Source organism: Enhydra lutris, unplaced genomic scaffold (assembly GCF_002288905.1).
Source record: "Enhydra lutris kenyoni isolate GAN:26980312 unplaced genomic scaffold, ASM228890v2 scaffoldscaffold56, whole genome shotgun sequence".
In the NCBI taxonomy this organism is placed as follows: Eukaryota; Metazoa; Chordata; class Mammalia; order Carnivora; family Mustelidae; genus Enhydra; species Enhydra lutris.
In genome coordinates this window covers 12393460-12534115 of record NW_019154140.1, presented here as the reverse complement: position 1 = coordinate 12534115, position 140656 = coordinate 12393460, and the positions used below count along the sequence as shown (strand labels likewise).

Genomic DNA, 140656 nt, shown 5'->3' with positions numbered 1-140656 from the left:
TAGTCGCAGGGCTCGCCGCTAACACACACACTTCCCCCCCGCCCCGCCCACACACACACCCACCCACCCGCGCCAGGCACGCTTTGCGCTGGTTTCCAGATCGGCGCGCCCTCTAGCGGCCGCACTCCGCTTTGCATCCGTATTAAATCCAACTCACCCCCAGTCATCCTCCCTGATCCAGAAATGAATAAATATTCTGTCTGTTCTAGTTCGATTTTTAAAAGCACTTAGATGGGGAGACGTTTCCTTTTTATTTTAATATACCTCAGGTATGGCCCCTACGAATTCAACCTCTTTTCCAAGAAAATCCTATCTTTTTCTCCAGCTCAGTCAACAGAACATCCTTCTCTTTTCTTTCCCTTTCTTGCTGATTTTTCTCACTCTCAAACTAAAACTTGTATCTCACATGCACCCCATGTCTCCTTAATTCCCTAAGTCTGATGTCTAGAGACACAGTGTTCCAGGTACAAGATTTGCTCATTTTTCTCCTATCCTTGAGTTTGTAATAATTTCATAGATTTTTTTTTCATCCACATTGGTGTTTCCTCCACATAAGGGGTTCTGGTCCTTTTTATCTGCGTGAAGTCCACCACATCCATGTGGTTAATCCCACAGTGGGCCTCTGAGGTCAGAGGTCAGGGTCGACTTAACAAATGTACAATCCAGAGCCAACTTGAGACTGTGTGGTAGGAAATAATTTCAGAAGCTTGTGGGCAGGCCATAAATAAAATCGCTCCATGCTTCCCTCTGTGGTCCTAACCATAGTTTAAATCAAAGTAGACAATCAGGATGTGGGACAGCCAAGTGAGCATTGCTTACCAGAGATTAGCACAAATAATCTGAAGCCAAAATTTAACTGTCTCGTGTTCTGTGCCCCCATGAAATCGGGGCAATTTCATTCCCACTTCAGCTGTACCTATAAAGCTGCAGGTCAAAGTTACCTTCAAACCTTTTTCCTGTTAAAATCCACTGCACTGGAATGCCCCTAGGCCAGGCCTTGATTTCAGTGCCAAGGCCCACTAGCATGTCAACCCTTTGCCCCTCTGAATCAAGCCAATGTAGAAGGTGCCCCAAGAACAGGAGCAAAAAGGAGAGCAGATACCAATGTTATTACTGGCCAGACAAGTGCCAGACAACCCACAGCACTCTCACCTCTCTGGCAAACCGAATTAAAGAATGCAATGGAGACACAAGTCCAAAAGGGGCCCCCTCTACTTCCTCTCTGCCTGAGCCACTAAACAGACAGGGAAAGAACAGACATGCCCCAGGGGAGGGCAGGGCAGGAAAGCTTTGTACAAATGTGTGTGTTTGCATCATGGGAGGACGGCAGAGACTGGAGCGATGCTATTCAGGAACATTCCCCTTAACACATGAACAGCACTCCCTGGTGAAATGTGTCCAATAAGTGTTCTGTCTCCCCACCATGCAAGAGGGACTGGCTGCCTGGAAGAGGAGACCCTCTCAACTTGTAGTAGTTTCCAGATTATAATTTCTAAATACAAATTACTCAAATTTTCTGGCTAAAAACAACACAGATTTATCATCTTATAGTTCTAGAGGTCAGAAATCCGAGATGAGTCTCATGAGGCTAAAATCAAGGTGTCCAGAGGGCCATATTCTTTTGTGGAGGCTCGGGGGAGAACTATTTCTGTGCTCCTTCCAGCTTCTAGAGGCGGTCCACATTCTATGGCTCTCGGTCCCACTCCCCTGTTTTCAGAGCCAGCCACAACCAGCCAAGCTCTTCTCACTTTGCCATCCATCTGGTACTCTCTCCTGTATCCCTCTTCCATATTTAAGATTCCTTATGATTACACTAGACCCATCCAGAGAATCTAGGATAAGCTCCCTATTCTAAAGCCAGATGATTAGCAACCTTAATCCCATCCCAAACCTTATTTCCCCTTTGCCATGAAAGCCAACATATTCACAGGTCCTGGGGACTAGAACATGGACATCTTTGGGGCTATTATTTTGCTAATGTACATACCTTACTCCCATGGGATCAGCCACCACCCATACCCCCTTAGGCCTTGGTATCACAGGAATCGGTTACCAGAGGCCCCAAACCATCCAGTTAGGTACTAAGGTCTATACTCTGTCCCCACTGTTCTCAGAAGAAGATGGGCAACCAAATCCCTCCTGCCATACCTGGTCTGTCTTCCTCAATCATCGCCAAGGCCAAGCCAAAGCCTCCAGGACCCAGTTATCCAGACTCCCATCTCCCTAACCCAAACCAATTCTCTACTCAGCCTCTCTCCCAGAACCTTTTAGTGTGCCTTCTAGAATTCCTGGCATATGATCAGCAAACTCCTTGGTAGTGACAATGCCTTGTTTTGAGTGTTCTCTCTATTGGCTAGTCTTAAATTTAGAGATTTCCTGAGAATCCCACAACCTCTACAAGGCTCTCAAGTGGGAGCTGCTTTCCCTCTTACCACCAATTACCTCAGAGCCAGAACGTGGGAAGGGGAGGTTGCTTCTGCACCACTGCCCCTCCTTTTAACTTCTAAACCTCCCCTCCTTGGAAGCTCTGAACACAGGCTACCCCTCCTCTTAGCCCTCTCCCCCATTCACTGTTAACCTCAGCTCCTGCTTCCCCCCACCCCAACATTCCTGAGGATGTTCCACATCCACACAGATGACCTCTCCAATACCCTGGCTTCTCAGTCCTTGACCTTTGTACCTCCACTTACACTTTGCCACAGTAACCGCCAAAATCTCCAATTCAAGAATCCCATCTTGTCTACAACCTCCTGACCTCCCATCTCCTTTACTCTAGAAGTCCAGTGGTAAAAATGCTTTGACCTTACCCAAACCTCTAATCTACACCAGCACTTTTTCCCATGAAGTTAATGACTACATTTCCCAGGCTTCTTTGCAGCTAGATGCAGCCATGTGACTAGGTAGTGACCAGTAGGATATGAACCAATACAATAAGGGCAAATTATGGGTGGTGTCCTTGCCAGAAAAAGAGTATGTTCTCCCCTGCTCTTCTCCCTCCTCCCAACCAACTAGAATGAGATGAAGAGGTGGGAGCTGGAGCAGCCATCATAGGCCACTAAATGGAAGCCCCATCTTGAAAAGAAAGAGTTACAAGATAGAAAGAACCTGAGTCTTGAATATTGTGAAGCCACCATAACACTGCTGTTTAACTCCCATTTAAGTCATGGTATCAAGACCTTATTACTGGCACCTGAACCAGTATCTTTTTTTTTTTTTAAAGATTTTATTTATCTGACAGAGAGGATCACAAGTGGGCAGAGAGGCAAGCAGAGAGAGAGAGAGGAAGAAGCAGGCTCCCTGCAGAGCAGAGAGCCCGATGTGGGACTCGATCCCAGGACCCCGAGATCATGACCTGAGCTGGAGGCAGAGGCTCAACCCACTGAGCCACCCAGGTGCCCCCAACCAGTATCTTAATATACTCATCCATCTCATCTTCCTATTTCATTAAGTATAACCTCATATACTCAATTAAAAGTCAATCTTGATTTCTGCCTTTCCCTCAGTCCCCACATCAACAGAGTCTTAGATTCTCTCTCCAAAATATATTATGACTTCATCCCCCTCTCTCCATCTCCATACCACCACCCAATTTTCACCAGAACAATCTATCACTTAGACCTCTGTAATGGCCTCCGGACTAACCTTTCTGCTTCCACCCTCACGCCTCCCAACCCATCCTCCATTCAGCATTTAGACAAGTGATCTTTTAAAGTATATCAAATCGTGTTGGTCCGTTTGCTGCTGAAAAAGTCTCAGGTGTTTTTCAGTTGCACATTAAATAAAATCTTAACTCTTTTCCAAGGCCTAAAGGTCCGGCTTGGTCTGCTTCCCACCTATTCCTCCAAGCTCGTCTCATTCCACTCTCCTGCTCAATACCTCGTGGCCACGCAGGCATCCCCCATGATCCTGGGACACACCAGCATTTCCCAGCTCAGGACTTTCATCCTTGCTGTTCCCTCTCCTTAGAACCTGGCTCCTCTTGCTCTTTGCTTAAGTGACTCCCTTTTATCCTTCAGGACTCTGAAGAAATGGCACCTTCTCAGAGAGCATTCCTCTGGCCACCTATTCAACACCCACCCACATCTACCCTCATCAATCACTCCTGCCACCTCACCCTGTTTATTCCCTCACTGCACTTACCACGTCCTGAAAGCATCTTATTTACACATTTGTTGACCTGTTTATATACTTTCTATGTCACAAAAATGTAAACTCTATGAAACCTGGGAATGTGTCAATTATTAGTATTCATCATTTCTCTCTAGAATCCTGAACAGCAATTACTGGGCAAGTGGAGTTCGGTAAATAAATCCAAATTGAAATTGTGAGTGAATAGAAGGAAGGAAGGAAGGAAGGAAGGAAGGAAGGAAGGAAGGAAATTAGCTACTCCTTTCCTAGGAAGAACAAGTTAGGAACAGAGAGTCTTGAAGCATTCACTACCACATTCACCCCCTTGTGAAGAAGGGAACAAAGTCCTCTCCTCCAATGGACAGGGGCATGGGGGAGTGGTGGCAGATAAGGGGCTCCAGCCCTCAGAGTGGTTGGGAAGAAAAAGTCCTGGGCAGCTCTTGCTCAAAGGCCCAGGGCTCCCTTCCCCAGCATCTGTGGGATTAATGCAGAGGCAAGGAGAAGACCACCTTCACAGAGAACATGGTACATATCAGAGGTCCGGACACTGCCATGAGGAAGCATGAGATTATGTTGCAGGAAGGGTTTCTCAATGCATGCCCAGGCAGGGGAACTCCAGAACGGGGACTTTTTTTTTTTAAGATTTTTTTATTTGTCAGAGAGAGAGAGAGAGAGATCACAAGTAGGCCGAGAGGCAGGCAGAGGCAGAGGGAGAAGCAGGTTCCCTGCTGAGCAAGGAGCCCGATGCGGGACTCGATCCCAGGACGCTGGGATCATGACCTGAGCTGAAGGCAGCCGCTTAACCAACTGAGCCACCCAGGCGTCCCAGAACGGGGACTTTTTTACTGGAAGTTGGAGAAGGGTCTTAAAAAAAATTTTCCCCACTCCCAAACTTCCAATACAGAAAATGGAGTTCTATCACATGGAGGCAGTATGAGGGACTGGACAACCTTCACAGAGCCTCCCACTTGCCCTCCCCTCACCTGAGGAGAAAGGATAGCTAAGGCCTTGGGTAATCTGGCCCGAGCCCAGGAGAGTCACTGATTCTCTCCACCGCCAGCTCCATCTCCCCTGTCCCTGGGCCCTTCAGAGTGAATCACAGAATCTTCCATTCATAGCCTCCAATGCACAGTTTAAGAACAACCTATAATCCCAAAGAATCGAACTGGAAAAAACCCATACATGTCAGGCTTTGGCCCCAAAGGAAGGATACCCCGGACAGTCTCTTGGGTACCTCCAGCCACGCGTATCTCCTTACACACAGCCCCTTCCAGGCTTGAGTGGCTCTGATGGCGAGAACACCCTTCCTCCCAGCCAGCCCAAGTCTGTGTCCCTTTCGCTTGCTTGGCTAGTTCAGCCTGCTGGAACGGCACAAATAAGTTGCTTGTTTCCATGTGACAACTGAAGGTAATTACCACCCCAGTAATAAATGCTACCATTTAGCCAATGCTTACCAGGCACTGTGCTAAGCATTTTATGTGTATGATCTCAATCCATACTTGCAGTACCCCTAGCATGCAGGGGTTATTATTCCCATTCTACAGATTAGGATATAAGCTTGAGAAGTAAAGCAATCAGCCCAGGGTCGCTCGGGTATTGGGAGAACCAGGATTCTTTCCAGCAGCCATCTGACTCCTTCCCAAGCCCATGCCCTCACCTCCCCCATTATACCAAAATCACCACACCCCTGAGTCTTCTTTAATCGCAGCTAAACCACATGATTCCTTCAAGCATTTTTTTTTTCTCTGAGAAGCTTAAAGCACCCATCCTCCCCTTTTTCTCCAATCCTCCATGTTTAATAAAATCCTGCCACTATCCAGCCTCAGGCCGGCTTCCTGGAGACTGTGGAGCGGGAAAGGAAGGTCTGCTTCTGCCAGTATCAGAAATGGAATTTTCCCAAAGGTCCCCCTATACTCCAGACAGCCCCACCACCTTCTGCTATCTTCTTGTGTTCCACCAAATAAATGAACAAAATCTTAAAAAAAAAAAAAAAAAAAAAAAAAAAAAAGATCTACCCTCTTAGCTACTTCCAAATATACAATATCCCCAGAATACTCATCCTTCGTAATGGAAAGCTTGTACCTTTGACCACCTGTCCCCATTCCCCCCAACCCTGTCCCTGGCAACGTCCACACTGCTCTCCACATCTGTGTTCAGTACAAAGCCCTCATTTCTACCTCCCCAACAACATTTGCTGTTCTGCAGCTCATCCTGCTTGTTCAGGGTTCTCCCTCCCTGGCTGGGCTTCTCCGGGGCAGAGAGTATGACCCAATCTTCAGGCCCACAACAATGCAGGTGTTCAGTGAATGGCTGTTCCTGCTCAGCGTCGACTGACATTTTTGATACTTCAAGCAGAAGAAGAGTGGTTAGACGGCAGAAAGTCAGAAGGCAGGGCCACCTCTGGGGAACCAGTCCAGATACCAGGAGAGCTGAGCCCCTCCACGTGGCAGACCACTGGGCACTACCTGGCCTCCAGGAACTGAAGGAGAAAGTAATTCCCACCAGTAGGAGGAAGAGGCTGAGTTTGAATTAGGATCTGCTGCCCTCTGGTGGCCATTTGGCCTCTAGGCCATTTGTTTGGTGTCCTCACCTTCCTCCTTTGCCCGACAAAGAGAAGTTGCCCCTATGGATTTAGGAACTGATGCCCCCTCTCCTGGGACAGTCTTAACTGTCCCAGGTGCTTTTGCAGCAAGATGTTAAAATTGGAATTTCAAGTAAGCACCAAGATACTATAGGTGAAATATTTATTTATTTGAGAGAGAGAGAGAGAGAGAGAGAGAGAGCATGGGGGGGTTGAGGTGTCAGAGGGAGAGAATCCTCAAGCTGACTCAAGCACAGAGCCTGACCTGACCTGGGAGTTGGGGAAGGGGTGGGGATCTCCAGCTCCCCACCCATGAGATCATGACCTCAGCTGGAATCAAGAGCTGGACGCTTAACCTACTGAGCCACCCAGGCACCCCCAATAGATGACATCTTTTTTTTTTTTTTAAGGTTTTCATTTATTTGACAGAGAGATAGAGAACACAAGTAGGCAGAGAGGCAGGCAGAGGGAGAGGAAGAAGCAGGCTCTCCTCTGAGCAGGGAGCCCGACACAGGGCTCAATCCCAGGACCCTGGGATCATGACTTGAGCTAAGGCAGCCACTTAATCTACTGAGCCACCCACGCTCCCCAATAGATGACATTTTAAAGTGAAGGCCAAATCATCATATGACAAATTTCAAAGGAAAATTTTAAGAATTAGTTTCTGACTGCCTCGGCCAGATCAAAGATTAAAAAAAAAAAAATCATAGTGTAGAGAGAAGGGAGGATCTTTTGGGGAGGCAATGTATGGATAAAGCTATGCTATGAACCCCTTCTCCCCTCTCTCAAGGAAGGGGAAAGGAGATACCACCTACCTTAGAACAAACCCAGTGGATGCTAAGTGGGTTACCCCAAGAGCTAAGTATGTGGCCCCTAGAGCTGAGGGCAGAGTGTCCTGGAGCCTGGGTGCCCCCCAGAAGTTTAGAAGGAGAGTAAAGGACCAAGGAACTCCCATGTGGGCAGGCTGACAGGGCTGGTGCTCTGGGATGCCCTGGGTTCATTTGCCTGACAAAGAACTGATGGGCTCTGGGTCCTGGGAGAGAAGCAAGCATATCCTCATGCATCCCTTTTGGGTGCTGTCCAGTAGTGCCCCCTCAAGGGACAAAAGGCTGCCAACAGCTGAGGAAGGAGGCTCAAGTTCCTGGAGTAAGGGAACACAGGTGAATGGGTCTGACAGCAAAGCTCTAAGGGGCCAGGAAAGGGCCCACAAGAGAACAGTCACCACAGAAGACCAGAGAGAAAGGTGCCAGGACAGTACCAGCTGATGGAGGAGGAGGCTGAGAATCACCCCTTCCGGTCTGCCCCACACCACCCCCGAAATCCTCCCCAGCACACCTCACTCTCACTCAGAAATGGCATACAATGAAAGTGGGGTGTGGGGGGGTGAGAGGTGTGCCCAATAAATATAAAGGATTGTGTCATGAATCAAACTCACCAGGAAATCAAACTGCAACTTTATTTTTTTTTATCACATGACATGTTGTGGTTGTCAAATACCATAGAATATAATATACAATATATAAAATGTATAATAGATAGCACATAATTTGTGCGATATACAATATAATGTGGGTTACACTCTCCCCTCCAACAGTACTAAACTCTAGGGACCCAGGATTTTCCCTTCAAAGTCCCTGCAGTCTTCTTTTCTCCAATCTAGAACACCCCTGCTCCCATCCCTTCACCTCTTTCCACTAATATCCCCCCTTTCTAGGCCTCCCAGAGTTCCTGAGCATTCGCTCTATTTGGGGAGAGGGAGAGGCAGGTGGAGGCCCCAGCACAGGGCAGTTGGGCGGTGGGGGCGGTAAGCACAGGCTCCCTGCCTACCAGGCACTCTCACTATCTGCCATGGGGTGAAGAACGTCTCCAAAAACTTCACGTCCACCCGGAACCTCAGATGCAACCTTATTTGGAAACAGCGTCCTTGCAGATGTAATTAATTAAGGAGCTTGTGACGAAATTATCCTGGATTTAGGATGGAGCCCCAATCCAAGGACTGAAGCCTTTGTAAGAAGAAGACACCACACAGAGAGGTGCCACAGGAAGGTAGCCACGTGAAGACAGCCACAGACATCGAGGTGACACTGCCACAAGCCAAAGGACACTGGGGGCCATCAGAAGCTGAGAGAGGCAAGGAGGGATTCTTCCCTAGAGCCCTCAGAGGGAGCCTGGCCCTGCTGACACCTTGATCTCACCCTCCTAGTCTCTAGAACTGGGACAGAGTAAGTTCCTGCCACTTAGTGGCCCTTTGTTCCAGCAGCCCTGGGACACTGATCCACCATCTCCCGCCTGTCCTTGCTCTAGCTGCAATCAACCAACCCCTAGCAAGAGGAATGCCAAGGTTTGGGCTGGGGCCCAGCGTGCTCTGCCAAGCCTGGGAGAAATGGGGGAGGAGGGCTGACTATAATTTTCAAATGACCCCCTCCCTCCACACTCCCCTGCTGAGCAGCCCCGAGAAAAAACCCAGGCATCTGTTCCCCAGCCACACCCATCCCAGCCACCAACCCTCAACAACATGTCCAGATCTCAGGGGGCCCTTAACTCCTACTCTTAGTAACCTACCTTCATCCTGTCCTATGGCTGGGGAATTTTCCATCACATCCCCAAGTCAAAGTCATTAGATTTAATCATTAACAGGGCTGGTGTTAATTAGCAGGGCAGGGTAATCACCCATGCGGATGAGGACACAGCAGGACATCTGATCAGACAAGGTAGGCAGGAGTAGGATCTGGTTGAAAAGGGGCAAGGGATAGCCCGCAGATACCCAACCCCTAATTCTGAAAGCTTTGAAATCCCCATTTTTCTTCTCTGTTTTTCCAGAGCCAACAGAGAAAACATTTGCTGAGATGAACTCCTACCTACTCTTGTCCATTTCTCAAATGCCTGACAGGTGCCAGGCACCGAGCTAGGCTCTTTATAACAATAAAGCCCTCTCTATAACAATAGAGATCGCTGTGATTTACAGGTGGGAAAACTGAGCCTCGGAGAGGTCATACAGCTTGCCCAAGGTCACAGAGCTATCAGGTGGCAGAAGTTGAACCCGGGCAGATTGCTCCAGGAGCTGGGTGTTTAACCACCATGCTGGAAGGAGCTCATATGTGGGGGTGGGGGCTCTGAGCAGTCAGAGATTATGTTGACCTTCTTCCTTTCTTGATGCACCTCGTTTCTGTACTTCCCCCTTTGTAACAGTCATCGTTTGTGATTCCTGGGTCAGCCCACCACCACCCTGACCCCTGCTATGCCCATGGACAGAGACTACCTGTTTTGTTCTCTGCTATATCCCCAGCACTTAGCATAATGTTTGGCCCCCAATAGATACTGATTGGAAGAATGAATCCAACCCAACTGTTAGAGTTTGGTAGAAGGGGCTAGCTAAGGGTTGGCTCTTCTGGACCGATGATGATCATAGGGTTAAAATGCATCTCAAGAGGTCATCTGGTCCACACTCCTGTTTCAGGCTCAGCCATCGCCCTGCCAAAACCACCAAATCTGGCTTTTCGGGAAAAGTGCTGGCATGGGTTCTAGTCCTCAGAAGAGCTGCTTTCTCTCTCTGGGCCTTAGTTTCTCTTCTCTAGCTCAAGGAAGATGGATTGATCTTCAAGTTTCTTCCACCCCTGCCAGTGTGTGGTTTCAGAAGACACAAAGCACTTTGGAAATGAGCAGCCCCTGTGTTTGAATCACCAGTGTTGGCCCCGTTCCCGAGAGTGCCAGCTGCAGGGGGGTGTGTCCCTATGCCTGGCAGAGTGGCAACGATGGGCTTTTTCACAGGCAAACCAGGACATACACAGTGAAGGGTGGCGGAGGCTTTCAAGTCATCCCCTGAGAGGCCAACATCCACTCCAGTGGTGCTGCTCGTGCCCACAAAAAGCTCTGGAAACTTCTCTTGCGGAGAGGTCTTCTAGATGGGTGTCGGAGCTGCAAGGGACACAAGGCCTCACTACAGGGTACCCACACCTCAATTCCTGGTCAAGTTCTGCTCCCCAGCTGGGTTCCCTCCTTCATCACAAGGCATGACCACCAGTCGTTTCCACGAGAGTAAAGCCACTCCAAAGGACAAAGAGTCACTCCACAGTGAGGATTTGCAGAGCATATGCCACAGGCTCTGAGATGCTTCCAAAAGAGTTTCCAGAAATGTTTGAGAAACTACAGCAAATTGGTGTGAACATATGGTTTCCCAGGGGGACCATTTGGATGGGGTCATTGCTCCTTTGGGTGTGTAAATCAGTCTCAAGCCTCACCTCGTCAGAGCCAAGTGTGTGAAAAAGTATGAGTGCGTCATGTATCCAACAAGCAGAAGTTCACCCCCGCCACAACAGCCAGGTGGGGAGAAATGAAAAGACAGACGTACGATCCCTGCCTCTGATTCCAAGCCTGGGTCTGAGACTTCCCAGGATGTGGTTGGAGCACCCCTAACTCAGGATGACAACATTTTAGAATGGGAAGAAACCCACGCCACCACCTAGTCGCCCTCATTTGACAGATGATTAAACAGAGACCAGGGTGCGTTCGGTGTAGGGAGAGGTGACTTCCCCACCACTGTGGCCCAGAGAGTTGGTAGCAGAGGCAGGAATTGACCCTCAACCTCCCAAGAGCTAACCTAGTGACCCATTCCAGCATCAGCTCGCTCCGTGACCCCACCCATGAGAAGTAAAATCAAGATCCTAACACACGCCTCCCTCCCGGTCGATTGTGAGGTTTAGTGAATTAATGCATGAGAAGGTTTGTGGAGGTAAGGAGGACAGCTAAATAAAAGCAGGACGTGCTGAGAACGAAAAGAACAGACCCATCAACACAGAGTCCAGCTCTAAGACAGAGCTGGCGGGGAGGGGGAGAGCTGAGATGAAGTGACTGCGTCACCAAGTCACATCCCCATGGCCTTAAATATTTCATGGAACCAGAAGTGCCCTGCGCGGAACAGCTGCTTCTCCTCCAGCCAGGGATGTGACTGCGGCAGCGATGGCAACGTTTGCACCTGTGCGCCCGCCTCTCCGCAGGCACCTGCAAGCCGGGGAAGGGACTCGGGCAGGGCAGCCTCCACCTCCAACCAGGGGCCTCCAAGAGCAAGTAGTGGGCCCTCCACGCCTCCCCAGCCCTGTGTGTGAGCAACCGGTGCCTTCTTCCACCCACAAGCTCAACACACACTCACAGCCACCGCCCAGCTCTGGGCATGAATGAAGGTCAAAACAAGATACCCAGACAGCCCCATTCTAGCCGATGCTTAGACCCTAGCCCCAGAGGCGGCAGCCAGCCACACTCCACCTCCCCACTACCCACAAACGCTTCGCCCACCTGCACCCAGCCTCCATCTCTTGAAGCCAAGCCCATACCCAGAGCTGTCTCCTCCCTCTCCCTGCTCTCTCCTCCTCTGCCTCCGCCCCAGCACCGGCTGCTCCTGGGACCCTTCTCCCCACACAGCCCTCATCAGCCATCTCTCCAAAGCCTGAGCAACCTGGGCCCCTCTCCTTTCCTGTAGCTTTTGGGGAAAGGGGTTCGGGGAAACTGGAGCTTAAGGAAGCAACATGAAGGGTGGGTGTAGGACTTTGAGAGGCATCTCCATGGCCAGACCACAGTCTGAGGAGGAAAAAAGGAATATGAAAGAGGCCCAGGAAAACTGGCTGATGGGGGTCCGTGAAGGTTCTCCTGATGAGAGCCTAGAGAGACGACTCCCCTCACGGCTGCCCTGCTGGGAGATGACAAGACAGTAACAATAGCAGGCGCGGATTAATCAAGGGTCTTCTATGTGCCAGGTACCTTAGCTCATATGAGACTCAACCCTATCAGGCAGGGTCTCTTCTCCCATTTTACAAATGAGGCTCAGTGAGGGAATTCTGAGGCCCCAGAGATGCAGGGGTGTGAGAATCCTGACTTTAAGCTCCAGGATCCTGGTGGAATGGGGTAAGGGATGGACAAGTCACCTATTTGGAGGATATTTGGGATCCTGTTCTGTGTATGTGTGGTTAGGAGGTGGGCAAGTGGGGCAGAAGCCAGAGCAAGCACCCGCAGGCTAATAGGCCCTGCGTTCCCCTCCCCATCTGCCTCCCCTTGGCTTCAGTGTCTTCATACCCCCTCCCTCCTTGGTCACTTCTGGTTGGGGGGCAGTGCTGGGGAGCAGCTTCAGGGGAGGGGCTGGGAAATACAACTAGTTGTTTTCCTGCCTGGCTTTGCTACATCAAAGAAAGAGTAAAGGCAAAAAGATATCTATCTGCACCCCCGTGCTCCTGGCAGCATTCTTGACAATAGCCAAGGCGTGGAAACAACCTAAGTGTCCGCTGAGGGATGAACAGATGAATGGAGACAGTTGTGATAGACACAGATAAAGATATAGCTATAGAGATGTATGTGTATATACAATGGAATTTTATTTGGCCTTAAAAAATGAGGAAATCCTACAATGTGGATGGACCTTGAAAGCATTATGCTAAGCAAAATAAACCAGATAAAGACAAATTCTGTATGATCTCACTTATATGTGGAATCTAAAGCAAAAGTCAAACTGCTAGAAAAGGAGATCAGATTTGCAGTTATCAGAGGCAGAGGGGAGGTGGAGGGGAAAATGAAGGAAGGTAGTCAAAAGGTACAAACTCCAGATCTAAGATGAATGTGTGCTGGGGTGTCCTGTACAGCATGATGACGGAAACTAACACCAATGTGTGTTACACAGGAAAGTTACTAACAGAGTTAACTCCTGAGTTCTCATCCCAAAGAATTTTTCCCCCTTTTTTTCTCTTCTTTCTTTCTTTTTCTTTGTTTCTGTATCTTATGAGAAGATGAGTGTTGCTGAACTTATTGTGGTCTTCATGTCACAATATATGTCAGTTAAACTGTGGTGCTGTGTGCCTTCAATTTATACAGTGATGTATGTTGCTTGTTTTTCAATAAAACGGGAGAGGAAACGTTTTTAAAAAGAATCAGAGGGACCTAACAAGTGCAGACTGAGTGTAGGGGGTCATTTCTAGAGTCCAGGTGACAGCAAAATGGGGTCGGTTAACATGCAAATGGAGGTCTGGCTGGCCCACTGAGTCCCTATAACCCCAGGCCTGCCCTGAGAAAACCGAGCTGGGCCTGACGTGTGTAAAGAGATATGGCTAGCGGGGAGGACAGGGGAGGTTATTTTGGGAGGTAAAAGGGGAAAAGGCCTTGATATCCAGGTCAGGGAAGCGCTGCCCAAGAGAGGAGGCAACTAGGAAGTAAGGCTGAGCCCTCAGAGGAGAGTGTGATCATAGGGACCCCAGAGAACCAAGCATTAATCTATGTGGAGCTTGCCAGTTGCTGGTCCTAAGGCTAAAGAAACAGATCTCTGGCCCTGGCCCTGGCCCTGGCCCAGCCCCTCCCCCAGAACTCCCTGTCCCTTCTCCCTACCTCCAGTCCTTCTCCTCCCGCAGTGATGCACCCAGCCCTGCCCTGCCCCAGGGCCACAGCACCTCTCCTCCCTCTATCCAATTGCCCCCAGACCCTGGCATGGTACCCACCAGATCCTAGGAATAACCTATCTGCCTCACTCACAGGTATTGACTGACTTCTGGTCATATACCAACGTAGTAAGTTCTTCAGCGAGTCTAACCTCCATCCCTTCAGTTACAGCAGATCATTTTCATCACCCTGCCAGTAGCGGAATCCGAAACCAACCCCAGCTGTAAACAAGCCACCCCACCAGGAGTTCCCCCCTCCATCCCCCAGCCTTCTCCCCTTGCAGGCCTTTCACCTGCTTTCCCAGCCTCACAGTTTAGCAAGCAGAAAGAGAAATCTATTTCACAAGCATTATCGGCTCCCCACCCCCAACGCTCCGTCTGCCGATTCCCAGATGGTCCTCTCTCCTAGAGCCCTCCACCCACTCCCATCGGCACTTCAAGAGAGAGAGGCTCTGGCCTCTGGAGACCCTTTAAGGTCTTCAGTTTTCCCTCCCGCTGGGCCGAGGGAACTGCCAGCGCCCGGACCGCACCCCTCCCCTCCAAGTTTTCACCTTCGTCCTAGTGTTTTCCTCTCCAGGGAAAGTCCCTCTCCGTATCTAGCCTTCATCCCTCCTGCTGCATGCCTAAATCCCCTTTCCTTCCTCGCTCTATGAGACAACCCGTTTTAAGATCATAAATGAAATCTTCCTCTCGCGTTTGCCGCCTCCTCTTGGCAGCGCCCCTCTCTACCTTCCCACTCATAAAACCTGTCCCAGCCTGAAGAAGTTCTCCGTCCCGCTCCCCACCCCCACTCCCTGCCCGGATCTCTGAAGACACCTAGATGCCGGCAGGGACCGCCGACCACGACCCGGACCCGGCCACACCCGGCTCGCCCGCCCGCGGGGTGGAGACCCCCGCAGCGGGCGGAGCAGCCACGACGGGGTTAAGGTTCCGGGCTGGGGGAGGGGGAGGGGGCCGGGAGGGGCGGGTGCGGAGCCAATCGGCGGCTGCAGAGTCCGCGGGGCCGAGAGCAGGGAGCGCTGTGCCGGGAACCGGGAGCTGAGCGCGCCGGGCTGGGGCCGGGGCCCGAGCCGAGTGGAGCAGAGAGGGAGAGCGCCCGCCCCAGCCCCGAGTCCCGCCGCCTGCCCTCCCGCCGCAGCGCCGGCCCAGCGGCCGCCGCCCCAGCCATGGAACAAGACAACAGCCCGCGGAAGATCCAGTTCACCGTCCCGCTGCTGGAGCCGCACCTTGACCCCGAGGCGGCGGAGCAGGTGCGGAGCAGGGCGGGGTGGCCGGGGACTCGCCCAGCAAAGGACGAGGGACCCCTGGGCTGTGGGATCTGAGAAACCTTCTTCGTCTGCCCTTGGCAGTGCGCCCCTGTGAGGGCGACCGCACTCAGTTTGGGGGTCTTCTCTCCCCTCCCCCACCGCTGGAGCCACATCTTCCTGTCTGTGCTAAGGCGAGCGCCTCCCCTCGAAGCCTGTCCCTGCAGAGGGTCGCTCTTTGCCTCCCCAGCCCTGGGGGAGGGGGCCTGCATGAGGACACGACCCCTCCCCCCTTCGCCAGTCTTGCATCCCCCACCCAGTCAGCCCCTGCCAGAGTTTCTGAGCTCGGTGGGGGCGCCGAAGGGTACCGGCAGCCTTGCGGGAGGGGTTCGGGGAAAAGGTAGGTAATGGAGGGGAGCCTGGTGCTGTCAAAGGAGTTGAAAGAAGAGAAATAGCCCTCCGGGTCCTCCCCTAACCAAAGGCTACCTTGCCTGACTCCAGAGAGTGAGAACAAGAAGGAGCTCAGGAAAACTGAAAGGGCTGGGGCTTTGGGGAAAGGGTGGTCGGGTCCACAGGCTGAGGGTCCCCTCTTCTGCAAGTCTGGACACGTGGGTTCCTATTCCCAACTCCTGCCCTTTGGAGCACAGGGAATGGGGATGGCATGGAGAGATGGGCCCAGGGAAACCAGAGGCAGGGGTTTCTGGGGGCTGGGTGCAAGGAACCCCAGGCTCAGGGGAGCAGTCCTGTGCTGGCCTTGGCTCAAGGGGTGGGAGTCCAAGGCCCTGGCCCAGCCCAGGGCCTGGTCTATTTTTAGCTCTGAGCCGCCTGGCAGAGGCGGTAGTGGATGAGAGTGTGTGAGCAAGTGTGTGTCTCAGGGAGAGTGAGCATTTGTGTGGAGACGGTGACCCCCTGTGGTCACTACTACCGCCTGTTTTCGAAATATTTGTTCATTTGCTCATTGCTCCATCTCTTTGTGTTCTCTGTCCATTTCCCTGGACATCCCCATTCCTAAGGAATATCCATTGGCCACAAGGTCAGTTCTCCATTTCCCCCAAATGGCTCCCAGGACTCTGGCTGGGCCTCCCCACCTGAAAAAACTCTGTAGCCTCTTGGGATGGGATGGAGAGTGTCCTCTGGCTTGCTCCAGCTGTTTGGTGGAATAAGGTCAGGGTGTGAAGGGAGGGGTCAGTACACACACTCTCCCTGTGACTTCAGCTTCCCAAAGTGTGGGTAGGGATGAGAACCTGCACCTCTCCCCTCTCCCTGGCCGGGGCTGAGCCGCTTCTCCAGACCTGGAAGGGGTGGCAGTAGGAGGAACTGTGGGGAGACCTCAGGCCTGGTGAGGATGAGGAGGGTGGAGAGCCTGAGCTTGGGGAGTGTTTCCCCAGAGTCAAGGGCAAGGCTGTTACGCCTGGAGGCAGGGGGCTGGCTAAGATAACCTCGGACTCAAAAAAGGGCCCATGACTGTGGGCTGGTGGGGTTAAGGGTGAGGTGCCAAAAAGGATTGCCTTCCACCAGCATAGACAGGTCTCACAGCCTGACACCTGCATCTGTTTGGTGTTGGAGAAGGCAGGTGTCAGTGTGTGTTGGGAGGAGGAGAGGGTAGGCCAGCTTGTTCAGGGGTCAGGAAACAGAGGAGGAGAAGACAGTGGTAAGGAGCCAGAGGGAAAAAAAGAACTGGGACTTCCACCTGCTTTTCTCTAATATTCCGAAATTGGTGTCCACTAGACCTGAAATTCTACCTGCAGTCTAACTCGGCCCCTCTAGCTGGGTCACCCAAGTGTGTTACCCAATCCAGCCAGAAGCTCCAGGCGTGGCAGGAGCTCCTAATCCAGGCTGACATGGGAGAGCAAAAGAGGTTAGAAGCTATGAGTTATGGAGCACAGAACGGCAGCGGGTGGAGGGGTGCCCACAGCTACCAGGTCTTTGGCATGACTGGTTTGGCAGCAAATCAGAGGCAAAGGCACCAGGTGTCCTTGAACACTGGGATTGAAGATAGGTGCAAGAGAAAGAAGAGAGACCATCTATTTGTTACCTAGTAGTTCAGGTGCCTGGAAGGTGCTTTGGGAAGGCTGACTTGATTCCCTTCAGCTATATGATATCAAAATTCTCAAAGACTCTGAGTGCCTAGAAATCTTATCCAAGGCAAGGAAATGGGCTAAGGAAGGAGCCTGTCCAACATCGCAGAGCCCTGCTGCCCTCTCAGAGGCCCTTTCTGTCCTCCTTGTGGTCCCTTCTCAGCCTTGCAACTTCCACTAACATCCCCATCCTCTCCCTGTGTCTCTGACTCCTCCACAGCCAGCATCCCCCCTCCACCCACAGCAGGAAAGACATAAAGAGGAGTCCTCCCTGGGGAAGGGATTCCCCTCACCCTGCAGATGTGAAGCCCACATGCCGGCCTGCTGGCGCCCAGCCCCTCTGCCTCAGGAACGGCCAGTCAGACTCACAACTGATGTTTGTGTAGTGCCTATATGTATATGCACGCGCACACGTGCACGCGCACACGTGCATGTGCACGCGCGCGCGCACACACACACACAGAGGACTGGTACTGCCAGGGACCTTGAAATGTCACCCCAAACAGATGTCGCTGGAATCTCCAGAGAAACAGTGACCTACCCCCACATGCCCCCATTGGACGCATCCCATTTCTTTGGGGAGAGTCCCCCTCTCAGACTAACCTCTTGCAAGGGCTGAAATCCATTTCTGGGCATAGAGAAGGGCGGGCGTCTTACCCCACCCCCAATGGTATTGATGCTACATAATGGACACAGAAGATAGGAAGTTGATCCTTCAGTATCCTCACCCTACTGCCCTCAGCCCTGGATAATTTTAGCCCCTTTCCCAGTCCCTTTAGACTTCCCTCCTCTCTCCTGCCCTGGAGGGAGCTACGGGAACTCTCCAGCCCCATGAGACCCCTCGCTTCTAAGCCTCTAAACCCTCCAGAGAAAGGGAAAAAACCCACACGTCCCAGGAGTCCTTGGACTGACTTCAACAACAATCAACTTTATTGGCCGCAAGGCAGAGGAACAGCAACCACCCTGCCGGCAGTCTGCTTTTATATGTTAATTTCTTAGAATGGGACCCTGGAGCCCAGGATAAGATTTTTCAGGTAACTTTAGGCCCTGATTAGACTCCTGCCTCTGGCTCCTGCTAGTATTTTATTTACCATGACAAGGATTTTCCCAGACCGCATTTCCTGACAAATTATAAAGGCAGTGTGCCCAAGGATAGGGAGGACTTTGGACAATGAGCCAAGGCATGGGCGTTGGCCAGGAGAAGGCACCTTCAGCCCTACCTTCCCTGTGCCATTCCCCCAGCCTGGGTGGGGACCAAGGGGTGCTTTCCATTGATGCCAGCGCACTAAAGGTTAATGTCTGTCTGGGGCTGTGGGCTGGAACACTGAGGGAAGAGCCTTGGTCCTCCAGGGTTATTTCTGACCATTGATCAGGATGGACGGAAGGACAGCCAGCCAGAGATCAATGCATGAGAGCAGATTCAGCTGCTAAGATGGATTACGAGGGAGATGCAAAAACAGAAAGGGGTTGGGGGTCTTTTGGGTCCCCAAGGGAGAGGGATGGGCCCGAGAATGTCCATCTTGGGATGGTAGGTTCAGTGTAATGTGGCATTTTTTGAGATGTATTAAGCCAGGAGCCTGGATTATGTTGCTGAGTGGTATTGGGTGGGGCTTCGATGCTTCCACCTGCACTTGACCTCTTCCCTCAGATTCGGAGGCGCCGCCCCACCCCTGCTACCCTCGTGCTGACCAGTGACCAGTCCTCCCCAGGTAACCCCAGGGATGGGTCGTTGAAGGGCATGGGTGCTGCTGTGGACAGCCAGGTCCAGTGAGAGCAGGCGGGCACTAGAGAGAACAAGGGCAGATCCAAGGATTCAGAGAGCTAGCTCCGCAGCCCCCCGGGGATCAGAGTCCGGAAAGTGGTAGCTGTATTAGCAGGAGCATTTCCTTTGCTTTGGCAAGATGGAGCAGCTCTGGGGAAGGGGAGGGAAAGCACCTGGCTCCTAAGCCCCCCAGGAATTGGGGTGGTCAACTGAGTGCTGGTTGCCGCGGCAACAGCCTTCCAGATTGCTCCAGCAACTGAGATGCTGCAGGCCCCCCACCCCCAGAGGCAGTGACAGCTGTGAGGGGGAGGGACCTTCTCCATCAGCCATCTTCCCGGCCCCCACAGGGGAAGGGGAAGGTTAGACACAGCTCAGGGAGCAGCTGGCATTCCGGTCACCCATGTGCCCAGCAAGGTCTGCAGAGAGAACCAGGTGTTTGAGAATATCAGGGGAGCTTGCCAGGACAGTGGCAGAGAGGCCGTCATGCTCATAAGTGAGCCTGGAGTTCAAGAGGCTGGAGTCTCCAGCCTGCACCCAACTACCAAAAAGGGTTGTTGTACCTCCCTGCACAGGGGAAACTTGCTCTCCTTTATCCGGTCTTCCCTCCCGTGCAGGATTCAGTTCTGGTCCTGGGTCAGGGGGGCAATGGTTGGGAGGAGATGGAGGAAAAGAGCCAAAGGACCAAGGATTCTACTTCAGGAAACTGCAGGTCCAAGGCAAGGATGTAGACACAGACTGACCACAGAGTCAACAACAGGACTCCGTGCAGGGAAGAAAGCAGGGCAGGAAGGAGCCAAAGGGAGCGCACCTGGGGCAGCCATCAGGGCCAGCTTCCTAGGGCAGAAGTGAGGGACAGATCAGAAAGCCGGTGACTGCCAAGGCTCCTCCCCTTGGGAAGTCAGCTCCATAGGGACCCCTGGGTTTTCAGTCCTCTTCACATTCTCCTTTCCCTGTTCCCCTCAGAGATAGATGAAGACCGGATTCCCAACCCGCTTCTCAAGGTGAGCCGGTCCCTCTCGCTCAGCCCAGCCCAGAGAACCCAGAGTTTCTTCAGAGGATTATTCCTCAGACCCCCCCCCCAATCTGTAAGGCCTTTTGACTCCCTCTCCTCTGCCTCCAAGTGAATATGAGCGGACACACACATACACATACACACACACCATATCCCCCATACCCAGTCTCCTTGCTCACCACTGTGTGGGGGAGGGGAGCACCCTAGGAAGCAGGATATTTCTCCCCTCACTTTCTGAAGACCATAGCTGACCCCCAATCTCTAATCCAAAAGCATGGCAAGGCACAGAAGGCAGGGGAGAAGGGCTGGCCCCCCCACCTATGCTCTGTGTCCTTCACAGTCCACGTTGGCCATGTCTCCACGACAACGGAAGAAGGTGACAAGGACCACACCCACAATGAAAGGTTAGGAAGACCCCCCACCTTCCCATCCCTTTCTTCCCCTCTGTGCCTAAGACTGAGCAGTAGACCTAATGACCCCTTTTTGGAGGGAATCCTTGGGAAGTCCTTAAACTCGCCTTTATTATAATCGAATTGCTGCTAGACAGTCTGGGCTGGGTTCCAGCTCTGCCTCCAACTAGCTGGGAGGCCTGGGAGAACCTGCTTCACCCACTGAGCCCTGAGCACCACCTCACTATGGCAGCTAAAGAGACTATGAGTGCTCACCACACGGAAGGTTCTCAAGTATTTCCTGAATCTAAATGGAGTCTTTCCTCTTTCCCCCCACAGGAGATCAAGTAACTCAGCCAGTTAGGAAGATCTATGGTTCCTGAAGGCCCTGCCCCTTCCCTCCCTTCCTTTCGAAGGAAATATGTTTTATTGTGTACCTTTAGGCCCTCCCTGGTGCCCAGCAAATATCCCCTACCCCCACCCCATTCAGGTCTCAGAAGGTGGAAAAGTCACACAGGAGCCACCAGCCCTTCCATGGGGCTATGGAATAGGACAGTCCACAGAGGAGACTCTGAGCTGTCACATCCCTCCCTTTCTCTGTGCCCCCAGAGCTCCAGATGATGGTTGAACATCACCTGGGGCAACAGCAGCAGGGAGAGGAACCCGAGGGAGCAGCTGAGAGCACAGGGGCCCAGGAGTCCTGCCCACCTGGGATGAAAGACACAGAAGCGGAGTTAAGGCTGGGCTCGTCTGGGAGAGCACAAAGTACGTTCAGGCTGGGGAGGGACTGGCCCAGGAGGAGGCAGACCTTACCCATCATGGGGAGGGGTCTCATCATAGCCAGAAACTGCCCTAAGAATATGGATCCATTTATATGGACCACACGTGTTTGCCTCTGTTCACCTTGCCTCACTGAATGATCCCAGCCCCTCCCTGCTTGGACGGAGTTGGGGGGGGGCTCCCTGCTGGGTGGTTCGAGCCCACCAACAAGGGACCCACACTCACAGGCTGGAACCTGGGCTCTGTCATTCCACCAGCAGTTTTGTTTTGTTTGTTTTCACTGCCCTCGGTCTGTAAAATGATAATTACAATGCCTCTGGCCTTGGGTTGTTTGTGAAAATGGAATAAGACCGGTTCTTAGCCCAGCAGCTGACACATACAAAGCTTGCAGTAAATGGAAGTGCTGTTAACACGTGTCCGCAGTCCCTTATCCCACATGGATTCCAGAATCCAGAGTTCTTCCAGTTACACGAAGGTGACATTGTACATGTACTGTGTATTACATACTACCCAGCGGAGCACCCTGTAATCAAACACGGTAATAGTTCTGCAGTGAACTGAAGGGTCCCACTAAATGACATCAATGAAGACCATCAATAGTCCCATACAAGGTCAGGTTTAGCCAAATTGTACCCAAACTTGTTTTAACTTTCCTTTGGTTTTTTTGTTTGTTTGTTTGTTTGTTTGTTTTTAATTTCTGATGGCAAATAAAAAAAGAAAAATGGTCCTGTAGTCATAGCTGTGATCAGAGAACACACCACGGGTTTTATCTGATTGCCCCCCTCCTGGTCTTGGGCCCCTCTCAGGGGTCACTGGAGTATCAGATGGGGTAAGAGGAGCAGCAACCTCTACCAGAATTCATGAATACTGCCTTTCCCTCCCACCACCCATTTTCCCTCCTTAGAGCCTGCAGAACCCATCCCTAAAGCTCAGGAGAGGGGCAGTGAGAAACCCAGCAAAGAGGAACCCACAACCCATATACCACCATTGGATTCCCAGGGAGCCAACTCGGTAAGAGCCCAGGGCTGGGCGCCCCCATCTGCAGGAGAGCAGGCTGCGTAGATAAGGGCAAGGATGAAGATCTGGAATCAGGAAAAGGGGGAACAAAGGACCAGCTTCAGTCACTGAAAAGCTCTTGTCTCAGGCAAGAAGATTTGGGGGTATTATGTATCCATGGACAAAGAGAAATGGGATTAAGCTACAGGACAAAGGAGTGAGGTTTGGCTCTGTACTGGGTGTCTGTCCAGGCTGTGTGAGCAGTAGTCCTGCCTAGAGTGGAGGCATTGAGAGAGCCTTGTGGGCTTTGATTTTTCCAGTTCCCCCCTCCCCTGCATGAAGCTGGACAAGTTGGGGGGACTGGTGTCAGACATCAGAGGTTAGACGCTTGATGATGGGCAGCGCAGCAAGGGTGGGGACAGTAGGCCCTCTGGTCTCTCACTCGCCCTCTCTTTCTGCCCCTCCCCCACAACAGGTCTGAGAGTGGAGGAGTTAATCCTGCAATGGAGACTGCGGTTGGGAATGCATGGACACTGGATCTGTTTCTTACTCTCCACTTTTGGGGAAAATCTCTTGTTTTTAAAAAGTGATAAATTTGGTGTTAGGTCCTTGGCATTTTCCTTCTTTCCCGGCATGGAGAATCCTCTTTCCCTCCCTTCTTGTCCTGCCCTCTCTGCAGCCCCCTCTCCTTCTGCCCAGCTCCTCTGGAAAGGAGGAAATAGAGAAGCTGGGCCAGAGCCTTGGGGGATGGGGGAAATTCTCCCCCCCAACCCTGCCCCTACTTGCTGTGGCAAGAGAGATGGGGGGTCAGACAGGTGTAAGGACTAACTTCCAGGGCACCAAGAAGGAAGGAAAGGCCTGGATTCTGGGTTCTCTTCTCTTAATTGAGGGAAAGATACCAGCCCCGCCCCCCCCCCCCCCCCCCCCCCCCCGTAGGATTGTCCCAAAGCTGAGACTTGGAGTTCTACAGCCCATCCAGCTGTGCCTGTGCTGTGGCCGCCGTCTGCTGGGCAAAAGGGGGAACTGCATCCTAGCCCTTGGCCCAAGGGAAAGGGGTTGCTGTGTTGTGTGGATGCCTCCTTGCCTGCCCTCCAAGCCTCAGTGATTCCCAGGCTTCAGGATGTGATCCCTCCTCCAGCGATGAGGAGACCACCACCCCTATTCCAACCCGATAGCAAAGCTGGATTGAGAACACAATGGCTGTTAACGAAGAGGCCCTGGCTGGGGAGCCTCTCTCTCCCTGGTCTAAGACACGGAGGGGCCAGGGCAAAAGACAAAAACCCAGAACAGGGGAAGAAACTTCCCTGGCCAGCCAGGCCTCTCCTGCCCACTGCTTTTGATTTTTCCAGGTGGTGGAGTGGGGAGGGGAGGAGGAAAGGCAAGAATCGCCCTTCCTTACAGAAGAAGCACTTTGGCAGCGAGAGCCTCAGCAGTCCCTACTGTGTGCCCTCAGGCAAGACCTCACCTGGGGGCGGGGGGGGGGGGGCAGCATCCCCACCCACATACACAATAGGGAGAACACCACACCAGGATTTTTTCGAGCTTCACAGAGACAGTATACATGAAGATGCTTCCATCCAGTGAACACGAAACACAACCAGGCCTGGTCTCCCTTCTTTATTGATCTCTGGCTATAGCAGGGTTCTGGGAGACCAAGGGCAGGGGTGAGTCACATGCGTCTCTGCCCCACTTGCGGGGGGGGGGGGGGGGGGGGGAAGTGGGAAGGGGGGGGGGGTGGGGGGCCATGGATATGGACTTCACAGGAACAGGGCCCACTGTACAAATGCATGGTTGGTATTTACAAGATAAGAGGAGGGCAGTCACCTGGACTTAGGCCTTTCCTGGGACAAGGCTGCTCAGAGAGCCTGAGAAGAAGGGACACAGGGCCTGGCAGGCTCTCTTTAGGAAGCACAACAGCAGCAGCCCTGAGTCCCTTCCATCTGCCTTCTACCCACCACTCCCGAACTTGTCCCAGGGGAGGGGCCTCTTGGTGCCGGTAGCGGCTGGGCAGGTGCTGGAAGGGGGAGGGCAGGGAGTGGCCTTCTGAGAACACTGCAGGCTTTCTGGATTACACCTCACCCTCCCCGTGCACCCTTGGCCCCAACCCAGCTGGTCTCTCCTGCCTTTGCTCATAAAATGCATCCTAAAGGTGCTTTGCTGGGGAGACCTCAGAGCACTTTACAGACATTGGTCGGATGGGAGCCTCCCAGCCCGAGAGGAGAGGAAGGAGGCAAAGGGCTCAGGACAGTCAGGGTAGGTGACAAGCCCCAGGGGCCTAGACCAATCCCAAGTTCTTGAGGACCCCAGGGAAGGCCTCCTCTCTTCCCCCAGTCCACATTTCAGAATGGGAGGGAAGGAAGATTGGGATGCGGAGGGGGTCTGGGGATGGTGCTAAAGCAGTGTAGGTCTGGGGTAAAGAGAACACCCCCTGCATTCCCAGGCCCTAGAAAGATCCCATGCCCTGAAGGAGCCCACTCCCCTCTCCACACACAGGGCTCTGAAAACCCCCAGCTTTCTATCCTATTCCAGCTCCTCCCAGGGGAGGAAAAGGGGGACCCAGACCTGCCAGCTAAGATCTGGGGGGGCTGAGGGAACCCCCTAAAATGTATTGCTTAGAAACTTGGAGGCAAAAAAGGATGGGGGAGGGCCCAGGGGCTGGCATCTCTGACCCTCCCCCCTGGGCCCTGGGAGGCCTCCAAGAAGCTCCCCTCTCCCAGCCAGCCAACTGGCTATAGGGGTGGGGGGCGGAGTCCAGAGGCAGGGGAATGGGCACAGTGACCATTGGGAGCCTGAAGTTTCCCAGACTTGCTGCTGGGAAATTAAAGTGCGCCCCAATGGGTGTCAGGTGGGGAGGGGCCCTTCCCCCAACCCCACAATCTCTGGCATTTGGCCTTAGGGTGGGTTGTCTGTTCCTCAACCTCCGTGCTCCCTTGGAGCAGATGGGGGAGCCGGTCCTGATGAATGGTGCTGATGACATTGAACACTTTGGACGCATTGAGGACCTGGGAAAGAGGGAGAGGCCTCAGTGCTCCGATCTTTGCCTTATCTCCAGCCTGATTTACCTTCTCCAAGGCCCGCCAGACCCACCCCCTACCCCAGTCCCACACACAGTTGTGCCAACAATGCCTGCACAGGGTGCCCAGCCAAGCGTTTGAGCAGGGGGCTGCTCTGGAAGCCACGCCCAACCGACCTCGCAGAATCCTGTGCCCTGGCTGGGCCCTGTTCCCGAGCCCTCACAAAGGTGCTGAAGCCTTGCTTAGGCCCTCCCTGTTCTGAGGAGCTACCTCCTTCCTGCAGGGAATGGACAGAAGGGGTGGAAAGATTTCCCTGCTTCCAACTCGGGCCCTGGCTCAAGTATGTGTTCACTTCTCCATTTTCCTCCCTCAGAAGAGCTAGGAAGAACCTCGCATCCACAGAATCCCAGACATGACCCTTCAGAGACTCCATGTTGGACACCCAGCTCTCTCTACTCCCTACAGACTCTCCAGACCCTCCCGCCTCCAGCACACAGGCTCACATGGGCCAGCCCCAGGCTAGTCCAGATTCCCATTCTGGTTGTGTTCATCCTCAGCGGGGGAGGGCAGGGCCTCTTCCTCACAGGGGGACAGTTCATCAATGGACATCTGGTTGGTGACACCTGCAGGGGGGCATTTAGGAAGTTGGGACCCAGACAAGAAATATTTTTCCCCAAAATGCCAGGAGCACGTGGAGAAAAGTAAAGGATTCTCATGCATCCTCCTGCCTTCAAGATGAGCTGCATTCAACACATGACAACTTAGGAAGAGCCTCCCCAGCATTCTTTCCCAGCCTTGCTAAAATTTATAACCGTCAACTCACACCTAAAGAAAAGAGATTTCCCAGCCAAGGCCACCAAGTCACCCAGATCTACTGGGGCACCATTTACAGACCACAACATGCATGGGGTCCTTTGGGCTGTGGAATATGGCTGTTCCTATCTTCTCTCCTGTCCCTGTTCTAGAACAGTCCAGGCCAATCAGCTTGACACTCTTTCCTATCATCTTACTTTAGTCTGATCAGCTCCATTCTCAACTCTGGGAGTCAAACAAAGGGTTGCTCCAGGGGTTTAAAGAAAGTAGACCTGCTCTGGCTCCATCAGCCACCCTCCCCACAAGGCCTCACCCTCACCCCACCCCACCCCCTGGGTCCAACAGCACCCACCACTTGCTGCCCGTTCCTTCCATTTCTGCTTGTTCTCCTGAATGTATTTGGTCCAGGTAGAGCGGAAGCTGACCACATCAGGGTTGGGGTCTCCTACTTCCACATCCAGAGAGGGTTGGCGCCACTGGGAACTAAAGCAGCCCCCCACCCCGACTCCAGAGGTGAGACCCAGCCCACTCCAGAACTGCCTTCACAGCCCTCAGAGTGGCAGGGATGGAAGACCAGGAGGAAGCTTAGGGAGACTTATCCTCCCCCTTTCCCACTGCTGGGTACCCCCAATTCCCTGCCCCTTTTCCTACAGTTTCACCCCTTCCTCTCCACACCCTCCCTGCTACTGGAAGGAAAATAAAAACAACATTAGCAAAACGGCAATAAAGACAGAGCGAACAAAAATGGCTGGAGGGGACCACAGGTGCAGGTCACAGCATTCTGGCCCCATCCTCTCACCCCTTTGTGTGACAGGCAACAGAGAGTCCCAAGCTTTGGGTAGCCAAGTTTCTCCACCGGCCCACCATGGCTGTACCTCCTCCCTTCGATCGGTGCTCTCTGAGAGTCCCTCATCCCTCCCCCAGAACCAGGAGACAGAGCTGCCCCAGCCACCCTCACCTGGGCTGGCTCTTAGACTTTGAGTCCTCATCCGCCAGGGGCTGGACGCTCTTCTCGGCCACATCAGTCAGCACAGAGAAGGTTGGCTCCACGATGAAGTCGATGAAACCTGCAGTAAAGGGGGAACACGATGGAGAGTTCCCCCCACACACACAGAGGGCTGGGCAGAGGCGCCTGTGTGGATGGAACCCCTGGCTGCGGGTAAGACAGGGTGACCCAGGCTGAGAAATTCCCAGAGGGGGCAGCCTTTGCAACGATGTCTTTGTGACCCCACTTTTGCACCCCCAGGCCTTCCACCCAGGACCCCAGGCCCCAGCACAAGCTTACTCCACAGGAAGACTGGTTTTAAGGGATGGCAACTCGGAGAGGCCTGGCCCCAGCCCAGAAAGCATCCTGTCCCCTTGTCAGGACTCTCCTCCCAATGGGCGAGGCCACTCACCAATCTGCGACTGTGCCACCAGAGTGGAAGTGCGATCACACAGCGGAGAAAAGGGCAGCCCCAGCTCTGCCTCTTTGTCACCCTGGGGAGAAGACAAGGTGGGAAAGCTGGAGGCTTTCCTGTGAGGCTTGCCTCAGACCACCCCCACTCTGGGGTGCAGCTGGGGGAGGTCAGGGGTTATTGTGGGAAAAGAGGCATCTTGGTGCCTTTGACCTGGAAATGGACGATACACAAATGCAATGCTACCACGGTTAAGCTTTTAGGAAAATGACCTCTGTTCCCAGGGCTTCGGTATCAGGTCAGAAGCTACAGGGAGCTGAATGAAGATCTGGAAGTGGAGTGGGAGCCTGGAGAACAAGGGGAAGGGGGGCAGGCATGGGTGAAGACGCCCCGCTACCTGACGGAAGAACTCCTCCATAAGGGCCTTGGTCCAGCGGCTGTGGACCGACCACTGCTTGGTTGGGTGGCTGATGTCGGCAGCATGGAGCAGCAGAGACAGGGCCTTGGACTTGTCAATCCTGGTCAGAGCGGGCGGCAAGGGAAGGGGAGACTCATCTTTTTAGGAGAAAAACTGGACCATTCCTAACTTCCCATCACAAGCCCTGGGATCCTTGCAGGGAATTTCAGCCACCCTCTGGGGCAACATGCACGCACACACACGCAAACACATACACACGCCTATATAGGTGGAACCAGGCCAAGCGCTGAGAATCAGGGGGCACAGGTTCAAATCCCCACTGTACGTATCACACACTAGCTGTGTGACACAGAGCAAGTTATTTAAAATGTTCATATTCCACTTTCCTCAATCCTAACAGGAAATAGGAACAGAATCTGCCACATAGGGTTCTGAAAATTCAATGACACACAACACAAAAGTATTTAGTACAGTGTCTGGCCCACGGTGCTGAGAGTAGATGTTATCTATAATCTCCATCATCCTCATCATCATAAGTATTGTCATTATTCCCCAACAATGCCACACTGCATACTGTCCCCCAGAGACACTGGACATGAACACACACCCTGGGGACCCCCCCACACATAGTCTCCTCTCTCTTACACACAGTTGTATTCTCCCACCTATTTCTAAGCCACATTCAATGTCATCGAGGCATTTGCTCTGTGCTTTTTTCCTCTAACCTCACATGACTCTCTGGCTAGCCCTACTGGTGTTGGAAGTGGCGGCGAGCTGTGGCGGGGAGGCCTCTCGTTCTCACATGGCACAATAAGGAACCGAATCCAAAAACGTTGGAAGGTTTTCCCAACATTGCAGGGTCAGGCTGTCCCATAGCAAAACTGTACATTTCAGATTCCTGGCCCGATGTGCCCTCCCACAGTGCCCCAGATGCAAACCTGGGCCCGTGTGCACACGTCTCTCTCGCGCGCACACAAGACACACACACACACACACACACACACACTGTGGAGATGGGCTCAGGCACCTGGAACCAGGAGAGTGTCTCCACCCAGGTAAAGGCCTGGCACACCGGCTACCCACGTACGTGCCCCCAATTCTCACAGCCCCCACTCTGGCCATGACCCAGCCACTCCCCCCAATGCCACCTCTCCAGCTGCTGCAAGGCTGTCTTCATGCACTTCACTTGCTGGAAATGGCAGGACATGTCGGTGGCCAACACCATCTCGATGACCAGGGCCCGGAGCTCTCTGGATGGACAGAACCAGATAGCAATCAGCCCCCACCACAGGGCTGATGGGCCGGAGGTCCAGCGTATGGGAAGAGAGGGTCGGGGGGAGTGGAGGGAGGTCTCTTCGGGAGGCCCACTCCCGCCTTCAGCTCACACAAACTCATCCTTGGTGAGGTTGATGAAGATGTTCATCTCGTCATCCTGCATCATTCGGAAGACAGAGCTGATGTGGTGATTCTCCAGCACTGAGCGGTCGTTGTACAGGATGGCACACTCTGACCTGCAGAGCCAAGGGTCATCGCATCCAGCCCCTGCAAGTGAGGGCTCTGGCAGCCTCCCCACCCACGCTGGGCCCCTCCTGCCCCTGCCACACTGGCACCCCTCACTTGGTCTGGATGTGGAAGCTGTTGGTAGTGCCTGTGTGCTCGTAGTCATGGATGGCTGCGGCGAAGATGATGGCTAAGACCTCGATCTCCGATAGGCAATGCTGGCAGAGAGAGGGGGGGGGAGAAAAGGGCCTCACCCTGCCCATCACTGCCCAAAGACCTCTGCCCCAGGCTATACGACTCAGCCCATCCCTTCTGCTCTTCAAGGCCAGCTCTTGGGCTAAGATGGCCAGGTTTCTCAGCTCCCAGAATGGTGAAATATGCCCCTTTACCCCAACCTGAAACATTCCCACTATATCCCAGCACACGCCCCCAGCACTGCCCATGACATTATGGTCCACCAGGAATTCTCTGGAGTAAGTAAAATTTGGCTCTGTAAAGACTCTGGAATACCAAAGGAGAGGAACCAAAGAGAGACAAAGGGAAATGGGAGGAGAGTCTAGACTTCCCAGTCCTGCGCCAGAAGACCCTAAATCACAGAATGATCTCTGGGCACCTACCACCATCCCAGTGCGGAGCAAGAAGCAATGGACTGTCTGGGTCACATCAGCTGCATGGATCTGGTTGTGGTAAGGGTTCTTGTACTTCCCATAGCCTGTCTCCAGGGCCTCCAGGAAAGTCATCAAAAACACAGTGGGAATCTGAAGTGGGAGGGAGAAAATCGAGATACAGGGGGTATGTGCAGGAAAGGCAGGCAGCCGAGGACTGAGATCAGCGATGCCATGTTTCTTTAGAAGGTAGAATGGCTTAGGGAGAAAGCACCGGCTGCAGTCGGGTGGACCTGGGCTCACATCCTGGCTCCGCCACCTGCTGGCTGTGTGACCTTGGGTTAAAATCTTATGCCTCTGACACTTAATCTCAGGACGAAGATAACACCACCTCCTTGAATGTAATGAGATAAGTACAAAGCACTTAGTAAGTACTCTCTAAAGAGTAGCTATAATTATTTCCCTGGAGCTTTTTAAGAAAAGCAAACTTCCCTCCTTTCTTCCAACCGCCCCATCCCATCCCCAATCCAGTACCATGGAAAGGGGTTCAGAAGCAGGGGAAAGAGCAAGATGACCTAGAGAGGATCCTTCCAGGCAGACATGGGTCATCCCCTCCTCTAAGAAGGCTTTCCCTGTACCCACACCAACACACACAAAGACACACACGGCGGGACACCAGGAGCCAGAGCTCTGTCCAGCTCCTATCAGTTGTCTCTGTCTATCCCCTTGCAGTCTGCCTGCCTCCTTCAAAGGCTCAGGCTCCCAGAGGGCAAGGCTGGTGCCTGCACCAGTCCCTGGATCTCCTGAGGCTGTGAGGAGAGCAAGGTGCAGGACTTGGGGAAGCTTCTGTAGAGATGAGCAGTAGTGATGAGACACAGAAGATACACCACTGATCAGTCAGACCCTAACATCTCCCACCCCCACCTCGAAGGGCTGTGCCCCAAATTCAGGGAATTTTAAAGGACTGTTACCATGACAACTGCCCTTGCTTCTGCGTTGCCATGGTGTCCCCGGAGGGAAGGGAAGGGAAGGGACACAGGGGAGGGGCTGGGTGCCCAAGACGGGAATGTGGAACTTGAGAAGGGTGGCTCCAACAGGAATCCCTGCCATGAGTAAACACCAAAGCAAGAAGTGCCCCCCTCTCTCTAACTGCCTCAGAGCAGGGTGAACTGGGGCTGGGCCAAACCCAACCTGACACTTTCACTCTCGGGGTCCTCCAAAACCAGTCCTTCCAGGTAAAGGAAGCAGAGTTTAAGAGAAGCTGGTGTCTGGAGAATGTCTGAGAACCACTGTGGAAAAATATGAGCTGGAAAATTCTTAGGAAAAGGAGGACGCTGCTGTTTGCTGTCCTGGAAAGGGCAGGACTGGAAAGATGATAATGAAGCTGCAGAAGGAGAGGCCTCAGGAAGGCACTGAGGGAAAAATCACAACTGAGCATCTCGGGAAAGTTCTGGAAACCTTCTCGGGAGTTGGTGTAAAATGAGGAGTCAAAGGTTGAGGAAAGGTTCACAGGCACCAATAGTCTATTATGATAAAGTAGAGGCTGAGAATGGCTTCATGGTCTTCCAAAGCCCTCTGAGAAAGGGTCCTCCAACTGGACTCCCTTGACCTCCCCCAGGGCCCCCTCAGAACAGACATGTTTTCCTCTACTCTAATATCTATGTCCACCCCCCACCTAAATGCTGACCAAATATTCCCATTGCGACTCTTCAACCCCTTCACCCTCCACTTCCAAGTGTGGTTTTTCCACATGGAAGTGGTTTTTTTCCAGTCCCTATTCCCAAAAGACACTCCCTCCTGGCACAGAATCTGGAAAGGACTTTAATCCCATATTCATGGCCAGCCAAGCTGAAGAGCAAATGGAGTTCGCCTCCCCTCATAAGGTCCTATCCAGCCTTGCCAAGAGCCAAACCTCTCCATAAAACTCCTCAGACAGACACTAGGGAGGGGGAGGGGAAGAGTGACCAGTTTTATCCCTTCCTCTCCACTCCCACCCCATCCCAGAGAACAAGTGGAGAGATTCTAGTCCCAAGGGCACAGGCTGACAGCATGTGGACTCTAGGCCTCGGGTGTCCACAGGCAGGAGGCAGGACAGCTGAAATCAGGAGGCGAACTTCGAGCCAGCCTGAAGAGGACAAGTTATGGGGAAGAAGCAAAGCAGGACAGAGCAGAATCCTAGGCTGGAGGGTTACAGACCTAGAATCTTCTGGAAAGCAATAAATGAAGTCAGAAGCTGGGGGTGCACAAGTGACAGAAAGACTAGGCAGGTGGGCACAGGGAAACTTCCCTGACAGTGAGACTGAGTGAGGGAGCCTGTGGAACCTGCTTGCTGGCAATCTTGTAGAACAGGAGTGATGGGAGTGGAGAGCCCTGCCCAGGAACAGGGGTAGGATGCTGCCCAACCTTAAAGCGGCTGATGAGGTTATGCCGAGTCAGTAACTCAAAAACAATGGTCCTCAGGGCATGGTCATCTGCTGCCCGGTTCAAGGAAAAAACATCAAAGCACCAGAGGTCCAGGTTCTGTGGAGAAACAACAGACTAGGCAGGGAGACTCCCAAGGGGAGCTTCCCAGCAGCAGCAAGGGTTACAGTTAGACTTCAAGGGGGACTTCCCAATGTTTACTGAGATCTGGGAAAAAGGAAAACAAAGACATGCTAGCGTGGGCCTTTTTCTTCCCAGCACAGGGGAGACAAAAAGACAGGAGTTTGCCTCTGGAGGGGGCAAAATGTTGTTTTGAGGAATAGGGGGATGACAGTTAAAAGGGAAGGCAAAAACCACCCCACAAAGAATCTGAAAGTCCCAGTGACCATTCCTTCCCCCAACCTTCTCCTCTTTCCCAAACACCCAGCACTCACCTTGAGACAGTTGAGAACCACAGTGGAATAGGTGGGGCTCACAGAGGTATATGTTCTCCGGAACATCCTAAGGGCAAACAATGAGAAGCAGCCCACAGTGAAGGTCTGGGAAGTGGGGTTTGATCAGGTGGGGCTATGGGGATGAGCTCTGGGGGATGGGGGTGGGGGGAACACCACTGGGGCTCTGGTGGGGTCCCAGAAGCCCCGAGTGTCTGGGAAAGGGGGACGCAACTAGAGGCAGATGGAGGCTGAGCAAGGGCAAGCCTCACCGTTCCACGAAGATCCCAGCCTGCACCGCATGCACGATGCTCCGGAACTTGGGCTTCTCCTCGGCGCGGCGGCCTTTGGCCCGGGCCTGCTGGGTGAAGGTCGAGGCCAGCCAGTCCCGCACCTCCGAAGGCACAGCATCTGACCGCAGCTCCTGCAGCTCATCCTCCGTGTCCAAGATTTGCCTGAGGTCCCAGAAGGGGAGTCACAGAAGAAAGACAGCAGGTGCTTCCACAACCTAGGGACGCTGGGCCCAGCCACACCCCACAGCTCAGGAACACTCAGGCCAGGTCTCTCCCTTCTCTGACCTTCCCCTTCCTTTCTTTCACTACATGTTGTTGTTGTTGTTGTTTTTAATTTCTGTCTCTCTGATGCCTCCCATAATGAAACAGGCCACTATGTGAGGTAGTGAGTGACCCAACAACTCTAGAAGTGCTCAGGCAGCAAACGGAAGAGATGCCACCTGTCAGGGAGCCTGAGACCAGCAGCACTGTCTCACAGAAATAAAATGCAAGCCACGTAGAAGTAATTCTAAATTGGTTAGGAGCCACATTAAAAAAGTAAAAACAGATGGGTGAAATTCATTTTAATGATAAGTTTTCTTTAACCAAATACACCCAAAATAGTATCATTTCAATGTGAAGTCAATACAAAATGTAGAGAGAGATTTTACATTCCTTTCTCTCGGTTTTGAAATCCAGCGTGCGTGTCACCCACAAATCCACGTCTCGGTTCATCCTTGGGCTCAGCAGCCACATGAGACCAGTGGCTCCCATGCTGGGCCACACAGGTCTTGAGGGATTCCCACTGGCCAGAGAGTTAGGACTACCTGAGCCTTCTGGTCCCTTCCAGCTCTGAAACGGTCTTCCCTCCTTGACGCCTGTGTTTGTCTCGGTCTCTGCAACCCCCTGTCTGTTCCTCTGCCCCTTTATCTCTGTGGTATTTCCATCTACAGCTCTTCTTCCCTGCTCTGGCCCTGTCCCGGGTCTCTATCTCCAGCCTTCTGTCTTATTCCCACCCACCCCTATCACTGTGTCTGCCAGGTGTCTTACTGCGGGAGCGGGTCTCTCACCGTGTCTCATCTATGTAGACGGCCTCCAGCAGAGAAGCTGTGTACTCCAAGTTTTTCTTCAGCTCCTCAATGTTTACCTCCCCATTCTCCAGCTGCTTCACCATGTAGCGCAACCTGTGGGAGTGGGCACAGACGGTCTGCTTAGGCGCCCCTACCTGGTCACAAGAGCAGGACCCCCTTGGATAAGGTGCCTCAGTCTTCCACAGATAGGTACTCTCTCCAACAAGGGTGGGATCGCAGCTAGGGTGTTTCATCCCGGGCTCTTGCCACTGCCTGTATTAAATTTACATACCCCCAAAGTTTAACCCCAGGCCTTTTTCTGACACCACCATCGAGACCTACCTCTGATCTCCCCACACCTCCCCTGGGCCAGTTCCCTGAAAACTTGTTTACACTGCCCGGGGCCCAGCAGACTGAGGCAGGTACAAGCCCCCGGCTTGGTTTTCTGGGGATGATCTGTTTCATAGCCTGAATAACCAAGAGCTGAGACTTCCAATTTCCCCCAGCAGTGAGCTGTGGGGTCAAGAGCAATCAAAAGAGCACCCAAGATGCTTCCATTATATCGGTTGGTCATGGCCGGGAAGGGGACAGGGTGGGGGGAGGTACATGTCCACAGCCTCTCTGTCCCTGGCAAGGATGTTGAAGATACAGAACAAAGACCAATCTGACTGAATGCTCTTCGCCTGGCCTCACTCCATTCAGGCAGAGCTAATGGATTATGATTCCAGAATCCATCAACCAGGACAAAGCAGGATTAACCCCTGCCTCCCTGATGCGGTGCCCAAGAGAACCTCTGGCAATGTGTGTCTGTACCCATCCCCTATCTCTGCCCCTCAGCAGCTTCCCCCAGAGCCCAAGCAGTGGGGGTGAGGCCAGGGGGTCTCACTTCCAGGTCGCTCTGCCTGAGGGGACAGTCCCTCATCTTTTGCACTCAGGAATGCTGGGGGTCAGGGATGAAGCCAGAGACTTCTTAGAAGTCTGGCGAATCTGGCCCAGGCAGCCACTAAGCAAACAAAACTCTCTTGACTTTAGATGGTGATTTTAAAGAAAGCAATTAAACATTCCCTGCTCCCTCTTTCCCCCAGCCCTGCCCTGCCCCACCTAACACTGGGGTAGGGGTGAAGTGGCAGCGAGGACAATTCCCCACTGAGAGGGGCTTCAGAAATCCAAGGTCACCCTATGAGTCAGGGAGGAAAAAAGAATGAGTCAGGGACCAGAGGCTGAAATTAGCATCAATTCCCAGGGATGCTGGGGAGGGAGAACAATGGCACTCCTGAACAGAAGCAGCTCCAGAGTCCCGGGGTCTCAGCAGATTTGAAATGGGAGTGCAGGAAACAGCCAGCCTCAGGAAGCATTGCAAGCCAGGTCTCACCTCAGGGCCAGCAGTCCTGCCCAGAACGGTCTGAATGCAAATGGGGCAGAAGGGCAAAGAGGAAAATGGGAGAAAAGCAGCTGAGGGTGACCCTACAGCCTCCTCAGTGGGTGATCTTCAAACCCCACTTCTAGCCTTCCTGCTGCACCCGCAGCAAGTGCAAACTGCGGTGGTTCATCAAGAAAGAAGCCGACTTCAGTAAGTCTCTGCCCAGCAAGGGCTTCATTAGGGAGGTGGAACAGAGGCCAGACAACATAAAAGGCTTCCCAGCCAATGAGCTGGGAAGGGGGACTGAGCCAGCATCTCCCAGGGTGCTGACCCAGAGGTCGCAGAACAAAGAGGTTAGCTCCACCTTTGGGGCCCAGGCACAAACCAGGGCTTCCCTCTCCTGGTCAGTCCCTGTGACCAGAGACCCTTGGATATAGGGAACACACAATCCAAAAAGAAAGAAAAGCCTCTGGTCCCATCCGTCTCCCAGATTCCTACCCTGGCCCTCATCTTCCATGTCGGTCAGCCCTTTATAAAACCCAAACTTAAACTTGCCGAAGTTCTTCCACGTTCTCTCTCGACCCACATCTTGAAACACACATCCCAGCGCGGGCTCCCAAAGTGAACAGCCAAGCCCACGGGTGTTCATTTGCATGTATTCGCATAATCGTTAACAATGCTGCCAGCTCTGCATTTTAAAAAGGGATTTCTCCTACGTTATCTCAGATTATCCTCACAATGGGCCTAGAGGGAGGGAGTTGGGAAGAAACTGCCACCCTTATTTTCAGTGCAGAAACCAAGGCTCGGGCCACAGTTCTGGGAGGCAGGAATCCTGGTCCAAAAGTATCACTTCCTGGCCCTGAACCCTTGGGCAAGTCACTAAATCTCAATCAGAACCTCTCAAAAGGTGGCCTGTAGACCACTGGCATCTGAATTACCTGGGATGCTTGCGAAAAACTGAGATTCGAGATTCTAGGCCTCGCGGCACACCTACTACTAAAACAAAATTTCTGAGGGTAGGATTCAAGGATCTGCAAACGTGTTTAACAAATATCCAGGATGACTCCCCTGCACATGAAGCTTTCCGGACCTTTCTTTTAGAGTCTCTGTTCCTTCCTCTGTAAAACAGTGAAGATGACGACAAACCACCTGCGAAGGGCCTGTTAATAAGAATTATTATTTATTTTATAATTTATTTAATAAATGAAATAATGTATGCAAAAGGCCTGACACACAGAGTGGGGCTATATAAATGTGACAGGAATTCTAGTGAACTGACCAACACCACCCCGGCCCCACCCAGCTCACATCTCGTGGCCTCCAGACCAACAAGTGCCTGCCTTCTCCCTCCCAAGTCCAGGTGGAGAAGAGTTAGTCTAGTATGCACGCAGACTGGTGACTGGGAAGCCCCCTAACGGAGAAAAAGTAGCCACGATCTCTCCTTCATAATGACAAACCTCATTTGGGTCACACAACCACCTGAGGAGGGAGGTTAAGCAACTGGCCCAAGGTCGCACAAACTGTCCATCTCAGTCAGGCCGGCAAGCCTACGACTCACACTGCTGGGGCCTAACTGTGCCCTGTACACCAAAGGTGTTGGGCAGAAGGGGCTCAATCGTGTAATTCACTTGGAGGGAGGCTGAGGCCTGTTCCATCACAGCTCCTCAATCTGTGGTCTGAAGTGCTGGTGTCTGGCAGCTCATAGCAGACTATGAGCGTCTCGGTGGGACGGACAATGACTTGTTTATCCTGCTGCTGTACTCAGAGCACTCAGTTACGTGCTCAGCGAATGTTCCTTAAATAAAAGGGAGGGGCGCCTGGGTGGCTCAGTCTGTTAAGCGTCTGCCTTCTGCTCAAGTCTTGGTGTCCTGGGATCAAGCCCCACATCAGGCTCCCTGCTCAGTGGGAAGTCTGCTTCTCACTCCCCCTCCTCCCCTCCCCCTGCTCACACTATCTCTCTTCCTCTCTCTCACATGCTCTCACTCTCTCAATAAATAAAATCTTTAAAAATAAGGCAGGGTTTCAGAAACTCTAATGGAGAGCCTGCGGAGAAGGAGGCTGTAGCTGGCCTTCCACACAACCTTTCCTCCAAGTTCCTCCTGACTCCACCTCTAGACCCTGCTCTTTCAGAGTTCCTATTGAAATCTGAAGTGAACATGATCCAGACACCAGAAGTGGGGAGCAAGGGGAAGAAAGATTAAAGAATGAATTTGATAAATGGGGAGTCTAAGAAGGGGACCTGGACTCAGGCAGCCAGAAGGATCCAGGTGCTGAATGAATGTCGCCTTCCTCTAACTCCCTCACAGCCACTGGCCTCTCAGATTCTAAAGTCCTCCACACTTTAGAATCTGTGGCTGGAGCCTTGGGATCAGAGTTAGGATCCCCCCCTCCCCCACCCCACCCGGGCCCACCCACAGCCCTCCCCTCAGCATTCTCCTGCCGGAAGTCCTACTTCCCCACCCACTGACAGGTCCCCATCCAGGCCTAAGGAAAACTGGAATCTTCTACAACAATCCTTCCACCTCCACCCCTAGTCCTGTTTCACCACACCCACTGCTTTCTCCTCTACCTTTGGCCCCTGTACCCCAGGAACAGCCTCAGACCCTGACCCCTGGAAAGCACCAGTCTCTCCCAGCTCTAGGCAGCCCACTGAAAGAGAAGGCTCAGGGTAGTAATAATCCCAACAGCCCAGAAGAGTTCAACTTCCCCACCAGTTCGTTTCTTTGGGCCATCATGGCTGATGATCTGGCAATTTCCAAAGCCCCTGTCCTACTTCCAGCACCCTAAAAGATCACTGTTAAGTAGGGGGCTTAGTGCAGGGCAGCCAAAAGCCAAAGGGCTAGGAGTTGGAAGAAGGATGGGATTTCCCTTTCGGGTTCTTAAGATCAGATGGGGAGATTTCAGAGGGATATGAAGTCCTGAGGATGCTGGTGTGAGAAAGGAGAGAAAGGAGGGAAATCACAGCTAAGTCACCTGCCACAGGCAAGAGGAAGCAATACAAAGGAAAGGGAGATGGGAATGGGAGGAGAATAAGAGAAAGGGCAAGATAGGCAGGGGAAAAGGTGGAGAAGTGGACACACATGTGGACTCACATGCACACACAACATACGGGGACTGTCAAGCCTTGATCCCTCCCCTCCACCAAACTACTAGTGGTGGACCCATAGCAACTTGTCCTCCTCCTCCCCTCTCCGTGCCTCCCCCTGGTGCCTACCTGAGGATGGGGCCCTGCAGGTGACTTCTCTGCACGGGAACAGGCTTTGCCATGGGAATCACAGTGTCCTACTTCAGAGTATCGAAATGCCGCGCCCAGGGCCCCCAGGGCCCCCGCAGGGAATGACTCCCTCTTGGGCCCAACTTCCTCCTCCAGGTCTCCGAAGAACTGAGCTACTGACCAGAGAGAAGAGCTTTGGGGAGGGGCACAGGAGGGGCCTGGCTGGAGGAAGAAGGGAGTGATGAGACAGAGTGGCAGCCCACAGCAACTGGGTGAGAGGCCACGGGAAAAGTTTCACATCTGAATCAGACGGAAAACAAGAATCTGTTCTCAGAAGAATCCCAGAAAGGACAGAAATAGCACAGTCCAGCCCCTTGCTCTGAGTAGGTGGGGCTCCTCTTAGGGGAGAAGAGGTTAGCAGAAGGCTTAAGGGTGCAGGGACAGGAAACCACCCTGAATCTGCTGTGGACAGGCGGTCCACCCTTGAAGGGGAAGGGGCCCGCAAGAGCCCCCTGGAGGGACTAAGGCGATTCAGCTCCCTCTCACAGCCTTCTTCAGGGGCCATTTTTCAAAAGGAGCTTTAGCCCACCTGAAAGGACCGAAGCCAAGAGAGGAAAAGAACCAGAAACAACATGGGAGGGGCTCACTGAAGCTGGGGTTCTGGGGCTCCTCACCCAGACACCAGCTCACAGGGAGGGAAGGCCCCGCCCAAGCAGTGAATGAAAGTCGGGATGGCTCGATTGGACAAACCAAGACGTTGGGCAAGTTACTTTCCCACTCCCAGCCCCCGTTTTCTCATCTGGAAAGCGAGCACTGGGGGATAACTGGGCATTAACTGGGGAGAAGCCAACCCAGCCCAGAGGAAGAGAATTGATGGGACAGCCTAGGGCGGGCCTGGGGACCAGGACCCCCCTCTTCCGCCTCCAGGCTTTGCCCTCGCTCAGGTTGGGGAACAGAAGCCAGCCTCTGCGGCGCTAAGTGGACGTGCGCATACAGCCCCTGCCCGCCTCCCGATAGGCTGTGATATGACGTCACCAATACAAGCGCATCGGGGCGGCGATTGGTCAGTTGAGAGGCTGGGCGGGGCTAAGGAGGAGAGCCCGGGGTGAAGAAGAACGCATCCAGTGGAGAGTTCAGCGCCACCGCCTTCTCCTTCATCTAGAGTCTAGGGCTGGGGATGATGTGGAAATGAGGAAAGGGGACCCGTGGGGATGAGTATGACAGGAGAAAGGTAAAAGAGAAGAAACAGACCAAGCACCAAAATTTTATGACGGGAAGCCTTCCTCCCCGCCTCTATCCCACAAAAGCAGAGAGAAATTTTAAAAGCTTGTCACTGTGCCAAAGCCTTGAATGATTATAAACAAATGAAGTTTGGGAACCTGCTGTTTCTCAGCTTCACTGAGTGCTGGGACAAGTGGAAGTGGGCTTCAACAGCAACGAGAGGGATGAAGTTAAACATCTACAAGTTGTTTTCCAGTGAACTCCTGGTAGCCATGAAGCAGGGCTGCTGCAGATTTTGGAAGAAAGGAAACCCTCCCTCTCTGGGTCCATCTCATTCTCTCTGCGCTCCCAGCGCGCGCGCGCGCACACACACACACACACACACACACACACACACACACAGGTTCGTGTTTTTAGAAGAAAAGGACTAGAGTCTGAATCAGAAACCCAGAACTGACACCCAGGGGATGAAGGACAAGATTCCCCCATTCCGTGGCCATGCCTGCTTGGAGGGACCAGGATAGGACAGGAGTGGAGGAACGCTGGCTGCATACAGCCTGAAACCCCAACAAACACCAAGCCAGGGAAGCTCCCCCCCCCTCACCTGACTCCAGGCCCTCACTTTAGGCCCTGCCACCTCAAGCTGGCACTCACCTCAACCTTCCTACCAAAAGGTGGAGATTTCTTAGACTAGGAAAGCATTGCAGAGGATATCTTGTCCGTCCCTCTGCTCTCTTGCCCAACCAAAAGCTGGTTGGACGAATGACTGCTCACCACTTCCCCACACACCCATACCTGCTGTACGGTCCCAGCATACAGCCCACACCTGCTCCTTCCAGTCTAGAATTATGATTAACTGTTCCTAATAGGAAAGGATATTGGCCAGCCACCAGCCCTTCCTGGGGATCTCAGACATATCCACTCACCCATGCATATACACACACACCACACCTCTATCTGAGCTGGGGAGACTTCCCTGAATGGGGGACAGGGCAGACAGATGATGGCCCTAGCAGAGTCCATCATGGATCATCCTCTAGTCTTTAAATTTAGTTTTAAAAATAGCAAGGAGCACAACCATAATGCCTCCCTCCCAAGCTGATTCCCAGCATTCCCCACCTTCCTGAAAAATAGGAGTTGGGATGGGGGATGAACAAAAGATAAGAAACCCTGACTCTGGTTGGAGCAGAGAGGGCATGGGGATGGGAAAGTAGGTAGGAGTAGGGGTGGAGGTAGGGGGTGTGAGGGAAGGGATTAACCAGCTGATCTCAAGGCTCCAAAATCTCAGAAATTGAAAAAAACCAAAGAAATCACCTAAATCCAGTGGCAAGAGGATATGAATTAAAATCAGGAGACTTTCTAAGGTTGCCTAGGTGGCTGAGTCATTAAGTGTCTTCCTTTGGCCTCAGGTCATGAGCCCAGGATCCTGGGATCAAGCCTCACATCCGGCTCCCTGCTTGGTAGGAAGCCTCCCTCCCCTTCCCCCACTCCCCCTCCTTGTGTTCCCTCTTCTCCCTATGTCTCTCTCTGTCAAATAAATAAAATCTTTAACTAAAAAGAAATCAGGAGACTTTTGCCTAGAATTTATCACTAGGCATGACCTTGGGCAGGACAAGGTCCTGAGGTCATTTCCTTGTCTATAAAATGGGTAAGTAGTATGTGCTTCACAGCACTCACACAAGGATCAAATGAGATCACATGCGAGCACCTTAGGGACCATAAAGTGATGCATGAATGCAACAGAATAGTCCTTCGCCCAACCTTTCATTTAGTTTGTTCCACAAATGTTCATTGAGAATCCTCCATGAGGGGCGCCTGGGTGGCTCAGTGGGTTAAAGCCTCTGCCTTCGGCTCAGGTCATGATCCCAGGGTCCTGGGATCAAGCCCCGCATTGGGCTCTCCGCTCAGCAGGGAGCCTGCTTCCTCCTCTCTCTGCCTACCTCTCTGCCTGCTTGCGATCTCTCTCTCTCTGTCAAATAAATAAATAAAATCTTAAAAAAAAAAAAAAAAAAAGAATCTTCCATGAAAAAAGTCTCCTATGCCCACCCTTGTATCCAGGCCCTCTGGTGCGGAAAAGCCCTAGTCACCCTGCCGCCACCATTCCAGATGTCCAGGGCTTCTCCCTGGGTCCTTATTCCACAGGGGCCATGAGGCAGTGGAAAGAGAAAGGGGAATGTGCATAGCATAGAGCTCCAGAAACCAAGAACAACCGGCTCCCCACCTTACCCTAGCCCTGCGCTCCCCTCACTCCACTGGCTTCCCATTGCTATAGAGCAGCCTGGGTTCTGGCAGCTGGCTGGGCATGGTGGCGGGGGTGGCTCTAGAGATAAAAATAGCCCCCCTGGTGGCAGAGCTGGGGTGCCATCCTGGGAGGTGGCAGGCCCCAGGTGGACACAGCAGCGGTTCTAAGAGATCTCTGGGCACTGGACTGAGGAGCTGGGCAGAGGGAGGGTGACGGAGGATGGGGGGGTGGGTAGTGTGGGAAGAACAGAAACCAAGAGAGTGAAGGGAGAGGAGGGGGCAGGAGGTATGAAGAGGGTAGGGAGGAAAATAAGAGAGATTTGAAAGATCTTGAAGAGGGTCTGGGAAGCACAGCAGCAGAGGCAGTGGAGGGGGCAGGTAGGGAATGGGGGGGGAGGAGAACTGTTAGAACAGGGGATTGGCTCCCACCGATGCTGTGTCTGAAAACAACTCCCCCTCTGCCTCCTGACCAGAAGCTGTTTCTAACAGGTGTTCCTAGCAACAGCCCAGCACAGCTCAGATCAGATGAGGAAGAGGGTACTCTCAACAGCTTGAGCCTTAGCCCAGACTAAAAAGACCCCAGATATCCCAGCTCCTAGCCCAGCATGCACTGGTGTCACCTCACCCTCAGACTTCAGCCCTGAAGAGAAGGAGGAATTTGGGGGCGGAGGGGGGGGCAGGGGGCAAGAAAGTGCAAGGAAGGCTAAGGAGAGAGGAGGCTCCCAGGACCCAGGCCAGAAGAACTCTCTCTCTCTGGTTCTCTTGTACAACCCTCTTGTCCCCTAACCCCCCAGCACTGTTTAATTCTGCTCATCAACCACCTCCACATGGACCACCCCACCAGCCCTCCAAATCACATCCCAGCAGATGTTCCAGCAGATGCCCTGTGTCCAGGGGGCCTAGCAGATGTGGAAGGCAGCCTAGGATGGGAAATGGAGTTGGAAGCTTGGCAAGGGACTGACTGCAGGTGTGATGGCAGCAGCACAAGAGTGTGGACCAGTGCGACTGGGGTCTGGTCCCAACCCTTGTCCCCAAAACTTACCAACCACCTCTGGGCAACACTTTCCTCCTCTGTTCCATTTTATGGTTCTCAGATTCAGTGCTGGGCTTGGAGGCACTAGGGAAATAGGATGCCTGGGTCTCAATACCCTGGTTCAAGTTCATCCTTTCTGACTCGCTCACTGCTTCCCCAACGCATCCCTAACCTGATGCTAAAAGGAGGAGGAAGGTCTTTATCACAGGAAGGTCACATTCTAACCTCCATGAAGTTTCAGGAAGTTCTCCCGCATATCTATCTTTATTCCATCTTGCTGCAATCAAAACAACAGCAAATTTTCTTGGCGTTCCAAAAAAGAACAGATAGGAGGAGGAGAAGCAGGACAAAGAAGTCTTTTGGGTGAATCTGGTGCGATCTGATTTATGGTATTTCTTTAAGACTGGAATTTCTAAAGCTACTGCTTAGTAGAGATACAGTTGGGGTTTAGGGAGCTTGGCAACACTGCTGGCATGTGTGCTCCCTCAGCCCAGGCCCCAGAAAGTTCCCAAACATGGTGGGCATCAAGAGCTAGAGGGATGGAACCACATTAGATCTGCAAGAGCAGACAAACAGGGAAGCAGGGAAGCCAAGGAATAGCAAGGAGAGAAGCTTCTCCAGCCCCCAGGTCTTGCTTGCCAAAGAACCACAAAGCCCCCTGGAAGCCAAGCTCCCTTCCCAAAACTAAATGGTGCCAACACCAGCTGGCAGCCAAATCATGCTACTGCAGCCACAATAATTATTTGCAAATCTGACTTCTCTTTGCAGCTGTGGAACCCACTAACCCAGGAACCTGGCTGTATCCAACAGCACCCCCTGGAGCACCCTTTTTCTAGCTCTTCTCCCAGCTCCATGCCCCTGGACCTATACCTGGATCCCTCCTGTCCTTTCCCCACCAAGCCTGCTTCTCCACCACAACCCTATCCCAGATCACTCAGTGGACTCCTGCCAGGTCTGGGATGCTGAAGTAGAATCCTAACCTGATGTTTCCTTTCCTGATCCACATGGATGCAGCAGGAGCTGAGGAGAGAGGAGCAGCTGCAGGAAGGTGGCGGGGTGGAGGGGGACAGGATATTCAGGACAGAGAGGCAAGAGCACTGGCATAAGGGACTTCCCAGCACTGAATGGACAACAACTTGTTTTCCTCCTTTTCCCTTCTCAGAAGCCCTCCTTCCCCCTCAGTTCCCTGTCCTCATCCCACTCCATAGCCCCAGGATGCTCTACCAATTCTGGAGGACCATTAAGTCTTCCTCCCTTAGGGCACAATCTCATTATCTAACAACTTCCAGACCCTGGGGGGGGGGGCCTCACCTGCACCCCACCTGCTGCCCTGGTTTTGTCCCTCTTTGCTGCTGTCCTGAAGAGAGCTGGAAAATAGCTACTCAACTTCCGTACCTGAGAAAATCAGCCCCCTGAGAGCAGAAGGCAATTACTGGCTTCCTCCCCAGGGGAGCTGGGAGGATGAGGTTACTGAGAAGGCAAAAGAAAGGCCTTGCAGAACGCAGCAGTTGAGGCTGGATTCCTAAGGTGGTCCCGAAGGGTCCTCCCATAGCAGACTCACCCTGCACAGCCACCACCCCAACACCTGGGGGCGGGGGAGGGAGCCCCCAGGGATTTCCTGGCTCCCAGCCAAGGTGAGAAAGGAGTAGAGGCATTGAAGGCCAGAGAAGCCCAGTCAAAATGAATAGGGATAGAGGAAGTGGGACAAGAGAAAAGAGCAAAATGCAGCCCAGCAAAGAGAGATGGGAACAAAGGAGGAAAGGGACAGAGAGACAGGATTCGAAGGGAATCAAAGAAGAGGAAAGCAGAGGGAGCAGAGAGGTTGGAAACAAATCCTTGGTGATTCCTTTAAAAGAGAGGAAAAAGGTTCCCTGCTCCTCCATCTCAGTCAGATGGGAGTGGCCAAAAAAAGAGGGGAAGATGGGAAACAACCGCTCATTTCAGTGCCTTCAGAAGCTCCCTAGACAGAAGGCAGGTGGAAAGGGGTCTAGAGAAGTCCAGGCCCCTCCCCTCCTGGGTCTCTCACCTGGCCTTCCAGGACCAGAGCATCCCTGGCCTACCTCACCCTCCTCCTGGCAAAAGGGACAAATGCAACTTTCCAGTGTCAAATTTCCTCTCAGTCTTTCTAACTGGCCTCCTGGGGCTTCTGGGCAAACAAAGTGATATTTGGGTTCTCAGGGACTTTAGGGATTCCCTAAAATAAGATATGGCATACCTGATCATATTACCCCCAAGGCCTAGAAATGCAGGATAAATGCTAGAGAGTTTCTCCAACGCTTACAGAACTCACCAACGGCAGTCCTGGAGCTCCCCACACCCACCACATCTTAGAATTACAGGTGCTCTAACCACTGGGAAAAGAGATGATAGGAGTTAAGTCCTTCCCTTTTCTTTTGACTTCAGTGGCCCACATCCTTTGTAAGACTGCCCCACTCAAGATTCTAGTCTCTAAGCTCAGACACCTGTCTCGCCCCCTCCAGACAACCATTCATCAACAAGCCTCTTCTGAATCATGTCCCAGACACCAGGACTTAAACCTATTAAGTAATTCATATTCCTGCCTCTTGAATCTTTATCATTCTCCCCATCCAATCAATGGTCCCCCATTCATTCCCATCCCCCCCACCTCTTCATATAGCAAGCTCTCCAACGCTGAAAGAACTCCAGACTTTATCATTTCAAAACCACTTTCACATGCATAATATCAAATGAGGAACTGAGATTCAGAGAGAGAATGTGACTTCAAGATCATGCAGCTAGTAATTCGCAGCATGGGAATGTGAACTCAAACTCGAGTCTCCCACCATCCCCTCTGTTCTTCCCCTCCCACCACCCTGCCACCCTAATCCCCTCTTCTGACCAGAGCTTTGTGAAATTCTTCCTTTGGTCTAAATTGATGTCCCCTCTCTCTGCAGCTCCCTTCACCTTACCGCAAGCATTTTTTACCCTCTCCCATCCCGAGATGCCCCATTCAAGACACAGCTGATGAAAGAAATGTAAAGACAGAAGGCATTGATGGGAGAGGGGATCTAAAACCCAAGGAGGAGAGATCCCCTTGGCCATGGTTGGAAATGAAAGAGGAAGGGCTGCTCCGTGGAGGGAGGCACAAAAACTCATCACTGCCAATGCCTGGGAGAAATGGTGCTCCTTTTGCTCCAGAGACCCAGGGGGCCACAGTTTACCTTGCTATGTTCACAGCAGCTCCACAACCATATGCAGAAAAAGGGGAACCACTGTACAGCTTTCAAAACCAGTGAGAACCACAGAAGGTCACTCCGTGGGGCATACAGAAAATGAAGACAAAAGGCGGACTAAATCAACCGGTAAGGCACCCAGTCCAGTCCCTCAGCTTCCTCCTCCTGCCCATTTGATCTCTCCAGGATTATAAAAAAATGTTGGTGTGTCACAAACACATACACAAGATCACAGGTACATAATATCCCATTACCTACACACACACACACTCACTCACACACATGCATCATCTCATTCATACATAAGGCAATCTCAGGTATTCGAGTAAGTGCAAAGCTTCTGAACCTATTTATTATCACACGTGCCATTTATAAACATGAAAACAAAGAGACATCATCATGGAGCTCTGACTCCATGAGCTGTCCCCCGCCCGCCTGCCAACCTTCACCCAGACACATATGTATACACGTCAGGCATTCACGATTTCATCCTGAAACATCTCATTCACACGTCCAAATAACGTTTCCATAGCCTCTCTGTAACTCCTTCAGTTCCAGGCTCTGTCCTGAGGTCCTCAAACCCTGTACCTTTTAAACATCACCCTCTCAAAAAACACCACCACCTCCTTTCCTTCCCCCATCCCCCTCCGCCCACGCATAGGAGCACACGCACCACAGAATCAGACAGAACTGGGCTCCATGACATATACACGGATACTCATTAATTCATTTGTCCATTCCTTTATTTATTTATTTTTTTTTTTAAGATTTTATTTATTTGTCAGAGAGAGAGAGAGAGAGCGAGAGTGAGCACAGGCAGATAGAGTGGCAGGCAGAGGCAGAGGGAGAAGCAGGCTCACCGCAGAGCAAGGAGCCCGATGTGGGACTCGATCCCAGGACCCCAGGATCATGACCTGAGCCGAAGGCAGCCGCTTAACCAGCTGAGCCACCCAGGCGTCCCATGTCCATTCCTTTATTTAACAACATTTCTTGAGTGCCTATTATGTTTCAGGTACCATACTAGACTCGGATGAAACAAAGATGAGCAAAAAGAATCCCCAGCTCAGCTGTAATGACCTTGAACCACAGCCTAGGACATAGAGCCTAGACCTTGGGAGTCCTGAGTCCCATGTGAAGAAAGGAGAAGAGAAAGGGATTGTGTTTATAGTATCCCAAAGGAAAAGGGAAGTTCTATCTGTAAAATTCCAGGAGAAACTGGGGCAGAGAGAAGAAAGTGATGTTTGTACAATCCTGGGAGAAAGAGAAAGAATTCGTTTCTATGCTTTTCTTGTGTCCATAGACCCCCCCTCTGCCCAAAGGAAAGGATCAGGCAGAAACCAAAGTGGTAAAGTCTTAGCACTTGGATGGGGGTAGCAAAATGAGGAACTGGGTGCCTCACCCACTCGCAACCCCCCTGAGATATGTGAACCAGATTATGAACTCCATAGGAGCAGGGACTGTGTCTACTTTGCCCACAACCATACCCCGGTCTCCAGCACATCACCTGACCCTCAGGAGGCACTCAATTAATAGTTGCTGAATGAATGAATGAGCTAAGGATGCCAAACCAATCTCCCTTCACAGATTTTTTTGACTCACAAAAGACACAGGAAACCCCTTGCTCCTGAGCCTCCTCTAGGCTTCTCAAGGTCCTCTGGTCTCAGAGAAAGGCAAGCAGTCCAGTCAAATCCTTCATCTTAGGGCCAGAAATGCTCACCCCACTCAGCCCATCATCTCCAGACTCCCTATTCCAGCTACTCGAATGCCTTCACTTCTGAGTCTGCTTAGTTAGGAAAATTTTCATGCTAGGTAGAGGTGAAATCCCATAGCTGGAGACTCTTCAGCTCTGATGCTCCAGATTCTGAATTAATCTTTGGCAGAGTCCTGCTGTGGGAAACAGAATTCCTGGATGCCCTTCCCAAGAAGAAATTGCCCTGCAAAATTATATTAGTATGGGCTTTTTAACTGGAGGCAAAAACACTAAACCCGGCCTCCCTGAAGACAATCTAGATGTCCTAGATTAGAAATTAAAAGGATAGTTGGGGGAGTGGTGGGGGTGGGTTAGGACGTGTTGTGTAGAGGCCTTATATATCTTCATTTCTATTCAGTACACAGTCATGAGATAATCGTGTCTATCACCCTATTCTCATTAGAGCCTCACTAATATTCAAACAGGGCCAAATCCAGTAAGCCATCAAGTGGGGATCTACCTTGATATCAAAATCTTTCTTTGCTTTGAGAAAGTGAGATTGAGAATCTATTCCTGGTGATTAACAATATGGAAATTGGCCTTTTCTGGCTAAGTTATTACATGCAGCTAACATTCTTAAGGACCAAACTGCTGAAATAAGTGAAGACCGGAATAATTTAATCAATAAGATTAGTGCTCCTTGTCCACCATGATCTCCTGTAAGGACATCTCAGCTAATGCACTGTGTAGGGGCAGCTGCCTCTACTCCCTTCTTTCCCTGGGTTGCAATGCCTCCTCTGGGGATCCTCTTCTCCCACCATTGAGCACTTCTCATACTAAAGGAAGAAATAGTGATTTGCTTCCAAGAAAGACTTTGGTTAGAAAGGTATGGGAGACATTGAAACAGGGAAAACCTGCCCCCTTGCATGGCCCACTCATTACCCGGAATGGAGGTAAGGAAAATATATGATGGGGGGAAGCCATCCTGGGACACCTTGAATTCTCCCATTTATAAACCCTGAGCCCCCTTCTTTGCCTTTCCACCACTTCCTTACCTGCCACCACCACCACCACCCCCCCCAGCTTAGTTACCATTAACAGAGCATCATTTTCTATCAAGAATCATTCGGTGCTCCTCCCAACAAAAATCAATTCAATCCGGTTTTCCATTTCTTCATCCCAGAACTCATTCCAAGGCTGCGCTTCACAGAGCCCAGCAAATTGCATTGGCTAGAGGCAGCAAAGGACAGGAACTGAGAAGCACATTTGGATGCCAAGCCTTGTTGCCCATTGGCCTCAGTTCTCCCTAAGGCCTCGCTAAGCAGCTAAAGTATAAATCAGACCCACCCACCCAATATCAAGGTGTCATCTTATTACCACAGGTGAAGTATTTTAAAAAACAAAACAATCGCTAGCATCTCTCCATCTCCTACCACCATCTCTCCCTCCACTGGACCCCAGAAATGGAAAGCTTCAGGGCTCACTATTGAGGATAATGGGAAGGAACTGGGTTTCGGGACTATGGTTCCTGCATTGCCTCACTGAACATCTACAGTCTCTTTCCTGGGACCACTGGGAGTCATATCGGGGAGAGGGGCACCTTCCCTCATTCTCTGATCAAGAATCCACAGACTGCGGAGGTTACCCGAAGACGGCTGACTGGGAGATAAAGGTGCTGCCTGGTTTGTCTTTGACCCACTCCTTTCCATCTCTGAAGAACAGAAAGAAAAGTTGCTTCCCTCCCCTGGGACTGGAGTAGGGACACCCAAGTCCCTGGTTTTCCTATTTATCCAGCCCCCACCCCCATGCCCTCCTCCTGCCACAACAAGAAAAGATGCCTAAATGTGCTTGGGGATCCTTGGGAGACCTACAGCAACAAAAAGATTTGACAGTTGCCTTGCCCTTGTCAATCAATCTTTCTTCACCACCACCCCAGCTCCCAGGTAGGGGCTCCACCCCAACTCTCCCAGATCCCAGCTACAGCCCCCAACATTACTGTGTACAGGGGGCTTCCTGGCCCCCAGTGTTGAGCAGCTCAGGTATGGAGCGCCCCCCCCATCCCCAACCCCTAAAAGATGCTGGAGGCAGAAACCACCAATCCCAACAGGGATACATATGACCCACAGGTTGGCACAAGTATCCCCACGCACTAGATCTGCAGCTGTGTGCGATCACTCTACACACATCTGTGTGTCCCACGGACACTCGCGCACACACATGTCATGTGTGTCTCCCATCTGCACACCCCTACACACGGATACGTGTGAGTCAGCCCGGCACATCCTGAATGCTGCCCGTCTGCAGCCCTGCCACACCGCGCATAATGTGCCTCCTGTCCGCGCTGCGTGTGTCACCCGGGGGTCCACGGGCACAGGCACAGCGTTAGCTTTGCAACTCCTCTAAACCCGCTCCAACCAGCTGGCTTGCTCCGCACACGCCTTGCACATGTGGCCTGACCCTGCGTGTCAGGGCAGCTTATTTCCTCGCACCTGCCAACATGTGTGCGGGAGACAATCCACCGGCCGGGCTCCGGCTACTTCCCCCCCACCCCGCCGCCACCACCACCACTTCCAGGCTCCCTGAGATCCCTTCCCCCCACTCCCGGCCTGGGACTCACAGAGACCGAAGCTTAATCCACATCTTCTTGCTGGGGGCTGACTTCAGCTCCAGAGGTGACGGGCAATCCGACTCCAGCATCTCGGGAGGGCTGCGGGGGGACAGCTCCATGCTCACCCTCTGTCTGCGGAACGAAGGGAGGGGACGGCCCCGCGGCTCAGCCTCAGCCCGGAACCGGGAGCCCCTCGCCCGCCCACCCCAGCCCCTTCCCACCTGCGGCTGGCGCGGAGCAGCCAGGCCGGTGTGTCTGGGCTCGGCCCAAGCTGGCGGAGCTGCAGTTCCTGCGGCTCCTGCTCTCGCACTGTCCAGCCGAGCTCTGGCTCCCAGTCCGAGCTCTCCGCGCCGCCGCCGCCGCCGCCGCCGCCGCCGCCGCCGCCGCCGCCGCCGCCGCCGCCGCGCGCTGCCGGGGCCGCCTCCTCTGCTCTCTCCTCCTCCCTCGGCCGGCCCCCCTCCCTGCGCTCCCGCCTTCCTCGGCCTGCCCGCTCGGCTCTCGCTCCTCGCGGCCCCTCCTCCCCCTCCCCGCGGAGCTACGGGGAGCCGGGGGCACACGCAGACAGCGGCGCCGAGGGCGAGCGCACGCAGCCGGGCGCCCGGGAGGAGCGGCGGCGGGTGCCCCGTGAGGGGGCCGCGAGTGCATGTTGACAGAGTGCCCGCCGCGCCGGCGGCCGCAGCCCTCGGCGTGGGCGGCCGGGGGCGTTCCCGGCTCTGCGCTTTGAGTTTCTGTGGATGTGCTTGTGGCTTTGTGTATCCATGAGAGCCCAGCCGCCTGTGCGCCCCTTGGCGTGAGGGAGGGGTCGGAGATGAGTTCCCCGGCTTTGCCCGGGGAAGCTGGGCGCTGTGGCTGAGGGCAGCCATCCACCGTCCGAACCTGGCCCGGGACCAGAGCCTCCCACCTTGCGCTCTGACCTTTGAGGGGAAAAGTTCAAGGTCTGCTCTGAGTTGCCATGGGACTCCATTCCTCCCCTCAGTTCCCTTAACTTGATGGTCCTGATCTGTCTCCAGCGCTGTGGCCTTCCCTCCTGGTGCCTCTATCCATCCCCCTGGCCAGTGGGAGTTTCTTCCAAGCTTAAAGCTTTCCGGACAGAATCCGCCAGAGCCGGCAGGACTGCATCCTCTCTGTACGGAACTCCGTTAGAACCAGGAAACCATTCCTGGTGTGTCACCTCGGCCCCTCCTGTAGCGGGTACTTTTTATTCCCTCTTATTTTGTCTTCTGTAAAAGAAATCTAATGGCTAAGGGCCCAGCACAGTACAGTCTAGCTGCTTCAAACATTTGTAGAACGAGGGGCGCCTGGGTAGTTTAGTGGGTTGGGCACCTGATTTGGCTCAGATCATGATACCACAGTCCTGGGATGGAGCCCGGGGTCCTGGGATCTAGCCCAGGGCAGTCAGGCGCCCCCTCTGGGCAGGGAGTCAGCATCTCCCTCTCACTCTGCCCCTCCCCTGCTTGTGTTCCCTCTCTCTCTCTCTTTTTCAAATAAGTAAATAAAATCTTTTTTAAACTTTTTTGGAGAATTAACGAACTGAAATTTGAATTCAAGACTTTGTAACAGGGCAAGCCTCCTCCATCCGGCTGAATCCTACCTAGGATTCTGGCAGGAACCACCTTAGGATCCCTTAGAATTGTTCTCTTCCTTGATAACTACCTACCTTAGTGTTGTGGGGAAATCCTATGTAAACAGAAAGTGGAGCTGTATTCACTAACAGCCAGATCCCGAACAGGCCACTAATCCAGAATCCCAGAATGTGAGTTTCCATTTCAAGAACTCTGGAGGTTGGAAGGAGGGATGATCAGGAGAAGGTATTTACTCCATTCTCAATATTGGGGTGAGGCTCCCACCCCCTTGCCAGGCAATGGAGGAGAAAAGAGCAGAAGGGAAGTGGAAGGGTAGAGACTTCCAGCTTAAAAGAATGGTCTTTCAGGTAATGAGGTTAGGTCAGTCCTTGAGACCTGGCTGGACAGAGAGGTATCAGCAGAACCAGCTCCCAGCAAGCACCCAGGAAGAAGGAGACGGCAGAGTCAGAGATGGACAGAAAGCGGAAAGAGTGTGGGACTCCCCTGTCTCTGTCCACCTAGCTTCTGCGTCCCTTTCCCCTCCATGCCTAAGGAAGAACCCCAGCCAAGACAAAGCTGCAGCCAGACCCCAGTCAGACTCCTACACAATCCAGGTCTCAAACTCTTGAGAGCAACCACCTCCCTTAACAACTGAGAAAGAATGGGCTGGAAACTACAAAAGAATTGCAAATTAGAATCAGAGCTAAGGAGCTGCCCAAATTAGGTAGGCATTTAAACAAAAAGAGGTGGAAAAGAGGCGGGAGATGTACTTCCAGAGGGATCTCGACAGGTCTTGCAAACACGGTGGCATATCCCACCCTAATCTCCCAGGCCCCCAACTCCTAACCCATCTTAAGGGAAGGAAAATTCACCAAAACAAAAGTTATTCATGAAAGGTACTTTGGAGTCCCTCTAGTCTGACCCCCTCCATTTAACGAGTGGGAAAACTAAGCCCAGAAAAACGATGTGGTCCCCGCAGAGAATAAGCAGCAAAGCCAGAGCCAAGTCCTCCTAACCTTTTTCTTGTGCTTTTCCATCCTGTGGCTCTCTTTCTCCTTCTTTAGTCACCAGTCCTGGTGTTTAACCTCAACCTCATCCTTCTTGCAGCAATTTAATCCCATGTCTGCCTTACCCTACCTCTACACAGATAAAAACCAGATATGTCTGCTCCATCCATAGGCGATTTTTCTCTCCCTGTCCTCTGGTCCCAACCCCCTCTCTCTTCCAGGCGGCTTCTGCCAGCCTCGTTGGTCTCCTTTTCACCTTCCAAACTGCCCCTGCCCCTTGGAGACCCTTCCGTCTTCACTCCCCCAGCCCCACAATTCCTCCCAACTAGCTTTTGAGTTTGATAGGGACCAAAAATGATGCTTTGGCAGCAGTGACGGATGGATGTGATGTGCCTCCCACGGGAATGCTATTTAAAGGGGCGGCCTCACAATCCTCTCCTTCCAAAGTGACAAGAGAAAAAGCCTGCTCCTCAATCTCTCCAGAGCTGCAAACTCAGCTCAAGTTAACTTCTGACTTCCTCAACCCGCAGCCTGGCCTGTGCTCCCGCTTCCTATTCAGGTGGGAGGGAGAGGACTTGACAACTCACTGAGGTGTGGGGGCTGAGGGGGGATTCATCTTTGTTTCTTTTGATGACAGGTACTTAGGAGGAGCAGGAGGCCCTGTGGGGGGAGAACTGGAAGAACACTCCTCCCCCAACCTCGTGAGTACATTTCAGCCATGTGCCTGCTTCTTCTCGGAGTCGAACTTTGTTGTAGAAGAACAGAGAGAGGCGCAAGGACCTAAGCGAGGGAAGTCTTAGCCTTAGCTGGGACCTCCTTCCCTCTTGGGCCCCAGGGCTCAAATCAAAGCTGTTCTAGTCCTCCCAGGCAAAGGGCCACCAGGTAAGATCCCCTGGGCCTGACCCAGCCCCACCTGCCTACGGAACTGAACACCATCATAAGAGGAGCAGTGTTTGCATTGCCTGCAGGAAAGGGAGCTCCTGGGCAAGCATCTCACCCCAGGCCTGGTGGGAGGGATAATTCCAGCTCATTGCCGCAAACAAGTTAATGGAGATTTTAATGAAAACACTGCACTAATGAAAATGCTGAGGCTAGAACTTACTCTCTGCCTGCAAGACAAAACAATTGGAGTCAGAATTTCTCCGATAGTCATTCCTCATTTCCTTTTAAGGCCTGAATAAAACAAGCTGGGGATCTGAGAGCCTGTTTATGGGTGATTGTGTCCCCAGCTGTCAGGGGTCAGAGATCAGGGAAGCGTACTGCTGAAAATGCCGAAAATGCCAATGGGTCCCATCACCACATCTGTCCCTTCAGCTCGAGACATTCACCTTTTGTTTCAGGTGGTAATGAAGCAGGAGAACTGAGGTTCTTGTCTCACGGAGTTGAAAAATGAATCTCACCTGACCAAGGAGAGGGAGTAAAGTGATAGGTTTTATTGAGTGAGGATACAGAGGCTCTCAGGAGTGAGAAGGGTCCAGGCCACTGAGGGCTTTTAGGGTTGGTCTTTTATTGAAGGCTAACCAGGGAACTTCAATCCTTTTAACATCTCTACTGATAGCACCACCAAGTAAGGACTAGTGATAACACGTTCAATGGCTTACTTCCTTTTTAGGGTCTGGTAATTCTTTGTTGGTCACAAGTAGCTGTTATAAGAAGATCCCACCTCTGACACCTGGGACAGGATGGTCTGGTTTGTTCCCTTTAGTTTCCTTACAACTTCCACATTTGGGGGATTTTTCTGTAAGCCTGATTCCGTAGACCACTACCTATCTCTCCCTGCCTAGCCCCGCCTGTCCCTTACTCAGTAAAGCCACCACGCCCTCACCTTCTATTTGCTCATTCTAGAGTCTCTGGATTCTAATGACCAGGTCTTCCCAGATGAAGAGGCAGTCTGGTCAGGTAGAAAATGTCTAGGATTGAGATCAGGCTTGAGTCCCGGTTCTCGATGTACTGCTAAACATGTGACCTTCATTAAATCATTAAACATCTCTGAATCTATTTACTGGCCTAAAATAGGGAAGCCTTCCCCAGCTATCTTGCAGAATTGTCAAAAAGGATGCGAGAGCACTTTGAAAAAGTATACATAACAGAGAAATGTGTGTGTGATTACATATTTGTAAAAAGATATCAGGTCCAATGACAACATCTTAGAAAAGGAGAACAGATTTCTACTGCCAAGGGTTAGGGAAGGGGAAGGGGATGTGATTGTAAAAAAGCAACATGAGGTATCCTTGTGGCTCTTGACTGTGTTGGTGACAGATGCGCAACCCTACATGGGAAAAGCTGTACAGGGATGCCTGGGTGGCTCAGTCAGTTAAGCATCTGTCTTCAGCTTGGGTCGTTATCTCCGGGTCCTGGGATCGAACCCCACGATGAAGCCCCATATCCCCACACATTGGTGTCCCTGCTCTACCTCTCCCTCCCTCTCTGTCCCTCTCACTCTGTGCTCTCGCTCTCACTCATTCTCTCTCAAATAAATAAATAAAATCTTTTAAAAAAGAAAAAGCTGTACAGAACTAAATACATATACACAGAGGAATGAGTATAAGTAAAGCTGGGAAAATCTGTATTAGATCATGAATTGTATCAAAGTCAATATCCTGTTTATGATAGTATACTATAGTTATCCAAGAGGTTAACTACGGGAGAAACTGGTAAAGGTACATAAGATCTCTCTGTGTTCTTTTTCTTTTCTTTTCTTTTCTTTTCTTTTACGTTGAAGTATGGTTGACACGCAGTGTTTCTGTGTTATTTCTTACAAGTGCATGTGGGTTAGCCACCTCAATAAAAAAAAAAAAAAAAATGTTTTGAAGTAAGCTTTATGCCCAACGTGGGGCTTGAACTCACAACCTTGAGATCAAGAGTCACAGGCACTATCCACTGAGCCAGCCAGGCACCCCCTCTCGATAAAAATTTTAATTAAAAAAAAAAAAAAAGTATCTGGGGCACCTGGGTGGCTCAGTGGATTAAAGCCTCTGCCTTCGGCTCAGGTCATGGTCTCAGGATCCTGGGATTGAGCCCCGCATCAGGCTCTCTGCTCAGCGGGGAGCCTGCTTCCTCCTCTCTCTCTCTCTCTGCCTGCCTCTCTGCCTACTTGTGATCTCTGTCAAATAAATAAATAAAAATCTTAAAAAAAAAAAAAAAAGGATCATATCTACCCTCTAGTCCCCTGCAGAAACTTATGCTATCCCCTGGGAGGCTCCTCTCAAGTAGCTTTCCACGTGCATGGAACAGAGGTCTCCATTTCCTCAAGAACAAGATCCCAGCAGAGAGGGGAGGGTCTAGGAGGAGTCGTTCAGATGCTTCTGAGCCTTCCCCTGCTCATCAACTTTGCCCTCGGTCTCAAAAGGCCTGACCCTGAATCACTCCTTTAGAACATAATGGCCTTTCCATAGCAAGGAAGGCCAACCAGCTGATGTCATGAAGCTGGATGCTCTGTTGCTTCTATCCTAAAGAGCAGACAATCGTTGCTAAGAAAAGCTTTGTGTATCGATTATGAGTCCCAAGTTTAAAAAGTATTGACTGAGCCTGGGTCTTGAGAAATAAAGATCAAACATGAATACAAAGTCCCAAAACAGCTATCAAATGGCTAATGAACCCCAAATGGTTTTGCTGAAAACCAACAATTGCTTTCTTTTTTATCATGCAAATATGGACATGACCCTAATTAATCAGCTAGTTAATTATATTTGCGCACTTCAACAACTCTCAACCTGCGACAGAGGATCTGTTGCTCCAGTCCTCCCTGGCCATGAGTGCACCAAAATGATGGATGGGGCCACTGTTTCCTGCCATGGAGTTAACTAAATCAGCTTTAGTGCTATCTTGAATGCCCCAGGCATTGTGACACTTGAAATTCTAATTAGTGCAGAAAAGGGCCAAGTTGAAACAGCTTGTACTCCCTCAAGTATACCCACTTTCAGGGCCCTATAATCTAATGAGGTCTATGAAGTTTAAGATCTAGAAGAGAAATCCCTGCCTGGAGCAACAGCTGTACCCAGGATGACAAGGGGATTTGGGTTAAATTAGTGGCTCCAGATAGGAGGGAGAGTACCCCCAAATGATCTGGGAGGAAGACCCACATGACTCTGATCCAATTAGTTGTCATGTGACCGCGTATCAGCTAGACTGACCCTCTGCTCTGCGTTGTAGTGATGGCAAAGAAAAAGCAGGCGGGGTTCCAGCGAAACAGATGGAAGAACTTACTGGTTCCCCACAAGGTGTGGAAGAGCAGGTGAGGGGGGCTGGGGCCAGTGATAACCTCTCACTGCCCATGGAGGCAGTAGAGCTGGGGGCAGAGGACAAGACCCACGACTCCTGAGAGAGCCCCACAAAGGAAAAAGGGAGTTCCTTTGCTGCTGCTTTGCAGTAGGAGCAAGCTGAATGTTTGCTGAACACATTTGGAAAAGGAAGAGAGGAGATAATCGTCCTAATGAATGTGCAGGAAACAATAGCAGCTCCAGTGGGAGGATTATAAGCTCATTATGGTTTAATATGATGATTGATCATCTCTGCCCGCCAGCATTAGCCTAGAATCGTGATGAAGGTTGAGAGACCCATGCCAGTCAGAGCTCAAGTGCTAGTCACAAGAGAAAACATACTTGCATGTCACTCGTGCTTTTCATGGTAAAAATTCACACACGTGGTCCCCAATTCCCTCACTTTTCCAATAAACTGTCCTTCACCCCTACCCCCAGCCCCACTCCCAGCCAGCCTGACCCATTTCTCTATGATTTCTCAGCCCTGGACTATTCCTCCATATGTCTATTCATCAGCTCTGACTCCTGAGCCCATCCCTTGAGAAAACAGATGTAGCTTCATGAGTCTAGGTAGGTCCAAAGGGTCCTTCAGTGGGTACTGGCTGCCACTCGGTTCAGGTGGAAGGCCCGGGATACTTCTCTGTAGGCATTTCGAAGTAGGACATAAGGGAAACAGGACTCCAACATGTCCAGGGTCAGGAAGGAGGACTCCTCCACTACCTGGAAAAGAACAGGTCAAGAGATGAGAACCACAGCTAGCATATAACTCTGTGATACCCTGTTCCTTCACTCAGTTCCCTGGGCCCTTGGAGGACCTTAGAGTTATGAGTGAACAACGTTCCAAATCATACACCCCCTTCTTCCCACACTTGGTTTAGCTTTAGGAAAGCAATGTGGTCTCTTCAGCTTCATTATAATGGCCCCTGGGCCCCTTATCAGGGTTATATGAAGGACTCAGGAGCAGAAGGAAGGAAAGAATCACTTCTCTGCTGGCAGAAAGACTCCCATTCTCTCCCATTCTAGATGCCAAACCAAATGTGGCAGCAGCAAGTAAGGTTGGATTAAAGTGCTAATAACAAAGCTTTGCAGAGAAGGAAACAATCACCATGGCAGGCCAAGAAAGAAGGGCCTGGAATCCACATGGGTCCTCTTGTGCTGGGTCTCAGTATCCTCCCTCCCTTAGTACGGTGCTTGGGGAGCAGTAAGGATGCTGCATAAAGGAGCAGGCATGATTAATTAGTTTAATTAGAAGCCTGTGTGCTGTGGTAATCCCAGCAGCCCCCACAGCCAAGCAGAAAGATAGCTCGAGATGCCTGGATAAGACTGAGGGTAGCAGTGGAGGGCAGGGGTTGGGGGGCATATTAGCAAAGAGCCCCACAACCTAGCATTGTGCTAGAGGGTCCCATCCCTGAGGAAGGAACAGGGTGTGCTTTCCTCAGTGCCCTCCTCATCCACGCGGTTGTGGAACTAAAAAACACACACTGGAGAGAAATGTCCCATATCCTCTGGCAATTCACACAGATGGGCCCTCCCCAAAATGTCTGGTGTTTCAAATCCTGAAAATTCACTCAAAGAAAATTTACCTTATGGACTCTAACATGCTTGTCTCTCTTTCAAGTTTTAAAATGTCAGAGATTCTGCTATTCTCAGATACAGGCACACACGATACACACATCAGCCTCAGAGGAACAGGCACTGCAGGCTGAAGGAAAAGTCTGCCAGGATGGGTAGCTCGGAACTTAGGCTGGTTAACAGAAGGAATTTCTGGCCAGGCAAGACTTTCAAACCTTAAGCCAGGAGAGAAATAAGGTCTGTTTTCTGGGATATGACCCTCAGGTACAAGGAAATGAGTGATGGCTTCAAGAAGAATCCACAGGCCCAAGACTTCCTAGTGTTTGCTCCATTAAGCACGGAAAATCACAAGGCTCCTAACTGGAGGAAATTCACGGCAGTGGAAACAGCCCTACAGCAAAAGCTGAGCAACTTAGGTTCTCGGCCCAAATCTGCCCACAGATTTTGGGGGAGACCTTGAATGTCGTCTTTCCTTCCCTCTCCTCAGTTCCTTCACCTATCAGTTGTAAGGACTGGACTAACAGCCAGGATCTGATCTCATCCTGACATCTAGGATTCCACAATTCTCAGAGAATCATCTCCTCTCCCGATGTAACCATGCCAGGAAGCAGCCGGCCGCCCTGGGGGCATGGGCACTGCCTAGGCTTCACAGCCAAGACAGAAAGACCCCAGGGAGAAAAGGGCCTGGCCAGGAGCTGGTACTACATGAGTCGCCTCTTAACTCAGAATACAGTTCCTTCCCCTGTATTTCTGTAAGAAAATATTTGCATTTAAATTGCTTTGCAGCAGCTAGTCCCCGGGTCTCTCCCTCTCACAAAAAGTGCCTGGTCCTAGCTCTGTCCCAGCTACTCTGCAGCCTCACCATGATGCCACCAGGGGCAGACACCCTCCCCCATGTGAGGGGGGAGGAGAGCGACAAAGCAGGAGGAGGCAGGCCTGAGCGGCAACACAGAATCACCACCTCCAACCTTACAGAGGTGAAAACTGCCCAAGGAAAGGAAGGAGCACAACTAAATCATCCAGAAACTAAAACGAGCAGCAGAGAGAAGGGACTAACATTCATTGAGCATCTATTATGTCCTAGGCACTTTCACATATATTTTCTTATGAATCCTAACCACTTCATCACCAGGATTATTGCCCACTTTTATGGATAAAAAAACCAGAGTCTTAGGAAGGTTGATTAGCTTGCCCAAGACCATGCTGCTCCAAAGATTGTGCCCTATCTAGCATACTTCTGGCATTTGGCCTCATCTGTCTCCACTGTGTTCTCTCCCCTTACCGCACACCCCCACCCAGCCCTCACGTCCGTTCTCCTCTTGTTTCCATTATAATCCTTAGTCAGTCCAATCGCGGCCTTTCTCCAGCTGTGTCTAGCTGAGACACAGCTCCTACTCGATGCCTGCGCACTTACAGGAGACCCAGAGGGAGGCCCAGGCTTGCCTGCGCCTAACATCTGTGGGCCTGGCAGAGAGTGCAAATGGGAAGCCTACGTAGCATGGGACTAAATAAATCAGACAAACTAGTTTGTTCTTTTTCTTCACAATCTCCCTTTATAATTTCATGAAAGGCCAGGTTTGAATTCAGAATTCTTAGGACTCCTCAGAGTTCTCCAAGAACAAGATGGAGTGGACCAGCCCGGTTTGCGGGGCGTTTGTGGACATATTCAGAATTCCCATCTGCGCCTCTGAACTCCAGCCATAGGTCCCTTGGCACTAGGGGTACAGGCACCAGCAGCACTGCCTGCCTCAGCAGGATGGACTCGGCGAAGAAGCTCGGCACCAACTCTGTGTAAGCCCTGCAGATAGGCTGCAGCCACTTAGCGGAGAATTCCGAGGTCCTAGAAATCTTTAGTGTGGACTTCTGGGTGGAGCACCAGCTTCAGATGGGCATAGCCTGTCCCCGCAGGCCGGAGGAGGGCCTCTGAAACACAAGGGTGGGAGTCCCTCCTCACTGTATCTCAGTGCCGCACGAACCTGGAGACTCAGACTTCTACAGCGAAAAAGTGAGTAAGCGTGTTGAAGAGGAAAACAGGGTCATAAGGAAAAGATTTTTTTAAGTTAACTGAGTCAGAGTTCCCAGAACTTTCTGCCAAAGTAGCGAAAAGCCCACAGCTTGGGAGGAAAGAGATAGCAGGAGCTGCCTGATTCACGGCCCACCTGGCTCTCTGTCTTGCAGCTCTTCACTGAAAATTCCTTCCCTCTTCTGAGCCCCCATCTCCCCTCCCCCAGTTCAGCTCTGTGTTATTCAGCACCATCTCTCCACAGTACTTTTTAAGGACAAGACATGCAGCGGTAGGGAGTGGTCAAGTAAAATCAAACACGAAGTGGACCAGCAGTCACCAATGAGGGACACAGCTGCCCCAGCAGGTCAGACTTGAGAAAAAAGGGCCCAGTCAGCCAGGGGCCAGGAAGGCCCTATACTGCAGAGGAAGTCATCAAAGACTCTACCTTGGGAGTATAGGACAAGTCTGGAATGTTAACCAGAATGTGAGGCCTAAACCCAGAGAGTCAGGTAGATTTCAGTTCTGAGTTCATGATTTTGAGTGATGACAATGGCAGAGACCCAGAAACCCTCAAAAGGGGTCCCCTCTGGGCTTTGCTCTCTCTGTTCCCAGACCAACTTAAACCAGATACATACCAAGCGCATGAGCAGAGAAATGGATTCCCGATTTCGGGTTTTAAGCTTGTCAGTCTCCTGGCCCAGCTGCAAGAGGCTGACAGAGGCCACCTGTAGGGGAAGAATTTGTAAGAAAGCAGATTTTTATGGAGGTCAGAGTAGGACAGCCTCTGGCTACAGGAAGTTAAGAAAAGATCAAGGAGGGGAGTTAAGAAGTGCTGGGATGTTCCTGGCAACTCCCAGTGGAAAAGGAGCAAACCCCTCAGCTTGAGAGCCACACGTTGCCTGTAAACCAGGCAGGGCAGACAGCAGCAGGTTGCCACGGCTGCTGGGGGAGAGATCGGCTGCTGGGGGAGAGATCGAAAGGGCTGAGCACGGAACCTAGAGCAAAGGCAGGAGCTTAATCTCTTTTCCTAGGCAGCCTTCAGACAGCAGTGTCATCAAGCTGTTTACAGCTGACTCCCCACCGGACTAGAGACAGGGCTGAGCCTCTGATTCAGAAGCAGAGCTCTTTGAATTCTCCTCCTGTCAACTCCCAAGTGGCTGTCCCCCTCCCATTCACCTCCAGGCCCCCAACAGATCAAATAGGGAGGAAGAGACATGATTAACTGTACCCCAGGCTCAGGTTACTCTCATTTTGCAAACAAACAGGGCAAATGGGAAAAGGGAGAGGCGGGTCCCTTCTCAACCCATCTTAGAGATCTGCTGTGAATATTCTTCATATCTAAGAGGCTCAGAACCCATTCAGATTGGCTGGCTGGCCCCATTTAAATGGAGACCCTCTAACTCAGCTTCCAGCATAATGGTATGATTCCGGAGAGAATATGATCTAGTGTGTTTGCTCCTAAAAGGAGACAAAGGAGGCCCTAGTTCTTAAGTCAGTCCCATGCCTTGCAAAGGAGTAAGCTCCCCATTCTGAGAATGGTCAAGCTGGCAGTGGGTAATGGACCATGTATCAAATTGTATGGATGGAATTCCTCCATGGAGGACTAGGATGGAAAACTCCAGGGCCTCTTTCAACAATGGAAAGAGATTACTTATTCTGTGTTTTTCCAGAGGCAAAACTAAGATCAATGGTGATAGCTACAGGGAGTCAAACTTTGGCTAAAAATGTTTTTTAAAACAATTTTTTTCTCGAATAAATTGGATTGTGACCTACTGTAGAATCAGCTGCCTGGTTAAAAGCTCCAGTCCTAGAAATGGAGACCAGGGGTTCTCAAAGTAAGATCCCAGGATGAACAGTATCAGCATCCCCTGGGAACTTGGAAATGCAAATTTTCCAGCCCCACCTCAAATCTACTGAATCAGAAATTCAGCAGTCATTCTGATTTATGCTCCAATTTGAGAATGTGGAAAAGGTTTGACTTTTCTGTCAAGATTAGAGTTGGAAAGGGCCTTAAAGGCTCTAAAACTCAGCGTCTCCAACTTGATCGTGCAGCTGATCTCTGGGAGACTTTATTAAAAACAGAGGCCTGGGGCACCTGGGTGGCTCAGTTGGTTAAGCCTCTGACTCTTCATCTTGGCTCAGGATCATGAGCTCGGGTCACGAATTTATTAATAAAAGTAAACAATTATCTATTTTTATTTAAAAATCAATTAATTAATTTTTAGAAAAACAGAGGCCTGGACTCCTTACCCTGGGATATTCTAATTCAGTACATCTGGCATAAGGATCAGGAATCTCTATTTCAACAAGCTCCCTGGGATAGTCTAAGGCACCCCAACGTAGTGAATCATAGATTCAGTTTAACCTCCCTATTTAATAAATGGGCAAAATGAGATCCCAAAAGTTTGGTTCTTCAGAGGTCACATGCATCTTAGCAGCAGATCCGGAACTAGAACTCAGATTCGCTGGCTCAGTCCAATGCTCTTTCCAAGTAGTCCGGCAAAGGCTGAAACACCAGCTCTCAGGGAATTTAGAAGAAACTCCGGCCTTTCACTGAGTGGCCACTCACTCACTGAATGAATTAGGTGGGAGGTTAGACTCCAAGACCAACTCAACAAGGGCTATCTATGGACTGAAGTCACACCAGTTCCCGCTGGACTTTGCAATCTTCCATTCCCAAAGACTTTAGAACCTCCCATGCCTTATAGCCTAGGGCCACTCACCACCAGAAACTCCTTGAGGTGAGTTTCAATGTTCTTGTTGTAGAGTGTGAAGAGGGCAGCAGACACCTGGATGATGGCTTTGGTCAAGCAGTGAATATTGTTGTTGTAACCTAGGTTATGATTGACAGGAGAGAGAAACAAAAGGGAATACGGTGAGCTGCCCCAGGCTGAGCCCAGCTGGTCGTCTCTCTATTTTCCAGGCTAGGCCACCCCTGTTTGACACCAAAAGCACTAGGAGGAGTGTGGGGAATGATATACCTAAGAAATATGAGGACATGGTTAGGATATTAGGAGAAGGATATTCCTAAAAATTTCCACTGGAATTGAATTTTACAGATAGTTCATTCTCAAGTATTTCTTGAAACAGAACTTTTTATACCCGAGTCAGAAGCCTGGATTCTCCAGGTAAATGTCTCCATCTCATCTCCCTACCCCAGGAGACTGACCTAAATAGTACTCGTCGCTCAAACTACTCAGAGTCGTCCTTACTTACCATCCGTCTCAATACTGTAGAAGGAAGAGGAGTCAGTGGCCAGGAGTGGGAGGGAAACTGCAATAAAGATCAAGAGCAGGCAGGCCACCTTATATTCTTCCTCAGGGGATGAAGTATCTGGTAAGATGGAAAAAAGAAAAGAGAGAAGTAAGGTCAGCAAACAGGAGTTATCTTCTACAGAGACCCTACTTACAGAACTGTGGGAGTCACATAAGGAAACATCTATGAAACACTTTCAAAAGCACTCCAGGCAAGTCATTGCTGAAGGGGACAGGATTAACCCACCACTTACCATGAGGGGCCCAATCCTAGAGGCCTCCTCTGGTGACGGAGCAAGAGCTCTTAGAGAAGGGCTCTGCGGACAAGCGGTCAGAGTTCACTGTCAGCTGCCGGATGGGGTGGAGGGAGAGGCAGAAAAGAGAGGAAAGAGGCTCACGAAACCAAGACAGAAGGGCTAGTCCAGCAGTTTGGAAAGGGCTTAATGCCAGCCCCTTGGTTTCATCCCATTCTGAGTGCGTGTAAGAAATGTGAAATGTCAGAGACAATGGGAGACCAGGGGAAGAAGTGAGTAGGGTCAGGGTGATTCTGTGGGAAGGGAGGGTACCAGATCACTCTGGGGAACCTAGATGTATACCACACAGCTCAGCCTGAAATCTTACGTGACTGCGGATGGCTTTCTCATGGTTTCAATGAATCAGGTTTCATTAACCTGATTTCCCCTACTAGATTTATAAGTTCTTCTGAGGCCTTGTCGAGCATCAAAGAGACCCTCATTTAATATTTTTTAGCGACAGGTCCATTGGTTGGAACCTGGCTAGGGGTCTAAATTGCCTCTCTAAGTATTTTCTGGGGGTTAGGAACTACATTTTCAGTCTTTCTTTAGCTCCCAGTTTATGTGCTCAGAATTCACAATCCTAAATAAAGGCTTCTTTGACATTGACATTTGCCCACCTAGAAATACAGCCCAAGCCCTCCCTTGCCCAGTTCCCCCAATTTTACCGGCTTTCAGATTGGCAATAGCAGCCACCAGGGCTGGGTCAATGTCACAGCCCACTCCTGCAGCAGAAGCCAGCTCAAAGACACTCAGGGTCACCTAGTAGAGAAGAAAACAACATTCTAGACAGGATTCCGAGGAGAGAAGTGTTTCACAGAAGCTAGAGGGAGCTGAGGATTCCTGGATCACAGATCCTAGACTTCTGGTGTGCTATCATTTTATCTAGGTATTCCTTTCATGGCTTTCCATAACCTACAGCAGAAAGGCACAAATGCTTTTGTTCAGCATTGAGATACCCCATAGTACCCATTGACTTGCCATTTTTCCCTCAGATGCTTCCTACAATCCACCTGGCCCGGGTCACCGATGCACTGTCTTCAAACTACACCTCACTTCCTGACTTCCAGACTTTGGTTCATGTGCGTCCCTCTTCCACAGTGTCCCTTCCTGTCCTCTACTTATAGCTAGGTGACACCCGTCCTTTGAGGCTTAACTCAAATCTCATAGGGTCTGTGAAGCCCTCCTCGAACACCTCAGCCCAAACCCATCTCTCCCTCCTTTAGTGGTACCACTGGCTTAGCGTGGCTCACACAGTGGCCTGGTGTGAGCAGTTAGTTTTTCAGACAGGAGCAGAGACCTATGGCTCGTCTCACCACCTAGAAAACAATCCTTTAAAACCTCATAGCCGGGGCGCCTGGATGGCTCAGTGGGTTAAAGCCTCTGCCTTCAGCTCAGGTCATGATCCCAGGGTCCTGGGATTGAGCGCATTGGGCTCTCTGCTCAGCAGGGAGCCTGCTTCCCTCTCTCTCTCTGCCTGCCTCTCTGCCTACTTGTGATCTGTATTTGTCAAATAAATAAATAAAATCTTTAAAAAAACAAAAACAAAAACAAAAAAATCTCATGGCCTCTGAGGGGAGAAAAAGGCCTTGGAGTGAGAAGCTCTGGGTTCAAATCCCAGGAGGACCACTTTATAACTGTGTGAACTTAGCTAAAAATTACTTCACCTCTTTGAGCCTCAGTTTTCTCATCTGTAAAACTGGGATGATAATCCCTCACAGAGTTGTTGTAGAGATTAAACTAGACCACTTGTATAAAACATCTACCCTACACACTCAAAGTCACTAATAGACCAATAAACCTTATTCCTTTCCTCCATCTACACATAAAAGGCAAAGCTTTGCCACATTCCACACTGCCCTTTATTTTAAATTCCCTTTAGCTAAATGACCGTGCTCATGGTAACCGTGGCTGGGGAGATCAGGGATCTGATCCACAACCTGTGTGATGTTCTGAGAAAGAAAGGGATGACTGAAGGGGGTATTGTTTTCTCTTTCCCTGATCTTCACATTCCTCTCAGGCATAACAGAATCTCTGATGGACAGGCTACCATCCCCCCCTTCTCTGCTCCAACCTGCTTATTTTCACAAGCAGGCAGAGCCTAAAACTTAGTGCTGCCCAGGAGATATGGGTAGACAAGCTCTTGACAGTCTAGATCATTCATTCCCAGCATCGGCAGCCGCCAGAAAGCCAGGTTCACCATGAAAGAACGGTCAGAAGGGGCAGCCATTCAAACCCACACAGCTCCCATGACTGCTTCACCCTTAACATCGGGCAGAGAGAGGGGGAGATTTCACAGATTTTTTTATCTCAAGGTAAGGAAGTTTTTCCTCAATACCTAATTTTTTTTTTAAGATTTTATTTCTTTATTTGACAGAGAGATTGAGAGAGAGCACAAGCAGGCAGAGCAGAAGGCAGAGGGAGAGGGAAAAGCAGGCCCTCTACTGAGCAGGGAGCCCAATGTGGGGCTCAATCCCAGGACCCTGGGATCATGACCTGAGCCAAAGGCAGCCACTTAACCAACTGAGCCACCCAGGCACCCCTCTCAATATCTAATTTTAATTCTTTCTGCTAACCAGTTCCCTCTTAACCATAGGCCTCTCTCTGTTAAAGGAATCAGTTGTAAGAGAAGTGACCTGTTCTAAGCCTTTGAACACTCTTGTTCCCAGCCTTTGGCTATATATCCTACCTAAGAGACTTGTTTGTTTGAGGTGATTCAAAAGACAGAAAGATGCAGCAGACATGTGGGAGGCGCAGAAAAATGATTGTTTACTCAGTGTGCCTGAAGAAGCCCTTCCTTCTTACATCTCTGTAGTAAAGGGGGCCTGAGCCAGGTGACCCTGATATAGAGGAACCAAAAGGTTTTAGAGCAAAGAGAAAGGAAGGGCCAGGAAAAAAGGCAACTCTGAGGGCAGGCAGGGTGGGTGGGGATGGAAGCAATAAATCTTTTTACAAAGAAGTACCTAAGCTCCTGACTGAAGAGGGGGTTAGTATCTAATTTGCACACTTTAGGGGGAAACCTACAGATACTATCCTAGATCTTAGCTTTCTCCAGCAATGTTTCCCCACCTCCCACAGGTCAGCCAGGCTTCCACATCTCACCAACCCCTCATGTGTCCCCAGCTCTGGCCTCTCTCTCCAAGAATATTGTCTGACTAGTGCTCCTCACTCCACAAAATCTCTCCCAGTGCTTTTGTATTCAAATGCTGCCTCGTCTCCCTATAGTATTCCTCAGAGCCACCCCATGACCTTACAAAAGCCCTGAATACATCCTTTTCAACAACAAAATCTCCTAAGTGGATCCTACCTCGCACTGTCCCGTACCTTGATGTCTGTGTCTGGAGTGACAAACTCCTTCAGGCACTCAATGGGACCCATAAGAAATGGGCAGTGGGAGGAGAACACCTGGAAGAGAGAGAAGATAAAGAGTCCCCAGGACAGGGCCCATACCATCAGAGATAGATGGAAACAAACAAAAAAAGGGCCGAGACTTAGGTGAGGACCCCGCCAGCCTCCCACACTGTCCCTCTCAGCCTGCCCCTAGGTTTCTGCGCTCGTCTATCCCCAGAGATCTTCTAGGACCTCTACCAAATTAAGTTCCTCCTTTCTCCTCAATGCTCACCATACGTTTCCACGACTTGTCATACCAACCCCTCCCTCAGAGGCGTCTGTGATTCTGGGGTGGCCCCTTCTCCCCAGCTCACCTCCTGAAGTCCCTCTTGGGCCATGGCCCTAAAAGTGAGGATAACTCCAATGATGGTCATGCGCTTCAGCACGTTATCAGCCCCTGAGGAGAATGGAGAGCATTGGAAACGTAGAACTTAGAACAGTGATAGCTTTGCTTCTGCAGACCCAGCCCAGCCCCCAGATCTCCTCCCCAGACCCCTGTCATCTGCAATGCCATTCCACAGTTCCTTCTCCCGTCAGGGAGGTGCTCACCTGTCAGCTGGGGCAGCAGAGAAGCCATCAAATCAGCCTTGCTGAAGTTGGATCTGATCTGAACAAGTACATCCATGTTTTCCACCACCAGCTTCTGCAGCCAGGACATAGAGACATTAAGCAGGAAAAGATGAAACCGTGATATCTCTTCTCACCCACCCCCCACCTCCATCTCCTACTCCTATCCCTTGCCCCAGGCCTGGCTTCCACAGTACCTTCAGTTCTACAATCTGAGAGGTCACATGCCACATCAGGTTTTCACTCAGGAACTTCATGCCATAGGGGCCCAGGAGTTCAGCCAAGGCCCGCATCTCTGCAAGAGAGTTACAGAGGTCCGGGAGGGGGGCTTCAGGGGGCACTGGGATGTTGACAACACAGGTAGAGAGTACTCTGAACATTGACAATGACTTTCATCCAGGAAAGGAAGTGGGAAGTTGGGGAGCAAAAGTGGCCTGAAGTCCTGCGAAATTATTCTGGTGACAGGTCTGGTCTGCCTGTGAGACGAATCAGCTTCTCCCCTCTGGTACTCACACAAAGATTTACCACAAGTGATATTTACTTTACATTCTTCCAGGAATCTACACTTTTCCAAGTCCCTTCCTGTGGTACCTGGGTTGCTCTTGCTGGGCTAGCTGTACTAACTTTATAAGTTGTAAGACCTTAAACAAGTCACTGACCCTATCTGAGCCTCAGTTTACTTCTCTGTAAAATGAAGAAGTTAGTATTTGCCCTGAATATTTCACAGAGTTGATATGAGAGTAAATAAGATACCATTATAAAAACCTTAGAAACTTATAGATAGGGAGCCTGGGTGGCTCAGTGGGTTAAGCTGCTGCCGTTGGCTCAGGTCATGATCTCAGGGTCCTGGGATAGAGTCCCACATTGGGCTCTCTGCTCAGTGGGGAGCCTGCTTCCTCTTCTCTCTCTGCCTGCCTCTCTGCCTACTTGTGATCTCTCTGTCAAATAAATAAATAAAATCTTAAAAAAAAAAGAAACATAGATATTTATGATTAAAGGATTGTCATTATGATAATTATTGACAGCCCTCTGAAGTATATGGCACATCATTCTGGTTTAACAGACATGGGAGAGTTAATTAAGTGCTTGTCCAAGGTCACTTACCCAGGTTAAGGGCTGGTACCTGAAACCTACCGTGATGTCCTACTGCCCCTTACTGTAGATACCACAACTGGTTCCTTATCTAAGGTCTGGGGTCTTCGATATTCCCCACCTCTGCTTCCCTCACTGTCCAAATTTTCCTCTCCTTGAGCTACCTTTTCTTTTTTGTAATCAACACACATCCCCAGAATCCCAGTTGTTTTTTCCTCTGAATCCCTCCTCCTCTAGTCTGCCCAGATGTGTTATCTGTCCCTACCCACCCTGTCTCTGGCCGTTTGTGAATTAAATGAAACCTGCCTGGGGAAATCCCCTGTTAGAAACACTAGAGGGGCGCCTGGGTGGCTCAATGGGTTAAGCCTCTGCCTTCGGCTCAGGTCATGATCTCAGGGTCCTGGGATCGAGCCCCACATTGGGCTTCTGCTCAGCAGAGAGCCTACTTACCCCTCTCTCTCTGTCTGTCTCTCTGCCTACCTATGATCTCTCTCTCTCTGTCAAATAAATAAATAAAATCTTTAAAAAAAAAAAGAAAAAAAGAAAAGAAAGAAAGAAAGAAAGAAACACTAGAGACAAATCCAAATAGGAAGGAGCTCGTGGATGATCTTTGGCCGTGGGCCATCCCAGGAGAGAAAACCATAAGAGACCAAAAGTAACCTCAAGAGACCAGTAGCAGAAAAGTGAGTTTAATATAGTCAATGAGAGGTCAGAGGGGGAAGACATCAAGGCTCACCCTCTAGTCCTTGAAGTCAGGCCCAGTTGATCTTGGTCTCTACCAAGAACAGAGGAAGTGGAACTGGTGAGAGCCCTATCTGGATGAAATACTACCCATAGGCCTCTCCTATTTACAGTAGGAAGAACTGAGTTGAGAACTAGAAAAAACACTTCCCACCTGGTCAACTTGCTAATGCCAAAATGGCTGACAGAGAGGAAGAGGAGCAGAACTGCCTGCTCTAGAGAGAAGACACACCGATCCCCCAGCTCAGATCCACCAGTGTTCCTTACTCTAGTCTTCTCAACTCCAGGCTTGCAACCCTGGGGCATCCTTCTCTTTCCATCTATCTATTTTTACAGTAGCATTGCCCCATCACCATGGTAACTCAGGGAAATTGGGGTGGGGGTGGTAGAAGGGGGAACCAGCTTTACCTCCTGCTGCTCATCAGTTGTCAGCAAGACCTAAAGCTGATTTTAGATGCTGCCTACAGTTTGTGGGTGGAGTTGATGAGAGGGGACATCTGAAAGCTCCAACGGGCAAAGAGTAGGGTCTGCTTACTAATGGAGTCCAACTGAGGGTAAGAAGGTGACGGAGTTGGACAACAGAGCTGTGTACTCTTCCATAACACCTCCCCCCAACCAAGGAAGGGAAGAATGGAGAAGGCAGGGTCATGGAAACATCCCCCACATGCCCCAGACATCATGCAGGATCCATGACTTATATGGAGGTGAGAGGAAGGTGGAAGCAGTACAACAGTTCATCAATCAGTTGGTAAAACAAATCCATTGAAAGGGATCTATATGGCTGCCAGCCCTCTTTAAAAAAGAGAACTCATTCACTCCACAATCCTTTCCCACTGGCCTTGAGACACCAAAGCACTTCTACACGTTGGGAGGCAGCACTACATATAACTAAGCACCCAGGTTCTAGAACTTGACTGTCTTGAGTTGAAATCCCAGTTCTACCATTTATGAATGGGTGACTTTAAGCAAACTCCTTCAGCTCTCTGGGTCTCCGTGTCCTCGTCTGTAAAATGACGGTAATGAGAGTACCTATCTCAAAGCCATTGTGAGGATTAAAGGAACTAACACATGTGAACCATTCAGAACTTAGCCCACAATAAACATCATCTATTATTTTATCATCGTTGTTACACATTAGCAATCTAAGCTCTGGCTAAGTAAGGCCCTAAAATTTATCTCTAAGATAGAAGATGCCATGACATCAGACCTCTATTTAATAATTCCAAATATCAGAATGTCCGCCTTACATTCATCCTTTACACCTCATTATATGCCCCACTCTTTATTCTGTGTAGAAATGGAAAATATTCACCACCCTTCTAAAAATAAACCCTTTCAGTGACTTGAGTGCCCTTGTCTAGCTCCTATACCTCCCCTCATTTTCCCTCTCCACATGCCACCCCCAGGCCACTCCTCAATTCTGGGTCTCACTTAGAATTCCCTTTATTGTCCCTAACATGTAATCTCACAGAGATGCCAAGGAGCATACAGAATGAGCCTCTGGGAAGGTAGGAGAATTTAGATGAGTTCTGTAGGCTGAGGTCCTGTACTGAGGGGAAAGGCTCAGCTCCTTGACAAAGAGACCAGGCCCTGGACTCACCAGAGATGTCAGAGAACTCCTCTGCGCTGAAGTTCTGCTCCCCCTCTCTGGGAAGGCTGATGAAGGCCTGCATGGCTGGGGAGAGGATGATGGTCCCACTGCTCGCCTGTCGAAGCAGACTTTCTAGGTACCTACAGGATTGGCCAAGAAAACACACAAGATTAGCATTCAATCCTTTCTCCATCGCTCCCTACCACTGTCACTGGGCTCAGGAAGAGAAACTCTGCCAAAGGCTGGGGTGGGGAGAAGAGACTCAAAGAAGACAGTAAAACACTCTAATTATCACCCCAAGCTATTGGCTCAAAAACAACTGGCAGTAATGTAATTCCGCTTCTCCTCCAATCTACAGGGTATTTCACTGGGCTGTCAAATGTAACAGTGGGCACTCCCTCCCTCAGCCCCTGCTCTTTTTCCAACTGTTCTAGCCCCTCACCCTTGGCCTTTCTCTGTCAGGTAAGACAAGCCCAAACTGACCAAAAAAAAAAAAAAAAAAAAATCCTACTAATTGGGGTCCTTTGAAACATACTTAGCCTCAACCTCCCCAGTGGGAACATTGGACAGAGAACCTAGGATTCTGGAAGCATATCCTAAGTCAGACCTCCTGCACAGACAGAAGCCTCGTGAACACTGGGCATCTGGTCTCCAGATATTTCCCCTGATCTCCAGGCAAGCTGAAAAGCCCTTCATGACCCCAGGGGCTCGGGGTCATGATCCCAGGGTACTGGGCTCGAGCCCCACATCGGCCTCCCTGCTTCTCCCTCTCCCACTCCCCCTGCTTGCGCTCCCTCTCTGACTGTGTCTCTCTCTGTCAAATAAATAAATAAAATCTTTAAAAGAAAAAAAAAAAAAATGGAAAGGCCTCCAGCCACTGTCAGCAAAGGAGGGCATGGCCAACCAGGGCCACTCACCCAGCCACTAGCTCTGGGCCCAGGTCCTACAGAAGTCACAAGCTAACCAGGGGTGGGCCAAACCCAGCCATCAAAGGTGAGCTTATTTTTTCTTTTAATTTGAATTTGTTGTCAAAATTTTTAAACTGGGAGATTTTACACTACAAATAAGGTTTTAGTGGGGCAGTGATCAGGTGGAAGTAGGAGGTGGCCACCTGCCAGTCTTTCCCCAGCTCAGGGGGTTATTAGCCGCTGGGCTCCTGCTGAGCTGATATTGGAATGAGAGCGCCACCCAGTGGCTTGGGGAGGTAGGACTCCAGCTCCTTTCCATCCTTAAAACCTCAAAGGAAATACTGCTAATTCCTACCTTCTCTCACTTTAGAGAAGAGGGCCCCTTCCTATTTTAAAAGCAATCTGTTAGACTTGACATGGTCATGTCAGAGGTGAGGCAATAGTATTCTGGAGATACGGTGTTAGATAGTCTTCAGGGAGAGAAGCTGAACAAAAAGAGAAATAAAAGAACTTCAGAAAGAGGAAGAAAGAGCATTTGAAATTAAAACAGTGAGAATCCAGAAAAGGAAGATTAGGAACTGGAGCTTAAGAGGAAAAAGGTCAGGGGCGCCTGGGTGGCTCCTGTCAGTTAAGCGTCCAGCTGTTGATTTCAGCTCAGGTCTTGATCTCAGGGTCATGATCTCAGGTCATGGGATCCAACACTGGATTGGACCACATGTTCAGCGGGGAGTCTGCTTGGGACTCTTCCCCTCTCTCTCTGCCCCTCCCCCCACTTGCACCAAAGTACTAGTGCATGTGCTCGCGCGCTCTCTCTCTCTCTCTGAAATAAATAAATAAATCTAAAAAAACGAGTGGGGGAGGACAAAATTCAAATTTCTGCAGAGTAGATGAACAGATGTTACACGGAAGGTCCCCAGTGGACAGAAGGGGATCTGGGTTTGCCCTCCCGCTTATTGCTCTAGTCCTCAAGCAGAAAGAAGCCTATGTTTGGGGGTCTGTGACCCTGGGAGCTAAAATGCCTGGACCGAGTTCTGACCATGTAATGAAAAAAGTGCTAACAAAGAGGTAAGGAGGTGGAAGAGGATAAGCAACACTGACCAGTTCGTGTAGAGAGTGGTGATCGTCTGTTCCCCACAAGAATCCAGTGGCTGTGTCTGCTGGAGGAGGGCATTGCGGATGACTCTGGAAACATCAACACCCACAAACTGGGCCAGTGTCTGTATGAAACTGATATATGCTTTGACTCCTGCCAGCAGCTCAGAAGGCCTTGCGATCTCCTGGGTCGTGGCGTTGTAGCCCGCCAGCCACACAATGGCTCTGGGTGACAAAAATCATAATCACAATCACAATATCAAACACGGTAACAGCACATTTCTGCTGCTTCCAGGCACGGTGCTGTGATTTAACTACAAATAGGATCTCCTTTAAATCTCATAGCAACCCAATAAGGTAGGTACTTTTATCATTCCTGCTCCGCTCAAACCCTGCCCAGGTCCCCCCTCCCACTCAGAATAAAAGTCAAAGTACTTACGATGACACAGAAACACCTACACAGTGTGCCACTCTCCCAACCTCTTTAACCTCACATACGACCCATCTGCCCCTGGCTGCTTCTGCTCCAGGCCTACTGGCCTCCCCTGTGTCCCTGGAACATCCCAGGCAGGCTCCCACCTCAGAGCATTTGCACTGGCTAGTTCCTCTATCTTGAATGCTCTTTTCCCAGATAGTCACACACTTGGCTTCCTCAGTTCCTTCAGGAGTTTACTCAAATGTCACTTTCTCAAGCGGGCCTTCCTTGGCAGCTTGAGGGAATATACTACATATTTCAAAACAAAACATAGAAGACTAGGGGATTATTCAAAATAATTCTTCCACTCATTTCCCTAATTGCTAACTGTAGTGCTCAAATCCAGTATCAGAAATGTTCCTCCTACCTCAGGGGGGTAGTGAAAAGGGAGGCACAGTGGAAAGAAGGGAATCTATTTTATCAAAATCTATATATGTCAGGAAATTTATACTCATTATGTATTACCTTTAATTCTATACCAATGCTCAATTACAAGGTAATTCTCATTATACGGTAAATATCATTATCCTTATTTACAAGTTGGAAACTAAGGCTCAAACAAGTCAGAATCCTTGCTGCAGTGTCTTTCCCGAGGGCCAGGATGTCAACACAGTTCTGCTGACTGCAAAACCCCCTCTCACTCTACTAAGCCAGTGGTGATCAGTTCTGGTTGTCCCCCAAAACTGCCTGTAGAAAGTCTCAGATGCTTTTTGTTAGTTGGATTTTAATAAAGATACTTGAGGCCTATGCCAGATCAGCCACATCAGAATGACCACCAAGATGAATCGAACAGAATCCAGCTTTCAGAATGATCCTACTAGGCCAGCATAGAAGACAAGGAAAGAATGGTACCTGTTGAGTCTGGCCTCCAGATGGCTGCTGAGATACTCAGAAGGGAAGATGGTATGTTCAAACACAGAGAAGCTGTGTACATGATTCATTGTCAGTGCCAATTCTGTCAAGTTTAAGTGTAGCTTGTCCATGCTGGGAAATTGAGAAAGTAAAATGAGCCTTGATTACGAAAGGCCCGTCAAAATGAGCCTTGATGAGCGCCAGGGTCTGGCACTACCTGCTCATATCTGGGAAGGATATGTGACCCTCAGACCCTTCCATCTTCTAGGACTCCTAGACCAGTACACACCGATGCTGCCTTTAAAGGCAAAGGAGAAAATTCACATGTAAGTGCCTTCCCCTCTGTCTGTCGTTCCTCACCACCACCTCCACGTTCCCTTGCTGTACCTCCTTCCCTCTTCCTTGCTCTCCCTTCTTTGAGGAGCGCCACCTTGGCCCTCAAGGGCCCAGGTCCTCACTTGGTGACAATGCAGCGATTCTTCCGGTGACTCTCAGCTCCTGGCTTGTCCCTCTCAGGCTCTCCTTTCCTGGGGTTCTGTTTCTGCTTCATTGTTTTCTTATTCTTGGCCTTGCTGATGGTAGTAGCACAGTGCTTAGGTAGAAGCTGTAGGAACAGGGACAAGTGAGTAGAGAAATGAGATTCCTTCCTAGAACTGTCAAGAAGCCCATCTAACAGGCCCTCCACTAATCTCTCTTTTTTCATTTTTCTGCCTTTCTCTTTCTTTGCTTCCAGCATCTCTTCCTCCAAGGGGGGCCCATTTGAACTGCACACACTTCTTTCAGTTTTTCCTAAATATCCCTCATGGTTAGGGCTCAAAGGCTCAAAATGGCAGTGTCTTTTATGGATCAGATCATCAAGTCCCCACCCACATCCTGAGAGAGAGTCCTTCCTTATGGAAAAATTCAAGTAAAAGGATAGGATCTAAGAGCTCCACTCAACTGCACTTTCTCGGATCTTCCAACCTGAGGAGAGAGTTGTTTTTTGTTTGTATGGAATGACCATCTACATTTCCATATATTCCATCCCATGGAGTCAGCTACCCATTCTACCACAGTTCTCCAGAGACTCAAAGCTCACCACATGACCAGAACTCTTTTTCCATTTATTTATTTATTTTTTTTACAAGATAGCATATTTCTTGCTAGGTAGTTTTTTTTTTTTTAAGATTTTATTTATTTATTTGGCAGAGATAGAGAGAGACCACAAGTAGGCAGAGAGGCAGGCAGAGAGAGAGGGGGAAACAGGCTCCCTGCTGAGCAGAGAGCCCGATGGGGGGCTCAGTCCCAAGACCCTGAGATCATAACCTGAGCCGAAGGCAGAGGCTTAACCTACTGAACCACCCAGACGCCCCTCTTGCTGGGTAGTTTAAACACCAATTCTGTATCCCTTCTCTTAACCAAGATACCCAGTCAGCTGCACAGAAAACGTAAGATAGAATTACATATTCCAGTATCTTTTTCAAGGTAATCATCTTAAACTCTCCCCATTTAACCCAATGCTGCTGAGCATGTGCAGAACATGTCTAGAAACTCCCCACTCAGGATTACTCACAGAACAGCATAAGAGCCATGAGAAAACTGGTTTTGTTACTTCACAGTCACACTAAAAGATGTGACACTAAAGATATGTCAATCCTGAAATGGTGCCAAAATATCTGCGGTCATTTCTGAACGTAGTAAAAGACATAACCCCATTAGTAATGGCAACATCACCAATTACTTATTGGAAATGATAACTATGGAGGGAGCAACACTCACTTGGTTGAAAAAGTTCTGGTGTGTGAGAAAACAATTACTCATATCATGTTTTTGTCATCCTTGATGGAGCACTGAGCAAATCTCTTTAAGTGTGTCCCTTGCATGTAGTAGGTATTCAAATTGAGTGATGAATATACTCATAATCGTACTTACTTGCCTATCTTCTTTGCATTCCTTATTTAAATTTCTTTCTAATATGTATTTATATTCCTTTTTCCCTTAAATCAGGACATTCCCCCAAGAGCACGGATTGTGTCACTTCCTTCTGGGGCCCATCCTAAAATCCAGCACAGAGCTTAGAGCCCAGTAAGTACCAAATAATATAGCAGCTAACATCTACTGAGAGCCGTGTACTAAATATTTAACATGCTCGACTTCATTTCATCTCTAGGATATCTCTATGAAGGTTCTATTTTTATGCACATTTTACATATGAGAAGATGGAAAGGTTATGTAAGTAATAATATTAACTGCCCATATGTATACACAACACGCATGCACACACACGCACACACACACACATCCTGGCTCATCCTTCTCCCAAAGTTGCTACAAAGCCTGACTCAAACCCAGGAAGGGTGGGTAGTCTAGGAAACCTAGAAGACTCCAGGGCAATAGCAGAAGAAGCTCCTCGTTTTCAAATTTTCTGAGATTTAGATTGAGTTCATCATGACCAGGTGCTATGAGTCAGTCAAGGAAAGGGAGAGAGGGGAAAAGAAGCAGTTAAGGACCAGAAAGTAGTCCTGAGGATAAACACAGAGGAGGGGCCTGGAAATGTTCACAGGGCCCCAGATTAGGGTGCAGATGGACAGAAAGGGGAGACAAGATGTGATGTCAGGGGCCACTGTCCTAACTATGTCCTAACTAACACAGGGCAGAGAGAGGAGGGGAATGAAGTCAGAACGTTAACTCATCTCCCAGAAGTCTTCAAATGAGAGCACAGATTTTGCTGGTGTACAGCTGTTCAAATAAGAGTATTTTTAGACACCTCTATCTAGTCCTGAGGGAGTAAAGGAGTAAAGACTGAAGGGTTACACCAAGAAAAGAAACCTGCCATAAACTCAAGTACACAAAAGCCTTAGCCCTACTTGGGAGACAGGGCTAGAGAACTTGGTGTTTGAGAAGAAGACAAGGGAAACAGAGGGAAACTGAAATAGAGACAGAACTCTGAGCCTACCTGCTCACTCAGGTTTCGTTGTTCAGCACAGATCTCCAGGACACAGTTGCTGGTCTGCTTGGCCAGCTCTTCCAGGAAGGAGTTGCAGTGATGAAGGCCGTGGTTCTTCAGGTGGGGGTACTTTGAGAAAGAGGAAGCAAGGAAGAAATTGTCATCACCAAAACAGCCACTTCTTCCTCATAATCTGCTCTGATCCCCTGGCCTGAGTTGCCACTCCTTCTACAGAAGAAACTCAGACCCAGAGATAGGACACATTCTACATCAAGCTGAGATATTTAGGGACACATTTCACATACCTATGTACCCTTCTTATGACCAAAACCAGCATTTGGAATTATGTTTTTGGGAATAAGGATGAAATGTGATTAGAGGGATGGTAGAGCTTGGATTCCAGGGAACCCACCTCCTCTGGGCACATCTCGTGAGTGCAGTGGACAAAATGAGCGCAAATCAGGGGGAAAGCAATGGCATAACGCAACATGGTAGGCTCCTCCAGGGTCATGGCAAACATCTTCTCAAAGGTGCGGAGATGGAAGCTGCAGAGAAAGGGGAAGGAGACTTAGAACCAGGGGTTAGGTGCTGATCCCTTCCAGGTGGAAAGAATATTCATTCTTTCAGCAAATATTTACTGATCTTTACCCCTCCCTCTTTCATTTCCATACTCTTTTTTGTTTTTTCTAAGTAAGGTCTATGCCCACCATGGGACTTGAACTCATGAACCGGAGAACAAGAGTTATATGCTCTACTGACTGAGCCAGCCAGGTGCCCTACATTTCCCTACTCTTAACATAGACATGAAACCAAGAAACCTAACAGTTTTAGACCTTTATTCTGGACCCCATGGCAGATTGGAGCGGATCTTCGCTCCCCTATACAAAATTTGCTATTCTTCCCTCAGAACCTCTCTACCATTTGGGCCATTCTTCCTAATTTAGAAATCCTTCAGTAATATTAATCCACATCCCTCCCAAAAATTGCCCACTCAGGCTTCAGAAAACTTTCTCAGGTTAATTCCATGATACTAATCTTTCCTCAACCCTATATCTTCTCCACATCATGCACTCTTTATATACTTTCTTATGTTTGCAATTAATATGTTGATGTCCTTTTCACATGTGAGTGTTGTATCTCCCCACCTACACTGCAGAAAGCAGAGTCAACATATTGTGCTGCTTGTTTGATCTGCCAAAGGATACAGTTATGTACAACAGTGGACACTTGATAAATGCTGAATGATACCTAGGAAGACAAACTAAGTTTCATCCTCCAAAGGCCCTATTCTCCAGCTCTCAATTATTTTCAGCTCTCTCTACTAAAATTCCACATTTTCCATGTCTCTTTTAAATCACAATGTCCCAAGAATAAAAAGAAGCTGAAGAAGTTTCCAAAGATAATAATGTGGGAAAAGCCACACTAATGAATTATCCCAAGTAATTATCCTAAAGAAAGCCAAAACAAAAAGAAGCCATCCTCAGATTCCTATCACTTAGTAGAAGCTGGAATGAGAGAGTTGGAGCATCTGTCTGTAAGGAGACCCCAAAGATAAAAGGTTTTCCCATCTATAGGAAGGAACGCTATTCTCCACAGAGGCCAGGGAAGAGATCAGGTCAAATGATAAAGAGCTTGGAGGAAGGACATACCAGAAAGTAGACAAGTCAGAAGTTTCCACCAGTATGTTCTCTACTGAGTCCAGCATTCGGGAGTGAAAGACAATGAGGTTCATCACCTTGGCTAAATCAGTGTTCTCGTGCAGGTGCAAGGGAGCCTTAGCCACACTGGTATATGCCTATGGTTGGTGTTAGGAAAAGAATGGAGAAGAACAACATCAATGAAAAGAACTGTCCACTTGGAACTACAGTTTGGCTAGGATTTGTCCTGCCAATCAGCAGTTTTCTTTCTTCCTTTCTTTCTTTCTTTCTTTCTTTTTATATTTTATTTATTTATTTGAAATGGAGGGAGAGAGAGTGAAGGAGAGCATAAACAGGGGTAGTGGCAGGCAGAGGCAGAGGGAAAAGCAGGCTCCCCACTGAGCCGAGAGCCTGATGTAGGGCTTGATCTTGGGACCCTAAGATCATGACTGGAGCCAAACGCAGATGCTTAATCAACTGAACAAGGTGCCCTTCAACCAGCAGTTTTCAATGTTGAATCACTTTATACAGTAGAGATTAGGAAATAAAATAGAAGGGATTGTTGGGGAGGGAGAACTCTCAGAATGGAGAACCATTAACAGGAATAGACCTACCTGTAGACGGAACCAGTCCAGCCTCAAACCAGAGAATTCAAATTTCTCTCCACTCTCAACTGCAAGAAAAACAGAAGTTCAAAAGAAAATAAGAAAACAGCACCCTATATCCAACTCCACAGAATGGTAGGTCCTTTTCAAAGTTATCTTGTCCCTTTCCCTGGCTTGGGATCAATATTTCTAGAACAATAGATGCTTGCTCTTATATAGACCTCTCCTCCTCCACGACCCTCCAGTTACCTTGTTTGAGATTCAGGGAGGAGAGAGTACTGACGAATGAGGACATTATAATGGACTCCTCCTCAGGACACACAGACAGGTTCTAAAAGAGAAGTTGGAGTTGCCATCAAGCAGGTAGAGTTTCCACCAGGATAGAATCAAGGACCAGAATTCTCACTCCGTGCATGAAGATACAAGAGCTGCTAAGCACCACAGAGAAAGAGCTAAGCAAGAGGCTTCCCCGTCTTGCTAAACCCAATTTCTCTTTATTTTTCTCTCCTATTTCTATGTAGCTTCATGTAGGAGGGGGAAAAAAAGACTGCGGAGATTATTCGTGGTTTTTTTTTCTCTTTTACCAAATGTAGAGAAGAAAATCGGGCTTTTTGACACACAATCTACAGAGCATGAGACTCAGCCAGGGTGGACCCCAAGGGGAAATGACTGGGCATCGCACTGACCTTTCCAAAGTAGAGGCAACTGAACTTACTTGAATGATGTCGCTCAGCACAAGAGCATCAAATCTAGCCAGGTACTGAAGGTGGTATTGCTGTATCACTTTGATGTGTCTTCGGACCAGAGCCCTGATCTCCTCCAACAGGAAAAGCAGTTCTGCAATGCTCCTACAAAGTCAAGGGTGAGAACAGGGAGATTAAGAGACTAGAAATATCAACTGAGACAAAGGCAATGCAGACACTGAGACCTTCCAGGTCATTTGATGTCTCCCTGTCCCTTTCCCTGGGCCATCTAAGGTCAAGATTCTTAACCATGTTGAGTACTAACGAGTCAGCATAGTCCTCAGGGGTCTTTGTCTTGGTGACGTTTTCTGTGTGGCGAACCAGCCAGGTTACCTCATCACGGATGAAGGACAGGGCCATGAAAACATAAAGGGCCTAAGGAGAGGACAGGGACTATGAGAATTTTCAACCTGGAAAACAGATTTCAAAGCACAAAGAACTATCATGACAAAACATGGATGGATACCATTGTGTAGCCAACTCCAGCAATAGTGTCCAATAATGAACACAGAGACCCACAAAAAAAACCATAGGAAACAGAATCAGATATGGTCATATGTTGACATTAGCGCACAGCCGATTCTTTTTCATCCCTATTAAATCTTAGAAATATTTACTAGGCATTTACGTGATTTGAAAAAAAAAAAAGCAGCAAGCTCTGTCTTCAATTAGTTCATGTTCAAATAGAGGATAAGACAAGTAAACAAATAGCTATGATATACTACCCCCTGATGGTGCCCAAAAAAGAGATCCAAGAACTTTCGGGGGGACTCCCAGAAGATTCAAAGGAATCAGCATATACATATACAAACAGATCACGAAAGCCTCAGAAATACAAAAACTCCTGAATACCAAGTCATTCCACACCGCCACCCACTCTACACACACACAGACTTTTATCATTGGCCGTTATCCCCCAGTCAACATTTCTCTTTCTTGCCTTAGGACCCAGCAGTCCTGGCTCATCGGTTAACACACTCTCCAGCTCCTTCACAGCCATCCGCAGAAACTGGCGTCGTTGACAGTGGAACTGGCCACTAGGAAAAGAAAGTGGAAGCTAGAGACTAATGCCTCTCCCATCCTTAAAAATCCGCCTAAGGCATTTAGGAAGGGGGGTCAGGTAGGAAGAATGTTCAGTGCCACGGTTAGACTTGGTAAGAAAACATAAGAATCTATGGGGCAGCAGCAAGTTCTTGGGTTGAAGCAATAAAGCTGTACAGAACCCGGGGGTGGCTTACGTGAGAACAAAGGTCCAGAGAGATTCCTATTCCATCCCCTCTTGGAGGGCCCATTCCCCACCTTTACCTGTTCGCAATTACATGTTCCTTGCTTTCCTTGATGTCTGCCACTCTCTTGCCATACCTGAGGATTGACACAAACACAGCAGCGTGGGCCACACCACTGATTAGAGGCCTTGTCCCACCTTCCCAGTCCTGAGAGATTCCAAATCACAGCCTATGTAGGGCAAGCAAGGGCAGCCCTCACTGACAGGATCTGTGCAAACCCAGCTGTCCCCCCAGCCCCTTGATAAGAGACTCACAGAGCTTAGAGATTATCCTGTTCTCTTCACTGTTTTGCAGATAAGAAAATAACCTCTAGGAAAGAGAAATGACTTGCCAGGAGTTACACAGGGTTTTAGTGGCAAAGCTGGGACTGGACTTCTTGTCCCGTGCTCCTGCCTTATTGTCAGGCCAAAGTCCTCTTCCAGGTTTGAGGGAAATAAAAGAGGCAGAGCATAAATATGACATAGGCCCTGCCCTTAAGGAAAAGAAGTTACTCCAGCTCTCTGCCGGGTCCCATCCATCTCCTCCTAGAATTTTCCCTTATCAGTGATCTCTTTGTCACTTTAATCTCTCCATCTTGGCTGGTTGATCCTCTTCTTCCAACACAGGAGTTCAAAGCCTCCCTCATCCTGAAAGACCCTCACTTGACCCCGACCATCTCCTGAACTTTCCCATTCTCCCACACTACCAAACTCCTCCAAAGAGATCCCTAAATGCTTTTTACTTCGTCACCCTTCACTGACCCCTGAATCCCACGAGGCCTTTGACACTAAAAAACTGCTCTCTCTAAAGTCCATGTGAACAGCTGAATCACTAAATGGCCTTTACGTTGTTTGCTGTTTGTCTGTTATGTTTGACTCTCCTGACCATGTCTCTTTTTTCTCCTAGTGATCCTGCTCAAAACTCCCACATTACCTTAGGCTCTGTGTGCTCCCTATGTTCCTTCTATCTGTCTCCTCTTGTGGGCATCACTGTTGCCAGTGCATTAGTCAAACTTCATAACCTGTCTTTTCCCTTCTCCAAACCACTCCCTATTGACCTTGGCACAGAATCAAAGAAATGTAGGGTTGGAAAGTATCTTAATTAAATCAGGATTCAACTCCATGGCATTCCTGGGAGATAGTTATTTCAACCTCTACATGGTATGATGGAAAGCAACAGGATTAAGAGTCAAAAAATCTGGAGTTATTTCCTAATTCCATATTAACTGAGTGACATTGAGATTGAGCTCCATTGTCTCATCTACTAAATAAAATTTAATACTTATACCTGAATATAAGTAACATGAACATCAAATTAGATCATTTATGCCAAACAACTCCCTATGCTATGAATCTTAACATGTTAGTTGTCATTCTTCAAACATGTCTTCCATTCCTTAAAAGCAATAATCATTAGAAAGTTTTATAGGTATGGGGCACCTGGGTGGCTCAGTGGGTTAAGCCTCTGCCTTCGGCTCAGGTCATGATCTCAGGGTCCTGGGATCGAGCCCCGCATCGGGCTCTCTGCTCAGTGGGGAGCCTGCCTCCCCCTCTCTTTCTGCTTGCCTCTCTGCCTACTTGTCATCTGTCTCTCTCTCTGTCAAATAAATAAATAAAATCTTTTAAAAAAAAGTTTTATAGGTATGTAGATATGGATACAGATATAGACCCAAATCCACTCCTGTAACTTCTAATTATTAATCCTAGATTTACTCTCTCTTAGCACTGACAATGGTTTATTTAATGATTATACCCAGCTGTTGAGTATATGAGGAATAAGTATTCTCACAGACTAGATAATACATCTGTTTGGAAGGCAATTTGGTAGGAGCTATTAGAATTTGAAATATGACTGGGTGGCTCAGTCAGGTAAGTGTCTGACTTCAGCTCAGGTCATGATGTTGAGGTTCTGGGATTGAGCCCCACACCAGACTCCCTGCTCAGCGGGGAGTCTGCTTGTCCCTCTGCCCCTCCCCCTGCTTGTACATGCGCTCTCTCTCTCGCTCTCTCTCTCTCTCTCTCAAATAAATGGAATCTTTTTTAAAAAATAAAATAAAATTGGGGCGCCTGGGTGGCTCAGTGGGTTATGCCACTGCCTTCGGCTCAGGTCATGATCTCAGGGTCCTCGGATCGAGTCCCACGTCAGGCTCTCTACTTCCCTCTCTCTCTGCCTGCTTCCCTCTCTCTCTGCCTGCTTCTCTGTCTACTTGTGATCTCTCTCTGTCAAATAAATAAAATCTTTAAAAAATAAAATAAAATAAAATAAAATTTGAAATATGCATACCCTTTACCCTAGCAATTCCACTTCTGAGAATCTACCTAATAGAAATGTTCACAAAGATACATGGCTAAGAATGTTCATTACAGCATTTTTTTGTAACGATATTTTTAAAAAAGGAAACAGTCTCAACTATGTCTCAATTTAAAAACAAAGAAAGAAAAGTGGAAACAGTTCAAATGTGCATCATAGGGGATTAGGTAAATAAATTATGCTTCAACCTCATAACAGAATACTATGCAACTGTTAAAAAGAATAAGATAATTGTCTACAGACTGATATGCACAGATATCCAAAATAGAGTAAGTGAAAAAAATCAAACTGCAGAATGTAACACAGAGCGTGGATCCTCTGCTCTTTAAATATTGCTTCTATAAGGTTGAAAACACATGCACAGCTTTACATGTTTATATATACACAGAAGCATCTGGAGCACATATGCCAAACTATTCTGGGAGATGAGACTATAGACAACTTCCACTTTGTATTTTGTACATGTTTGAATTTTAGTTTACAACTATAAAAAAACAATAAAGGTATTTGACCCCTTCCTCAATCCAACACCTCTTTCTCTTTATAGTTCCCTATTCTTCCTTACACAAACTTCTTCAAAGAGTTATTTGCTAAATTTGTTATCTCCCATTTGCTTCTAAACCCACCACAACCCAGCTTTCAGTACTCAACTGAAGTCCACAGGAGGGACACTAAGACCAACTTTATAGCCAGATCCAATGAACATTTTTCAGCCCTCTTTTTCTTTTTTCTGACCTGTCAATGTTATGTAACGTAAATAACTAATCCTTCCTCCTAAGAATGCTTTCTTCCCTTAATTTCTGTCTTCCCTCTTCTCAAGACCCCTAAAAAATCTTAAAATAAGATTAGTTGGCTCCCACATCTCACCCTTTCCAGCTGCTAAACAAGTCCTCGGTGACCTTGTGCACCTGGAGCACATCCTCCCGGATGAGGGTGATGTACAGGGAGCCCTGCAGACACAGCTTCCACAGCTTCTGGCACTGGCTGTTGGAGTTGAGGCAGCCATTACAAAGAAGAAACCCAACTGCAGGTGGGTAAAACAGTGCAGAGGAAGACTTTTAGAATTTTCTATCCATGTAATGTGCTGCTACATTGATTCCCAACTCATCCCATAAAACTTACTGATAATCCAGCGCTCCATCACTTCCACAGACAGGTACTCACAGGCCATCTATGAGAAGAGAGGCAGAGATGGTCAAGCCATTATTGAACTCGGTCTTCCCCTAAAGACTGAGGCTGTAAAGATAAGGGCAGTCAAACCAGAATTTAAGTACCAAAACCAACTTTTTTTTTACCAGACTGGATCAGGGTACTTTGATAAGCCAGTAGCTGGGGAACCTCCCAATAATGGAAGTGAGGCAACCAGAAGCAAAAACAAATACAGTTGAGAAAAAAAAGAGGAGGTTGGGCTGGAAGTCAGGACAAATAAAAGGTTTAACATAACTTCTCTTCAACAGTTCATAAAAGCGATACTCAAAACATTCACATGATTTCTCCCTCTTATGGATTCTTTTACCCCTTCAAGTAGAAATCACTCATTTGACTTTTCTCATTCATCTTGTACCATCCCTTGTCTTTTTATGACTGTATGGCATATGTTCCCCTACAAGACACTAAGTTCTTTAAGCACGGCTGTTGGGCCCATAGTAATTGAACAAAACTATGTGTTAATTGATGCCTATGTTTAAGTTCCTGCTAGTCTGAATAGTGTCTAATGACTCACTTTCATCTACCCATTCAGTCTATGATTAGGTATTAAATTCTTTCCATGGACAAGCACACACTAATCCCTGTCCAAACAAAAGCTCTAACCCAACCATGACTTTTAGCTACAAGAGGTGATCAACTTAGATACACATCCTAGAAGAGGTTTAAAGCACTCTTAGAGGTGATATTTCCTGAAAGAAGCACCCTCTACAGAGATGGCCTTGGCAAAAAGAATGTCATCCCTGACAAGAGGAGAAGGGAATCTACCGTGTCTGAATTAGCAGGGTTGATCATGGCCGGGGGGGTGCTGATAAGACTCAGAAGCTGGGCACTGCGCCATTGCTCAGCCCCTTGGTTCCTCCGGACGAAAAGGAAATGCAAAGAGAGGAGGGCTTCACTCACAGCCTGTGGGGAGAAACCAATGAATCCTTAGTGTCAATGATGAGGACGATATACTTCCACCACAGGAATTCCCCCCTCTCTTAGGGAACTTGCCTTTGTGTGAGGCCCAAACTCCTCTGTCAGCTTCTTCAGAGGTTGGTCATACTCTAAGACCATCTGCCCCAGACGGGCAAAACTGGGGTCACTGGAAGAAAGCATAGGAAAGAAGAGTTACAGGTCTCCTTTAACCATGATGTAAACTCTCGTGTTTGCATGTAGGATAAAGATGCATATCTGGGCTAACATTCCCCTCTACCTCCAAAGATATATATACTGAACTGTGAATTACATATATAGATATGTATATGTAATATACATATATAGATAACCCATTCCGGGCCCAGGTGCATTAAGCTATTCAAGAGAACTATATAATTTGGGACAGGTCCATGAAAGTTTCTTCCTTGTAAGCACCCAAAATGGTGTTGAACATAGGATAGGTACTCTATAAATTCATGTTGATTAGTTGTAATTCAAGTGATATGCCTAGACCCAAATTTGTATACAACCCAAAAAGATATATATTCGTTCAAGCTAACGGGTAAGGCATGTGTCTAGGTTTTCATGTAAACACATGGGAATACACATCATACATAGAACAAGGTGTCACAGCCTCCTCTGATCCCTCTAGTTTTCATTTTTTCAGCCCGTAAGTACTTTTATTTGCACTAATGGAGGGGCACAGAATTTCAGATAATCCAAAATCCATTTATACTTGGCTTCAAATGTATTATCATATATTACTTACCTCTAATGGCCTTACCTTGCTGATATTATTCCTACCAATACTAAAAACAAAAAACAGAACAACAAAAAACAACTTTCATTTCCTTTTGCAATAACCTGAAAAGCATGGTGGAAGCCAGACCAGGATTAAAAATTGATCAGAGACAATGCAAATTGAATAATCCACTAACAAATATTCAAGAGTTAACTATATGTAAACGGGCAGTGCATTTGTTGAAGTATGCCTTTAAAAGTATTTTAAGTAGTTTTTTGTTGTTGTTGTTGTTGTTGCCTGGGTCATCACATAGATTACAGGTTCTCAAATGAGAAAACATGGCTTCCATTTCCTTTGCATCCTTGTACCTCATACCACCATGTACAAGATTCTTCATCTCCTGTACCCCCTTCACTCACCTGTGCCCATGCAGCATCTCGTGGGCACAGTTGTACATGCCAATGAGGACTCGGCGGTCCTCGATCCGTGACAGAAGTAAAATAACTGAGGTGTAAGTCACAATCAAGTCCAGGTAACTCCGAGTGAAGTCAAAGTTGAGATTCTACAAGGAAAATACATAGGAACCCAAGAACAGCAATGCCAATTAATCCCTAATTCACCAACCATTCCAGATAGTGCCAAAGAGACTCTGAGAGGGTCTCTTTAGAAGGAGAACAGGCAGGATGAGAAGGAGAAAATCAGAACAACAGTCAAGGGTTAAAAGTGAGCTCAAGATACAAAAAGGCCAGGAGATATGGTAGCATCTGGAGGTTAGAAGAAGGGCAATAAGAACATTTTTGTCATTTTTATATTAAATCATATGGCTGATTTACTTAATACACACAAATATACTTTAGCTTTAACACTTGATATAAAAGAATTACAATCCTAGCGTGAATAATACAGTATATTATAATCCTGAAGGAATAGCCATTCCTCCAGTCCCTTCCCAACCCACACTGTCCCAACCGAGACCTTTTGTATGGCTCTGAGGATAGGAGAGAATGAAAAGAATCTTACAATATCAAAATGGCACTGGCAGGCATCAATGGTGTTGAGAAGTTCATATACATGATCCTGGGGGTAGAATTGGAGAAGAGAATGAATAAAGAATAAAGAGAAGATGACATGTAATACTAGAATTTTAAGGGAAAGTTTCTTCCCTTATATAGGTCCTAAACAGCCACCAAATAACAAAAAGAAACATTGCTGAATAGAAGGAACTCCTTCTCAGAAAGCCAGCAGTGGACCCCTATCAAACTTACCATACCAAATGCTCATGTTTCCACAGGCACAGTTCATCACTAGATTATGGACACTCTGACTTTATCATCCCAATGTCCCCTTCCTCCACAAAAGAGGATTACAAAATGAAGATCATCTCATGGGCTCTTTTATTTAAATTCAGTTAATTAACAACAGTGTATTCTTAGTTTCAGAGGTAGAGATCAGTGATGCATCAGTTGTATATAGCACCCAGTGCTCATTACATCACAAGCCCTCCTTAAAGTTCATCACCCGGTTCCCCATCCTCCCACCCTTCTCCCCTCCAGCAACCCTCAGTTTGTTTCCTATGGTTAAGAGTCACATATGGTTTGTCTCCCTCTCTGATTTCATCTTGCTTTATTTTTCCATCCCTTCCTCTATGCTGCTCTGTTTTGTTTCTTAAATTCCACATATGAGTGAAATCTTTGATAACTGTCTTTCTCTGATGGACTTATTTCACTTAACATAATACCCTGTAGTTCCATCCATATTGTTGCAAATGGCAAGATTTCATTTTTTGATGGTTGAGTAATATTCCATTGTGTATATAACCCACATCTTTTGGGGGGGCTGCTTTAAGTTGTTTTTGTTGTTATTGTTGTTGTTTTTACTAATATATAATGTATTGTTTCAGGGGTACAGCTCTGCGATTCATCAGTCTTACACAATACACAGTGCTCTCCACAACACATACCCTCCCCAGTGTCCACAATCCAGCCATCCCATTCCTCCCATCCCTCTTCCCTCCGGCAACCCTCAGTTTGTTTCCTGAGATTAGGAGTCTCTTATGGTTTGTCTCCCTCTCCGGTTTCGTCTTGTTTCATTTTTTCTTCTCTTCCGCTATAATCCTCTGCCTTGTTTCTCAAATTCCACATATCAGTGAGATCATATGATAATTGTCTTTCTCTGATTGACTTATTTCACTTAGCATAATACCCTCTAGTTCCATCCACATTGTTGCAAGTGGCAAGATTTCATTTTTTTGGTGGCTGCAAAATATTCCATCAATTATATATATATATATACACCATACCTTCTTTATCCATTCACCTGTCAATGGACATCTAGGTTCTTTCTATAGTTTGGCTATTGTGAACATTGCTGCTATAAACATTGGGGTACAGGTGCCCCTTCAGATCACTACATTTGTATCTTTGGGGTAAATACTTAGTAGTGCAATTGCTGGGTCATAGGGTAGCTCTATTTTTTACTTTTTGAGGAACCTCCACACTACTTTCCAGAGTGGCTGCACCAGCTTCATTCCCACCAGCCGGGTAAGAGGGTTCCCGTTTCTCCCCATTCTCTGATAGGCTCTTTCTAAGATACCAGAAATCAGACCCAGTTTTTTCTTGGATTCCATCTCCTGTTCTCATTAATCATTATCAAATGGAACTATTACCCAATTCTCTACGTGTTTCTATTTACAGACTACCTCCCATGTGCTAAGTACTTACTAGGTAATTTATATATACTTCATTTAATCCTCATCCCAGTATTACAGGGATTCTTTTTCTTTCCATACATAATTTTACCTAAATAAATATGCAGTTTTACTGTGGACACCTCCCTCCCCCTGACATTAGCACCCACCCTCCATCCTGTACCAACCCCCAGCTAAGCAAGTTTAACAACCCAGTATGTCCTTTCTTAATTTTCTCCCTATTTATACAATCCTATTCAGACAGTGGGGGGAGGGAGGGAGAAATAGAGTGAGAGAGACAGCTTTTTTGATCATTTGTGTCACAAAATTGAGATAATATTGTACTATTCTTGCCATTTTGCTTTTCTCGTTCAACCTTACCTGATGACAGTCCTCCAAGCTATCTGGTAGAACAATAGCACACTTCTTTTTAATGACCACATAATACCCCATGGCCAATTAATTCAGCCTTTCTCACTAATGGACATTTGCTTTGTTCCCAATACCTGGCCTATTCTTTGTTCCCTATTCTTGCCATATTGGCACTTTCATTTCTACAAAGGTAGAACTCCTAGATCTAAGAGTATATATATTTTTATTTTAAAAATACATTGTCAGCAGTGCCTGGGTGGCTCAGTGGGTTAAGCCTCTGCCTTCAGCTTGGGTCATGATCTCGGGGACCTGGGATCGAGCCCCGCGTCGGGCTCTCTGCTCGGTAGGGAGCCTGCTTCCACCCCGCCCCCCGCTGCCTGCTTCTCTGCCTACTTGTGATCTCTGTCTGTCAAATAAATAAATAAATAAATCTTAAAAAAAAATACATTGTCAAAGACTTGAGCAGATACTTTACCATAACAAATACACAAATGGCCAATAAGCAAATGAAAAGATGTTCAACAAGATTAGTCATCAGGGAAATGCAAATTAAATCAACAAGATATCATCATATATCTATGAGAATGGCTAAAATTTAAGTCTGATAATAGTAAGTGCTGATGAAAATGGGGAACAACTGGAGCATTAGTATATTGCTGACAAGAGGAGAAAATGGAACAATGACTTTGGGAAAAAAGTTTGGCAGTTTCCTATAAAATCAAATGCATGCATACCATTTGATTTAGCAATTCAACTTCTAAATTATTTACCCAAGTGAAATGAAAAATACGTTCCCTAAATGATTTGTACTCAAATGTGTATAGCATCTTCTGCATAATAGCCAAATATATGCATAATGGACAAAACCCAAATGTCCATCAGGTAAATGGATAAATTGTATCCAAACAATGGAATAGTATTCAACAAAAATAGGAAATGAATTGTAGTTACATGAAACAGCATTGATAAATCTCAAAAACATTATACTGAATGAAAGAAGCCAGACATAAAGGAAGGCAAACTGTATAAATTCTAATTATATGAACCTCTAGAAAAGAGAAGAAAATTATAATCTAGAAAGCACATTAATGGTTGCCTGGGGCCAGGGGTTGGGAAGGGAGGGACTGACTAGGGAAAAAAGGCTCAGGAAACATTTGGAAACTTTTCTTTTTTTTTTTTTTTTAAGATTTTATCTACTTCATGAGACACAGAGAGAGGGAGGCAGAGGGAGAAGCAGGCTCCCCACTGAGCAAGGAGCCTGATGCAGGACTCGATCCCAGGACCCTGAGATCATGACCTGAGCCAAAAGCAGTTGCTTAATGGACTGAGCCACCCAGGCGCCTGATGGAAATTTTCTATATGTCATTGCGGTGGTTGTTACACAGGTATATACATTTGTCAAACTTTCTAAAATGGGGAAAAAATATTTCCATATTATCTTCCCCAAAAGGCCTTATCTAAATGAACATGTGGAGAAACCAAAGCTAAGAGCTGTTAAGATACTTGCACATGATCACAAACTAGTAAGGGATAGTATCAGAATTAGAACATGGAGCCCATGATCTCCCCTCTATACTACATGACTTCTGAACCTGTCTAGCTCTATGTGGCCTCAGTTACTAGGAGGGCCTTTCTGCAACTTCTTGCAGCTCAATTCCCACAAGTTAATGTTAATGATATTAACATTTGTTGGCCTCTAACCTTATTATATGCTCAATACTGAGCTAGATGTTTTCCATGCATTATCTCATTTAATTCTCACAAATACCTCACATAGTAAATCTTAATCCATTTTACAAAGAAACTGAGATTCAAAGAGTTTCTTGTCTAAGGTCATATATCTGGTAAGTGTTTTGTTTTGTTTTGTTTTTTTAAGATTTTACTTATTTATTTGACAGAGAAAAAGAGAGAACAAGCAGGGGGAACAGCACCCAGAGGGAGAGGGAGAAGCAGGCTCCCTCAGCAGGGAGCCCAACACAGAGCTTGATCCCAGGACCCCGGGATCATGATTTGAGCTGAAGGCAAAGGCTTAACCTACTGAGCTACCCAGGCTCCCCCTAGTAAGTATTAAAGCTAAAATTCAAAACCAGGTCTGTCTGATAATTCAGAGCCTATCTACTTTACAATGCACAACACCTCAGTGTCTCTATTATCCTTCTTGCCCTAAATGAGCCATACCATACACCTTGGGCTCAGAACTTTATCAATGCAACAGCCAGCAGTGTCCTAAAATCCCCTCTGGACTCCAGCTTTTCCTAATGAGAGACTTCTTCATATGAATCCAGCCTTCTTTCAACCACCCCCACCAATGCCTACCTTCTTCCTAAACACTACTCTCAATTCCAAGATTAATAACCTCTGACCTGGGGTACATGGGCGGCTCAGTGGGTTAAGCCTCTGCCTTTGGCTCAGGTCATGGTCTCAGGGTCTGGAATCAAGTCCCACATCAGGCTCTCTGTTCAGCGGGGAGTCTGCTTCCCCCTCTCTCTCTGCCTACTTGTGATCCCTCTCTCTCTGTCAAATAAATAAATTAAAAAAAGAAATAACTTCTGACCTGAACTTCCTTCCGGTTTTACAGTTTTCTGTGGCCCCACTTTTCTTTTCATTATGTGTTGAGTGGCCTGGATTAGCCCCCTCAGGTAGATACAGGGCATCCAAAGCTGGGTTCCATACTCTTGCATCATTGAAGAAATACTATGATACCATCACAAACTTGGATTGCTCAAGTGGCTAAAATTTGTGTCATTTCTTAAATGCAGAAATAATACATGCTCGCAGAAAAATTAGAAAATACAAACAGGCATAATTTTAATTAATGTTTAAAACCATTCAAAATTCCATCAATTAGAAGTTCAAATTTTCTTTATATGCATGTTTATCCAGGTAAATATACATATTAGGGACATCTTATGTCTTACTGTATTATAATTTGCTTTTACATTAAAGAACATATGAAGAATAAAAAACGAATATACAAAGAACATTTTTCTATGCCAATTGACATTAATATATATTATCATCTTACACAGCTGTAGGCATATACTCTATATATTTGTAGGCATATACTCTATATATTGGATACATCAATTATTAACTTGTCATTATTTTTTTTTAATTTATTTATTAGTGAGAGAGAGAGATAACGTGTTTGTGTGTATGCATGCATGCACATGTACAAGTGGGGGGAGGGGCAGAGGGAGAGAATTCCCAAGCTGACTCCCTACTGAACCAAAGCCATGCTCAATCCCAGGGCTCATGAGATCAAGACCTGAGCCAAAATCAAGAGTCAGAAGCCCAACCGACGATGCTACCCAGGTACCCCTCAACTTGTCCCTATTGTAATGTAGCAGAATACATTCTTTTTTTTTAAGAGTACATTCTTTTTTTTTTTTAAGAGTACATTCTTTTACATATCTTTGCACTTCTGATTGTTTCTCTAAGAATAATTTCTAGAAAAAAAAAGAATTTCTAGAAGTAAAATTGGTACATCAAAAGTATGTTTTGGGGCACCTAGGTGGCTCAGTGGGTTAAGCCTCTGCCTTTGGCTCAGGTCATGATCTCAGGGTCCTGGGATCAAGTCCCGCATCAGGCTCTCTGCTCAGCAGGGAGCCTGCTTGCACCTCTCTCTCTGCCTGCCTCTCTGCCTACTTGTGATCTCTGTCAAATAAATAAATAAAATCTTTAAAAAAAATGCTAATGATTAGGAACTCTAGAAGAAGAGTAGAATAATATGCATTGTAATACTCTTGAAATTTTTCAGTAGATTTATAATAAAATATTGGGGAATCATACTTAAAATACATGAATACTTAATAATACTTAAAAATGTATAGTTTAATAAATTAAAGCTGATCATAATTTCACCCCAAAAGTAGTTATTTCTAACAGTTTAATGTATAAAGTTCCAAATCTTTCCTACGTACATACTAATACTACATGTACAAGCCTGCATATCCTTTTAAATGAAGTATAATTATATCAGACACAATTGTATAACTTGCAACACAAATGAACATCTACTAAGGGCATCTGGGTGGTTCAGTTGGTTCAATGTCCGACTCTTGGTTTCAGCTCAAGTCATGATCTCAGGGTCATGAGATGGAGCCCTACATTGGGCTCCTGCTTGAAGAGTCCTTCTCTCTCTCTCTCCCTCTGCCTGTCCCCTTACTCATGTGCTATAAATACATAAAGAAGTAAAATCTTTTTAAAAAAATGAACATCTAGGGGCGCCTGGGTGGCTCAGTGGGTTGAGCCTCTGCTTTCGGCTCAGGTCATGATCTCAGGGTCCTGGTATTGAGTCCCACATCAGGCTCTCTGCTCAGCAGGGAGCCTGCTTCCCTTCCTCTCTCTCTGCCTGCCTCTCTGCCTACTTGTGATCACTCTCTGTCAAATAAATAAATAAAATCTTAATTAAAAAATGAACATCTACTAAAGAAGGAGTAACCTCTGAAGGATAATGCCTACACTGGGGACCTGGAGTGGTAGAGCTCACCCGAAATTCCATGACATCCACAAATGACTGGTAGTAGTTGGTAAGGAATCTAATTATCTCAGCTTTTTCCCGATGTACTGGTCCTAAATGTTGCTGAGAGAAACACAAAACAAAAATTTTAAAACACAAAATAAGAAGACAATTGATCAAAGTAACCCAAGAAGAATAGGAGTTATACCTAAAACACTTTTTAAAAAAGATTTTATTTGTTCGACAGAAAGAGAGAGAGCACAAGCAGGGGAAGAAGAAGGAGAGGGAGAAGCAGACTCATTGCTGAGCAGGGAGCCTGATTCAGGGCTCAATCCCAGGATCCAGAATCGAGACCTGAGCAAAAGGCAGACGCTCAATCGACTGAGCCACCGAGGCGCCCCTACAGAAAGTGTCTTGAAGAGGCTTGAAATACACTTACAAAGTTGGAAAATATCCGATGCTCTGAAAGTTTTGAACAGGGGAGATTCTCTAGAAAGAATGGTGCATGTGATCCTGACTAGATACAGAGTGCTGAAAGAGAGGAAATTTCAAAGTCCCTTTCAGTCAAGGAGGCTTACCATATATTAAAGTCAAAAGAGGCAGAGTGAGAAGATGCTACAGGTACAATGGTAAGAAATGTAGAGCTTTTAGTAAGGGAGAAGTAAGGGATATTTCAAGAGAGGCATAACTCTAATTAGCAAAGAAACACTGAGTTGGAAACAGGAACAGCAGAAAATATATGCACCCTGCTGGGTTAATCAAACTGTCTTCTTCTATAAGAACAAAGTGTTCTCATGAATCTTGCAATGGAGAAAGGGGAAATGCTTTGCTCTAGCTTACCCTGCAAGAATCCCAACTTATCTCAGAATTCTCAAGACTACAAGAACCTGAAGCTCTGTGACTGAGCCCAAGAAAATTGAAAGAAGGCTACTCTATCCCTTGCCAACTTCTAAGAAAGGCAGTCAAGAGGCAAGTTTAAGCCACCCAAGTGTAGAGTTATTTCAGAGAAAGGGGCAGGGGGAACCATGTTCTCACCGTGCTGTTTCGGATATCTATGTTGGGAAATTTCTTGTTGATGTACTTGAGAGAAGATTCCATGGACTTTTCCAGTAAGAAAGGTGGCTTGGATTTGGGGTCTGAACAAGTCTGTACCAATAAAACACACCATATTTTTACTCTTTCTCCCTCCCCCCAAACATACTTCTTCCTGATGCATTCATTTTCACACAGTCTCTCTTACGGAAAGAGAATCTGGGAATTCATTACAAAAGCATAACAGTAGAGGAGAAACAAGCATCAGGGCATGAAGCCAACTATCAGTAGAGCTAAACAACCTGGGTATCTTGTCTTACCAAGAGGAGTTCAGTGTCTGCTCGGCCCCAGTGCTAAGAGGAAGCTCTCTCCCCACCCCTCAGCTAAAGCCGGAAGGAGTGAGAAAAGCAGCTGCTTGGGAGTTAGACTTCACGGGTGAGTGTGTCACAATGTCCATATGTAAGTATCTCATCCCAAATGGCATTTGTGGAGGATGTTGGGTCACAGAAACCAAGTTCCTGGTGATTTTTATTACAAAATGCACAAAAGTTCCCTCTCTCTATTTTCTCTTCCAGAAACTGCCTATTCTTGCCCATCTTTATCTCTTTACTTCCCTAGGCCAGCCCCTTGCCCCCTAGCCTGATCCTGTCCCCAGCATCTCTCAATTCCAGAATTCCTATCCTAAACACACACACACACTACAGCATGAACTCTCAGACACTGTGTACCTCAGAAGGCACCAACCCATATTTTATTGAAATATTGTATCTATTTTTTCCCTGTAGGAAAGTCCATGGAAAAGTTTTTGCCATAGACCCAACTTTGGATATCTTCAGAGTATGGGGGATCAGCAATAAACAATGAGACCCAGACTTCTAGACCCCAAACCTTTATTAAGTGACTCAGAACAAAATTATTTCCTATCCCCATATACCCAGCAGAAAGCAGACTCTCACTGGGGCAAGAATTATACCTAGAAAAAGCCTCCCCTTCTGCTTCATAGCACTGGCTGGCCTACATAATCCGAGTGACTGAAGGCCAGTTAAACCAGTGGGGAAAGAAGAGGGTGTCTAACCCCTGGAACTGCCGGCCTCAGAGTCTCCTGCCCTACTATTGCTGGAATAAATGGCACTAGTCCAGTTGCTCATGCTTACCTTCTTGATGTTATACATACGGATGAGAACCCCCTGACCTCGATCATTCAGGATAGTGAGCTTCTCAGCTAATTTATGCTGGTAGGCAGACGTCAAAGACATGATGGCCTCCGAGAGAGAGGAGTATCCGGACAGCAATGTCGAATCTCCCCAAACACTTTCAGCTTGGGTGGTGACACCCCCTGGGCGGAGGGACACAGCCTGGTTGGTGCGCTGGTCTTCCTGTTGCCTCTACAATTGGCTCATGGGTAAAAGCAGTCATTACAGCTCACAGACCTTCAGAATCTTCTTGTGCTTCCTCTTGCACACTCAGCAGCAGACATTTCCTCTTTTTAGCGGTGCAGCACTTTTGGTAAGACTATGAAGCGGGTGGAGGCAGGGGAAAGGGACAGGCGTTGAAGGCTCTTCCACAGCCTGGTACAAACCTTTTTGGCCTTAACCCTTCACCAGTGTCCTATAAAAAGCTCAACACCGGACAAAAAAACTATCGACCACCCCACGCCCATACACCTTTATACTACTTCCTCTTTTATATACCCCCATTGAAATTGCCTGTTATTCTCAGCTGAACCTTAGGCCTAACCATCTTTTAAGGCCCAGATTAAATCCTAACTCTTCCTCATTGCCCCATCTAATGTCAATTATTATACAGAACACCATATTCTTCACTATATTCTCAAGTATATATCTTATCTCCCCCTACTACATCATAAGCTCCTTAATGATAGGAATTGTATCTAGTACTTCTTAATATCTTTCACAATACTCTAGTACAGTGATTCTTAAAGTGTAGTCATATCAGCATCACCTTGAAACTTGTTAGACATGCACATTCTCAGGACCCACCCCAGACCAACTGAATCCAAAACTCTAGGGTAGGGTCCAGCACTCTGTGTTTCAGCAAGCCTTCTAGGTAATTCCAATGCATTCTCAAGTTTGAGAACCACTGCTCTAATACAATAGTTCTTTTTTTTTTTTTTTTAATTTGAGAGAGAGCACGAGCAGGGGTGGGGGGGGCAGAGGGAGAGGGAGAAGCAGACTGCCCACTGAGCAGGGAGCCCGATGCAGGGCTCAATCCCAGTACCCTGAGATCATTACTTGAGCCCGAGCCGAAGGCAGACACTTAACTGACTGAACCACCCAGGCACCCATCTGACAAATGGGTGCCTGACCTTCTTAAAGGTGCTTAAGAAACTGAGATCAATCCCTATCCTCTGAGATTCAGAATTGGGAGGTTTGCAGTGGGGCCTAGAAATCTGCATATTTAAGTACCCTGGAAAGTTTTGAGACAAATGTTCTATCAGAAACATGCTGAGAAACACTTACCTCCTGGAGCCAGTAACCACTCAGTAAATATGCTGATTTATTTGTTGAATTATTAAGACTAACTTGGGAAATAGGCCCCATGAAGAACCAAATTAACTGAGATTAACAAGGGGAAATTAATAGCAGACTTTAAATGTTAGGAGACTGAATGAATTTTTTTTTAAAGATTTTATTTATTTATTTGACAGAGAGAGATCACAAGTAGGCAGAGAGGCAGGCAGAGAGAGAGGAGGAAGCAGGCTCCCTGCTGAGCAGAGAGCCCGATGTGGGGCTCGATCCCAGGATCCTGAGATCATGACCTGAGCTGAAGGCAGAGGCTTAACCCACTGAGCCACCCAGGTGCCCCAGGAGACTGAATGAATTTTAACACTAAAATATTCTTGCCATTCCAACCGGGCCTTAACTCTCTAACTCAAGAAAATAGACTCACTTTCAAGTTTCTTTCAAGGCAAAAAGCAGAAGGTCTTCAGAAAAATTCTACATTGAGTTGTATCGTGTCTTCCTCCTTTCCAATGCCTTTTTTCACTTTTCAATCATTCTCTTTTGCCATATCCTGGGCTCTTACATTGTCCCAGTAAATCTTGGGGTTGAGGGATGGGGGGGGAGCTGATTAGTATTATTATATACAGAAACCTAAATAAACTTAAATACATAAGCTTAATATGTTTGTTCCCAAGAAAATATACTTATTTTTTTTTTTAATTTTATTTATTTATTTGACAGTCAGAGATCACAAGTAGGCAGAGAGGCAGGCAGAGAGAGAGAGATGGGGAAGCAGTCTCCCTGCTGAGAGGAGAGCCTGATGTGGGGCTCGATCCCAGGACCCTGGGATCATAACCTGAGCTGAAAGCAGAGGCTTAACCCACTGAGCCACCCAGCTGCCCCAAAAATATATTTTTTAAAGAAGCAAAAAGACAGCAGTGCTTAACACATGAAATTTCAAACATCTCTAATGGAAACTTTACAATTTGGAAAATAGAATCTGCCTTTCAGTTTATTGACTGGTTAGAGTCCCTAGAAGGCTAGAGACCCAGCATAAGGTACTACTGGCCCCCTGGGAAGATTTGAATCACCTGCTGTTATCAAAGAAACCCAGGTTCTACTAGAGTAATTTGCAGGATTTCTATTGGTCTTTCACCTTGATGGGAGAGATTAAGAGCAGGCTGTGGGGTACCAAAGCATAGGAAGCTGAGCCCTAGGACAGCAGCAGCCTTCTTACAGGTTAGTATAGTTCTACTGGATCTTTTTCACTCGCATGCCTTACCCTCTTGAAAATTTTGTCGAAGACTCTCCCTACAAAGTTGATCGAGTTTTCTTCTGTTCCCTATTATATACTCCCCAGCCTAGCAGGGACCAACCCAGTAGTCTACTGTGCATGTGCCATGTTCATTTCTACCTTTCACACTTATGTATGTTTCCCCTCTTGCTGATCCAAATCCTAGTCAATCTTCTGAATCTGGCTCAAAGAGTCCTAAGATGAGCCCTTGCTGAACTCCAACTTGGTCTCTACTGTGTATTTCACATCTAAATTAGGTCCCACCTTTATATGCCTGTTTCATATTACCCTGCCACTTCAGCTAACTCTAAGATTGCTGAAGCCTGGAAATCACTCATTTCCTTGTACTTGGTATATGAGAAAAGCCCACATTTTGGCATCAGACAGAATTTTGGGCTTGAATATTGTTGAGTCCAGTGGCCTAAGCCTTATGACTTACAGGCAAAGACCCCAGGTCTGGAGCCGGAAAGCTTGAGTCCACATCCCAACTTTATCACTCAGCAGCTCTGATCCAGTCTCCCTGCCTGCCAAGTGGAGAGGATATTAAGAATCATTCATATCACAGGTAGATATTGTGTGTATTAAAGAAGTTACTACATGTGAAGCGATGACCTCGTTCTTTACTATGTACCAGGTACTTTAAGGGCTTTACATGTATTACCTCAAATAATATTAATTATATCAACCAAACATGCACTAGCTTTGTAACTTTAGGATATCTATCACCACTGAGTTGGTTTCCTGATCTATAAAACAGTGGTCATCCCTCATACACCTGTAGAAGTGGTTATATGCTATGGTGGTGTTTGTAAACATTTGGCTCAAGACCTGGTACACTGGATTAAGGAGGCCAGAAAGAAACTAAAACTTCGGGTTTTTTAAGATATAGTGAGCTTATGTACTTTCTGTGAAATTCTACTTGGCACCCCATAAAGAAAAAGGCCAGGTTTGTTTTTTTTTTTTTTTAAGATTTTATTTATTTATTTGACAGAGAGAGCTCGCAAGTAGACAGAGAGGCAGGCAGAGAGTCGGCGGGGGGGAAGCAGGCTCTCTGCTGAGCAGAGAGCCCGACGTAGGGCTCGAACCCAGGACCCTGGGATCATGACCCAAGCCGAAAGCAGAGGCTTTAACACACTGAGCCACCCAGGCGCCCTGAAAAAGGTCAGGTTTAAAGATGGGACCAATTGGATCGAGCCCCGCATCGGGCTCTCTGCTCAGCAGGGAGTCTGCTTCCTCCTCTCTCTCTCTGCCTGCCTCTCTGCCTACTGTGATCTCTCTCTGTCTGTCAAATAAATAAATAAAATCTTAAAAAAAAAAAAAAAAAGATGAGACCAATCATTCCAACTGGTAGTCCTGAGAGAAACTTCACTGGAAAAGCTATGCAGCAGCTCCTCCTGGAAACTGGAAGAACCCTCCTGAGGACAGCTTAGTTACCCCAGAGCACGGCCTGGTAACCCTGGCTACAAATCAGAATCCCCTGTGGAACTCTTTTAAAGCCACAGTTAGCCAGACCCCATTTGTGAAAATTCTGGTCCAAGAGTTCTGGCAGCTCTGTCACTTTAAAACTACTCTGATTCTCTTGCAGAACCAAGATTGAAAACCACTTCTTCAAGACTTAACTATGACATCAAAAACTTCCAAAACTCTGAGAAACCATCGACCATATGGTAGGAGAAGAGGAGTTGAGTAGTTTGAACAGAAAGTTGATTCCCATCACTTGACAAAGGTACTCACTCTGCTTTCCCTCTCCCCAAACTTCAGCTGTTTGCCTTGTTTTGACCTCCAGAAGGACTGTTTGCCTCTTCAGATTCAGACAGTTCCCTTCAGATTCTTGAGAGTCACTGCTTCAAGAATAAGGTAGGACTCAAGAGCGTTTAGACTCAGCTTAACTGTCAAGGTAGCATCGAGGCTGGAATCCTCTTGCAAATCCAACATGTATTAAACCAAATTGGCCTCCATTATAATCTTGGCCTCCCAACATAGGATATTCAGCTATCAATAGTTAGGTATCAGTATTAAAGCTCTTCTTCCACTATCTTTAAGAATCTAAAGATAACTACACAATAATGGATTATACTGCAACCTTTATTTCCCAGAAAGCCAATTTACTTTACAGTAAGTGTTCATGGCTCTAATATTATCATTAATATGCAGTGTAAGCTTTAAAGAGCCACCCTGGCTTGTGTTCCTGAAAGGTACTGAGTCTAAATCCCTAGACTTAATCATCTAAATGCCCTCAGGAAAATCTGACATTTAACAGTCTATCTCTGTGCCCTTTGTCTATGCCCTAGGCATGATACAAAGCAGAATTGAAATGGGCTCTTCCAGGCACTTTTCTATCCTTACTGCTTCTGCCAGTCTGCCTTGATCCCCCACCTCCATCAGACTAGTCTGTCCCTGCTTTGCAGAAATCTCAGCTATAGCTGTTGCCTGGAAACTTGGGAGTCCTTGAAGTGAATGTCTGCTGGATAGCTAAAGACAGCTAGCCATAAGGGAAAGTAGGCCTCCTATTGGCAGTGAAATGTGGCAGATTCGAGATGGTATATTCTTAGTTTTCTTCTAAGAGTATTCATATGTTAATACCTACAACTTTAGAGATTTCAGACTGGCATTCTCAGATAATTATAAAGTAGCCTGAACTTGAACATGGTACTGTTCATTCTTCCAAGCCCTACTCCCCCAAAGTGGCTACACTGATCTGACAAGTAGCATCCTTGCCTAACAAAGAGCTTAATTTAGATAGATTTGGCAAAGAGATGTGAGGGAGCAGTGCTAAACAGTAAAAGAACCAGCTGCCCCAGGCTTGCTTTCTCAACACTCAAGCTGATGGTATTAAACTTCATCATACCCCAGTACTCTGAGCTTTCCAAGGAGCCCTGCCTGTATAATACTCTCTTTGAGGGCAAAGGATTCTATTCAAAACAACCTAGAAGACTAAAATACTTGTGCAAACATTAATTTTTGGTTTTCCAAGGCATGTAAGAAGTTCTCCTATTATCTAACTGTTGAGGCTATTGCTTTAGTCATCCCAAACTTTCATAGCAAGATACCCACATCTCTCACTCTTCTGAGAATAGAAAGTAGGCCTATGTCAAAATTACCTGATCTTAAATGTCAATATTTTCTTTTCCAACCCATAGTTCTTACTATTTAGGCCTCATGGAGCCAGAAGACTTAGAAATATGTCCTTATGACCCGAACCACAGGATGCCAGCCAGCAGGTTACAGTACCACCTGGCATCATGTAGAAAAGTAAGTTTTCCTGATTTAAAAAAAAAAAAAAAAAAGTCAGTGGAGGGAGAAAAATAAGCTCAGAATATAAAATTTAAAGTTTTTGTTGGTTTGTTCATTTGTTTTCAAGAACAATCTTCTGACTATACGTAGCACTTAGCAGTTCTTAATGTTGGAAATTGTTTGTCTTAAGCATTTCCAGAAGAGAATGGAGGGTGGAATACAGGCATTGTATAATAGGCATTTAACAAGAGCTTTTTTTTCTTTTAGAAAAATCCAAAGATAGCTAAAAAGATGGCTAACTGCAAATATAATGCTTGCCATGTGGTCCCAATCAAAAGGCTCAAGGAACATGAGGCTAACTGTGTCAATAGAACTGCTGTAGATGATGGTAAGTTTTGTTTTTAATTTGAGGGGCAGATAAGTTACATCATCTGCTATTGCCCCCTGCCCCCCATATTTCATATGTACAGAAGTCTCAGCCAAATGAGAGGAAGGAAAAGCAAAAGGAAGTTTCTACTCTGTTTCTATAACTTCTGGTCTGTTTTATTTCAGAGCCATTTAATCTTCCAAAGGTTATTTCTCCAAGTTTGGAACCAAATGAAAAACTTTCTAATGCTGCCAATCAGATTCTTGACCCTGATGTCTGGAACGTAGGTGAGCATGAGTGAATCAGTGAACCCAGTTTTAAATGAAGGCTTAGATCCTAAGTTCTTGGTAGCTAAGTACTGTAGTCCTGGGTAAGTTAAGTCTTAATACTCCTCCCACAAAATCCTTCAGAACAATCAAATAAATCTGAGAATTTCCTCTGTCTCTGAAGAGGCAACCCAGCAAAAAGGGAGTCTAATTAAACCTGAGATCACTTATAACAGTTTAAAGAATCTTATCTTACTACTATCTGGCCACTTGCCACAGAAAAAAAGTATTGGTATAAATTGAAACTTGTAGTCTGAAAGGTTTGGATTTATCCTATCTCAAGTGATATCTTTTCTCTAAAATGTAGCGTGTTATAACAAACAGAGAATTCAATAGTTCTTCTGTCAGATGGAGGTTCAACTATATGCTCAGTCCTTAAGGAAAGTTACTTCTTAAACACCTCTTCCTCACCTATAAAAGGAATAATACCTACCTCACAAGATAGATTAATATTAAATAAAGATGTATATGTGTATTAGGGTAATGCAAGTTCCTTTAACAAAGTTCAAATTGTATTGATATCATGGTTTAACACAACAGATGTTTCCTTATATATAAGCCCAGTGCAAGAATTCCATGGGGATTGTGCCTTGAGAACACAGGCTTTTTTCATCCTGTGACTGTCACCTTCCACACTTGGCTTCCCAAACTGCCACAAAAAGAGAACGGAGGTCCAGGTCCCCCTTAAGCATCTTGGCCCAGAAGAAAATACTTCTAGTCACATTCCATTGGCCAAAACCAGTCATATGACCATACTCAGTCAAGTTGGTAAGAATGCAGTCCTAGCAAAGCATCCAATTCCCAGCAACAACTATGGATGGGAGATTCAAATCTCTACTGCCAATGGCTTTCTCTGCAGCAATATAAAAATGCTTAGTACTGGTATCACATCTCCATCATCTCTCTTTCTTTCTAGATAACACACATCATTCTCCTTCATTTGTTCTTAAGACATTTGCTCCAAAAATGCTGGTCTGTGAAAGGTAAGATAACTCATCTTATAGAAGTTATCGGAATAGAGAGCAAAATACCTTTAAGTTTGACTCTTAAAGTGAAATGGCCACTAGGCCATAGCCGTGGCAAATGCCTAAACTTCAGTCTTGAATTTCAAAAGATCTGCATTCATGGGATCTGAGTACTTCCATTCCCTCCATAAGACTCTCTTCGGACTTTAATCCATTAAGGACTTGATTACATAAGATTCTCAATTCTATGTAAGAGTTTCAAGGAATAAAAAACCAATTCCTAAAACTTTGAAGGGAAAATAATTACTACACTCTACATGAAATAACCTAACAAGACTGAAGGTTACATCTAAGGGTTAGAGAAGCCATCAGTGGAGTTTCCCACCACATACATAGGGGGACAGGAAGTACAAAGGAACTATATAAAACAGAAGCTTGCACAAAATCAATAATTCCTACTCTGACCTTTAATAATGTCAACTATTTTTGGTAAAGTAATTTAAATCTCCTAGATAGAATGGTTATCTAGACTAAATCTCTAGTTCTGGTCTCGAACTAACTTTTCTTTTTTGGTCATCTCCTACAGTGACTCAAGAGACATAAAAAAACAGTTTATGGATGGCAAACATCCTAACAACTACAAGTCCTGGAGAAAAGGTAGAGTAACTTTTTAAAACGAATATCCTAGTTTTACAATATTAACATAGCTTTAACTAATACCACTAATGTATTTTTTTTTCAAAGATTTTATTTATTTATTTGACACAGAGAGATCACAAGTAGGCAGAGAGGCAGGCAGAGAGAGAGAAAGAGAGGAGGGGAAGCAGGCTCCCTGCTGAGCAGAGAGCCCGATGCGGGGCTCCATCCCAGGACCCTGGGATCATGACCTGAGCGGAAGGAAGAGGCTTTAACCCACTGAGCCACCCAGGTGCTCCCAACCACTAATGTATTCTAAATCTTCAAAGATTCTTAGACAAACTTTTATTCTTTAAAAAAATAAACCTATTTAATGGGTGCCAGGGTGGCTCAGTCGATTGAGCATCTGCCTGTGGCTCAGGTCACGATCCCAGAGTCCCCGGATCGAGTCCCACATTGGGCTCCCAGCTCCATGGGGAGTCTACTTCTCCCTCTCACCTTCTCCTCTCTCATGCTCTTTCTCTCTCAAATAAATAAAATCTTTAAAAATAAATTAATTAATAATAAGTCTATTTTCTATTCTAAGTTCTTCTAATAGAAAGCAGGGAAAGTCCCAGAGGCTTTAAGTCAGATTGTGGAGAAAAACCTATCTAGAACTCTATTTGAAATGCAACTAATGCTCATCAAGCTTAGGGCTTCCAATAAAACACTTACAAAATGACATTACCTTGATGTTCTTTTTCTACCCATAGGTCAGAAAAACTGATGGAGAAGCTGTGGATTAAAGAGCCAGCAGGCAGAAAATTAATTGTCTTTTTTTAAACTTTGGGGAAATCTTAACTGTCATGTTTTAGGTAACAACTCCAGTCATTGTTGGCATCTTAAAATGTTTTTATTTATTTAAATAAAGAATATTTTTCCTATGACAAGCTTCATTGGATTTTTTTTTATTCTTCCTTGTTTTCATATCCTCATTTGTCAACCAAAAGCCTAGAGGAATTATTTGCCTATTTCCCTTATTAGTAGAGGAAATACAGCTATAATGTAAGCTATGCTATTCCTTAATCAGGTTTTTTATCCTCCAATTATTTTTCTCCTACTCCAAGTCATGTACTATGTGACCATCAGATCAACCTTCTTCAATCAGTTTTGTACAAATCTCCCATGCTTAAAAGATACAGTTTTGGGGGGCACCTGGCTGGATCAGTCAATAGAACATGTGACTCTTGATTTCAGGGTCGTGAGTAGAAGCCCCACGTTGGATGGGGAGTCTAATTAAAAAAAAAAAAAAAAAAAAAAAAAGAACAAAAGCTATAGTTTTTATGAGAAGCTGAGTTTAGAGCCTGTCTCCAAATATCCCTTCTTAATTCTGCAGCAGTCAGTTTATTCCCATCTTAAATATACCTTACTTTTTTTTCACTCTGTTCATTTAAAAATGTCATCCCTTGCCCTTCAACCATTAAAATCCCTTTCTAGGGATTTCACAAACCTTCCCAAGAGAAGCTGGAATCACATGCTACTTCATATTTGCTATACCATATACCACTAGCCCAGTGCTATGCATGTAGTAGATATTCACATACGTGGTACTTAAACTGAACCAAGACCCAACTTACAACAGGCCAAAATTTGTTCCACTTTAGCTGTAATTTTTTTTCAGCTAGCTAATTTTAATGACCTTGGTTTTTTGCTAGTTTACTGACTGGTTCAGGTATATTTAGGCTTATAATTAAAAGTAGAACTTACAACAAAATGAATATTTTCTGCCCTTAGAAGTCTTATCCCTAAGTATTTTCTAAATCCTTTTCAAATAATCTTCCCCCCCCCTTCAATTAAAGTAGAAAACAGAAGGGAGAAAAACTAGATACTTTTAGTATCTAACACATTCTAGTATACTTTTACAAAGGAGGGCTACTGATTTGTTCCCTTATATTTACATAATATAAAAAAGATTTTTATCTCCTAAGGCCTTACATATATTTTGAATTTTTAAAATTAACTTTGGTATATTAATACCAAACAATATGAAAATTAAAAGGTATCCAAGTAAAAATGGCCCAAAATGATAAAGATGTCTTCCATATTCATATTTTCAGGATATGGAATCTTCCCCTCAAAAAGTCTTAATTGGGGTGACTACATAATTTTTCCTTCAAACCAGGATACTCTTGACCATGAAAGGGGGGATAATAATTATCCTGAGAAAAACAAAAAACCAGGTTGGCCATCCTAGTCTTAAGGGATAAAACATCACTAATTAGGCAGTTGTCATTCAAAATATGGGTGCCAGATCCATAACTCATTTTAAGAAGTTTTAAGGGATCCCTGGGGGACATAGTTGGTTAAACATCCAAATCTTTGTTTCGACTCGGGTCCTGGTCTCAGGGAGGTGAGATCAAGGAAAAAAAAAGTTTTGAGCCCCTTAGAAGAAGGCACAATAGTAACTAAAATATCACTTTTTTTTGGTCTTTGACATAACATTAGGTCAAAGCTTCAAAAACAAAAACAAAAAAACTTATAGAAAATACTTAATTAAAAAAAAAAAAAAAAAAAAAAAAAACAGTTTCAAAGTTACTGCCTCAAAGCCTGCCTAGATTCCCCAAAGTCTTAACTATTCCTCCCATACTCCCATAACAGGTAGTTTATGTCTCCATTTAACATCCCTTCATTGTGATTTACTATTAATAAACTATAAGATGTTTTAGGAAAGGCATGATCTTGACTATGTTATAGTCCTGTGCCCACAAAAAAAAAAAAAAATCAAAGTTGCTGAATGTGAAGAATCTACATAGACATGGGGTAAAAAGAACCTCTGTGGGTGCCTGGGTGGCTCAGTTGGTTAAGCAACTGCTTTCGGCTTAGATCATGATCCTGGAGTCCTGGGATCGAGTCCCACATCAGGCTCCCAGCTCAGCAGGGAGTCTGCTTCTTCCTCTGACCTCTCCCCTCTCATGCTCTCTCTCTCAAATAAATAAAATCTTTAAAAAAAAAAAAGGATAATTAAGAAAAAAAAAAGAAACTCAGTAACCTGGCTTAAATATTTATACTGAATAAATCAACCTTTCAAAAACCTTGGTAACCAAATTCACTGATCTTCACCAAAAAGTCCTATCAAAGCAATTTAAATTATATTTGTGTAATAGTAATAAGACTTTATAGCTATAAAGGTTCTTCCCTATGATCAAGTTTAAGATTTCCACTTTTACATTCACAGTATGATGAACCATGGGGAAAAAATCACTAGGGCTCATTACTCATATCATAAATAACATACCAAAACATAACTCATTGGCTCCCCAGATCTATCCTATTGTTGTTCCATACTACATGGCCTTTTTGTGCAGGCTTCCCAAGCAGCTGTGGTATAAAATGATGAAAGGAAAAAACCTCCAATATTTTAGTCTCTTTAAAAATTGTAGCAGCTATGGTCCATTATAAAGGAGCAGTGTTGACAACTATAGTATAAGGCAATGGTTTTCAAACTTTGGTGGGTATTAAAATTACTTGAAGGCTGGGATGCCTGGGTGGTTTAGTCGATTAAGGTCTGCCTTTGACTCAGGTCATGATCCCAGGATTCTGCGATCAAGTCACATCAGGCTCCTTGCTCAGTGGGGAGTCTGCTTCTCCATCTGCCTGCCATTTCCTCTGCTTGGGCACTCGTACTCTCTCTCTCTCTGACAAATAAAATATCTTTTAAAAATTAAAATCACTTGGGGGCACCTGGGTGGCTCAGTCGTTAAGCGCCTGCCTTTGGCTCAGGTCATGATGCCAGGATCCTGGGTTCGAGCCCCGCATCGGGCTACCAGCTCGGCAGGAGGCCTGCTTCTCCTTCTCCCATTCCGTCTGCTTGTGTTCCCTCTCTCACTGTGTTTCTCTCTGTCAAATAAAATCTTTAAAAAAAAAAAAAAAATTTTTTTTTTAATTAAAATCACTTGAAGGGGGCGCCTGGGTGGCTCAGTGGGTTAAGCCGCTGCCTTCGGCTCAGGTCATGATCTCAGGGTCCTGGGATCGAGCCCCGCGTCGGGCTCTCTGCTCCGCAGGGAGCCTGCTTCCCTCTCTCTCGCTCTGCCTGCCTCTCCGTCTACTTGTGATCTCTCTCTGTCAAATAAATAAATAAAAATCTTTAAAAAAAAAAAAAAAGAAAAGAAAAATGTCTATTAAAAAAAAATAAAAAAATAAATAAAATCACTTGAAGGCCTTGTTGAAACAGATGATAGGACATCTCACCGCTGAGTTTCTGATTCAGCAGGACTGTGGTAAGGCCTAAGAATTGACATTTTCTCAAGTTCCCAGGTGATGCTGCGGTCTGTGACCACACTTTGAGAACCACTGGCCTGAACACAGTTTAAGTGCTAGGAGGGAAGGGGATGAAAAGAGATTACAAGAAAACATAAGAACCTAATCTCAGACAGAGGTTAGAAAACCTTTTTTTTTTTTTTAAGATTTTATTTATTTATTTGACAGAGATCACAAGTAGGCAGAGAGGCAGGCAAAGAAAGAGGGGGAAGCCAACTTCCCACCAAGCAGAGAGCCTGATGAGGGGCTCCATCCCAGGATCCCAGGCTTGAATTCAGGACCCTGAGATCAAGATCTGAGCTGAGACTGAGTTGGAGGCCTAAACCACTGGGCCACCCAGGCACCCATTAACATTTTTTTAAATAACAGAAGAATGGCAGTTTTATAATTTTAGAACTGTTCTGTGCAAGACTAGTCTTTTGCATAATTTTTAGTAGGTAAAATTTCTTTAGTATTATTCTGCCATTCTACCATCTTTTCAACAATCTTCTTTCAATAAATTTCGTTTCTTCACCTATTTGTTCATAAAGCCTTGCCAACATGATACTAACAATGATTTGAAAACTCTGACTTAACAATTTACATTTTAGATATCAACACCAGAAAGAGAGTGAAGGGTTGTTTGTTGCTGACTTCTGGAAAAAGGAACTAGCTAGAAGTCAAGGAAAAACACAGAAAACAGATTTCTCAAGCCCACTCATAACTGTTACAGGCGATATGGATTACACAGGTATATAACATTTACATATTAAGACACAGAAATAATTTAAAGTATAAATTTTTAAAAATCACTATTAGTTTTTTCATTCATCTTGTATTAGCCTGTGTTTCTAGAGCTAAATGTTGACTATTCATTCCAAACTCCCATTAAGGACTCTTTTTTTATTTTTTTTTTTTAAAGATTTTATTTATTTATTTGACAGAGAGAGATCACAAGTAGGCAGAGAGGCAGGCAGAGAGAGAAAGGGGAGGAAGCAGGCTCCCTGCTGAGCAGAGAGCCCGATGCGGGCCTCGATCCCAGGACCCTGGGACCATGACCTGAGCTGAAGGCAGAGGCTTTAACCCACTGAGCCACCCAGGCGCCCAGGACTCTTTTTTTAAACATAAATTTATTTCCTTTGGTTTCCTGGTGGCAGCACCTATCCCTGCTACTTTGCCTGAAAAATTACAACCAGCACCAACTTTTCACCCTCCTCTAAAGCAGTACTTCCCAATCTATCCTCATCAGTAACACTATCCATTACAATCCCCCAGATCTTTCAATTTGAAATATTTTGCAACTGTATTTATTGAATAATTTTCCTATTTTTAATTACGCATTTAACTACCAATCAGAATTTATAATTAGGTCAGAGAATCAGAACTTTGCTGATGACGTTCAAACCAGAAATAACGAAATTTAACATTTTAGTCTTCTGGTGAGCAAAGTTTAAGTTTTATTGGCTATCTAAAACACTGAAAATCCCTAAGGAATCTCTTACTGACTACTGGAATTCCTTCAATCCTAAACGCTGGGAAAACTCATTTTCTAACAAAGATCTTTGAGGGGGCACAGGGTTGGGGGATATGCCTGAGGCCTGAGTTGGTTAAGCACCAGACTCTTGGTTTTGACTCAGATCACGATTTCATGGGTCAGCAGGGAATCTGCTTGAAGATTCTCTTCCTCTGCTCCTCTCCACACATTCTCCCTCTCAAGTAAATAAACCATTTTTTTGAAGTTTTTTTTTAAGGGTGCCTAGGTGGCTTAGTCATTAAGCGTCTGCCTTTGGCTCGGGTCATGATCTCAGGGTTCTGGGACATCAGGCTCCCGGCTCTGCGGGAAGCCTGCTTTCTCCTCTCCCACTTCCCCTGCTTGTGTTCCCTCTCTCGCTATGTCTCTCTCTGTCAAATAAATAAGTAAAATCTTTAAAAAAAGGTGTTTGTTTTTTAATCACTAGGGCACTGGTCTTTTTACTCGTTAGTCCAGAGTCTCTGTTTTTAACTTACAATTATTAATTCAAAAATACAATCTATAATTTAGGGATAAATGCTAGCATATCCTCAGATAGAGCCAGCAAGGATCAGATTCAGTCCAGGGTATTAATCCTGGCTAGTGCCTAGATTGACTCTTTATAAATGCCTTGGTCTCTCCTTTTTTCCCTTTTCAAATATATTCAACCTGGCTGAAAAGCCAGGCAGAAAGAAAGCTCAGCAGGGATCTTAGATAAAGCAGGAACTTTCCTGGTTGGAGATGAACGAACAAAGCATTTAAGAATAGAAAGAATAGGGGCGCCTGGGTGGCTCAGTGGGTTAAAGCCTCTGCCTTCCGCTCAGGTCATGATCCCAGGGTCCTGGGATGGAGCCCTGCATCCGGGCTCTCTGCTCAGCAGGGAGCCTGCTTCCCCTCCTCTCTCTCTGCCTGCCTCTCTGCCTACTTGTGATCTCTGTCAATTAAATAAATAAAATCTTTAAAAAAAAAAAAATAGAAAGAATAGATATGTGGTGCGTTTTTCTTTTTTCTTTTTTTTGCACATTTTTATTTTAAAGCCTCCACTGAAAGACAGTTTGGGGTTTTTGTTTGTTTACTTATTTAAAAGCTGGTGGGCATGGGGTGCCTGGGTGGCTCAGTCAGTCAAGCATCTACCTTCGGCTCAGGTCATGATCCCAGGGTCCTGGGATGGAGCCCAACATCAGAATTCCCTGCCCAGTTGGGGGGAAGTCTGCTTGTCCCTCTCCCTCTGCATCTCCTTCTGCCCATCCCTCCACTCATGCTATCTCTCCCAAATAAATAAAATCTTTAAAAAATAAATAAATAAATAAATAAATAAATAAAAGTTGGTGGGCTTGTTCCCTCGTGCTAAATGGAACAGCTTTTTCAAATGAGGATCCTGTCACCCTGACAAGGCATTACTGAATGCAGTGAAGCCTGACTTTGGGTTCTAGTTTGGTACCCACCCCCTCCATCCTCTCAAGCCCAGAAATTTCAGTCTGCAGGTATCTGAAAAGTACCTATGGGTCACAGTAACAGTGTCAACAATTCCACCAGCTTACTGCAATTTAAAGCCTGAAAAATCACATTTCACTTCAAATCACATTGGCTGCACCAATCTGCATGAATGATGTGATAAACTCAGAGGTTTAGGATTTCAGAAAGATTACTTTAAGATATTCCTAACAATCTGAAACTGATTTACCAAAACAGCAGCTTTCTCTAAAATGCTTTGTGCTAAGCTTGCAATGAAGCTTTCGTACTTAGCTATTATCTTTCAAGAAGCACTTTAACAGCTTGATCCTCCTTCACAGGAATTATCCAGGCTACTCGAGTGAAAGAATAGATTTCCTAAATTCAAAACAGTGCCTAGGTCAGTGGTTCTCAACCCTGACTGCATATTAGAATCATCTGGGAAGCTTTTTAAAAATAACTATGCTCAGCCCTTTCTGATTAATTGGTCTGGAAAGGGAACTTGGCATAGTATGCCTTAAAAGCTCCCCAGATGATTCTAATGTACAGACAAGATTAAAAACCACTAGCCTACAAGAATGGCTTGGGCAGGGCGTCTAACAACACATTTCTTTTTAGGGTCTTAATGTGAGCCAAAGACTATTATGAAGCACACTCTCTTCAGCCCAAGGGCTGATAATCTTTAAAAACAACCACCAACAACAACTGGGTAGGGACACCTGGGTGGCTCAGAAGTGTCTGTCTTTGGCTCAGGTCATGATCTCAGGATCCTGGAACCCAGGAGAGCCCTGGGACAAGGCTGGCTCCCTGCTCAGCAGATAGTCTGCTTCTTCTTCCTCTGCCCCTTTCCCCCACTACCACCCCCCCCCATGCCCTCCCATGTGCATGCCCTCAAATAAATAAATAAAATCTTTTTTAATATAATTTTTTTAAGATTTTATTTATTCATTTGACAGAGAGAGAGAGAGAGAGATTGAGAGATCACAAGTAGGCAGAGAGGCAGGCAGAGAGAGGAGAAAGCAGGCTCACCGCCGAGCAGGGAGCCCGATGCGGGGCTCGATCCCAGGACCCTGAGATCATGACCTGAGCCGAAGGCAGAGGCTTAACCCACTGAGCCACCCAGGCGCCCCTTTAATATAATTTTTTAAAGAGTTTATTTGACAGAGAAAAAGACAGCAAGAGAAAGCCAGGGGAGAGGGGAGGGAGAAGCAGCCTGCCCGCTGAGCAGGGAGCCTGAGGTGGGACTTGATCCCAGGACTCCCGGATCATGACCTGAGCCTAAGGCAGATGCTTAACCACGGAGCCAACGAGGTGCCCCTAAATAAATAAAATCTTAAAAAAAGAAAAAGAAAAGGTAACAATCTATGTTTACTAAGTAGTCTCATATAAGTTATATTCAGTTCTTGCTATCAGGACAAGTTCTCCGAAGTCACATTTAGGCTCTAGAAACCACTGAAATGTTCCAAAAGTCTCAATCTAATTGAGCACTCAGACTGATCTCCCATACTGCCTCCTGCACCTTGGATAGTACAAAAATTTATCATATTTTATTTTGTTTTCATATTTTGTTATATTTTATTTTCTTGGTTTTGAAAAACAGTATCACCAGATCTATCTGTAGTTCAACACCTTCCTTTTTTTTTTCTGTCTAGCTTTCAAAGGACACAGTCCCTTTTTTCTATAAATCCTTCCCAGCTCATCGTGGAGCCCCACTGATTTCTTCCTAATGTAAATTTCCAGTCGTGACCACATTTTTGGCATGTTATACTGCCATTTCGCCTTTCATCCACTTTAGGCCTAGTTTCCTAAGCACCTCAGGGACAAGACTTTATACGTGTGTGTGTCACCGTTTCCACAAGACTCGCAATCTATATTTGGGTTTCCATTATCAAGTTATAACTTTTTGGCCCTCTTCACCTCTCCCAACTCTTCACTGAGCATTGAGCTCTCTCCTCAACTCTGACTCCCTTTAATCTAACTAGGGCATCCTTCCTCCAAGCATTCTTAGATACTACTACTGACGTTTGGATTTTAAGATTCTACAATGTTTGCTAAATGAAACCTAGCTTCCCCTCCTTGGTTATTTTGGCTCTTCTACAAAGAGCTTCTTCCGTCCCCTCAAAATCCAAATTACACTTCCAGCTAGACAACTTCCACAAACAAGGCTTCCTCCCAGCCAGCAGCCGACCCCAGCCAGTCCCCGTCCCCTGCCCGGTGCCCATATCTAAGCCCTCATTCTCTTTCCTAAGATGGCGGCCACAAAGCGCAGGGAAGACTTTGCGTGAGTTCCACCCACGCAAGGCCACTATCATTCCGGAGACTCAACGAGCAGGGGCTGAAAGAGGAGAATGGCCCAAGGAGGTGGAGCGGGAAGAGTGATAACTAGTCAAGGCGCCGTGGCCCGTGAAGACCTGGGAGGGAGAGTGGCCCGGGAAGGCCTGGGAGGGAGGGCCCAGGGGACCCACACTCCAGCCGAGCCAAGACCAGCGTCATAGGAAGTGGGGGCCCCACCCCCTAACGTCAGGGGCGGAAGTGAGCGTTGCTGGGGCGCGGATGCGGGGAGAAAGCGGCTGTGGAGAGAACGTGTCTCGACCGAGGTAAGAAAGGCGTCCCAGCCTGGCTCGGGGCCTCCACAAACACTCACCTTTACGGTCCTGGGATACCTTCACCACCTAATGTCTTCCCTTTCCGCCAGCCTGTAGCCTTGGGCCTTGTGGGTTCTCAGCTGCTAAGGGTGGTCCAGCCACCGCCTGCCCCGTCGAGGGCCTCCCTGCCTCCTTTGTGTACATTGTTTTAAGTTAACTACCTTCCCCACCTCCTGTTTAGTCCCATTGCTTAAATCTCCTCTGATTGTTTTGTTTGAAGGAAGGAAAAAAGGATTGTTTTACCGAGACCCCAGCTCTGTTAAGAGTTTAACCAGTTGCTTCAGACTACAGCCAGCCCCCAAACTTGACTGCATCGCGTAATTTATCCGTTTCACCGTGGTCTAGTACTAGGGAAAAGGTAAAGAATCGGCTGTTAACAGTATGGTACGGGAGATACTTCAGTGGACACGGCTGAATGATAAAGCTGTGGATTTCAGTGCCCTGAATCTACTGTAATTAGTCTTTTTGCCCCCAGAGTTTAGGCTGGCTTTCCGTAAGTTGTTGAATCTCGTGCTGATTGTACCTCTAAATACCTTAAAATCAAGGAACATAATACTTAGTTCTTCCTTCCAAACCTCTTATATTTAATGAAAAAGTGTAAAGTATAAGTAAAAGTTGTCAAAAGGAAGGTCAGAATTTCTTAATCCAGACATGAAAAAAAAATTTTTTTACAGCAGTTTCGTTAGTAGATGTCATTAACAAATGGGCTGTGTGGCCAATTACCAAACTAGAGTTCCAGCTGATCACTTGTATTTCCTACCGCAGATTCCAGGGCTGCTTATGTCATAGAATGGGGGGGAAGGGGTGTGGAACTGTAAGATGGGCCAAAGGAGAGCTTGCCCTAGAGACAACAACTGTAAACCTAGCTAATTTTCAGAAGTTTCCTATGAGAACGGTTTTATATAAATTCAGTTTTTTCCCATAATGATTAGTTTATTTAATCACAGTGCTAAATGGGGGGAGATCTTCGGTAGAAGAGGATTCAAACTACAGGATCATTTCTTGTCTTTTATCTTCCACATTTCTGTTACAGACTTGTTCTTTTATTACTGTATTATCCATAAAATGGGTAGTCTTTAAATCCTAACAATCAGAAGTTTTCCCTCAGTGCTTAGAGGGAGTGAGTACTAACTGGAGAGATTTAACCTAAAGTCTGTACATTTTTGTATATGGGATTGGTGGAGGAGAGGGGAGGTGAAGCATCACTGGAGTAAGTGTGACACTTCCTGATCATATTTAGAAAAGTCATAGAACTAGTAAGCTAGGGGCACCTGGGTGGCTCAGTCAGGCAACTACCTTCAGCTCAGGTTATGATCTAAGAGTCCTGGCATGGGGCCCCCACATCAAGCTCCCTACTCAGCGGGGAGTCTGCTTCTCCCACTCCCTACTCCCCACTGCTCACGCTCTCACTCTCTTTCTCTCTCAAATAAATAAAATCTTTTTCAAAAAATAGTAAGCCAGCAATGTCTCTGGGCTTATTGGATGGACTAAGTGCATACTGGTGGACCTAGACTTCCAGCATTCCCAGGTGCCAGGAGAGAGCAAGACTGGCAGCCTGCCCATTCTGTATTTTTAAGAACTTCAGAGGAAAGCTTTAAAACAGTACCTTATTCCTATGTTTATCCTAAAGTTTAAATAGTAGTACTCTTGTGTTCTTGACTTGCCCCCTTTAATGTTGAATACCAACCCTAATGGATGGTAAACAGTGACAGGTGCTTGTAATGACACTTAAAGTACACTATCTTATCACCTGAATACACTTTAAATTAGTAGTCCTGTTTACTGAACCACTGCTTTTTTTTTCAGTGCTTGGATTCAGCTTCTTCACTTCCAACATGGAAGAAACTTACAGTATGTACTTCTTACTGTTTTTAGAGAATAAGTTAAATTCCTTACATATAGTTTTATGTCTGACAGGACTCTTAGTGTGTTTGGAAAGATTCACATTTCTCCGTCAACTGCTGAGGTTGTCTGTGTGGTGGTGGAGAAGTTCCCAAATTTGAAATAAAACACTTGAAATTTATCAAGCTTTGAAAAGGCTACAGCTGGGTCATCTGTGTTAAACTATATTTTTATTAAATGAAACATAATTTCTCAGAACTTCAGTTTCTCCTATTAAAGACAAGGGGATAGTAACTAAAACCTCTGTTTTCTAATATGAGGGACAATATGATATTCATAATAATGCTGATATACATTGAGTTCTTGGGGTTAAAGAAATCCTACGAAGAGTTCTTATTTCTCAAGTGATCCAGGAATCTTAGATGGCCCAAGAAGTGAGAAGGAAGCTAGCATCTAGAATAATACAAATGTAGAAACAAAAGAGACTGAAAAAATCATTTCATTTAATGTTTGGATTTTACATCTGAGAAAACAGAACCTGGATTAACTGATTTGCCCAAGGTGACATAGTTAGGGAGAGAGTCATACGTTATTCATAAGCAGTGCCACACTGGATACCATAAGGCACTATGGTTTCTAGACCCTAACCAAGTTTAAGGAACAATGGCATCAGTGAGTGGATGAAACTTGACAACAGGGCCTACTTTGTTTCTTACTTTGCTCTATTGTTCAGAGTCTCTTTGGAGTTAATAAGTTCCAACTAAAGGGTATTTTTTAGTTCCATTCTACCTTCAAAGAATCTTAATCACCGATATTTATATGGAAATAGTCTTCATTAAACATCTACATCAGAGAATCTCAAACTTGAGCATGCAGCAAGATCACCTGGGGAGTTTGTTAAAACTAGCTTGCTGGACTTAACCCAGAATTTGTTTGGTTTTGGTTGGTTGGTTTGGGGTTTTTTGTGTGTTTTTTGTTGTTTTTGTTTACCCCCAGAATTTCTGATTTAGAAGGTCTGGGGCCCAGGAATTTGCAATTCTAACATGTTTTCAGTTGAGGCTACTGATCTGAGGACCACACTTTGAGAATCATTGATCTAGAAGACTGATTCTCCTTGGTCTGCCTTAGGGCTCCCTCCCCTACCTCCTTAGTTTTTCTTAAGATATATTAATGTAGGCCACCTGGATGGTTCAGTCGGTTAGGTGTCTGCCTTCAGCTTTGGTCATTATCCCGGAGTCCTGGGATTGAGCCCTGTGTGGGGCTCTCTGCTTGGTGGGGAGCCTGCTTCTCCCTCTGCCCCTCTCCTTGCTTGTGTGCTCTTTCACTCTCTCTCTCAAATAAATAGGAAAAGTGTTTTGTTTTGTTTTTAAGAATTTTTTTAAGGTGTTATTTATTCATTTAACAGAGAGGGAGAGTACAAGCAGGGAGAGCAGCAGGCAGAGTGGGAGGGAGAAGCAAGCTCTCTGCTGAGCCAGGAGCCAGGTGTGGAACTCGATCCCAGGACCCTGGGATCACGACCTGAGCCGAAGGCAGCCGCTTAACAAACTGAGCCACCCAGGTGTCCCAATAGGCAAAATATTTTAAAAAGATACTTTAATGGGGGCACCTGGGTGGCTCACTGGGTTAAAGCCTCTGCCTTAGGCTCAGGTCATGATCCCAGGGTCCTGGGATCGAGCCCCGCATCCGGCTCTCTGCTCAGCAGGGAGCCTGCTTACCCCTCTCTGCCTGCCTCTCTGCCTACTTGTGACACCCCCCCCCCGTCAAATAAATAAAAAATATCTTTAAAAATTTTTTTAAAAAAAGATACTTTAGTGTAAACCTGGAATTCCATGTGACATAGGTAGATTTATATTTATTCCTAGAAGCTTACTACTCTGTATTAAATTAGAAAGCAACAACTCCCCTTTATGTGTCTCATTCTTTACTTTTTTCAGCCATAATTTTTTTTTTTTCTTAGAAAAATATCACCTGGGAGTTGTTAGAAATGCACAGTCTCTGGGCCCCGTCCCAGACCTTTTGAATCAGAATCTGCATTTTAACCCAGTCCCCAAGTAATTTATCACTGCCTTAGGATATACTTGACCTTCTTCCCAAATTGACCTTAAATTATAATCTTTTTTTTTTTTTAAAGATTTATTTATTGGACAGACAAGTAGGCAGAGAGGCAGGCAGAGAGAGAGGAGGAAGCAGGCTCCCCACCAAGGAAAGAGCCGGATGCGGGGCTCGATCCCAGGACCCTGGGATCATGACCTGAGCTGAAGGCAGAGGCTTTAACCCTCTGAGCCACCCAGGCGCCCCAATCTTTTTTTTCTTTTTAAGATTTTGTTTATTTGAGAGAGAGAGAGAGAGAGAGAGAACATGAGATGGGAGAAGGTCAGAGGGAGAAGCAGACTCCCCGCGGAGCTGGGAGCCCGGTGTGGGACTCTATCCAAGCACTTCCGGGATCATGACCTGAGCCGAAGGCACTTGCCTAACCAACTGAGCCACCCAGGCGTCCTTCAACTATAATCTTAATCTGATCTAAAGATCTCCAGCTTCTGTTTGGGACCGTACCTCTTAACTGATGAAACTTTTGTCAGGTCTCCTTTCCTATTTCTATGAAGTTTCCTCCATTTCTCCCCCTGGGTTTCAGGCCCTATCAAGGTGTGAGAAGCATCTGAGTCTGTGGTTTTGGAGAGAGCTTGTCCACGGGGCCTACTCTGTTTCCGCAATTAAGTTGTATTCCCAAAAAGCCAGATAGAATTTTTGATGAGCATTTTGATAGTATTTATTACAAGTACAAAGTATTTGTTACTTTAAATGCACATAGACCTCAATGCAGCGCTTTTGGGTATCAGCCCAAGAGAAATACTCCTAGAACACAAGTATTTACCAGATTGTTAGTCACAGCATTTTATATAACAGTAAAAAACTGGAAATGACCTCTAAATGTCCATCAGTAAGAAAAATGATTAAGAATCCATGGCACATGGGCACCTGGGTGGCTCAGTTGGTTAAGCAATTGCCTTCAGCTTTGGTTATGATCCTGGAGTCCCAGGATCAAGTCCTGCATCGGGCTCCCTGCTCAGTGGGGAGTCTGCTTCTCCCTCTGACCCTCTCCCCTCTGATTCTCTCTCTCTCTCTCTCTCATTCTCAAATAAAATCTAAAAAGAAAAAGAATCCATGGCACATCCATATGCAGCACTGAAGTATTCCTGTTTGGTTTGGTTTGGGGTTTTTGGTTTGTTTGGTTTTTTAATATTCTTTTTATATCCTGACATAGAAGGAGCTCCAAAATATATGAAGTTTAAAAAAAAAAAAAAAAAAAAAAAAAAAGGCAGGCACCTGGCTGGCTCAGTTGAAGGCAGAATACAGCTCTTGATCTCAGGGTCATGAGATCAAGCCCTACACTGGGGGTGGAAATTACTAAAAAATATAAATAAAAACTTAAAGAAAAAAGCAAATAGCAAAATAGGTACAGGAAATCCTGTCACATGCTACAGTATGATTGAACTTTGAGAACATGCTAAATGAAATAAGTCAGTCAAAAAAAGACCTACACTGTGATTTTACTTATTTGAAGTATGTGAAATAGTCAGACTCATAGAAACAAGAAGTGGAATTAGTGGTTGCCAGGGATTGGGGAGAGGAGAGAATGGGGAATTACTGCTTAATGGGTATTGAGTTTCAGTTTTGCAAGATGAAGAAGTCTGGAAACTGGTTGCGTAACAATGTGACTATACTTAACACTGTCAAACCATGCACTTAAAATTGATTAAGATATTAAGTTATATGTTATGTATATTTTTGTCACCATTAAAAATTTTTTTAATTAAAAATCAAATAAAATTTTTTTAATCTAGAAAAACCGTTTAAAGCTAACCTAAATTACCAGAGGCCAAGAAATAAAACATTATGGTAGGAAGTCATCATTACCAACTCTGATATATGTCACTGTATGGGCAGCATAATGTGTATGAATCATAAGGTATGTCTAGTCTCTCAGCTGCTGACATGGCCTAACATTTGCTCATGATGGAAAGGATTAAATGAAGGGAAAGTAATAAGAATTTTATCTGTAAACTGTCCCTGGGTGTCCTGAAGCTTCAGAAATGTGAAAAAATTGCTGGTCAGGATGAGCCTGGTTGGCATAATAAACCTGCTTGTCCTCTAAGACTTTTCCTTCCTATTCATTCTGTCCTTCAGATCACCTTTCTGGCTCATTTGCATCACGGTCATGGTTAGCAATTTATTCCATGTTTACCACTCCTCCAGTGAAACTGTCTGTTTCAATTCCCCACTGGCTTCTGATTCTCATAGCAGTCTCCTGGTTTATAAGCTCCTTATCAAATGTGAATTGTTTATCTTATTTCACTTTTATCTTTGCCTTCAATGATGGTAACAGCATTTTATTAGGTCACCTTTTGTCCCCATAATCTATTGAGAATGTGTTTAACCATTTAATTTCCCTTCCTTAATCAAGCTAGCTAAAATTTATAAAGCCTACATGTAGCTTTACACATTTAAAGAAACTTGTTTAGTAACTATAGAGATGATTTCTGAAAGTATAGTCTTCTAAGGGAAGTTTTAAGTAGAATGATCTAGGTTAGAGGCTTTCTTTCACAGAGCATCCCCATATGTCTGCAGTTGTCTTAAACTTAGCACATTCTGTTTTTGCAGATTATTTTTTCATCTGTCCAACTTGATAATCACTAGATTAAAGAATTCTCTGATTTTTTTCTCATCTGTGTGCCAAACTATGAAAAATAAAACCACCCTATCTGATAAAGGTATTGGTTTCTTTTGAGAGGTATCTAGAGTAGTCAAGATCAAGAACTACTTACAGTAATAAGTCCAAGCAGACAGATGAAAAAGAAATCATCTATCAAGCTTCCATAGAGCTTATAACTGATCTTTTTTCATGTCATAACTTACTAGTAAATAGGCAAGAATGCTGGCAAAGGGGATTAATTGCCCTTAACATGCCCTAGAAGTGACTGGTGGGGGACAGGAGGCACGTGTGCAGAGGTACCCTGCATCAATATATGGGCACACTATCCGTTCTAACTTTAGCATACTGCTTGAGAGGCTTTGGTTAGGCTAGCTAGAGATAAGAATGACCCTGAATTAGCACTTCTAGGAAGAAAAAGAGGATATCATTTCATGTAACTTTATTTTTCTTTTCATTGTTGGTTACCTTTAGTGTAAAATGAATTTATATACAACTAAATATGAACCAAGATCCTATCCCATGATAGTTTGTTTTGCTATACTTATGAAGATTTGTTGGTAATACAGTTTTATCTTGGAGTTACGTTTTCATGTTTAAATGTTTAGTCACCCTTTTTTTTTTTAATTCCAAGTTGTTAAGACTGTCTTGTTCTGGGGCACCTGGGTGGCTCTGTGGGTTGAAGCCTCTGCCTTCGATTCAGGTCGTGATCCCAGAGTCCTGGGATTGAGCCCCGAGTCGGGCTCTCTGCTCAGCGGGGAGCCTGCTTCCCTCTCTCTCTCTCTCTGCCTGCCTCTCTGCCTACTTGTGATCTCTGTCAAATAAATAAATAAAATCTTTAAAAAAAAAAAAAAAGACTGTCTTGTTCTATTCTTGTAGATTCTGTTGAAAAATCCAGTGTGCCTGGAATACTGTGGTTTTACAAAGGTTTAAAGCTTAAGCTGTATGTTTATCCTACGCTTTTTCTTTCAGTCGATTCCCTGGACCCTGAAAAGCTATTACAATGCCCCTATGATAAAAACCACCAGATCAGGGCCTGCAGGTTTCCTTATCATCTTATCAAGTGCAGAAAGGTAAGACATTATTTTCATAATTTGCCTTGTAATGACCTCTTGAGTTCTTTTAAAAAGCCATATTTTATCGGTATCATATAATTTTAGCAAAAATGTTTTAATTTAATGCCGGACTTGGTTTGGGCATTAACACTTCTGTGTTAAATGCCGAATTTATAGAAATGAGTTCATTTCTTTGGGTACATGCGTGTTTTCTTGTTTCTGTTTTTTTCTACCTAACTAGTGACAGAGCGCCCTCTATATACTCTTCTCACACTTTATAAAACAGAGGAAACACTAATGTTGGCTAGCAATGAGAAATCCCTTTTGCCTTGTGAATTCGATGTGTTCGTTGTCCTGATAAGGGTTGAGTGCCATAATACATTTATCTTTAATTTCTTTTTGTTTGGAATTTTTAGAGAAGTTGAGCAGCTAGAGATTAGATTATTCGTAAAAATAATGGTTTCTCCAAGTTTCAGTCTTTAGTTGAAGCATCTTTTGGTGGGGGTGGGAGACAACTAAGCAGATTTTTTTTTTTCCTGGTCACTCTTTTGTGGTCTTAGATGACATAAACTATTTTAAAGCTGGTAGACTAATTGAGGCACTTTGTAAGGATTGTTAGAATACAGATGTCAGATACAAAGGCCAAAGGTCTGCAGGATTTATGCTTGGACAGCATTTTTGGTATTTAATCCAAACTGCATACAATTCATGTGTGCATTAACATCCTTTAAAGTGTGTGCTTTTGCAGTCCTAATGACATGATTATCATGCCATTGTTGATCATTTCTCCAGCTCTTTTAAATCTCTAGAGCAAAGATCCCTTAAATTTGAACCTGGATAATGTGGGCCAGCAGATCCCACCACAACTTCTTCCCCTAGGATTGCAAACATGTCCCCAAGGACAAAGGTTGGGGAAAAAAACCAAGCAATAAAAAGACATTTTCTTTAACTCACCTTTTTTTCCTTTGTTGAGAGAGCAAGAAAGCACATGCACTTTGGGGGGGCGGAGGGTAGGAGGAGCAGAGGGAGAAGGAGAGAGAAAGAGAATCTTAGGTAGTTGCCATGCCCAGCTCAGAGCCCAATCCAGGGCTTCATCTCAGGACCATGAGATCATGACCTTAGCTGAAATCAAGAGTCAGATGCTTAACCAATTGAGCCACCCAGGCACCCCTTTCACTCCCCTTTTCTAAACCTCCTAATCTTTGACCACAAAACTCTCTGCACTGGAAAGCTCAGTATCCCTTATGAAAATCATGGAGGTAACTGCCCTCATAATTTTCTTCATCCTCTGTTTTTTCTTAGCGTCCTCCCACTTCACATTATTTTTACTCTTTTGAGTATAATTTGTGATAAATGTTTTGTTCCTTCTAATAAATCAACTTCTTAATACCTGATATGCTTCCTGTAGGATTTGGGTGATATTAAGCACTTTGGGTTTTTTTGTTTTGTCTTAAAATAAAGAACTTGATCAGCAAGCAGCCTCTCCCATTTGGGCTTTTCCTTAATGAAATAGCTGAAGTAAAGGTCAAATTTTCCACAGCACCATTTCAGGCACCGTTACTTTAAATAAGCATCCCTGTGTTAATCTGAAAACTCCTCAGCCGGCTGCTTCTAGGGCTCCCTCCCCACAGCTGTTTGCCAGCACTGTTGCGTGGCAGTAGCAGGGCTGGACTGCAGTACGGACTAAGAGTAGGTTTTCTTGTTACTGTTTCCTGAATATCACCCTTCAGAGACATCCAGAGAGTTCCACCATTACAGGCTGTTCTGCCAGTCTTGGGACCCTGAGAAATGTGGTTCAAATACCCAGTCCTGGGGTGCCTGGCTGGCTCAGTCATTAAGCATCTGCTGCCTTCAGCTCAGGTCAGGATCCCTTCTCCCTCTCCCACTCCCCCTGCTTGTGTTCCCTCTCTCACTGTCCCTCTCTCTGTCAAATAAGTAAATAAAATCTTAAAATAAATAAATAACCAATCTTAAATTCACTATTTACTCCCTTATAAAAGCCACTGTAAACTCAGTATCTGTGTTGTCGGTCTCTACGAGCATAAGAAGCTTACATTTTGATGAGTTTGAGGTCATCTGTACAGTCTGTGTGAGTGAGAAATAATTCATTCCCTCTTAATTTTCTACTGTGAGTTTACCTACCACAGTTAAGTGGCAAGTTTATTGCGAGATTTTAGGGGAGTCATTTATAGAGTAAGGCTAGGCCACTCCCTTTGAATCTGAAGAGAATCAAAGAATTGACAGACCCCTTAATTTTTTTCCACAGAATCATCCTGATGTCGCAAACAAATTGGCTACTTGTCCCTTCAATGCTCGTCACCAGGTTCCTCGGGCCGAAATCAGTCATCATATCTCAAGCTGTGATGATAAAAGTTGTATTGAGCAGGATGTTGGTAAGACTAGCTGAAAGGTTTCCATTCTACAGGTTAGCCCCTTCCGATTTGTATTATGCTGTGCTGTCAGCTTGATTTTTGGCTTTCATCATTTCAGAAGAATAGTACCTTTCTGCCCTTGAGTATTTTTATATCATCAGTAAAAGGTTGTCAGGCTGTGTTTATCAGACTGCTTTCTCTTCTGAACAACCTGATCCATCTTACCAATTTATCTAAAAATAAAAATCCTTTTATTGCCGTAAATATAGTAAACATCCTTGTTTCTGCTTCTTTTTCTTCTGTCAGCAAGGGGATAAGACCTCTGTTTAGCTTTCATAGTATCCGTTTTTCAGAAACAAAGACTTATTAGGCTACCCTGAAACCTTTTAAGCCACTTAACCCCTTTAAAAATAATAACCTGATGATGTCCCCTTCTTACATCAGCATCTTTATTATCTTGCAGTCAACCAAACCAGGAACCTTGGACAAGAGACTCTGGCTGAGAGCACATGGCAGTGCCCTCCTTGCGATGAAGACTGGGATAAAGGTGGAGTGTATCTACATCTTTTTTTTTTTCACAATGTCTAAATCTCAAGTCATTTAGTTTAGGCAGAAGGAAGATTTTCCTTTTTTATGAGCATCCCATGTTCAGAACGCCTTATTATTTTTATTGGGCCCCAAAATGAGCACATTTGTATCACTGTGCAGGCATGTGGAACAGCCTATACCTCTCGACTGGAAAAAGCACTTCTTTACAACTGCCTTTTTCCATAAATTGTGTTGTACCATCTGTGTTTGGTTGTTACTGGGCACGTTTATTATTATTTATGTTGCTTGCATTTATATCCTTCAATTAAATTCCTGCTACTGTGTCACTTCAGCAGGGTACTTGATCAATTTTTACTTCTCTAAGCTTAGGTGTATTATTTCCCAGCTTACAGATTCAACTAGCATAAACTGGTGTTTTACCTAGGGATGCCACAAACTATGTCTTGCTTTCTTTGGCAGATCTGTGGGAACAGACCAGCACCCCATTTGTCTGGGGCACAGCCAACTACTGTGGCAACAACAGGTAAATGAAATAGGCTCATTCCCAGCACTGCCTCCCAAAATCTAAGTGCTCTGGTACCAAAAGAAGCCACCAAAGCATGGTTTGGTTTCTTTCCTTAATGATGTTACTTGGTGGTAACTTAGTTTTGATGGGTTATTTTTTTTCTTTATTCCTCGATTCATAAAAAGGTCACATGGTTTGTGTTAATCCCTGTGGGAACACAGAAATACTAGTTTACAGTCTAGCAAGGGAGACAGTGGCACCAGACATTCTTATGTCTAAGTTGGTTTTTTTGCTGAGTTGGCTTTTTTTTTTTTTTTTTTAATTTGTTTATTGGACAGACAGAGATCACCAGTAGGCAGAGAGGCAGGCAGTGAGAGAGAGGGAAGCAGGCTCCCTGCTGAGCAGAGAGCCGATGCGGGGCTCGATCCCAGGACCCTGGAACCATGACCTGAGCCGAAGGCAGAGGCTTTAACCCACTGAGCCACCCAGGTACCCCAAGTTGGCATTATTTTAATGCTTTGAAAAAATTCTCCAATGACACCTCTCTGGGTAATTAGTGTCTAAGGAAAAATAATCTTAAAAGTTCTTAGTTTGAAATTGGGCAAGCCAGAGTACCTATTGGGTAGGGAAGAAAATGCATCTCCTCTGATTTTGTATCTAATTTGTATCTAAGTGTGGGGCTTGAACTCATAACCCGGAGATCAAAACCTGATCTGAGATCAGGAGTCAGATACTTAACCACTTAACCGACTGAGCCACCCAGGCACCCCTCTATCTAACTTAAATCTATGAGAGTTCTCATTACTACTTCATCTTCAAAACTTAAAAGATCAAGTTTCAGGGATGCCTGGGTGGCTCAGTCGCTTAAGCCGCTGCCTTCGGCTCAGGTCATGATCCCAGGGTCCTGGGATCGAGTGCCGAATCAGGCTCCTTGCTTGGCAGGGAGCCTGCTTCTCTCTCCACCTCTGCCTGCTTGTGCGCGTGTGCACGCACGCGCACTTTCTCTCTCTTTCTCTCTCTCTGACAAATAAATAAAATCTTAAAAAAAAGATCAAGTTTCAGATATTCAGAAATGTAAATATTTATGGATCAGAAAACAAAGGAATAAGATGTGAGACTTCATTTTTTCCCCAAATAGAATACTTATCAATTTTTATTTCTTAGCTCCAAAGATGAGTTAGTAATTTTACATGTACCTTATTTTGTGTGTGCACTAAGATGGAAAAACTTAAAAGATGAATTTTAATAGTACAGTATTAATTTTACCTCAGTTCTGTGAGATTTGTTGCCTTTGGCTTGGTTGTCTTGGCATTTTATTTTGTCTCTTACATTTATTGAGTGAGCTGATGAGCCTGTCATACAGTTGAACAGTAGATGGCATTGCTGTTTATCTCAATTTCTGGAAAATGAAAATGGTGAGACCCATCTTAATGCTTGTACAAAACAGTGAGCTTTTCAGAGAAGTAGTAATCATTCTAATTGCAAGAATGTTTTGATGGAAATGTGTTTACATTTCAGAATGTAGTTTGCTGTTTTCCCCCAAATTACAAAAAACACATTTTGATTGTCTTGTGTGTGCCTGCCTGAGGAATATAGATATGCTGGCATAGGCAAATTTGTCTTTTTTTTTTGCAGCCCTGCAAGCAACATAGTTGTGGAACATAAGAGTAACCTGGCTTCAGGCATGCGTGTTCCCAAGTCTCTGCCGTATGTTCTGCCATGGAAAAACAGTAAGTGAAATAAAGGCAACATGCTTTTACTCTTTTCATTGTGCTGAATACAGTTGGTCTTGATTCTTCAAAGACATATTCAGTGTGAACTCATTACCTCACATGACCCCAAGAGTGAGTACCTCCTCAAATTTTGCATTCTGAGCACCTCACTCACTTCACCCTAGTCCCTGCCCTGGTTAGTAACAGGAAATTATGAATAAGAAAATACAAAAAAATATTCCAAAAGAATATTTTCAAACTGGGACGGCCACTGACATCAAATACCTTGGGTAAATTTGGAGACAGTGAAAACTCTACTGATATCGGGTAGTAGGAATTCATCCCTGACACTCAAGGTATAATATCAGTAGAAACTGGGATTAGAAATTGTATTGCAGAGAGCTAAAAGGAAATGAGTAGAAAGAAAATGAAAGTAACAAGTTATAGAAAAGAGCATAAGAAATTTCTAATGTCTTCCCTGGATATCAGAGGCTGTGCCGAGTAAATAGGTACTAAATTCATATCATATCACCCTGATAAATTCCCACATATGGAACACCCAAAATACTATCATTTTTATTTAATACAAACTTTCCTAACGTTGTCCTCAAATTCCGATTCCCTTGATTCAGTCTGTGCTACTGTTTGAGCTAATTTTTTAGGTGACTAGAGGATTTCCTTTAAAATATTTTCCTTGGGGCACTTGGTTGGCTCAGTGGGTTAAGCCTCTGCCTTCAGCTCAGGTCATGATCCCAGGGTCCTGGGATCAAGCCCCACATCAGGCTCTCTGCTCAGCGGGGAGCCTGCTTCCTCCCCCCCACCTGCCTCTCTGCCTACTTGTGATTTCTGTCTGCCAAGTAAATAAATAAAATCTTTTAAAAAAATAAATAAAATATTTTCCTTTGGGTACTTGAATTTCCCTAAAAATGAGATCACCAAATCATATGCCTAAAGGCTTGATAGGTAATAAACCATTCTTTTCCATGCTCTTGAACAGAATCCAATCACTAATTTTAAATTCTTTCACTTTTATATTGTAATTCAGTATACCCCAAGAATAAGTCATTTGTGTTTAATAAGAATAGGAGGAGTGAATTTCAATTGTTATGGTGTATTTATTTTGAAATATTTCTACTCCATAGATGGAAATGCACAGTAACTGAATATCTCATCAAGTAAGTGTTTCAGTTTTATTTCACTATCTCTTCAGATAGTAGCAAGATTTAACTGGACATAAAGCAATTTGGGTCCAATTTTCTTTCAGATTATGGTATCAAATTAAAGCTTTGTGTGTGCCTGTGTTTTTTAAGTATATAGCTTCTGTTATGGCTCTACACGCTAATGAATAGGCATTTACTGGTTAAATTAGAATTCTGTTAACATGCCAAGTTGTTTTCCCTAACGTTAGTACACACTGCCTTTTTCCTTTTTCTTTTTCTTTTTTTTTCAATCAAAGTTGCATTCTAGATCTATCATGCCTTTTTAATGGACTGAGATTAATCAGACAGCTGTGCTTCACTGCTCTGCAATTCTTCCCCTGTGCAGTACAGTTTAACACTCAGCAAAAAATTCATACTCTTTTTAATGAGCAGTTAAAAGTTTGAGGTCTCTAAGAAGCTTGCACTGTTGATCTTATCTGAATATTTGATTTCGCAAGATCTTACAAAATCTGTATGAAGAGACTAAAATCTTTCACTTTCTAAAGATGAAACCTTTCCTTGAGGTAACCCTGTGTGACTATGGAAGAGCCAAATTTGATTCTTCCAATGCTTTTTTGGCTGAGGTTGCTCAGCCATATTATTCCTGCCAAAAGGAATATTGTTAGGCTAGGAAAGAGACTATGTCCTCACTGTCTTGCAGATAGTAAGCCCTCTGTGAATATTTATTTAAGGAGTGAGTAATTGGCCTCTTGCCTTCCAGTTCATTCACTTCCTCTGGACAGTGAAGCAGATGGATCTTCAGTGAGTTAGGGTTCATTTTATACCTAAACTGATGTTTCTCCTGGTGAGAAGCAGAAAAGAGATTCTAAAAGCAAATACCCCTTAACTATGGACGATGATATTTATCGGTTGCTTCTAGGTGCTAGCCATTTTTCTTGGTACGTTTTGTCAAATTGTTAAATACATGTAGAACCAGAAAATTGGATTTGGCCCCAGAATGGGAAGATACAGGACAGCACTGGGGTGTGTCAGGAAAGCACACAGCACCTGGATAAATGGTGAACTTTGAATCCTTCTCCAACACACTGCCCAAGATGCTTGGTTCTCATATAGTACGGATTACTACCTGATACAAACAGTCTGGGGGCATCTCGCTGGCTCACTCAAGAAAGCATGCAACTCTTAATCTTGGGGTCGTGAGTTTGAGCCCCACCCACATTGGGTGTAGAGATTACAAGAAAAATTCTAGGGGCACCTGGATGGCTCAGTCAGTTAAGCAGCCAGCTCTTGATTTGGGCTCAGGTCATGATCTCAGGTTTCTGGGATCAAGCCCCACATCGGGCTCTCTGCTCAGTAGGAAAGCAGCTTCCTTCTCCCTCTGCCCCTGTCCCCACTCGCACAGGTGCCCATGGTGTCTCTCTCTCTCTCACTCTCAAATCTTTTAAAAAAAATTAAGATGAAAGCCTAGGAGAAGCTTCTGTCTCTAATACCTAAGACTAAACATCTTCTCTCCTTGGGAACTTTTCACTATTAAACCCCTTACATGCTAAAAATGTATTTTTCTCTATAATCTCTGAGGAATCAGGAGAGAAAAATGATCCTAGGTTAGGTAACAATCCTTAAACAGCCACAGAATTTTTTATCCTCTTAATAAAAATAAAGTATCATTTTTCTGAATGCCAGTTGTTACAGAATTCTCTAGCTTCTTTGGAAAGATACAAAAGAAATAGAAGATAGGATTTATCCCCTTAAGGAACTTAAGTGTTGGTGGAGATTTTGTTGAATGCACATACATGAAGAGGGTTTGTTCACCTTGCACTTGATATGCTTTATCTCATTGTGTTTTTTATCAACAAATCTACTTTTTACTAGATAAATGTCTTAAAGCAGGTGATGTCATATTAATTTTTATTCCCCTAATGTATGTTGTAACAGCTCAAAAAATGTTACTGAATTAATGAGTAGATAGAGCATATGAGAAGAGAAAAAGATCAATATACGTTAGCTGAAATTAATCCACAGTTGTCTGGAGAAGTCAATTGTATGGATAGTCCTGATTTTCTTCTCAGTCGTGAAACTGTTGACACAGGATTGTACAGTGATCTCTTTGTAGAATGTTTTTGATTCAATTAACAAGTTTCTGTGTGCTTAGTGGTACTGAAGAGCTAAGCGTCAGAAGGTACTTACTGTTCTGCCATTAGCAATGTCAGATTCTTCAGCTAAGAGATGTTAATTGGGTTGTAGTTATATGGCCTATTATCAGATGTGGTTGGTGTTTTTATCACTGAAAGGAACTAAGAACTTTTTTTTTTTCTCTCATTTCCTTGCAGATGCCAGACCCTAGAAGACTCTTGCTTCTTCCTGCTACCAATGGGTTCTTCGTGGTTTTTCCTCCTAATCTAATTATAGAAAGATAAACTGTCTGTGACTTTCAAACTGACAAGTACCTTTTTTTTTTCTTCCCTGCTTTGAGTCTTCACTCATTTGATGCAAGAAAAGAAGCCTCAAACTCAGAACTGTTTCAAATAAAGCATCAATATAGATAGCTTGATAGTTTGGTTAAGTACCTGCAGCCCCAAGATCAGAAATCACATCCCATTTCACAGAATCATAATTATTTAAAGTTATCTTAAGGATCCAGCTAAAGCAGGCAAGAAACTTGGGTTGGAAAAAGTAACTATGTATTTGTGTTACACATAGATTCTTTTAAAATTTATAGGAATGGTCCTTTTTTGATCAGTACATCTGCTTATCCAGAGTCTTCAAGACGCTGATAGCATTTAGATAGGAAAACACCCCATTCTTGTTTAGAATCTTTAGAACACCTTGCTCCCTGCATATTTCCAACCTAGAGCAGGTTTCTTTTCTTTCTTTCGTCTCTCCCACATTCCAGCTAGAAATTGTGCTAGCTGTCAAACCAGGTGATTATGTAGGAGTGAAGATTGGAATGGAGGAGAGGAACAGTGTATTTGTGGAGAAGAGATAGGCTTTCCACCTATGTGTAAAATTTGATTAAGCTTCAAACTTTTAATGTGTGATGGCCCTGCTGATGCTCCTGGATTGTGTGTGTAAGAAGTTAGATTTCTGAAACACCCAAGGCTCTGCTAGCCTCGGGTTTAGTTGGCCCTTACAAGGAAACCTCATAATCTCTCCAGACCAAGTTTGTTGTTGTTGTTGTTTGTTTGGATTATCTGTGCATTTTTGTGTTTTTGTTTTGGTTGGTTGGTTGGTTGGTTGTTTTTTTCAGGTTTGGTTTGGTTCTAAATCTGTCTTGCAGGGAGAGGGATTGGGTATCTGGTATAGATACGGGCTCGGATGAAGGACACTGATAATTTCAAATGTAGCATTTTTGGGAGTAACAGATAAGGGAGAGTGGACTCCTGTGGAATGCCTTCTTTCATGATACTCACACAACACAGGGTTCTCTCCTAACAGAAGCAGAACTGTTTATTTAGTTGCAGGCCGTAAAAATGGTTTCAGGATAGCCCAGGGACAATGGTATTTCTGCTTCTAGCTGTGTGATCTTAAGTGAATACCTAAACCATTTCCTCTGAAGAGGGTGATAATGTAGAGGGAGGGAAAAAAAACACCCAATATGCCACTAATTCTGGTTGTGTATCAGTCAATACCTCAAACCAACTTAAGGTTATTTAATAGTCTCACTACTGGAAAAAACAAAACCCTTTAGATTTCATTTGTTTGGGTGATGATGGAACAAAACTATTACACTACACTTGTAAACCAGAACTCCTACCTAGTTTAGGGAAAACAAGCAGGGTTGTGAGTCTCATTGCAAAGAATTAGCTGCTTGAATACAACTCAACAAAGGAATCAAATAGAAATCACAAAATCACAAAAGGTCTGACCTTTTTGAGTGGGAGTAGCATTCACTGTAGGTGAAGGCCTACCTGTGTTAATTTTGTTAGCTCACAAAATAAACAGTCCTGTGGTTTCTTCAGTAAACTAATGATTAAAGCAGCCAATTTGGTCCAGGAGCTGTCAGAGACAGCGTAGGATGTTTATTGGGCCTAGAATTCACTAGTCTGGATTTAATTTGCTGGCGATTTTTGGATTCCCAAAAACTAGAAAAATTGGGGAGGAGAAACTTACTTACCTGTGAGACCCTCTTTTTCAGAGAATGCCCTCCCTTTGGAATGAGGACAGGTAAGCAGCTGAATATTGTTTTAATTTCAGTTAGTTAAGTCAAGCGTTAATGGTTAAAAGGTTAAATGCAGAGGTGTTTTTTAAAAGCTCAGCCCAGAGAGCCTTTGAGGACTGCATTTCGATCTTATCCAGGGCCTCCATACTCTACCCCAAGGAGAGGATTTGCTTTTTTGGAAGATGGCCTTTCTCTGTAGGGGTTCTGGAAGTGCCATTGTGGTTTGCAAATGTTCTCACCAGGAATAAACATGTATAGGTAAAGATGATGCTGAGCTCTCTGGGTAGCTGTACCTAGCTAAACTTGGAGAGTATCTGGATTTAATTTCAAATAATGCACTGCAGTACTCTTTCATTGTGGAGGCATACTGGTAGCTCCTTGTGTTAGTCCTGACCTCAGACAAAACATATATATATATATATAATACCGGCATTCCTGGGGTCCTGTAGTTTGTACTGTGCCCAGCTCGTATTAAGCGCCAAAGTTGGCAGAAACTGAGGAGATAACATTATGTTTATTGTTGCCATTTTTTAGAGAGGCAGGTTATAAAAATCAAGGTGATTTGTATCCTAAATTTTAAATGATTGAAGCAGGACTGGCCTTGGAAAGGAGACCTGTAAGAAAATGTTTATTTTCTTGTGCCAATTCCATGGGTAGAAGAAAGAGAACTACCTAAATACCAGGAGAAAAATACTGTAGTGACCACTCATTGCTTTGATCACTGTCTTTCTGGTACCATCAAGGTTCGGAACATATTCACATCCTACTTTACAGTCATGGCCTCTTGAGAGGCCCCTGAAGACACATGAACCTGTTACCCATACCCACAGTCTCAGGTGACTTTCTTTTCCATCTGTACCATGATCAGTGCAGACGTGTATGGATAGGGCATTTGCCCTTTCCACAGCAACTCCTCTGCCTGGTGCAACTCACTTAACTCATAAACTTGGTAACTGGGGAGACAAATATAAAATTTTAGAATGCTAATAGCTAGGAAAAATAGCATCCTAGGCTAGACAGTAACCCTGGATAACAACCATATGGTCAGGAGATTTGCATTTGTGTTTACCTTATTTAAAGACTGTTTTATATAAAAACTAAAATAGCATAAGAATCTTTGAAGAAACATGAAGAAGACAAGTTTAGTTTTATTTTATACAGGCACACACACATTTTTATGGGGGAAATAAATCCAGGTTGTATGAAAAATGGCAGACGAACCCAGCCATGCCTCTTACTTTTATTAAAATACTTGTCGTTGAAATAAATTTGCTTTCTTAGTTCAACTGTTTCAGTTCTATTTCCTCAGTCTTGATAGGGTTTTCATAGGGTCAGGGTCTTAGATTATTTAGCTCCTTGTGTTGGTTTTCTCTAGAGTAGAAGTTTCTAGCAGAGGTGCAAATTGAAAGTGATGGAAAGTCTTGATCTTGAGATTAGAAACTCCATTGAGATACCCTTCTGTTGAATTGGAGATTTCAGCAGAAGAGTCCGTTTTAGCTCTAGAAAACCCTTGAAAAATAAGCATTTATTATATGATTCCACTAGGTATGTAATTTTGATGCTCACCCATCATATCTCATATACCCTTGGACCTGGAAGGGAGCTTAGAGAGTACCTAATCCAAAGCTTCATCTTACATAAGAAGAAACAGGCCCTGTACAAATGTGGGACATAACATTTGGGAAAAAAAAAAAAAAAAGGAAAGTGATAAATGCAGAATTCAAGCCAGTGTTTATCTTCAGGGGAGAAGTCGGCGGGGATGGGATCAGGAAAAAAACAGTGTTAATATTCTGTTCAATAAGTTGGGTGGTAGTTTTCCTGGTTTTTTTTTTTTTTTTCAAGATTTGATTTATTTATTTGACAGAGCGCACAAGCAGGCAGAGAGGGTTCCGTTCGATCCCAGGACCCCGGGATCATGACCCAAGCCAAAGGCCATCACTTAACCTTCTGTGCCTCCCAGGTGCCCTTCCTGGTATTTATCTTATTACACTTCCTTCATATGTGTATATTAACCAGTATATAATTTTAAAACATTAGCAGCAATTAATTTATAGTTACAGAGTGCTTAACAGTAGGCAAGCCACTGTTAGTTGGTATTTTCCATACTTTAACCCAGGGTAGAGGGGGAAAAAAGGGCCTCAAAAATGTTATCTTAGCCAAGGATCCATGGTTTGTTAGTACTAGCTGTGACCATATCCTGGCACTTTTAATTTCTAATTTACTGCTTTTGGCTTCTCGACTCATCCTGCTTCCCTAAATGGTAATTTTCACTCAAGCTCTCATTCTCCCAGGTTATGAGCTTCCTCCTGAGCTCATTTCCATGTCTGTCAGCTTGGACTTCATGGTCAGACCCTTCAGTGGCCTAAATCAGCACCCTGATTTTTCTTGACCCCGTTGTTCTTTTACCATCTCTCCTCACCAATTCCCAAGTCAGGTGAAACCCACCGTCTCTTGAATTCCATTTCTTCTCAGTTATTGAGCATAGTGGTAGAAAATCACAGAAGTATGCCAGCTGCCTCCACTGCAGATATATGACTTCTTAACTCAGATACTCATTCCTGTTTGGCTTTTTCAGATTGACCTGATGACCACTACACCTTTTTTTTTTTTTTTTTAAGAATTTATTTGACAAAGAGTGAGAGAAGGAGAGAGAGCACAAGCAGAGGGAGCAGCAGAGGGAGAGGGGGAAGCAGGCTGTCCGCTGAGCAGGGAGCCCGATGCAGGACTCGATCCCAGGACCCTGAGATCATGACCTGAGCCGAAAGCAGAGCCTCAACCCACTGAGCCACCCAGGCGCCCCACTGCACCCTTTTTATTACTCTCAACTTTACGGTTCCCACTTCCCATATTGAGCAAACAGCTTTGCCTCTTATTCTCTAGAGAAAATACTGGTCATCAAACTTAACTTCCTCTTTTTCCCATCCCTAGACTAAACTCTTAAAGCATCTACTTTCCCTTTATTTCAGGGGTATGCTTCCTCTCCAAGGCTACCCTCATCCTCATTACCTATACTGTTTCCTGGTGTATTTAAGTTATCTGTTGATGCATAACAAATTTCCCCAAAGCACAGTGAATGAAAACAATAAGCCTCTGTTACCCTCACAGTTTCTGTGGCTAGGGAATTCGGGAGTGACTTAGATGGGTAATCCGGGCTTGGGTTTTTCATGTGATTGCAGTCAAGATGTCAACCTGTCAGCGGGCACTGCAGTTTTCTGCAGGCTTGCCTGAGGCTGGAGGATTTGCTCCTAAGGTGGCTCACTTACTTGCTTGGCATATCTGTGTTGGCTGTTGGCAGAAATTCCAGTGTCTTCACAACATGTCAACTGCCTTCCTCCAGAGTAAGTTAAGAGCAAGACGGAAATGGTAAATTCTTCTATGACCTAACTTCAGAAGTCATATGACATCATTTCCACAATATGCTTTTGGTTACACAGCTGAGCCCTCATCAGCATGGGAGGAGATTTAACAGGAGCTTGAATACCGGGAGACAAGGATCACGGGGGGCTTTCTTGGAGGCTGGCTGTCACACCACTTCTATCCTCCACTGTGTTCCGTAAGTTATTCCCTCTTTTCTCTTTACCTTAATTTTGTTTCTTTTTAACTCTTTTCTTTATATGTATTGTACTTTTCATTAATAAATAGTCTAATCTTAAACTGTGTAAGCTACAAAAATAAGGTTACATTTGTTCTTTAAAACACACGCACACTTTCCCAGCCCCATGCACCAAATAAATTAATAAATGTAAAAATAGGAACACCTGGCTGGCTCAGTCAGTGAAGCATGAGATTCTTGATCTCGAGGTGGTGGGTTTGAGCCCACATTGGGTGTAGAGATTACCTAAAATCTTTTAAAAATATATCAATAAGGGGCACCTGGGTGGCTCAGTGGGTTAAAGCCTCTGCCTTCAGCTCAGGTCATGGTCCCAGGATCCTGGGATTGAGCCCCGCATCGGGCTCTCTGCTTGGCGGGGAGCCTGCTTCCCCCCTCTCTCTCTGCCTGCCTCTCTGCCTACTTGTGATCTCTGTCAAATATTTAAAAAAAAAAAAAAAAAAAATATATATATATATACATATATATATATATATATAAATGCACACTCTGTCCCCCCATATTGATCCAGGTTTGGTTATAGGAAATACCCACTGAGCTAGTCTAAGCAGGAAGGTACTTGTTCTGGATCACACAGTCATTGGGAAGGCTAACAAAACAAACTCTAGACTAGACTTCCAGAAGCAGCAACCAAAGTTTTTGCTGCTTCTAGAGTAGTTAGGAAGCCACTGTACAGCTGCTGCCAGTTCAAGAAGTAACACTGATGTGGCTCCTACCCACCAGCATCTCAAGAAACCACCTGCTGGTCCTTGAATGCCCAAGGGAGTAGAACTAAAAGAATTACTGAAGCCACTTTCCTCACACAGGCCTTAGACTTGGAGATGCTGAGAGCCATGAGCTTCAGCTACCAACTAGACCTGTTCTTCCTCATACATGACTAATCTAGGTTAATGATCTTTTCAAGACTCCTCAAATTCAGTTAGTCCCCAAATCCTGGCATTTCTGTACCAGAGATGACTTCTGACACTGGCCAGTTCCTCATCTTGCCACCGCTGCTGCTTCATTTCCTATCAACATCCCTGCCTGGACTTTTACAGGAGCCTCCCAAGTAGTCTTTAGCCACAGGGTTTTCCCCATTTCAGTCTGTCTGCCACGCTCCTTAGCACAGCATTCAAGATGTTTAGTAATCCGTTCCCAGTTTACCTACTGATCACAGCAGAGGCCTTTTGAGCACTTGATATGTGCCAAGTGCTGGACAAAAAGTACACTATATGCATTATCAAACTTAATTCCACTAACCCCATGAAGTAGATTTTATTAGGTCCCCATTTGGTAGATAAAGAAACTGAGGATCATAGAATATAGGAGATCTGACCAGAGTTTCTTAATTGCTATATGGAGGGACCAGAATTGGAGTGAGGTCTGTTGGCCCTAAAGGCAGTATTCCTAATATCACTGCATTTTACACTTGTTCCAGCCCTGCTGTCTCCTGACTCTGCTGAGTTGAGCCAGAGTGAACTCACCATCTCTCTTAACGCTGTGCTCTTCAGTGACCATACCTTGGCACATCTTATCTTCTAAAATGTACTTGTTTCCTCCCTGTCCCAACACTTTTCTGCTTAGCATATTCCACCTTCAAATTCCAACTCAAATGTTACCTCCTCAAGTAACTATTCCAGGCTCTCTGATCTAAGCTCTTACTGTCCTCTGTTCATACTATCTTTAATCACATTTATTAAGTTGTGTTGTAATTCTCTTCTAAATGCCTGTTCAGTCGAGTTTTATTCTTTTTTTTTTAAGATTTTCTTTTTTTTTTTTTTTTTTAATTTATCTATTTGACGGACAGAGATCACAAGTAGGCAGAGAGGCAGGCAGAGAGAGAGGGGGAAGCAGGCTTCCTGCTGAGCAGAGAGCCCGATATGGGGCCCGATCCCAGGACCCTGGGACCATGACCCGAGCCAAAGGCAGAGGCCCAACCCACTGAGCCACCCAGGCGCCCCAAGATTTTATTTTTTCATTTGACAGAGGTCACAAGTAGGCAGAGAGGCAGACAGAGGAGGAAGCAGGCTCCCCGCTGAGCAGAGAGCCCGATGTGGGGCTTGATCCCAGGACACTGGGATCATGACCTGAGCCTAAGGCAGAGGCTTTAACCCACTGAGCCACCCAGGCACCCCCAGTTTTATCCTTTTTTTTTTTTTTTTTCAAAAATTTTATTAGAGTGAGAGAGCATGAGAGGGGAGAAGGTCAGAGGGAGAAGCAGACTTCCCATGGAGCTGGGAGCCCAATGCAGGACTAGATCCCAGGACTCCAGGATCATGACCTGAGCTGAAGGCAGTCACTTCAGTAACTGAGCCACCCAGGCGCCCCATCAGTCAAGGTTTAGAACAGGAAACAAACCACTCTCAATATCAATATTTTTAAGCAAAAAGGAAACACACCAAGCATTATTTTTTTTTAAACCTTTTTTTTGGGGGGTCACCTGGGAGGCTCAGTGGGTTAAGCCTCTGCCTTCGGCTCAGGTCATGATCCCAGGGTCCTGGGATCGAGCCCTGCATCGGACTCTCTGCTCAGCGGGGAGCCTGCTTCTCCCTCTCTCTCTGCCTGCCTCTCTGTCTACTTGTGATCTCTGTCTGCCAAATAAATAAAATCTTTTTTTATTTTATTTATTTATTTGATAGAGATCACAGGTAGGCAGAGAGGCAGGCAGGGGGCGGGGGGGGGGGAAGCAGACTCCCCACTGAGCAGAGAGCCCCGATGCAGGGCTCCATCTCAGGACCCTGAGATGATCTGAGCCGAAGGCAGAGGCTTAACCCACTGAGCCACCCAGGCACCCCAAGTACTGAGCATTATTAAGTGCTTACAAAATCATCTGACTAGCTGGAGAAGCAGACTAAGATGGCATCATTCCCAGAACAGTAGTGAACTGACTCACAAGGGAACTACAGTCTCTGATGGCCCCTGGAGTACTGAGTTTGGGAACATAGCACTGTGGCTGCAATCCAGGTATCAGGAAGCTGCCACGAACAATCCCACAACATACATAGTATTAGATTTTTACAGAGCTACTGACCAATGTAAACATCCAAATGCATAGTCAGTGGTGGAAGGAAAAAGGAAACTAGATAATCAGTACCTGAAGTTTTGAGAGTTTGGTCTAGGGTGTGTTGAGGTTTTGAATATTTGTTTTATAATAAAATTAATTTTTTTAAAAGGAAATCAGTTACCTTCAAAGTTCCAGGGAAAAAATACCATATGCCAACCTGCCCCCCCCCCCTTAAAAAAAAGAAGAAATGTGTTGCTACGGTATTGAGTACTGTGTGGGCAGGGGCAGGCAAAAACTACTTGAGAACGATGGCTATGAAGGCATTTGGGAGGTAACATTGGACTAAGAGTCAGTACAAACTTATCTTCCATCTAAGACCAGCCCTGC

General features: G+C 46.4%; 5 protein-coding genes across 9 annotated transcripts; 3 read left to right on the top strand and 2 right to left on the bottom strand.

Annotated features, from left to right (window-relative positions):
- Window positions 1-15217: 15217 nt before the first annotated feature.
- LOC111157821 (protein phosphatase 1 regulatory inhibitor subunit 1A) lies at window positions 15218-22987 on the top strand. The gene is made up of 7 exons (XM_022519487.1): window positions 15218-15368; window positions 19089-19149; window positions 20166-20203; window positions 20555-20618; window positions 21213-21368; window positions 22288-22394; window positions 22855-22987. Exons 1-7 carry the CDS (start codon window positions 15285-15287, stop codon window positions 22858-22860), a joined length of 516 nt encoding a protein of 171 aa, XP_022375195.1. The 5' UTR covers window positions 15218-15284; the 3' UTR covers window positions 22861-22987.
- Window positions 22988-25351: 2364 nt separating this feature from the next.
- Window positions 25352-51000, bottom strand: LOC111157862 (phosphodiesterase 1B). The gene is made up of 15 exons (XM_022519559.1): window positions 50891-51000; window positions 34321-34434; window positions 33251-33433; window positions 32982-33048; window positions 32530-32646; window positions 30139-30279; window positions 29639-29739; window positions 29407-29532; window positions 29170-29271; window positions 28001-28121; window positions 27604-27685; window positions 27165-27273; window positions 26559-26689; window positions 25897-26016; window positions 25352-25381 (listed from the first exon to the last, which is right to left on the bottom strand). Exons 1-14 carry the CDS (start codon window positions 50998-51000, stop codon window positions 25913-25915), a joined length of 1608 nt encoding a protein of 535 aa, XP_022375267.1. The 3' UTR covers window positions 25352-25381; window positions 25897-25912.
- Window positions 51001-57924: 6924 nt separating this feature from the next.
- On the bottom strand, window positions 57925-97766 carry LOC111157715 (NCK associated protein 1 like). Of its 2 annotated transcripts, none has more exons than XM_022519354.1 (31): window positions 97603-97766; window positions 96452-96562; window positions 95447-95539; window positions 88917-88973; window positions 88316-88458; window positions 87230-87320; window positions 87002-87139; window positions 86150-86198; window positions 85895-86051; window positions 82758-82814; window positions 82393-82489; window positions 81718-81827; window positions 81425-81557; window positions 80959-81040; window positions 80719-80777; window positions 80117-80262; window positions 78880-79012; window positions 78477-78596; window positions 76000-76145; window positions 75542-75673; window positions 74221-74439; window positions 72224-72354; window positions 68988-69085; window positions 68773-68866; window positions 68538-68620; window positions 68158-68238; window positions 65502-65595; window positions 64503-64619; window positions 64010-64119; window positions 61922-62011; window positions 57925-58429 (listed from the first exon to the last, which is right to left on the bottom strand). In XM_022519354.1, exons 1-31 carry the CDS (start codon window positions 97702-97704, stop codon window positions 58298-58300), a joined length of 3405 nt encoding a protein of 1134 aa, XP_022375062.1. In that variant the 5' UTR covers window positions 97705-97766; the 3' UTR covers window positions 57925-58297. The 2 variants fall into 2 exon arrangements, with proteins under 2 accessions (XP_022375062.1, XP_022375061.1); XM_022519353.1 differs by having other exon boundaries at window positions 96452-96591; window positions 97599-97725.
- Window positions 97767-101901: 4135 nt separating this feature from the next.
- LOC111158008 (gametocyte-specific factor 1-like) lies at window positions 101902-106527 on the top strand. 2 transcript variants are annotated; one of them, XM_022519783.1, is made up of 7 exons: window positions 101902-101930; window positions 103345-103456; window positions 103706-103826; window positions 103991-104092; window positions 105048-105114; window positions 105683-105753; window positions 106485-106527. In XM_022519783.1, the coding sequence occupies exons 2-7, from the start codon at window positions 103364-103366 to the stop codon at window positions 106496-106498; spliced, it is 468 nt and encodes a 155-aa protein (XP_022375491.1). In that variant the 5' UTR covers window positions 101902-101930; window positions 103345-103363; the 3' UTR covers window positions 106499-106527. The 2 variants fall into 2 exon arrangements, with proteins under 2 accessions (XP_022375491.1, XP_022375492.1); XM_022519784.1 differs by lacking the exon at window positions 101902-101930 and adding an exon at window positions 102029-102061.
- An 8993-nt stretch (window positions 106528-115520) lies between these two features.
- Window positions 115521-132097, top strand: LOC111157909 (gametocyte specific factor 1). 3 transcript variants are annotated; one of them, XM_022519633.1, is made up of 9 exons: window positions 115521-115566; window positions 117421-117465; window positions 123137-123237; window positions 125486-125612; window positions 126055-126138; window positions 126600-126663; window positions 128281-128375; window positions 129500-129532; window positions 131848-132097. In XM_022519633.1, exons 2-8 carry the CDS (start codon window positions 117450-117452, stop codon window positions 129514-129516), a joined length of 504 nt encoding a protein of 167 aa, XP_022375341.1. In that variant the 5' UTR covers window positions 115521-115566; window positions 117421-117449; the 3' UTR covers window positions 129517-129532; window positions 131848-132097. The 3 variants fall into 3 exon arrangements, with proteins under 3 accessions (XP_022375341.1, XP_022375343.1, XP_022375342.1); XM_022519635.1 differs by having other exon boundaries at window positions 115535-115566; window positions 128312-128375; XM_022519634.1 differs by lacking the exons at window positions 115521-115566; window positions 129500-129532 and having other exon boundaries at window positions 117450-117465; window positions 131848-131861.
- The last annotated feature ends 8559 nt before the right edge of the window (window positions 132098-140656 follow it).

Excerpts from the sequence above, each read along its gene's own strand:
- LOC111157821 (XM_022519487.1), top strand. The coding sequence starts at position 15,285 with ATGGAACAAGACAACAGCCCGCGGAAGATCCAGTTCACCGTCCCGCTG. Across the intron at positions 20,204-20,554 it reads TTCCCAACCCGCTTCTCAAG|TCCACGTTGGCCATGTCTCC; the intron begins GTGAGCCGGTCC and ends TGTCCTTCACAG. Across the intron at positions 20,619-21,212 it reads GACCACACCCACAATGAAAG|AGCTCCAGATGATGGTTGAA; the intron begins GTTAGGAAGACC and ends CTGTGCCCCCAG.
- LOC111157862 (XM_022519559.1), bottom strand. The coding sequence starts at position 51,000 with ATGGAGCTGTCCCCCCGCAGCCCTCCCGAGATGCTGGAGTCGGATTGC. Across the intron at positions 33,434-34,320 it reads GTCTACATAGATGAGACACG|GCAAATCTTGGACACGGAGG; the intron begins GTGAGAGACCCG and ends CTGGGACCTCAG. Across the intron at positions 27,686-28,000 it reads TGGAGGAGTTCTTCCGTCAG|GGTGACAAAGAGGCAGAGCT; the intron begins GTAGCGGGGCGT and ends TCTTCTCCCCAG.
- LOC111157715 (XM_022519353.1), bottom strand. The coding sequence starts at position 97,704 with ATGTCTTTGACGTCTGCCTACCAGCATAAATTAGCTGAGAAGCTCACT. Across the intron at positions 88,974-95,446 it reads TGGATGTCATGGAATTTCGG|GATCATGTATATGAACTTCT; the intron begins GTGAGCTCTACC and ends TTCTACCCCCAG. Across the intron at positions 79,013-80,116 it reads TCTGACTTGTCTACTTTCTG|CTTCCATCTCCGCACCTTTG; the intron begins GTATGTCCTTCC and ends CTTTCTCTGCAG.
- LOC111158008 (XM_022519783.1), top strand. The coding sequence starts at position 103,364 with ATGGAGCCAGAAGACTTAGAAATATGTCCTTATGACCCGAACCACAGG. Across the intron at positions 103,457-103,705 it reads ACCTGGCATCATGTAGAAAA|AAAAATCCAAAGATAGCTAA; the intron begins GTAAGTTTTCCT and ends TTTTTCTTTTAG. Across the intron at positions 104,093-105,047 it reads CCCTGATGTCTGGAACGTAG|ATAACACACATCATTCTCCT; the intron begins GTGAGCATGAGT and ends CTTTCTTTCTAG.
- LOC111157909 (XM_022519633.1), top strand. Across the intron at positions 123,238-125,485 it reads ATCTTATCAAGTGCAGAAAG|AATCATCCTGATGTCGCAAA; the intron begins GTAAGACATTAT and ends TTTTTTCCACAG. Across the intron at positions 125,613-126,054 it reads TTGTATTGAGCAGGATGTTG|TCAACCAAACCAGGAACCTT; the intron begins GTAAGACTAGCT and ends ATTATCTTGCAG.